This window comes from Lygodium microphyllum, chromosome 26, assembly GCF_053477565.2.
Source record: "Lygodium microphyllum isolate KBCC chromosome 26, Lygodium_microphyllum_v1.1.10, whole genome shotgun sequence".
Classification (NCBI taxonomy): domain Eukaryota; kingdom Viridiplantae; phylum Streptophyta; class Polypodiopsida; order Schizaeales; family Lygodiaceae; genus Lygodium; species Lygodium microphyllum.
Window position 1 is genome coordinate 60,003,649 of NC_141160.1, and position 144,179 is coordinate 60,147,827.

The 144,179-nt window shown below is 41.4% G+C and overlaps 1 pseudogene; it reads left to right on the forward strand.

Moving 5' to 3' along the window:
• Positions 1-40,101: 40,101 nt before the first annotated feature.
• LOC148013316 (uncharacterized) lies at positions 40,102-114,707 on the forward strand (annotated as a pseudogene).
• The last annotated feature ends 29,472 nt before the right edge of the window (positions 114,708-144,179 follow it).

A 144,179-nucleotide genomic window follows, 5' to 3' on the forward strand; every position in this document is an offset into this window, starting at 1 on the left:
CACCCAGATTAAACTCCACCTTACTTGTCTGTTGTATTGAGGAAACTTCTTTTCCATCAACTAACTCAACTATCATCCTAGGTGCATGCATTGTGTCTATGCCTAGTTTTCTAGTACACCTTGGTAATATGAATGAATGTGTGCTTCCACAATCAATCAAAATTGTAAAGGGTTTACCATTATATATTGATGGTGTTTGAATCACTGAGAACTATCGATTTAGTCCCTTCTTGTTGAGAGAGGCATGAATTCTCACTCTCTCCATGTCGGTTTCCAAGGTGGGATCTTCATCATCTTCTACTTCCTTGAGGATTATGCCGGTAACTCTTCCTCTAGCTGTGGCTATTTGGGCTCTTGTCATTACAGAACTTGCTTTGGCATTCATTCTGTCCGAGTTTTGGGCATCACCTTTGGATGTGGCTAGTTTTGCTACAATAATAGCACCTGAAAGTATCCTTATTACCACCAGTAAAGTTCTCCATAGCCCAAGTCTTAGCATTCTTTCTATTAGCAGATTGGAATTGACCTTGGGCTCTTTTTGCATAGCCACTAGTTATATTTCTATTTTGGAACTTATTATTCCAAGACTTATTGTTTCTTGGTTTGGACTAGAGTTCATGTACAATCAGTCTTGCTCTTATCAATGCATCTTGGAGTTTAGATGGACGCATTGCTTCAAACCATGTGTTTAGGGGACCATGTAATCCATGGCAAAACTTGGATATTTGCTACACAATATCCATAAATGGTGCATACTTGAGAAGTGTTACAAACCTCAAGTAATAGGCTTCCAATGTCATTCCAAGTTGCTTTAGACCAAAGAATTCATTCATCTTTTGCATGCGGTATGCTGGCAGGAGATACCGGCCTCGCACTGCATCCTTTAATACATCCCAACTAAAATACGCTTTGGAAATTCCTTGGTCTTTACACTATTGTTTCCACCAAATTCTCGCTTCTCCTATTAGCTTTAACTTACCAATCATTGCTTGATTAGCTGGGGTAACTCCAACAACAATGAAATAATCTTCCATGGAATCGATCCATATTTCTACTTCAACCTCGACGTTTTTGCCTTGGCCATCAAACTCAGGTGGTTTGATTTGCTTAAGCAGGAACTTCTTTTCTTAGATTTCAGCAGCATTAAGGGTAGAAACAGTTTCCTGTGGTATCCTAAGATTTTCTGAGTCAACTCTATGAATATTATCATACAATTTTTCTTATATCTTTTCAAAAAGAAAAATCATTTCAAAAGGATAGAAATACTTTATATTAAATTTTCAAAGAAGATTACATCATGATAGAGTTTTTCGAATTAACTTAAGGAATCTAACCATGGATTTTAGATATATCTACTGACTCGTAATTATTAATTGCTAGAATGGTAACCAATTTCATATTCAATGGATAGACTAATAATTTTTTTTGCTGAAGGGAAAAAATATATGGTTTCTTTTGGGATGGCTAGTTATTTGGGAGAGAAAATTTCCTTAATACAATCTAAGGATGGCATTTGGATACATTCATTGGGTAATAATCGGGCTTTGAAGAATGGATATCTAAAAATCGGTACTTTAAAGGAAGATTAGGAAGTCCATCTTTGACATAGTTGCAGCGTTTAGAGTGACCAACAACTATAATTCGGTCCGCTGGGATGAGCTTTGTCGCTTCCTCATAAATATATCGATTAAGTTTAACCTCCTAGCCTCTAGTGAATAAAGTTGAATTCACTCTGGCTTCAAGGAATAAATAAACCTTCATGATTGTAAGGTTTTCCATCCATCTTATCCTCTTCAAATTGGTTTGAAGGAAGGCAAGACGGCTTGCGTCGATATAACAATATCCATCACTTATCATCCACATCTTTCCCAGTATAGTGGAGAAGGATCATAGATGTGATCTGGAATCCACATTACTTGCATTACTTGTAACGTACCCACCCTTGATTATATGATGAATAACGTTTTAATAGTTGTCCAGAGTTTACCTTCCAGTCATTCCCATCCGTACTCTAACCAGAATTATCAAATTTTTTATCACTAGTTAACCCCATAGGGAAATCATCCTGCCATTACCTGAAAGTTCCTAATTGACCTAACAATCATCTAGCAACAACTAGCTCACATCTAGAGGTGTCCTTCGAGAGGCTTCTTGTGTAGAAGGAGTGACTGCCATTACCCTTGGTTCATGGAGTACAACACTTTTTTCCAGTAGCAGACTAAGGATTTATGAAATCCCTTGCAGTGCTCTGGCACAGCCGCCGTACCTTTCCCCTAAGATAATTTATAGTTTGGGTTCTGAGACCAAACCCTAGGTAAGTCAGCAAATCGGCCATTCCTAGAGTTTCTTCATTGCGTTTGTTTTTTGGGAAAACCTCTCGACTAATTGAGACCACCCTGTCATATGACTGGATTCGTCGGGAATCCATCTATCCACTTCCCTTTATGGAAGTTCTTAGTTATCTAATTACCTAACCTACCACATTACATAAAACATATAAAAATAGTTTCATTAATTAAAAAGAATCATTTTATGTGTAGTTGTTCATTTGCATAATTTACTCACTGACATACAATCAAAATAAAACAAATTCATTGCTTATGTTCCATAATGTATGTTCTATTTCTCAACACCCCCCTCAAATGATGAGTCTCTACCCTTGCTGGCTTTTGCCCCCCCGACATGTAAACATGGACCAGGAGACTAGCTCTTTGGCAGCCTAGTCAAGTTAAGGCTTGAAACTTTACATCTTGGTAGGGTTTTTACAATATCCACTATGGGAACGAATTCCTTAAAACAGTTTGTCATAGTTGTTGATGGTAGCGGAAGTATCTTTTTCTTCTTCTTCATTCATGAATTGATTTTGGTGGTGGTCATTCTGCATCTACTGTGCTCTTTTCTTGTGGAAGCATTCATTGACAATATGGCCAGTTTTACCACAATAATGACATGTCATCCAACTTCTATTGTCGGTGTTGAATCCTCGACCTCTTCCCTTGGGTCCAGTAGCTCCTCTAGTGTATAAGAGGTTTTCCTTTGAGCTGGTCTCTTTTACATCTTTGCTTTTAAATTTGCTTTCTCCATAGCAGTGAGTGCTCAATATCTTTGAGTGAGAGACTTGGAACATTACTTAGAGTAGACACAAGGTTTTCATATGGATCCTTGTTTACACTTGCAAGTAGTACGGCTATTGCTTCATCTTCATCAATATTCTTCTTAAGAGTTGCAAGCTGGGTTTTTAGGCTCTTGAACTTGTTAATGTACATGGTCATAGAAGCACTATCTTTGATATCTAGTTTATAAAACTGCATGGGTAGTTTTACCTTTGAGTTCTTTGCTTGGGTACCAAACATTCTGTCAAGTTCCTCCCAAGCGGTTCTAGAATTTCTAATGTCAGATATATGATGTAGCACATCATCACTTAGTCCCCAGGCAATGATGCCTAGTGCCTTGTTATTCATCTTCTTTCATTCTTTGGTTTTGAACTGGTCTTCTTCAACGAACCCATCTTCATCATCTTCCTTCTTGTTATCTGCATTATCTTCAAACAAGTCCCATAAGTCTTTTCGCATAAGATGATGCATGGTCTTCTCCTTCTAGGCATGGAAGCCTTCTCCATTAAATTTTTCTATATGTTCCACTTCAATCATCTTTAGTAGGAGGTCTTACCACAAGAACTCTCGGGAAGTGTCTATCCTTTTACAATAAGATTGAGATTTACAAGGGATTTGATAATTGTGACTTTTGTGCATAGTGCAAGCAAATAATTTTTTATGTGGGAATGATAAAGTGCCTTGGTAGCAACAACACTTTTATGAGTATTTGAGTGCTTATGAGTATGAACTGTTGTTACAATGATTGCACAAATGAATTCAAAGGCTACGTGCATGAACTGGGCTTGTGCTACGCTGGTTAGAGAGATATAGTGTGAAAGGGGGTACTTAGGAAGGGTTGATTTTAATCTTAATGTTAAGGTTGAACTGAATAGACCAAACCCTTATCATTTTTCATGCTCTCTTCTGTGATTGAGACACAGACCTGCAGTCTCCTTCCAAGATTGATCCTGTCAGACTGCATTGCTTTCTTTGCCTTCTAGATTCTTTAGTACAGTGGCCTTATTTCCTAACAACAACAGCACCCGATCTCCTGTTACTCGATCGGTCCCAGGCCGTGAGGATGTCAACAGCCTTCACCAGATCTGACGACACAACTATGCAGGTTGTTTGAGGTCGCCTATGTGGAAATGCAAGCAGAGATCGTCTGATGATGATCGAGAGTTGCCAATGGAAGAAGATTAGCGATTGCCTTTGTGATCTCAGTCACCCTGATTGACGCTTTAGTCCTTTGCCTCCACTGATCTGCTTTGTGTGTCTGTAGTAGCAGAGATGGATCAAAGACGGGAGAGAAAAAACTGATGTGCCTTTTCTTCCTTCGTCTTTGTGTTCTCCCGCTTTCCTCAGTCCTCTTTGTGTTCTCCGGCTTTCCTCTTCTTTTTTCAATGATGGATGATCCTTCTTGTCCTATGGGAACGCTGCCAAGCAGTCCATGGATGTTATACCTGGGAAGTCGGCCAGATTTGAGCACTGCACCCCAGAAACTGCCTCCGTCCCACCATTAGTTCTGTCGATCGAGTTGCCTGCAAATCTCACTACTTGCATTAGATCTAGTAAACCTCCTCCTCAATTCATCACTAAGGTGCTTAGCAAAAAACGAGACATAATTTGGATGGTATCTAAAGCTAGATTAGGTAGCAACTACTTGGTACTAAGGAACCTACTCGCAATAATAGAACTATCTCTCTCTCCTACACTATCAAACTGATTTTACTCCTCCTAAACTAAACTACTATCATTACTGTGAGGGCTAGAACAAGAGGTAGTAGAAGTAGAAGAGGGAGAATGGGTGTGGCTAGACGTAGCTCACCACGGCTCTCATACCATATTGAGAAACACGGATCTAGAGCTATGCTAGCTATGGAGGACGCATATTATAGATATGGAACATGGTAGAGGTGAAAGATTATAACTCAAGTGAATTAGGTTCCAAGATGGATTAGCTTGGACTCATAAACACAATCTTGAGTGACACAAAATGAAAGTAATATTACATTGAAATGAGTGACAAGTACATGTTTATATAGCTTTTTGGATAGTACCACTCTTCCTCTCTGTGCTTATGGTATTTTGGACATCTCTTCTGGAGCATACAACTTTTTTCATCTCTCGTATACAAAGCCTCTTCTAGGCATACATCATTCGATTTCTCAACATATTCATGATTGTGACAAGACTAGAAGAGGTACATCTTACCCTTTCTGGAGCTAAGTTGACTTTCGGAGTAGAAGAAGTCCTAGTGGTCGATCATCTATGTGGCCCCTATGGACGCAAACCTTCGCCATTCAAGATAGATGCCATCAAAAGAATGCAAGAAAAATGCACAAATGTTTCAGAAGTAAGAAGATTTCTTGGTGCATGTGTATTTATCTCATATGGATACCACATTTTGCTCATGTAGCCAAAAATATTTATCAATTATTAAGAAAAGGCCAAATATTATCTTGGGGTAATGAGCATACTCTCACTATGCGTAAATTAAAGAAGCTATTAATTTCATCTCCCACTCTCAAAAGGGTTGATTATTCAAATGGTCAACCCATCATCCTTATTGTGGATACAAGTCCCATTGGGATAGGATGGGCTGTTGGCAAAGAGGATCTTGAAGCTAACATGTATGCAATTTGTTTTGGAGAAAAAGTTCTCAATGAACGTCAAAGAAGGTATGCACAAGTAAAAAGGGAATTGTGGGGAGTTGTAATAGTATTAAAGTGTGATCGTGAATACTTTATAGGTGCTTTCATAGTGGTAGAAACTAATTGTCTTCCACTCTTGGGCATGATTGCCAACTGCTCTACACCCAACATTGCTATGCTAAGATGGATTGCATATATTAAATCTCTCAAACCCGAATTAAAGCATATTGCAGGAAAGACGAATCCAATTGCTGATATGCTATCATGTGCAAGATATGACAATGAAGAAGAGCTTATGGAAGAAGATGAAGCTAAAGAATCTATACTTGCCGAATTTCATTCCATGGCTGGGTAAAAATACCTATTCAGTTAATTGCATATATTGGTCCAAAGCTAACAACAAGAGGGTGGTCAACTAGAAGCCAGCATGATCATTGCATTGCTCAAGTTCTAGTTCATTTTTTTGAAGAAGATTATGAAGAAGATTGACTGAAGATCGGCAAATATTTGAGCACAATGAAGAAGAAGGAGACTTGGACTGATGAGGAGTTCAAGCATATCAAGAGGAAAGCTTATGGCTTTTTTCTTAAAGAAGGAAATCTATGGAAGCACGCAAAGAAGAAGAAAGGAGCGCGTGTCCGAGTTTTAGGTAACAAAAGATTACAACAACAAGTAATGAAGGAATCTCATGAAAGCCTGTGTGCTGGCCATAGAGGCATACGGGGAATCTTTAGTAAAGTCAAAGAAAAATATTGGTAGCAAAACATGTATTGGGACATAGCACATTTTGTTGAAACCTATTATGTGTGTCAGATGTATTCTATGGTTAAGCATCAAGATGGGTCACAATCGACTCATCCCTTGTCTATACATTATAGATGGGTTATTGATCTTGTAACCATGCCTACAGGAATATGGAATATGCGGTATTTAGTGCTAGCAAGAGAGGATCTAACCAATCAAGTTGAAGGCAAATCCTTAACAACCAAGACCACTCAAGTTATTTGTCGTTTTTTGCTTGAAGATGTGTTTTGCATATATGGTTATGTGGGTAAAGTAACTATAGATAGATGAGAATTCAATGTTGATGAGGCACACAACTTCTTTTCTCAATTGGGTATCAACTTGGCTTTGACATCAGCCTACAATCCTAAAGACAATGGAAAGAGTGAGAGAGGTCATCAACCTATTCTCAAAGCTCTAGCAAAGTCTTTTAGAGGAAAGATCAAAGAATGGCATAAAATGCTACCTTTTGCATTATGGGCTGATCGAACTACTCACAATTCAGACTGGCTATATGCCAGCTGAACTTATGCATGGACAACAACCAATTATGCCAATTGAAGAACCTATTCTCACATGGAGTCTTCTACCTTGGGAGAAAGGCATCAATAGAGAAGAGTTGCTGACTTTGCGCATATGGCAGCTAGAAAGAAGGCCTGAAGATGTTCAAGTAGCTATTGAGAAGCTAAAGACAGCAATACTAAAGAACAAAAGAAGATTTGATAAGTGATATCGACTTTTGCCAAGAGCAATTCAAGAAAATGACAGGGTGCTTGTCTATGACAGCAGCCTAGACCATCAATACGGTGCTTCTAGGAAGATGGTAAAGTGTTGGTTTGGCCCATATGTGGTAAAGGTCATTCATGACAATGCCACATATTCATTGACTAAATTGGATGGGACCAGCATAAAGATATCCATAGCTAGAAAAAGAATCAAGCGCTTCAAATGAAGAGAAAGTTCAACATATGAGTTAGAAGACTTGAATATAATTCAAAAGCATGAAGACATAGAGGAAGAAGAAGAGGCAAAAGATACTTCTTCTAACACTGCAAATCCGTAAGACTTTGGCACATGCCAGAGGATGTGCAGGTTAGGAGGGGGTGGATGTCGTGCCACTATGTGCACACCATGTAAAAAAATCTAGAGTGTGGCTTCCTTTTAGATTTAGAGAGCCAATGCCACTTTAGGCATTAGTATTAGTGTCCATGGTTCAAAATATTAGATTTTTTTTACAAGTTTTTAGCCAATTTTTGATATTCTAGATATTATCTCTTGTAAAAATCCATAAAACTATAGACAACTTCTAGATTAGATGACATGTAAAAGAAAGCATGTAGCTTTCAACCAATTTGAGAGGATTTTATTTTAAAAGAGAGATTAACAAAATCATGCGACGTGTGATTGCTATTTTCATGCAGTGACAGCACTCCGAAGGGGGAGATGAAGAAGGAGTGATCTAGAAGAATTCTGGCCAGGTGTACTAGTATCTTATCCCCCTTTCAGAGTCAATGGAAGCATCAGATTGGTGATATGAGCAACATAGATGAAGATATTATTTTATACACGTTTTTGTCTATTAGAGTTATATCCTCTCATAATGCTGAAAGAAACTCACATGCTTTATCTCTATTAGTATTCTTCCACATTTTCTAATTCTTTTTTTTGAGTATTCTTCTACGTCTTCAATTTCTTTGAAACCCTTCTTTTATCTCTACCATCTCTAGAGTCTAAGCTCTTGAACCCCCATACATTCTTCTCTTGCCAACAAACCCCTGTGGTGACCTTCAACCCTACGTGCTACGACAATGGGCTCCAGCACTTCAAGAACAGGACTAAATCAGGTCCTAAAATCTAGCTCTTAGTAACACACACTGAGCTGATATTACCTTAGGTCATTTAGGATCATAGTGCACAACCACAATAGTCACTTTTAGATCTATATATAGGACACATTGCAAGTCATTCGGGGGAAAATCATCCAACCAAGCGGCCGTCATCATGTGGTCCATCCCAATCATTACAAGGGCTCGATGAGTAAAATATTTTCAACCAAGCTGCCATAATTTTGACCCCATTCAAAGAAAGTTCTAAGGCCACAACAATGGAGAGGAGAAACTAACCACTAAGCCCATAATTTCACCACTTGCACTTAGTGCAAGAGCACAAGATGGATTGACCAAAGACAAATTTGAAGGATAGGAACTTGAAGAAATGAAAGTGCGAAATCCAAGAAGAAATAACAAGCCTAGAGAGTTGAATGAGAACACTCACACCAAGCACCACACAAGACCATTGCAAGAAGGGTTAAAGAGTTTGTCATCTGGCTATTAATAGCCTTACACTTTGTTGACGTGCCTCATAGTGGACTCGACCTTATGTCTCAAAGTTATAAAACCTTATGAGTCAACACAAATGAGTGAACATTCCCATCTATCTATCCATTCACATATTGCTAAAGCTAGCAACACAAGAGCCTAGGCCATAGCTAGTGGACCGGATGGTGATAGATAAATTTCCATAGGCCGACCTTAGATGCATTGAGTGCAGCATCACTCACATATATCATGACTGTCCAATATGCAAGGTTTCATGTAGTACCCTAACTAGATCTACCATGCCTAATATCTGAAAGTGTAACATATCTGCCCTTGATTATGTGACAGATAACATTTTAGTAGTTGCCCAGAGTTTACCTTCAAGTCGTCGCCATCCGTACTCTAACTAAAATGATCACATTTTGTTTGGCTAGTTAAACCTAGGTCTACTGTGCAGGGAAGTGTCCTACCGTTGCCCATGGAGGACCGACCTGAAGGTTCCTAATTGACCTAACAGTCATTTATCAACAACTAGGTCACATCTGGAGGTGCCCTTCGAGAGGCTTCTTGTCAAGAAGGAGCGATGACCATTACCATTGGTTCATGGAGGACAATGCTTTTTTCCAATAGCACATTAAGGATTTATGAAATCCCTCGCAGTGTTGTGGCACATCCTGTGTACCTTTTCCCTAACATTATTTACAGTTTGGTTCTAAGACCAAACCCTAGGTAACTCAGCGAATTGGCCCTTCCTAGAGTTTCTTCCTAGCGTTTGTTTTTGGGAAAACCTCTCGGCTAACCGGGACCACCCTACCATAGGATTGAGTTCGTCCGGAATCCATCCACCGACTTCCCTCTATGGAAGTTCTTAGTTATCTAATTACCTACCACATTATGTGAAACATATAAAAACAGCTTCATTAATTAAAAAGAATCCTTTTATCCATAGTTGTTTGTTTGCATAATTTACTCACAGACATACAATCAGAATAAAACAAATTCATTGATTATGTTCTATAATGTGTGTCCTCCTACCCATACAAAAGAAAAATTACAATTTCACGTGCTACCTCATTCGATGCATCTGCATATTACCAAGATCAAATCCACCTATAGCTAAAGTTTTTACATGTCCCAAGTAGAACTTGGGCCATGTAGGGGACCCAGTAGTTCCTAGGTACGTAAAGGATTTACTAGCCAGAGCACCTCTGGTACCTTAACCACCTCCTACTTAATACAATCCCTGTTGGGAGACCTCTCGCTATCAGAGCCACTGGTCCATGCTTCTACGGCAGTAAAAACATCCCCACTTGGTATGGGGATTTAGCACCTATCCTTGGGGGAGGTATAGGGATCCTCAATTTTATATGTTCTAATACTTAATTCAATCAGGATCTAATCTAGAAAATCACAAACAAGATTGATGTCTTTAGCCAGTTATGACTTCAATCAATCATGTAACTTTCAAGTGATGATTAATTTAGTAGCAATCAATACTTGAATTTCACGTAATGAGCTCTTCTCCTTGGAATTTAATGAAGGGTATCTAGATTTTGCGGTCTCTAACTTCCCAGTTTAAGGTTTATTCTTGTAACCAAGTTTTTTGACCGTCCACGACTCTGTTAGTGACTCCTGTGCTCGCAATTCCAACTATTTCTTCCACATTAGTAGGATCATTTGCAATTTCCGCTTTTGAGTTCTTTTTCTTCGGGGACATGATGAAAGTATGATTCGTAGAAGAAGAAAAACATGGCATTCATACCGGTTGGCAAGGGTATAAGACTCTTGATGATGATGATGGTTATTGCGGGATTCAATGATGTAGGCCTCACAAATGGTTATTCTTGCCTCGTGGAGAGCAATACTTCTCTCTCTCTAGTAGACGGAATAGGGACGAGTAGAGATATAACTTCTAATAGGATTAGAATAAGATAAAGTTCTTCAGTATCTTTTCTTCTCAGATTAGAGTAGAAGAGGATGAGAGACCTTCTGTGTATCCCCTTCATTGGGTTGAATGGAATGATGTCTCTTTATCTCGTGGAATAGAGTCTCCTTCTCAATCAGCGTCTCATCCACGTGAAGATTGCTCTTGTCCCTCTTCCTAGTCATTCCCAAGCCCTCAATTTATAGTTTTGTAGGGGACGGGGGGGATAAAATGGAGGACACTTTCTTTTTTAGCATTTTTCAATGACATCATCGATGACAAAGAGAGAATGCTTTCTTTTAGTGCTTCTGATGATATCATTGATGACCTCAGAGAGAGAGCTCCATTTTTGTAGCGCAAAGATAAAAATTTATGAATCTATGGGTGAGTGTTGCGTAGCACGTCGTCGCACAGCCATCACTCTTAGGCTTACGATTAAGGCGACGACTAAGGTGGCGACCAAGGCATAGACCTTAGCATCTTGGCCTTCGCATACTTGGCAACGGGCTATGAAGGCTATATTGGTGTCGTTGGCTACGTAGGAGAAGCTCCCACTAGCTTGTAGAAAAATCTTCCTAGGAGGTCACCCATCCCGACAGTGTCATCACCCAAGTGCAGTTAACTGCCAAGTGACTATCCACTAGGCTAGTTCTTTTTGTTATTCTATACTACAAACATAGTTTTTATAAGCTAGTCTTGGGAGGGTCTCCCAAGTCTTTCTTCCATGAACTGGCATATACTACCTCATTAATAATAATTATTATCTTTATAATGAGAGTCAGTTTCATAAATCAATTTTCCTTGGAATGTATGCACACATTAAAATAAACTAAGTAATTTTATTTGGAATTTCCAAGATTCTATCAAGTTGAAGTTCAAGTAAACCTTAGCTCGACATTACAACTTGTTGATCATCAAGAATATGATCAGGATTAGGTACATAGGGCTTCAAGAGACTGACATGGAATAGGTCATGAACTTTTAGGGTTTCAAGAAGTTGTAGCTTATAAGAATTAGGTCCAAAAGCCTTTATGAATTCCTAAGGTTCATAGTATCTTGGGCTTAGCTTCTTGAATTTTTCCGAGGATAAAGAACTCCTTTTTGGGCATACACGGATAAAAACCTTGTCCCCTTCTTGGAAGATTCTCTCTTTTCTCCCTAAGTCAGCAAAGGCTTTCTCTCGATCCTTGCCAGCTTGTATATCTTGCTTGATGGTTTTGACTTGTTTGCCCATCTCTTCAAGCATCCTCTTAGAAGCTTCAACCTTCAAGGTAGGGTTGGAGAAGTTTAGCGCAGTTAGGCATTCTTACCCATATAGAGCTTGAAATGGGGTCATTTGAATGCTTTGATGATAGGGCACATTGTAAGAAAATTCCACCAAAGCTAGATATTGTATTCACCTTCTGGGTTCTTTACAATAATATGCCCTAAGTATGTCTTCAATGACCTGATTTACACAATTTGTCTGCCCATCAGTTTGATGGTGATAAGCTGTACTAAAACAAAGATGTGTTCCAAGAGCTTCAAATAATCCCTTCCAAAAATGCAAAGTGAATACAGAATCACAATCGCTGATAATTCTTTTTGGTAGTCCATGAAGTCTAAAGATTTATTTGAAAAATAACCTGGCATTATTTGAGGCTTTGTAGCTAGTTTTTACTAGAATAAGGTGGGTAACCTTAGTCAACCTGTCCACAATTACCATGACCAAGTTATATCATCCTTGAACTGAGGGTAATCCAACTACAAAATCCATACTAATGAATTCCCATTTCATCCGAGGAATATCAAGTGGTTGTAGCTTTCCTAGCAGCTTAACTCATTCAGCTTTTATTCATTGGCAACTCAAGCATTCGGTTACGTATTTAAGTACGTCACTTTTGAGCTTCTCCCAATGATAGCTTTTCCTAACTACATATAGAGTTTTAGCATAGCCAGGATTTTCTGAAAATGGGGAGTCCTGAGCTTCCCATAGTATCTTCTTCTTAAGTTCTTGACTTGAAGGAATGCATAATCTTGTCCTGAAGTAGACAAGCCCTTCGTCAATAGAGAAGTTAAGATAATTTGTCTTAAGCTTGGAATTTTGCTCTTTATTTTGAATTGCCTTTAGTATTTGCTAATATTTGGGATCATTATTCCCCTTCTCCTTTGCTAGCTCGATGATGGGATTTCTAGGCATTGATATCATTGTAGCTAGTGTTTGAGCTATAAGAGGTTCTTCTGAGATAAGTGCATTGAGAAATGATTTGCAGCTTAAAGAATCTGCAATTACATTCTCTTTGCTTGGTCTATACTTGATCTCAAAATCATATTCTTGCAAGATATTGATCCACTGACATTGCCTCATATTTAGATCTGGTTGAGTGAAGATCCATTTAAGACTTTTATGATCGGTTACCAGTGAGAATTTCTTCCCAAGTAGATAATGTCTATAAAATTAATAGCATGGATAATTGCAAGTAATTCCAAGTCATGAGTAGCATAATTTCTCTCGCGAGTCTTCAATTTTCTAGAGGAATATGCTATTGGATGTCCTTCCTACATGAGTACGCATCCCAAATCAAGAGAGCTTGCATCAATCACCACTTTCAAGTCTTTGCTAAGATCGAGTAGTTTGAGGATCAAGGCTGTGACTAAACTTAGCTTGAGTCAGTCAAAGCTAGACTATTCAACTTGGGTCCATTTAATGGCAACTTGCTTCTTGATTAGGTCAGTGAGGGGTGCAGTAATCAAGGCATAATTCTCGATAAAGACCCGATATCATCCTATTAAACCCAAAAATCTACGAACTTTACTTACAGTGGTTGAGGCGGTCAATCTTGTACATCCTTGACCTTGGCCAGATCTATTGAAATTCCCTCTATTGAAACTAATTAACCTAAATACTTGATTTTCTTCTTGAAGAACACACACTTCTTCTTCTTAGCATACAGCTTGTGAGTCTTCATTGCCTCAAGAACTATCTGTAGTCGTGACTCATGGCTTCCTTCATCCTTGGAATATGTTAAGATGTTGTCAAAGAATACAAGGTTGAGATAATCAAGATAAGGTCTAAATATATCTTGCATTAATCTGTTGAAGGTAGCAGGGGCATTTGTTAATCCAAATGACATTACAATAAACTCGTAATGACCATACCTTGTGCTAAAAGCGGTTTTTGGGATATCTTCTTGCTTGATTATGGTCTGGTAATACCCTGATCTGAGATCAATCTTGGAGAAAATCTTTGCTCCTTGTAGTCAAACAAGTAGTTTGTCAATCCTTGGAATTGGATACTTATTCTTAATCATTACCTAATTTAGCCCTCGATAATCAATGCAAACAGAGAGTCCCATCCTTCTTTTTCTGAAATAACACTAGAGCTCCATATGGGGAGTTATTGGGTCTAATGTATCCCTGATCTAAGAGCTGTTTGAGTTGTTCCTTTAGTTCTATGGCTTCTGGAATGGACATTCCATATGTTCGCTTTGCAACTAGTGCAGCTCTTGGTACTAGCTTGATTTCGTGGTTGACTTCTCTTTGTTTGTGGAAGTTTAGTTAATTCTTCAAGAAGTACGTCAGCATATTCCCTAAGCCACGATGGTTCATCTTTGGCTTCAAGAAGTACACTTAGGTTCCCAAGTTCATCACTCTGAATTGCATGTTGGTCTGATTGCCACCCATATTAAACTCCACCTTACTTGTCTCTTGTATTGAGGAAAATTCTTTTCCATCAGCTAACTCAACTATCAGCCCAAGTGCATGCATTGTGTCAATGCCTAGTTTTCTAGCACACCTTGGTGATATGAATGAATGTGTGCCTCCACAATCAATCAAAATTTTAAAGGGTTTATTGCTATAGGTTGATGGTGTTTGAATCACTGAGAACTGTCCATTTGGTCCCTTCTTGTTGAGAGAGGCATGAATTCTGGCTCTCTCCATGTTGATTTTCGAGGTTGGATCTTCATCATATTCTAATTCCTTGAGGGTTATATCAGCAACTATTCCTCTAGCTGTGGCTGTCTGAGGCTCTGGTCGTTACGGAACTTTCTTTGGTGTTGATTCTGTTTGAGTTTTTGGCATCGCCATTGGATGTGGCCAGGTTCGTTATAATAATAGCATCTGAAAGTATCCTTATTACCACTAGTAAAGTTCTCCACCATCGACGTCTTAGCCTTCTTATTATTTTAGCAGATTGGAATTGACCTTGGGCTATTTTTTCATAGCACCTAGTTATATTTCTATTTTGGAACTTGTTATTCCAAGGCTTATTGTTTCTTGGTTTGGACTGGAGTTCTTATACAATTAGTCTTGCTCTTATCAGTGCATCTTGGAGGTCAGATGGACGCATGGCTTCAAGCCGTGTGTTCAGGGGATCATCCAATCCGTGGCAAAACTTGGATACTTGCTACACAATATCCATAGACGGTGCATACTTGAGAAGTGTTACAAACTTCAAGTAATAGGCTTCCAATGTCATTCCAAGTTGCTTTAGACCAAAGAATTCATTCTGCGTGCGGTATACTGGCGAGAGATAGCGGCCTCGCACTGCATCCTTTAATATGTCCTAACTAACAGACGCTTCGGACATTCCTTGGTCTTTACGCCATTGTTTCCACCAGATTCGGGCTTCTCCTGTTAGCTTTAATTTGCCGATCATTGCTTGATTAGCAGGGGTGATTCCAACAGTAATGGAATAATCTTTAATGGACTCAACCTCTATTTCTGCTTCAACCTTGACGTTTTTGATTTGGCCATCAAACTCAAGTGATTTGATTTGCTTAAGCAGGAACTTATTTAAGGACTCTCCCTGAGGATCACTTGCTATCATGCCAATTTATTCATTCTTATGCTTCTGTGACCAAAATCCAAGACCAATCAATACTTGATGAGCTTGAGCAGAATTGTCATTCCTCAAGTCCATTCTTACAGAAGTGGTTTTCTCATCTACTTGAGATTGCTTGCAATGGCAGTTGTCTTATGACCACAACTATGAGCAACGTTGTATAGTCATCAGTATACTTCAAGCGGACCCAACTTGGTGTGAGACCACTTTGCTGCGCTTTATCATCCTAGCTCCGAATCTCACCTTTCCACGAAAGTTGGTATATCACCCATTGCTTGAAAAGATTCTGATCAAAGAGGAACTACACATTGCCAGTCACTTTGCAAGACCCTCTTTATTTGGCGATTTGATTACTTACATTTGTGGACTAGATATCAAGCCACCTAACTTGGATGCTTTTTCCGAATTGGCATATAATCCGAATTTCTATGGCTCGTGGATCCCAAAAAATTGCATAATACTAACTCTTTATCCTTTTTAGTATTAGTTTCTTTGTACATGTTTTTCTTTAGCTCGATTTGTTGCACCGACAATAGCAAAAGCGCCTCCGACTTTAGAAACAATGCTATATCATCTTATGCAAGGGTAAGAAAGCTTAAACCCTTTCACTCCTCGCGTGATGGTGAAATTCAAGGAAGAAGAAAGTTGTTCGTAATTCTTTCTATATTTTTCCCCTGAATCCACTGCATGGTACTCTCAAAATTTCACAAAGTGAATGTAGGAAAATAGTAGGTGACAAAGCAGTGCAATAATGAAACTCATCGTTGGCAATAGAAGCTTTCCATGAATATCCTACGCTACAACAATATTAAAGACTTGAAGCTACCTTCCTATGATTTGTAATTAGAATAACTTACACTTGATTTAATTAGGCTAAGAGGCTGAAGCATGCAATGGTGATTGACTAGTTTAGAGCACTAGAATAGGTAGGATACCCAGGAGAGGCTGTAAATGCAAAATGCAAATCCTAACCCTAGCCCTAACCCTAATTCTTTTGATGCAAGGTAGAAGTGTACTTGGTGCATGGAGGATCGAATATAGCCTCACCAAGGTCTCTCCGTCCATTCTGACGATGAGGATACATCCTACGCATAGGCACTCATCTTGTGTACGAGGGCAAAGAAGATCTGTGTGTGAAAGGTGCGGGTCGGAGGGCTGCCCGTTGGTGTGAAAGCATATGCTGGTGCAGTGATTGAAGGTGAATGGCATCGAGTAACCTGGATTTCGGATGAAGCCCGTGTTCACAAAAAACATGATTCTTTTGATGCAAGGTAGAAGTGTACTTGGCGCATGGAGGATCGAATATAGCCTCACCAGGGTCTCTCCGTCCCTTGTGACACCGAGGATACATCCTACACATAGGCACTCATCCTGTGTACGAAGGCAAAGAAGATCTGTGTGTGAAAGGTGCGGGTCGGAGGGCTGCCCGTTGGTGTGAAAGCATATGCTGGTGCAGTGGTGGTTGAAGGTGAATGGCGTCGAGTAACCTGGATTCCGGATGAAGCCCGTGTTCACGAAAAACATGATTCTTTTGATGCAAGGTAGAAGTGTACTTGGCGCATGGAGGATAGAATATAGCCTCACCAGGGTCTCTCCGTCCATTCTGATGCCGAGGATACATCCTACGCATAGGCACTCATCCTGTGTACGAAGGCAAAGAAGATCTGTGTGTGAAAGATGCGGGTCGGGGATATGTGGAGAAGCACATTGTTTACATGTCATGGATTGCTCACTACGAATCTTGACTTTTCTATTATCTAACTTGAAATAGAAGTTGCAAAGGGGCTCATTGGACATTAAGTGGATTTGTTGTCTCAGAAAAGAAATGGGCCAATGGCTCTCTGCACTAGACTACAAAAGGATTATGACCATTCCACAAGATAACCACATCTGTGAGAGCTATATGTGTCTCATATCGGGTATCTTGATCCAAGTTGATTCACTCGCCTGGCAAAAGTCGCCATCTTCTATATGAAAAGCGAATGCACAAAGTTTGTCTAGCAATGAAATACATGTAATAAAAAATAGTAATGGTAAGTAAATGCGAATAACACAACAATTCATCTAAGCAAGACCTATGTCAATTAAATCAAGGCATTCAAAGTAGTAAAAAGGATACATCCTACGCATAGGCACTCATCCCGTGTACGAAGGCAAATAAGATCTATGTGTGAAAGGTGCGGGTCAGTTGGTGTGAAAGCATATGCTGGTGCAGTGGTTGAAGGTGAATGGCGTCGAGTATCCGGAATCATGGCGTCGAGTAACCTGGATTCCGGATGAAGCCCATGTTCATGAAAAACATGATTCTTTTGATGCAAGGTAGAAGTGTACTTGGCGCATGGAGGATCGAATATAGCCTCGCCAGGGTCTCTCCGTCCATTCTGACGCCGAGGATACATGCTACGCATAGGCACTCATCCTGTGTACGAAGGCAAAAAAGATCAATGTGTGAAAGGTGCGGGTCGGAGGGCTGCCCGTTGGTGTGAAAGCATATGCTGGTGCAGTGGTGGTTGAAGGTGAATGGCGTCGAGTAACCTGGATTACGGATGAAGCCCGTGTTCACGAAAAACATGATTCTTTTGATGCAAGCTAGAAGTGTACTTGGCGCATGGAGGATCGAATATAGCCTCGCCAGGGTCTCTCCGTCCATTCTCATGGCGAGGATACATCCTACGCATAGGCACTCATCCTGTGTACGAAGGCAAAGAAGATCTGTGTGTGAAAGGTGCGAGTCCGTTGGTGTGAAAGCATATGCTGGTACAGTGGTGGTTGAAGGTGAATGGCGTCGAGTAACCTGGATTCCGGATGAAGCCCGTGTTCACGGAAAACATGATTCTTTTGATGGAAGGTAGAAGTGTACTTGGCGCATGGAGGATCGAATATAGCCTCGCCAGGGTCTCTCCGTCCATTCTGACGCCGAGGATACATCCTACACATAGGCACTCATCCTGTGTACGAAGGCAAAGAAGATCTGTGTGTGAAAGGTGCGGGTCGGAGGGCTGCCCGTTGGTGTGAAAGCATATGCTGGTGCATTGGTGGTTGAAGGTGAATGGCGTCGAGTAACCTGGATTCCGGATGAAGCCCGTGTTCACGGAAAACATGATTCTTTTGATGCAAGGTAGAAGTGTACTTGGCGCATGGAGGATGGAATATACCCTCGCCAGGGTCTCTCCGTCCATTCACACGCCGAGGATACATCCTACGCATAGGCACTCATCCTGTGTACGAAGGCAAAGAAGATCTGTGTGTGAAAGGTGCGGGTCGGAGGGCTGCCCGTTGGTGTGAAAGCATATGCTGGTGCATTGGTGGTTGAAGGTGAATGGCGTCGAGTAACCTGGATTCCGGATGAAGCCCGTGTTCACGGAAAACATGATTCTTTTGATGCAAGGTAGAAGTGTACTTGGCGCATGGAGGATCTAATACGAAGGCAAAGAAGATCTGTGTGTGAAAGGTGCGGGTCGGAGGGCTGCCCGTTGGTGTGAAAGCATATGCTGGTGCAATGGTGGTTGAAGGTGAATGGCGTCGAGTAACCTGGATTCCGGATGAAGCCCGTGTTCACGAAAAACATGATTCTTTTGATGCAAGGTAGAAGTGTACTTGGTGCATGGAGGATCGAATATAGCCTCACCAGGGTCTCTCCGTCCAATCTGATGCCGAGGATACATCCTACGCATAGGCACTCATCCTGTGTACGAAGGCAAAGAAGATCTGTGTGTGAAAGATGCGGGTCGGAGGGCTGCCCGTTGGTGTGAAAGCATATGCTGGTGCATTGGTGGTTGAAGGTGAATGGCGTCGAGTAACCTGGATTCCGTATGAAGCCCGTGTTCACGGAAAACATTATTCGTAGCGGATACAAAAACCTCTAACTCAAAATTTTGCACGGATTTTTGAATCAAATTGCATGTATTTGCCATTTTAGGCTTTCAACTTTCTTCAAGGTAATTTTTTTAAAATTTGCAATTCACCGTCGGGGTCTCCTCCGTGAGCAATGCTCGTCAAAAGGGTCTGGCGGCAGGACGCGATCCCGCGACATTTTAAGATTTCCCAGGAAGTCTTGCTCGTGGAGGTAATGCTACGCCAGAAACAACGAGTATTCAAATGTCCGAATGATTTGGATATCTTGCCCCATGCAACATCTTTACACATGAAAGGCGACAGCCACCGCAGCGAACCCCCGAGCAGCAAATGCACGATTGAATGCTTCAGCAGGGTGAAGCGTCAGTGTATGCTTTTTACTACAATCCATTTCAGAATGGCACGTCTGCTCCACACGGCTCGCGACGACTCCATCCACGTCTCGAAGATTCTTCGGCTTTTGAGCAGCCGGTTTTCCTAGAAAAGTTGTAAATTTGTTGTTGATAGGGCTACTCATGGCGGTTTGCTTTGTGTACAATGCGCAGATTCTTGTCGAGAGGAGGTAAGGAATGGGGCGGGGCGTAAAATGCCAGTCCAGAAGTTAAGAGGAGATTTGAAGCAAATTATGAAAAGGTTGGAGGCAACTTATTGCGTACTTTAGCGTAGATTTTCATACAGTTCGAGCTCATTTTCGGGGCATGTATGAAATATATGATTCCTTTTACTTTTTGAGCTTCCAAACTAACAAATTCCAGAGAGCACATCTATCTGTGAAAGCAAAGTGTTGCTGGAACTCTCACCTTGTAAAACCTTCGTAACTCACGAAAAGTTTCAAGCACATCTATCTCCTCAACCCACGTCTCACACACTTTGAATACATAACAAAGAATTGCTAGATGATAAGGGCGAACTGCGAGTCAATTTTACAATAATTAAGGGCTTGCTTTCTTATTAAGCTTCTTCAATCCACTCCCCTTTGTTGTTCGCATTAAAGTTGAACATCATTCATAGACACTGGAGGTATCCCTATGGATTCAAAACTTGTATTACTTAAGGTTGAAGTTCAGTCAGGGTCCAAATGTGTTAAGTAGAGAGTTGCACATGAACATGGTTTTTTGCAGCCCCCTTGAAGGCCATGGAGTCTTTGTATTTTGAGATTCTTTTTGGCATTAGAAGCTGGCGATCTCTAGTGTAGTGTGTTGGTGGTGTCACAACTACTAGTGAATCTGGGGCTATAAGGGCACATTTTTCTAATTCATGGGTAGCATGGACACTTGATTTGGATGTTGTTTGAGAAGATCTACGTGTCCTAATCACCATTAAGTTCCGCCAACCCTTCTTAGGCTTGCTCATATGTTAGGTTGCATGTTCTGTTATTCACAATTCCTATTTTATGTGAATAATGGTCGGACTTGATGTTGATAGTGGCAATACACATAGCTTTGTAAATATCTCAATTGTTGACAAGTTGAATTGCCTCCCCGCTGATTTGTAGCAGCCCATAAAAGGTTCAAGTAGCCAATGGAAAAGATAAAATTAGCACTTAGATATATTCACAAGTTCACATACAGTTGGTTGAAAACTATGAATTAGATAGTGTTCAGATGCAGTGAATCCATGGGTTTAAGTGTTGAAATAGAGGCGATTTCCCACTAATATGGTTGCTATACATGCAAAAAACAACACATAGTTAATCATCCCAAAAGATGTGATACTTGATTCCCTTCTTGTTTGCACAAAAGGGATGGCCTTTGGAGTCAATCAGATAGAGTTCATACAAGGTATATCTAGGAAATTGGGTTGTGGGAGTGATTTAATAGTGTGGGACTGCTCTCATTCTGAGGCTTTAGCCATGGAGGTCTATCAATAGCTTCATAGGTTGATCATGGGCATATTTCCAAACCTCTCTCCAAGTTTAGAGGTAGTTTAAAGTTAGTACACTAATGTAAACTCGCCTTTGATTAGTTTCCTTGAACCTTGGATGGCTATGATTGGTTGACATCTCTCATGAACTACTGTGGGCTGCTTGCAATTGTTGTGGAAAGCTTGCTTTCCTCTTCCTTTTGGTTCAGATTAGTCCATGAAGGATTATGGGGTTGCTTTGGATTAGTGAATTGAGTTATAAAGTGCCTAATATCAAGAAGAAGTGAAGTACTACATCATCTTCTATCTCTTTTTTGAAATTGTGATGCTATCCTAATATTGTGCCTATTGCAAAGTAAGAGGTTTTGTAGGCCACAATTCATCAATGTAAGCCGTTGAAAATCAACATACGTCTTGCTTTTCTATATGTTATCCCCCCTCTTTTACTTCTAAGGTTCAATACCTTTGCTACCGATGTGGACTTGTGTAATAACTTACCTTTGTCATGGGAATTATGAAGAAAATGATGATGGCATGGCTTTTTTTAGTAGTAGAAAATCACCCGCATTGCCATGCCTAGGAAGAGTCTCAGTGACTTAGTTAAGTGATGTTTACAGATATATATTATTTCTTTTATGGGTACATTACAACAAGCTTAAACAAAAGCCTTGTTATGAATTTCATCAAACCATCCTCTAAGGGTGAGCTTGCCTATAGTGTCAAGCTAATTGATGGTGTAGATCGGCATTACTATTTTGAGGTTTTGAGAAATGATGTGAAAGTGTAATTGAAAATTTGTCTTGACTTATTTGGATTGAAACTCCTTAGTGGGTTTTTATCTAAGTCATACCTAGTGGGATATAGCACATGTAATCTCTCTCTCTCTCTCTCTCTCTCTCTCTCTCTCTCTCTCTCTCTCTCTCTCTCTCTCTCTCTCTCTCTCTCTCTCTCTCTCTCTCTCTCAAGATATGGTGGGAGAGAGGAGGAGAAAATATAGAGAAACTGTGGCTCTCAAGGTTGGCATACAAGAATGATGATTTCTATCCATTTTTATAATTAAAGATAAGACTTCATTGGTAGACACCCTCACCCCTTTTCCTCTCTCTTAACATGTCCCTTTTTTGTATTTACAATATCCTTAGGACTTTATGGATTATCTGCAATAATGGTTGAATGACTTCCTTTGGACTTTATGGATGATCCACAATAGTCTAATGACTTCTATTGGACTTCAAGCTATTGTAGATGAGTTTATGAATCATCCACAACTTCCAATGTCAGTACGTTAACTTTTTATATGTAAACAAGTTTCAAATTCTCATTCACAAATTAATGCAATTTTTATTGTATTAATCCCGATTCTTCAATTTTACAAGAATGATCTTTACATGTTGAGCCTAAGAACATTTCTAAGATTTTTTTATCATTTTGGAAACCAACTAGTCTCCTTCTTTATATTTTCAGCTTTGGAGATGCTTCCTAGTTCAGGGATTAGTCTCTATTAACTCCTTTTGACTAGATTTCACAACCTTTAACAAGCTTTATATTGTTTCTTCTTTATTTAGCTTGCTAGAATTATTGTTTTGGGTTAACATTGTACAACTTCACCAAAGTTGGACATGATACATTTTTTTGCAAATCAATGTAGGTTCTAGTTTTTTGATCCAATAGACATGTAGTATTATGTAGAGGGCTATGCACAAACATGTGATGTTTGTACAAAGTGTCATGAAGGAAAAATGTTTTGTATGATTAAATGGCATTTTCTAAGGGATATTTTTTGTCTTAGTAGGAGGCTCAAATTATGCTATCCACCAAGTCATCTAAACCTTACCTAGGTTGGGATAAAGTCACCCAAAAAGCATCTAGAATTCAGTTTTGAAAAGTTTTGGACTTGATAAGGTGGTGCAATTCCTTAATCATATCCTTGGAAAAAGGCTCCATTTACTATTGGTTCTGATTCCTTACCCATATAATGTTATGGGACATAACATCCAATGTTTATCTCATGGGTAGTGCCTAAAAATATGAGAAAAGCTTTCTCACTTAGAGAGACCACCATAATGTCAATGGGAGGAAAATGATGCCATGTGCCATCATACCCTTTCACATGTCTCAACATAACATCTATCTAAGATCTAGTTTTTGATACTATTATAAGATGGGGAACTTGAATGCGTGTCATACTTTCTAATTTTCCTCCAAGTGCTTTTCCACACTTCTTGAGTGATTATCGCTAAAGGTAATAGAGTAGAAAATTTCGTGGACATGTCAAGAAGAGGACTTAGAGGTGAGAGAAGAGAGTGCAAAAGAGAGAGAAAAGAGAAGAGAGAATGAGTGGCAATGAGACAGAAATACTAGAAAGATAGGAGAGAGGTGAGAGAAGCCATGGAAACTATGAGAGAGAAGGTAACATGAAGAGACTATAATTTGTATTAATGAATTGGAGAAAAATTACAAGCCTCAATACTTTATATACCTACGCCAGTGTAACATGGTATTATTTAATAAACCACACTAAAATAATGTCTCTTCCTAGCTTCTTACAATCTATCCCTTCTTGAAGATTTGTTCCCATAGAAATAAGATAGGGAAGTTATTAAAGTGGTTGAGAGTTTGGGCATTATAAAATAATACTCTAGTTATAGTCATACAAATGTTGGGAAATGAATAAGAAATATCCAATCTTTGACTGAGATGAAGACACACATAGAAGTCTCTACTAGGGGTAGCATCAACATGTCTTCAAGAGAGAGTTCGAGCCTTTAAATCTTCACGAAATTTTCTCTATAGTTAGAAGACAACTTGGTATAAGAGTACTTTGGCATTATATAAGTTGCACTTTGCTGAAAATTGGACAAAATAATTTTTTTTTGAAAAAACAAATTCTTGTCTAGGTCTTGTCTGCACCCAACCTGGTCCAATATGCTTCTCAACCACTAAAGCATCCTAAAGATAAGGAAGCTCATGCAAAATATAATCAAGCCTTCAAGAAGCTTTCTCAAGTAGCAATCATCTCCACTTAATCAAGTACTCAATGGTAGACCTAGAGTGAAGCTTCTTCTCACATTGTCCTATGATCTCCTCAAGGATGTATTGTATGAGATCTTTTTCTTCAAGGGGAGGCAGCTCATCTACTATTTCCACATGGGTGCCATAAAATGGTTTGAGGTGACTAACATGAAACACATTATGAATCTTAGTGGAAGAGGGTAGTTCTAGTTTGTATACTAGGTCTCCTATGCACTTTAGTATTCTATATGGTCCATAAAACCTATAAGCAAGTTTATTGCTAAAACCATCCTTCAAATGTAGAGTAATGAGACATGGGTACTTTCAGCAAAACCAACTCTCCTTCCTGGAACTCCATAGGGTGCCTCTTCTCATCAACATAAATCTTCATTTGCTCTTGAGATTTCCTAAGATTCAATTTGCACTATTGAAGAAGGATTTGCATCCTCTCTAACTCCTCTTTCCCATGAGGGTTTATCTTCTCATTGAAAAGAACTTTGGAAAGGGGTACTTTATAGCCGTACAAGGCCTCAAAGGGAGAAATTCTAATATTGGCATGGGTAGAATTATTATAAGCAAACTTAGTTGAGTGTAACTAGGAGTCCCACGCATGTTACACATCATGACAAAAATTTCAAAGATAGGTCGCTAGCCAGTTCTTGATCCATTCTATCTTCCCATTACTCTATGATGGATGATAGGCCATAGAGGGAGCCAACTTAGTATCCATGGAGCTTAATCCTCCCTACCAAAATTTACTCATGAACTTTCAATCCCTATCATGCACAATCACATGTGGAAATCCATGTAACTTAAAGATATGCTCCATGAACTGATTAGCCACATGTGATGTAGTGAATTGTGTCTTCATGGGAGTAAAATGGGTTGCTTTGACGAGTCTATCCATCAACACATAGATACAATTCCATCTTGTTTTAGTCATAAGCAAGCCAGTAATAAAATCCATGGGTATAAACGTCCACTTTCCTTTAGGAATGGGAAATGGTTGCAATAACCCACTTGCCTTATGAGTGTTGTCCTTATCCTATTGGCATAAAATACACTTCATTACATAATCCTTCATTCAAAATCCCTTCTAGCAAGAGCTTTTGATAATTTTGTCATAGGTCTTCAACACACCTAAGTGTCCACCTATAGGTGAAGAATACATCTCCTCTATAATTTTTAGCTTGAATTGAGAATAAGAGGGAATAACAATCTTGCCATTGAGCCAAATGAGACTATTGTTAAGCTTAAAATGTGAGTTTTCCTATATTAATACTTTCTATAATTTGTAACAATGTAGCCCCTATATGCCTTTGCCATTGGCATCCCAATATGTAGCAAGCTCCTTAGAGAAGTTTGGGCATACTAAGATAAAATTAAAAGTGAGGAGTTCCTTTAATTGATTGAAGCTTCTATCTATGCAATGGTATCGCAAAAAAAGCTTCATTTTTCAATGTATTAGTCAAAGGAGCTGCTATAATCACATACTAAGCTACATAAAGCTTGGATGAAGTGGAGGGCTAAGGAGAGTTTGGATTTAGTTTTGATGACTTCTAAGCCATAGAAGTTCTTGGAAGCAATGAAGGGATCATATCCAATATTTTCTTATAAGAAAAGTGAAATTTGGGTTCAAATATATTGTTAAGGATTATAACCCGAGTTTTTACTATTGCAATGCAAAATAAACAAAACTTATTTTCTTGTTCAATTAGTGCTACATCTTTTCTTCTCTTTCCTTAACCCCTTCTCAAGGACCCCATGTCTTTCCAACCTACACATGCATCTTTCTTCCAACAATAGGGAGAAATACGACTTCTCCATAACATCCAAGCATGTGAACTAAGTTTGCCCATGGTTGCTTGCCCATGGTCACCCAAGCACAACCTAAAGTATTATGCTCTAGTTGAGTCCAACATAAGGTCATTGGCCTCATTGACTTGCTCAAATTGTTCCATGAGGCTATAGGGATTGTCTAAACTTGCCCTTACATTCCAAGAGTTCTTCCTAGTTTGATCAACAATGTGTTAGCTATGGACATTCCCACTTGGAATATGTTGGAGTAGGTTGGAGTTATGAGGAAGCTATCATTGTACTAGGTCAGATGTTGAATTCTTAGACAATCTTGCCACTTTGAGATTTAAGATTAGCCTCTTGATATTGTTAACTTCTCTTTGCAATTTATATTGCTCTTTTTGAGTGGCTAGGTTTAGATCTAACTACGAGTTGAGGGTGTCTTTTCCTTGGGCTTGTAGGGTTCTTAGCTTTTCTAGTGCAGCTTTGTCCATCAATTGGATAATGCCAAAACTTGTGGCATTTCTAAAGTTTTTGATAAATTCTTGGATATTTTGGGGAATGTCTCATTGGAATCCTCCTATCACCATTCTATTTGGTATTTCTTGGGGAATGTCTCCTTGGAATCCTCCTATCACCATCCTATTCACTAGTTCTTGGTTCATTTCTTGGTTGGCTAAAGCTTCTATCTCTCCATTTTGAGTTGATCATTTCCTCAAGTCTTTGGTCTAAATTTCATTTCATTTTATCTTGCACTACATGCCAATGTCCTTGGCCTTCCTCATTAGTTCTCTTACTCTAGCTAGTCAATCCTCTTTAGTCCTTGCTTACAATGGTTTGTGGATTCCCCAAACACTTGACCTTATTGGCTTAGATCTTCAGGGGGTCCCTATGTAAATGTATCTTAAGGGTGAAAAAGAAGGGATTTTTGAAATACAATTTTTACATACAAAAGGGTGCCATATAATTGGTTACTCACATATATTGAATAGAAAAGGGATCTGTTTTATTTTGAAAAAAATCAAAGATAAGGGTACTTTTAAATAGGCCTTAAATTTGCATGATATAGAGGGTTTACATGTTGTAAAACCCTCAAAGGCTCAGATACTTTGAGCACACCTGTAAGTTCCATTTTGTCTTTCCTAAATGGCACCTTTGTGCATTGGCGTTCATTGTAGTATTTTACAAACTTAGTTGGATCACAGAAGAAGATGGAGCCTCCACGGAACTAAACCATACTTGGATGGCTTTAAAGTATTTATCTACTACTCTAATTAGATCATCATGCAACCAAGTGAGTTGCTTGACAAACAACTTTAGGCAAATGCTGTGGAAAGTAGTGGTGCGTTCGGTCAAGTCCCTTATCAAGTATTGGTAAAGTGAATTGAGAAGGCTTATTAGAACAAGTTACAGTCCAAGTATGTGATAAACTTCCATCCACAATTAGCTTAGATGATTTCTTTTCCTCACAATATTGTGGCCTATTCACACACCAAATTATACTTACAATTAGTTTGGGATTCTGCACACAACCCTTGTTCTTGCTTGATTGTCTCCCCTTTAATGCAAAAGACTCATGCCTTAGTGTGCTGCCTAGGTAGTGGTGTGAAACATGATCCTAGATGACCTAAGTCTAATGTGCATTGCATAAGCATGATGGGAGTATATTAAAGTTAGATCTAGGGGGTGTTTATGTACCTTACCCAAGGATTGTGCTGAAGTGCAAAACATGGGTGTTGGCATTTATGCATACACAATGAGGGTGTAGTCAATTATGATGGTATAGGTTCCCATCAAGGTCTAGTGTGACCTATGTCCTAGCACACTATGTTGTTGAGAAATAAATAATAGAATAAGTCATATCCTATGTATGCACAAATGAAGTAGAGATAGTGTGTGAATAGCCCTAAAGAGATCACTTGTGTGGTGTATCAATTGGAAGTGAGAGATGATGAAGAAGGAAACTCTTGAGCCTCCATATCTCTTGCCATTCCTCCAATCGTTGTGCGTCCTTTTCTATTCTTGTCATTTGGTATCAGAATGGGAGTGCGGGATCAAAAGCTTGGATTGAGCAACACATCAAATAGAGGTCTACATCGAGTTGAAAGCTTGTTGTTTGCCATTAAATCAAGTATTAATCTTTGACTAATCCACCCAAAGTAGGTACATCACATTATAGAGCCATTGGGGCTTGGATTTTGGGCATTGGTGCTCCCTTTTGAATGTACTAGGAAGCTAAATGAGGTTGGAAATGATGTATGATAGTAAGGTTTTGTTTTTCTTCGAGTTTTGATCGGTCTATGTATCGATTCCCAAAAGCTCAAGCTGGGTGTATCAGCTTGAGCTCAGTGCTTGATTGAGCAAGGAGTTTGCTTGTGAAAGAAAAGCACAAGGCTTGCTTATGGGGAAGCATAGGGGCTTCTTGCCAGGGTAAGTAGGGGCCTTGAAGCCATTGTTACTGAGAAGAGAAGAAGAATCAAGTTTACCTTGTTGGCCATAACTTTAAGCCTAAATTTTGATGCTTGAGGAGTCAAGGACATTGTTGGTGCATTTGATCATCCTCAATACATGCCGTGGCATAAAATCGTCCAATCGATAGTAACAACTGCTACCATCCAGTGTTGTAAAATAATTTCCCCCTTAGGCCTTTCCTCTAAGGCTTGTTAAGTCTTAATCCAAATATTCAACCCCCGTTCACACTAGAAAGAAGGAATTGGAAATTTAATAGTGTTCAGACTAGACTTTGGTCATCTAGTTATTTGATAGCAACTATATTCACATTACCAAGAGCTAGAACTAGTTTCTTTGGTGAACTGGCTTATTGTTTGTCCATCCACACTAGTGCAAAGAAGAACTAGTTGTTTTGTGGCTAAAATGCCATTTTTATGCCTTTTTCAGGTGTTGATTCGGAAGGGAAATTTTATCTAAAATATTTCATAAAAATTATTGTGGGTTGAACTTGTCTAGGACTTCATTCTTGGTATAAAAAACTATAGGAAAATAGAAAACTCATGTTTTGATGCTTTTTGGGTCATACAGGCACCATTTGAGCCTGGTTTTCATAGTTTCTTACTACATAGCCAATTTTTGACATATGGGCATGATGTATGGGTACATGTGACAACAATTGGATACATGTGTGACACATTGTAGTTAAACTCAATGTATATTCATTTTCTTGGGGATTTTGAATGCTTTATTATGGTCTTGGTTTTGATTACTTGATGCTCTGTCATGTTCACATGCTTGGATACTGATTTGGCACATTACATTAGCTAGTTTTGCCAAGTTTATAGCCATCATGATGTCCAAAAATGCATAGAATACACAAATTTTGGGTGAAATTTTGACAAAGGACAACTATAGTGTGTGGTCCTACTGTATGTATAATTTATTGATGGGGGAAGAGGTCTTTGGAATCTTATTACAAGTGAAGATGCATGTCCAGAATTACATGATGAGCCCACTAAAGATTAAAAAAATGTGTACAAGGATTAGACTAGCAAAAATAAGAAAGTATTACCTTGGATATCTATATGTATGTCATAAACACTGATTTTGCACATTAAAAAGGAAAATATTTGCAAAGATGCTTGGGAAATTATTAAAAAGATGTATTGCACATGCATGGATGCCAAGAAAATACAGCCAAAGCAGAGTTTGCATGGTGCATGGTGAGGAAATAGAAGCATAAGTGATTATGTGGCAGAAATAAAATAAGTTGTAGAAGATCTTACTTCAATAAATGCACCATTTTGATGATGACGATTTGGTATTTGTCACTCTAAACAGACTTGGAGCAACATACTTGCATTTAATATTATAGACCCATTTTCAGTCAATGGTCTTTCTTCCATCTAGCAGTGGAACTAGATCCCAAGTGCTATTTTCAGCCAAGGCATTTATTTCCTCATCCATAGTTGTGCACCAATTCTTATCCATCACTGCTTCAGCATAAGTGGTAGGTTCCTTAACTTTCATAACCTTCATCGTATAAGCATAATGCTTTACAAAGTAACCACTATAAGTCAATCTATCCACAGGATACCTAACCCTCTGCGAGCATCTAAGGTGTGGTGCACTACTTGATTACCCTTTCTCATGAGGCGGAATGTACTTGTTCTGCCTAGTACTAGGCATATACATAGTCGAAATACCAAGTTCACTGTCTAGACTGGCACTTGAGTCATAGCATGAAGTCATAATGTCATGTGTGATCATACCAGATGCATCCTCAAGGACTTTTTCTTTCCCTTTTCTTTCCATCACATCATATCTCCCCCTCACTGACATAGTGCAGTAAGCCAGAACTACGCAGTCTCCCTGTCCATGGAGATATAGAGGAAGATACATCTGTCACACTAGGACCTATTAATGCAATACTCTACTGCAAATCAACTATAGAAGCATGTGCAGAAGGCATCTCAGACGTTACTACTATAGGTGATGCATACCAAGTAGCCATCTCATCAAATATAACATCCTTGCTCACAAGTGTATCCCATGTAGAGGGATCATAACATTTATATGCCTTCTTTTCTTGCGCATAGTCAATAAATACACACTTATGTGCTTTTGGATCTAGCTTCTTTCACTTCTCATCACAGGAATATGCACATAAGCAATACATCCAAATACTTTCATGTGACTGACATTAGGTTTGTAACCATACAACCTCTGAAAGGATGTCACATCACATCATAAATGCCTATAGTGGGAGTCATGTTCAAGATATACATGGTTGTCATAACAACCTCAACCCAATAATAGAGTGGCATATTCTTCTCATTCATCATTGCACGAGTAGCTTCCATCAATACCCTGTTCTTTCATTCAACTACTCCATTCTGTTGTGGAGTTTAGCTACATGTAAGCTGCCTACGTATGTCATTCTCAGTCAAAAATTTGTCAAACTCATGTGATACATACTCCCCACCGTTGTTCAATCTCAAACAAGAGATGTAGCAACCAAATTCTTTCTCAACCTGCTTCTTAAAGTGCTTAAAAAGAGCTAGCACTTCATCTTTTTTTTTCAATATGTACACCCAAGTATAGCGGGTAAAGTCATCAATGAATGCCACATAGTGTTTGGAACTCCCATAGATGCATTATGGGTTGGCCCCCACACATAAGAGTGATTTAATTGTAATGGTCGTGTACTATTCTGTACTTGCTTGACAAAAGGCAACCTTAACTGTTTACCAAATTGACAAGCATCACAAACATGACCAATATCAATGTATGCAAACTTGGGTAGACCTGTAACAAGTTGTTTCTTCTACATCATTTGCAGCCCCGTAACATGCCCCACTCTCTTATGCCATATTTCTAAGTCTCTAACTATGCTTGAGCCATAAGCAAACATGGCTGATTTTAGTTGTGGTAAAGTGGCATCCAAAGTAAACATCATGCCTTGTCTATGACCACATGCAATCAATTTGCAGCCATTACCAAAATCTTCAATGAAGAATCTATGCTTATTAAACCGAACCTGCAGATTTTTCTCAATCATCTGACCCACAGACATGAAATTTTTAGTAATAGATGGGACATGCAATACATCATGTAGATTCTTCTTTCTACCATCATGAATCACTAAAGGTACTCTGCCTTTATGCTCAATGCTATGTTGCGAGTCATCTTGTGTGCATACATAGCCATTCCTATCAGGCATCATGTCAGTAAACCAGTCACCATGAGGCATCATATGATTTAACGCTCCCGAATCAATATACCGAACTGCGTTCTCAGTAGACTTATCAACAGCACTGTCTTTCACATATGTCATGGCAAATAGTCCATCCCCAGATGCATCTTCTGTCTGATTGGACGATGCATAATGTCCATGCTACTTGCCCTTTTCATTGCCCTACTTCTTCCAGAAACCCTTGGCAATGTGACCGTACTTACCACAGTAGTGACAATCCTTATTCTTGTTAGGATTGTCAAAGGTCCTCTGTGGCTACTAGGAGCATCTGCCTCTAGGGCTAGGTCTCCCCTTGCCTCTAAAATTTCCACCTCCTCTTGCATTTGAGCCCTGCTAGTTATTATTTCCATAAAATACATTCTATTGAGATCCTTTGCTAGAGCCATAACCTCTACCATGACTGCCATGGCCGCATTGATTCGAATAAAAAACAACATCCTTGCTCTTAGAGCTGTTAGAACTTGTAGCCAAACCCAATTTAACTTCCTCATGAATGAGGAATGCAATAGGCTCATTAAAATCTGGCATTTCAGCCTACACAGATATGGAATTATCAAATTATTTATATTCATGACCCAAGCTATTTAATGCTATTGTAACCATGCCTGCATCCTCCACCTATGTGCCAATGGATGCTAACTGGTCCAGTGACATAGTCCTGAATAGACGTACCCTTTCTGTCCATATTATTGAATTTTTGCTTTAACTGTATCTTTTTGGCACATGTGGTTGTGCCATAATACATGATCAAAATGTTCCATGCATCTGCCTGGTGACTTGCAATTCATTATTTGCATCACCATAGTATCTGAGATACATAGTGACAGCCAATGTAAAACTGTGTGTGCTCTTTCCATCCAAACTCAGTGTGCCTGCCTCTGATCAACTGTAGGATTCCTCTCTGGGAGCTCGGGTTGAGCTTCAACACCTATTACCAAGTCCCAAGATCATTTTCGTATCAGGAAGTTCTCCAAGAGGAACTTCCATATAGGATAGTTGTTGCTGTCAAGCTTTTCCACCACTATCTGGGTTATGTTGTCGATTCTGTCTGCATTTGCTGCCATATTGCAAAAATTGCTTGACTACTTGCAAACCAAGGCTTCTTAATTGATCAGTTTTGGCCTTCCGATGCAATTACAATTTTTGGTAGCAACCTCTGCTCAAATCAATGATATTTCAGTCCAAAATACCTATCATATACATCCCTATCAAGTGACAAATCACCTAGGTATTACAACCAGTTTACTTGAACTACATTCACTGCATATTCAACATGCATTCAAGCTAACTAAGAGTAAATAGACAGGAGGTCTATGAGCAGAAACTTTTAGTGACTAGCATTCCTTTTCCAACAAAAAATCGAGTATATATATGGCTCAAAACACCCCTATAGCAATTCAGCCAGTTACCTCTGCATATGGGAGTCCATACATGTCAATCTAGGCACATAATAGTAATTCATGTACAACAAGTACAAGAGTCAAATGACCTTCCTACAGGTTGCAGCTAGCTCAAACATAGTCAAAACAAGGTGTATCTCAACCCAAAAAACTCCTCAAAGTGTCATATACATATGCCACTACAACTAGAAATCAATACATGATCATTTCATCATCCAAAGAGGTCCTATGTTCAAGAGCTAGTGTCATAAAATGCATTTACTATTCATAAATGGCCAAGAACATGTCAATACATTTGTTTTTAGCTCCAAACATTAGCATTCAATCCCCTTCTCAGTCCACAAGACATTTACCAAGCATATGCCAAGTCATCCATCTCACAGGAGCCAACCAAGTCATGGAGTGCTCCAACATAAACCAATGCTTGCTACCAACAGTTTATAACAAATTTTTAGCCTATCATGAACTCTCAGATCTGTGTATTATAACACATAAATCTCTCTCCAAACTAAGAGAATGAAGTGCTTCAATAAGCCCAAAGTCATCTCACAACATAGGCATAACCTCCCCTAAGTATCTAGCATCAATCATAGCCATTCGGGCATCAAATAAGCATATCCAAGGAGCATGAAGCATCAAGACAAGGGGCTGCCCTATTTACACAGCCTATAGACTATTCTCCACAGTCCAAAGCTAAAGATATGGTGGTCAATCTCAAGGCAAAGTGTTAATAGTCGATGATAGTGTTCATTGCCACTAACCAAGGGTGTAACCAAGGAGGATAAGGTGCCATTAAGCTGCAGTACAAGTAGGAGAGTAGTGATCTTTTAAAAAAAATGTATGGGCAGCTGTCGTGAATTTGTGCCTGCTATTCTTGGGGCTGGGCAGCAGCAAGTGATGACTCATAAGCCTCAATCAAGGCTATATGAAGGCTAAGGTAAGCCTAAACGAAGTCTAGAGCAAGCCAAGGGAAAAAGGACATCCAATTTTCATGTGCAGAATGAGGTAAACCTACCCTGTAAATTGAGCTAAAAACTCACTCTATCCTAAGCTCAACAGAAGCTCAGAGAAACCCTCCAAAGCACCCACAAAGCCATCCTGTTCTGATACCATGTCAGAAAAGAGAGAAGGGTTGAGCAATAGGGAGTAGGAGTGTGCTACTCCTCTCTTTCTCATTATTCCATAATCACTCATCTCACTAAAGTGTCTACAACACTTAGGTCTAATTGACCATCTACACTAACTATGGTTAAACCTAGAGTCATAAACTTATTCAATGTCCACATATGGAGATAGCTAGACTACAGCTAAGTGTCAGTTACACACTAACCAAAGGTGAAAGAGCTTGAAGTTGTAACACACACTACCTCTTTTATCCTTGATCTTCCCAGTACCATAAAAAACCCCTTGTTCTTTAGCTTACTCTACCCTTCATCACCACTAACATGGTGTGGTAGACACAATCTCCTTTTAAGCATTATCATATTGTTGTGAAGGAGAAGATTCCCAACAAGAGCAATGAAGGGAAGAAGAGAGCCATCACATAGGCAAAAAGAACTATTGTAAGAGGAGCCTCAAACACCATGAGAGGAGAGAAGCCTTCACAAGAAGGGAAATAGACAGTGCAACCCATTGGCCATTTCAGGGAGGTAGGATCCTTTGGTTGCACTCCATTTTAAATTATTATTTTCATGATTCAGGCTTATGATGCATTAAAGGAGAGACTAGATGGGGGATGGTAGCCCTCGACTCTCTATAATCCCACTTGTGGTGGGAGAGAGAGGCGATTTTAGGGAGGAAATGAATTCATAAATGCAAACATAGTGGATGATGTTGTTAGGATGTTGATATAATAAATTTTTGGTCACTAAACACACCTAAACATAGACCCTTGCACATGGATTCCTACCCATATCATTTTACATATGCACATATCGCACATATGGGTTTACACATGCACATATCTCACATATTGCTTTACACGTGCATGTAGATCCTTGCATGTGCACACAAGGTCCCTATACATAGACCCTTGCATGCCACAAACTCATTTGCATGTGAATGCAAGTGAGCCCAATATGTCTCTTTCTTCATGTAAACCCGAAAGAGCTTATAATCACCAAAATGCAGGTATTGGGGGTCTTTGGCCTTTGTGAGACTCATAAGACGCAACAATATTTTTTTCCTGTGATGCACAACAATATACGCAAATAGAAAGCATTGAAGAAAAAAGCATCACATACACACACCTTGCGTTATATATACAAATTACCTTTCCGCAGGGATTTTTGAGCTTGTGAGACAATACAGCTTGTCTCTTGTGATCTTGAGCATGCTTGCGTCATCCCACTTTAGCCCAAATAACAACTTAAAGAACTCATCACCATTTTGGGGATTAGCAATGGATAGGTACTTGTAACCCCTATCCTTAAGGCGTTCCTCTTCCACCCTTGTAGCCTTCTCCAAACGTTTCTTCCTCTCTACCTCATCTAGACCAAGAGCCTCAAGCTTCACAGTTTTTTTTGAGATGAAGACATGAAATTCATCCTATCATTCCAAAAAAAAAACTAAATTAGAGATACAAAAGCACATCTTATACAAGTGAGCCATAGATAGAAAATCACCTGCCATACAAGCTGAGATATTAAACCGCAAGGAGAGTTATACCATGGAGCAACACCATGATAATACCTTGCCTCTATACTCATCTCAACCTCAGCCCACTTCCTCATGGCCGGACTCAATCTATCTAGAATGGAGTCTTTGTTTGCAATACCAAACTTTTGAAACATATACACCTCATGCGCAATATTTGGAGTAACATGAGCTCTGGAAATACTATTGAAAACAAACAAAAGCATAATATGAGAATGTAAGTGTAACATATTACAAAGAGGAGCATAGTTAAAGGAAGAAGACTTACGCGTTGGTGGTGTCTAGTGCGAGTAGTAGCTCTGCTTCCTTCGCCTTTGGCACCTCAATGAATTGGCACCGTACACTAACATGGTAGTGAGCACAGTCGGAGTACTCTGTAATTGAAAACCAACAAACATAAGAATGGGATACAAACATTCAATACTTGCATGTGTAGTGGACAACTTACTTTCTTTGATGCGTTTCCACCACGTTTTAAGCCTGTGGTTTCCATCCCAAACCAAGAACTTTTTACCCTTAAGGTCTTGCCACTCTCTTCCAAGAGCCCTCTCAAAATCCTCATTTCTTTGACTCCATATTGGACCCCATTCATCTAGATTGCTGGCTGTCACAGACATGGTCTCCCCTCTCGGACCTTCAACTGACACAAGGAAGTGTCCCATAGTCTCAAGATAACCAGTGGAATCAAAGGAAGGAATCAACCACTGGGCATCATCCGTAGCAAATCTGACTGCCTCATGAGCCACTAATCTGCAAAGAGGCACAAGAGGAGGCAGCGTCCTCTTTTTTATATAAAATTGACTCAGCACATCCTTCATCAGTCCTAGAGAGACTTGCTTGCCTAAGTTCCTTGAGTGCTTCTTTTCTTTTTCATCATCATTCTCCCCTTGATCACTATCACCACTCACCTCTTCTTTGTCATCTAGACTATCATGCTGCACATTAGTCTCTATAGGAGCAGATATTAATAAGTAACAATAAAAAACAGTAGCATTAAACCAATCATATATAATACATAACACTGAACAAAGAGTCATATGTAAATGAAATGGACACATAAGTGACTACCTGTGTGCTCCGCAACCCCGTCAATTGTATTGGAGTCCCCATCCACTTGTGCTTCGTCATCAATGTAGACACATCTTTTTGGACCACATCCTTTCTTTGTTGAAGGAGTGTCCACTGATCTCAAATGCGATGATGCTTCTTGCTCTAAGATCTGCCTAGGAACACATCCTGAACGTAGCTTCATATAGACTTCACGGCTACTATGAGGTGACACACATTTCTTTCTCTTTCTAAGCACTCTTTTAGGTGCCATAACTTTCTCTACACACTTGTAAATAGATACACAATCAACCAAGTTTAAGATTAACAACACAATCAATCTCTTTAAGATTAGCAACACAATCAATCTCTTTAAGGTTAAAGATTAACAACACAATCAATCTCTTTAAGGTTAATAGCACAATCAACCTCTTTAATTTAGAAAATTCAATGAAAATAGGCTTGTGCATAAGCCCACCCATCGTTCGCGCGGACGCGCACGATTGGGGGGCTTGTACATAAGCCCACCCATCGTCGTGCATAAGCCACACGGGAGAGCTGAGGTCACGGACGAAGCCAAATGGGAGAGCTGAGGTCACAGACGACGCCACACGGGAGAGATGACGCCACGCTAACAGGGAGAGATGACGCCACATGGGAGAGATGACGCTTGTGCATAAGCCCACCCATCGTCCGTGCGGACGCGGATGATTGGGGGGCTTCAATCTTAATGTTTGGAGCCTGTGTGTCAACGGTTGCATGGACACGGAGCATAAGCCCACCCATCATCTGCGCGGACGTGGACGATTGGGGGGCTTCAATCTCAATGTTAGGAGTCTCTCTGTCAATGGTTGCGTGGACGCGGAGCTGCACAAAGTTGCTTGGAGCTACACACGCCACGCTAACGGACACAATGGAGCTTCAGAGAGGCATACCTCAACGTTAGGAGTCTCTCTGTCAATGGGCAGGAGTTGTGGGGCAGGGGCTGCGGGGCATTCAGGCTGCAGGTCTGAGGAGGGGGGAGAGAGTTCTTGTGTGTGTGTGTCGCGAGAGAGAGAGACGGAGAGAGGGGGAGAAGGGAGAAGGGAGAAAGAGAGAAGGGAGAAAGAGAAGGGAGAAGAGAGAAAGAGAAGGGAGAAAGAGAGAAGGGAGAGAAGGGAGAGAGAGAGAGAGGGAGAGAAGAGAGAGAGAGAGAGAGAGCAAAGAGAGTGGAGAGAGTTGAGGAAGAGAGTTTCGCCATACTTAATAACCCTAATAAAGAAGAGAGGCACTTTGCTCGCGCACTGAATTTGCCAACGTTTAAGCACCGAGCACTTCACGAATCTGACGCACCCAACGATATTCATCTGAATCTTCCAAAGCCTCGAACGTTGACAGTAGGTCAAGCTACATAGTCAATTGTCATAGTCCATATCATGAGCACAATCAGAGTGCTCAGGACAAAGCTAATGTTCTCGTCATCGCTCCTAGAATTATTATAATTAATAAGCTAATTAATCTCTCTCTCGTAAGTTAGTTAGCCGTTAAATAATTAAATAATTAGGTAATTATGTAATTAGGTAATTAATTAATCGTTAAATAAATAATTAATTAATACAACATAAATAAATTTTTAAAATATTAATTTAATCTAATTTACAACATTATTTTGACAAAATCATGGGGCGAGAGCTCTTAATTATGAATGCATAGTTGGTTATTTAGTTAGATATATAGTCAGAATGATAGAGGGCAATAAAGGTGAAGGATGGTGGGTGATTGAGTCGTAAATTTTTCTTTTGATTTCTGATGATTATGCTTATTTATTATTACTCTTAAATGTTGATGAATGACTGTGGCTCTTAAATTTTGATGAGTGTGCATATTCATTATTTAGTCATCTCTACTTGTAGTGACAGTTGCTATAGCTTCGAGGTTATTCTAACCCTCTTGTAACTTCCTCCATGCCTCCCTTTTTTCTCTACACAGTCATTCGACGGTGAACTGTTGCCTTCTCTTCATCAAATACACACTGTGAGCTCTATTCAGAGTTTTCTTCTCTTCATCAAATACTAACCCATCAGAGGGCACAACATGTCGAGTTTTGCTATTTTGACATGGAGACTAGCCAGTGATTGCTTAGAGCACAGGGTTTCATTAAGAAATGGAGAGGTTCTTTTGAGTGAGTACTACCTACAGAATCTATTGCCTCCAACACAAAAATTCCAGGGGTTGCAAGCCGTCATAGAGAATGATGGTGGAGCAAACAACGTCACTGTGTCTCCAAGATGGGATCATCAAGGGCATGCGCACTATATGATTGATAGTACATTATCAGCCACCTACTCTATCATGCACTCAAATGACTATGTGCATCTCTAACAATATTGAGTCAATAGAAGATGAGATTGACAACTACATTGATTGTACTCCTGGTTGTAGCAAATCAACTCCAGTGTGTCTTGACATACCCTCAGATAACAAGAAGGATGTTGATGAAGTAACAATTTCAATAGGTGCATGCAATGACGGAGGGATCCATAAGGATCTACATGACACAAATGTCGAGGAGGACCTATGTGTGGGCAGCCAAAGCAAGGACTTATCTTCCTATGATAACTCCATTGCAGCCTTCATTGAGGAGAAAGCTAGAACGGGTAGATTGAAAAAATTACTAGCGCTCTGTGGACCTCCACGAAGGGTGGATGAGCTCCCAATCGAGTATAATGGCACAATTTCTTTTGAGCTTCCAGCCACACATAGCAAGAAATGAATGATGGGTATGGAACAAAAATATGATGGTCACCTGTGGTCACGGCCCTCACAAACAAATATGGCAATTAAGTGCACTGTGCGCTTGAGCTATTGTCTTGGAAGTCTTCAATGTCTCAGGATCACTTGTCCTTACTACATAACAGAGGGAAAATACAATGATGTTTTTTTCCATGGTCACTTGGATAGAACCGTGAGCATCGGTTATCCTGCAAGTGAGGGAAACTCCAAGATAACATGTCACTATTGTCAAAATGTTGCTACTTGTGCAGCCATTTGCAAATGCATGATCTATTATGTGTTGCCACTGGATCCTACAATGACACATTTGGTGATCCATGTTGGGGAGCACGCTCACAGTGTTCAACATGGTACAAAGAGGGCAACCCTTGACAAGGTGCGGAGGCTTGTGATCATGGTCCTAAAGATCGAAAAGGGAGGCCCACGAAAAATACAGATGCTAGTCACTCGGCAGATGTTGTTTGAATCTTTAACAAAAGAAGACGAGTCGGAGGCGACTGAGGTGGACCTTATTCATTTTCTAGAAGAAATGATGCCACTTGTGCAGAATAAAGGGTAAGCTTGTGCATTATTATTATTTGCTTACAATGTATGTCCTGCATTTGAAATAACCCTCTAATAAACACATAGGTTCAAAGGCATTGTTTCACAAGAGAGAGCCAAACAAGGTCAGGTGGTTGGTGATGGGTATGACAACATACTTCTTTTGCAAAAACATTGTGTCTTCCCATTTTTCCATGGAAGTAGATTTCCAGGACAAGGTGATGCCAAGGAGAAGTGCTACTTGTTTAAAATGTCCACCAAGGGACCAGCATCATGGGTGGACTTAGTGAACCGTATGAGGCAAATAGGGACTGGAGATTTACGACGTGCATGGGTGCACTTTGATCATACCCATAGGATTGATGGGTGGGCAACTATGTCTTGTTCAGTTTATGATCACAGGTATGTGGCAACATAATTAAAGCTTTTATTGAAATTAAATTGTTGTTAATGAACACTATACTAATGTATCAATCATGAACTAGCATGAGAGCATTACAGGTAATTACAATATGTGAATTTAAAGAGGAGGACGAAGAGTCTCAAATCCTGTTTTGGAGAAATTTGAATTCTGTCATGGTTCAATGTGGCCATGATCCACCTGACTTTGCTGGATTTATTTCCAATGAGGCAAGTGCGAATTGGATGGCAATAAGGGCTGTGTACAATGGAGGGCCTCATAACATAATGGAAGGGAGGGAGCGTTCTTGACTTTTTCATTGGGAGCAAAGTTTGCAAAAGCATACCAAGAAATTAGTCACTGTGGATAAACAAATGCACCACATTGAATTGTGTGAAGCATGGAGGCTAGCAATGACAGCTCAACTAGCCTCACTTCAGGCCTCTGCTATCCGAGATTGGTGGGCACGAAATGTAAACAAGGAACACATCAAGGCTTTGGATAGGTGATTGAAATGGTGGGAGCAAAGAATTGCCCACTGGGGAGGAATTGAATCTCATGTAAGTGTGACATTTTTTCCAGCTCATTAAGATTTGTTGCACAATGTAGCAATGGGGAGAGCTACTGATTCTATTTTTGGATTTGACTCCGCAGGCTAACAAAAGGCCTTGGGAACATGCTCAAATTCCAAGCATAAACTTATCAAAAAGTGTGTATGCTAGTTGGTTAGCAGGTGAGGGTGGAAAATGAAAGATATCACTTTATGATGCATGTGTTAGTGATGTTTTGAATGCATATATTCAATGTGCAAAGAGGTTGGGCTATACCACAGGCAGGTTTATTGGATCTGGGCCTTCTATGGAGTCTTTGTTGGCTAGTGACAGCAAAAGGGAATCCCCAAATCCCACCTCTGTTGCACGTGCGTTGCAAGGTGTTGTAGCTGGAAGTCCTTTGTACGAGGAGCCTATAATGCAAGGTGATAGGGAGACTGTGCAAAGAAAAAAGAAGGGAGGTGGAGCAACTGTAAGTTCTCATAGACTGGGGTACGTGATGGAGTCAAGGCAAAGGAAAATCAGGGGTAGGCCGCGGAATATACAGTTTGACGATGGAAAGATGGAAGAGATATGTATCCAAGAGGATGAGGAGATACCAATCAAGCCCTTTGCAAGTGGAGTAAGTGCACCAAATGCGGAAACATCAACCCACATAGAAGAGGTAGAAGTGGCACAGGAGGAGTGGGCTTTACGAAGGACACCACCTAACTGTGCGAGAAAGTGTTTTGGTATGGAGGGTAGAAAGAATTGCAACAGAAAATTACAGAGTCGGCAAGTGGGGTTAGTCACGCCATGCTTTTGGTCTGAGAGAGCCTATAAGAACAAGGCCATTGCACAATGGATATGGTTCTGTAATCATGATGTCAAGCATACAAACGCTGTGCAGAAACAAGTGATAGCATCACCAATTGTTCCATCTTTGTGGCCAGTTGATATAGGAACAAATATATCGAAGGAAGAGTGTAGCAGCCTAAGACAGGCTGGTTTCAAGTTTGCCTGCTTTACAGCACCACCAAGGAACGAGAAGAGCAAACCTCCTATTTCTACAGAATGTGGTTCAAGCGGGAGAAGACGCAAGTGGAGACATGGAATTTCCAAAGATGCACAAAAGAGAATAGAGGCAGCTGGTTGCATGGCTGTGACATTCTTGGAGGAGGTAGTGCAACTTGAGAGACAACATTCAGTATTTCGAGTCTTGACAGAGAGTTGTTATGATGTGCACATCAAAGAAGAGCCTAGGTGCACTTGTCCTGATTTTCAAAAAAGAGAATCTACCCAAAAGGCATTTCTTGCTTGCAAACATATGTATTATGTGTACATGCACATACTTGGCCTTCAACCCAAGGAGCACATGGTCATACATCAGCCTGCACTAACCCCCACTGACCTTGCCTTTGTGTTAGGGCAAACACGTAAGATATGCCCTGTTGTGTAGGAAGCCCAAAGTAAGCATGGCTCATTCATTGTTCTGGAGGACTCATCATCATGCACTTCATTAGGGTGTGACATGTCCTTTTTGTTACATGAAGATCGATCAAGGCGTAGCAATCTTGGAACCTTTCTAGATATTGTACTCCTTTTGGGTAATGCAAAACTTTGGAATGTTATTATTTGTTGTGATAATTCAACACCATTGCTCCCTTTATTGTGAATGGTTTAGTATTCTCCTTGGGAGCTCCCAAATGATGATGCATGCATGATGCGCAATATATATTTATGTTAAAGAATAGCAGTAGTGCATGACATGTCGTTTGTAGAAAGCATCCAAGGTTGTTTCAAAAAGCTCTAAAAATCAATTTCAATTGCAAAAGCACGAAATCAAAAGCTCGCAAAAATAACACACTCGTGTGGTAAGTGTCATCAAGCAGGCCATTTAGCCAGTGAATGTACACAAAAACCAACCATTCCTGGAGCCTTCTGTTCCTACTATTTGCGGAAGAACCATACAGAGGATATTTGCTCTCTAAAGGAGATGCATGATAGGAGAAGGAAGGCAAAAGACTCAAGATTCAACTTGCTGGAATCCAAAATGACAACACAGGATATTGGACCCAAGCCTAGAGAGTTTGGTCCTAATTTCGGTCCAAGGAGGTTTCCCTCTCAAAGTTACAGAGGAAGACAGTCTGGCTGTGGTCAGAGATCAGAAGTGGAGTGTTACAGATGCGGAGAAAAGGGACACATTTCACCAAATTGTCCAAATCCCAGAAGGTCAGTGGATTATAAGCCCTTATGCAGTCGATGCAAAGGAGAAGGCCACACTGCAAAAGTCTGTCCAAGCCCAGCCCCAGTGAAAAACAGTGCTACTAATAGTTCAGCCAAGGCCCAAGAGCCTACCTCCAATTTAGTGGAATTGGAAGTTGCTGCCATCACGCATGCAAAGAAGAAGGAACCACCTATCCAGAAAGAAAATAATCATCCTGCCAGAACAGTGAAGTTCAATCTTCCACCAGAAGAACAGAACAGAACAGAGCCTGACAGTGCCGTACAGAGCACTACAGTGCCACAGAGAGTCACAGAGACAGGACCAGAGGTCCAGGAAATAGAAGAGGAGGAAGTGCCACAAGTGGCAGAAGAAGTTCCCATGATGCCCCTGTTGGAAGAAAGAAGGAAAATGAAAATGGGTATTGCCCCATTCGCTAATCGGTTAGAGAAGCCAGTGGATCCTATTAAGGAATACGATCTGGTCAGAGATCTAGATACCTTTAAACCCAACCTCACATTGCCCAGAAAAGATGATGATGATGCATCGTGCCAACAAGCACCAGTCCCACAAACCCAACAGGCATTAGAGGGTCCCTGTTATGTGACGTTCCTGGATGCTTCATCAGAAGATGAGTCTTCAAGCCCAGAGGTAACTAATCTTGAAACCAAACCTGAAACGGCTCTAATCCCATTTCAACACCTCAAGGAGCAACCTAAGTCTCCACCAAAAGAAGAATTTGGTTCTAGTCGGACACCAGAAGAAGACACCACCCCCTTGAAGGAGTCGGATCGGTATCCAGAAGCAGTCCGCGGGACCTTCATCCATGAAGTAGAAGGTGAAAGGCAGTTAACTTTTCTGGATGTAGATGGCACTGAACGCCACTTGAAGGTGGGTAGGAGCCTCCCAGAAGAGGAGTTGTCAACCTTGTACAACTTGTTGAAAGAGAATTTGGACGTGTTTGCTTGGTTCTACAAAGACCTAAAGGGGATTGATCCCACAATATGTCAGCATTATATTGACTTGGAGCCTGATGCCAAGCCAGTACGGCAATGACAGAGGCGAATGAACCCGAATTATTCCACATTGGTGAAAGCAGAGCTGTTGAAGCTTCTGGAAGCTGAGTTCATCTATCCAGTGGCAAATAGTGAATGAGTTTTACCCATCGTGGTTGTACCCAAGAAGAATGGCAAGCTTCGTATATGTGTTGATTTCCGCAAGTTGAATTCCAAGACGAAGAAGGATCACTTTCCGATTCCTTTCATAGACCAACTGTTGGACACAGTGGCATGACATGAGCTTTATTCCCTTCTAGATGGATTTAGTGGATACAACCAAGTGCAGATCGCAGAAGAAGACCAATCCAAAACAACCTTCACCACAGAATGGGGGACCTACGCTTATTGAGTAATGTCGTTTGGGCTCTGCAATGCCCCTGCTACTTTCCAGCGAGTCATGGTGGCCGCATTCCAAAAGTATCTGCACGACTTTATTGAGGTATATTTGGATGACTTCTGTGTCTATAGTTTGATCTGTGAACAGTGGGGACATTTGAAACAATGCTTTGACCAATGCCGGGAGTATGGGATTTCCCTCAACCCCGACAAATGCATATTTGGGGTCTCTTCTGGAGTTCTGTTGGGCCACATTGTCTCTGCACAAGGGATATCAACAGACCCTGCAAAGATCGAAAAGATTGCAGCTCTGACAGCACCCACCAACCTCAAACAGTTGAGGGGATTCCTAGGCCATGTGGGTTACTACAGAAGGTTCATAGCTCATTTTGCAACAAAGGCAACCTCCTTGCACAAGCTTCTGAGGAAAGATGCAGAGTTTACTTGGACAGAAGAATGTGACACAGCCTTCAACACTCTGAAGCAGTGTCTGATTGAGGCATCCATTCTGCAACCTCCTGATTGGATGAAGGAGTTTCATGTACACACTGATGCATCAATTGAAGGGCTAGGCATTGTCCTATGTCAGAAGGGCTCCTGAAGCTGGATCAACCCATCTATTATGCAAGCCGAAAAGTCACTGATAGGGAACGGAACTACACAGTGACAGAGCTGGAGTGCTTGGCAATGGTGTTTGCTCTAGAGAAGTTCCGCCACTACCTACTATCTACCCACTTTAAATTTTATGTGGATCATGAGGCCCTGTCCTTACTGATGAACAAAGCAGACGTGAAAGGACGCATGATGAGATGGCTCCTTCTATTCCAGGAGTTTGACTTTGAGGTAATTACCAAACCTGGTCGTTCCCATGTTCTGTCTGATCATCTGTCGCGTATCCCACAAATTGCAGACGAGGAGCAGGATGATCCAGACCTCCCTGATGCTTCCCTATTCTTGGTAGAAACTGTAACCCCCTGGTATGCAGACATTGCCAATCTGCTGGCAACCCAACAGTATCCCACTGGCATTTCTAGTCGGGAAAGGAAGAAGCTTATGTTAGAATCATCCCCTTACACCCTGCTAGGCGGCGCATTATACAAGAAAGGCAAAGATGAAGTGCTCAGAAGATGTGTTGCAGGAGATGAGATTGGGATTGTTCTGAAGGCTTGCCATGACGAGCCATGTGGAGGCCACTTTGCAGGAGAAGCCATAGCCAGGAAGGCTTTGCTAGCAGGATACTGGTGGCCGACCATTCACAAGGATGCCTATGATTACTGTAAAAGATGTGATGCTTGTCAGAGAATGGGGAAACCCACGAAAACAAGTGCTATGCCACTGCAACCCATTCTTCCCCTAAAGCCGTTTGAGAAGTGGGGCATCGACTTCATAGGCCCAATCGATCCTCCCACCAGAAGGAAACAGAACAGATACATCCTCGTATGTACGGATTATGTCACAAAGTGGTGTGAAGCTAAAGCCCTAAAGCGGGACGATAATAACAGCGTGGCTCTGTTCATGTACGAGAATATCATCACCCATTTTGGCAGTCCCTTAGAGCTGGTAAGTGACAGAGGCACTCATTTCATTAATAAAGTCATGGAAGAGTTGACAGAGCTATATAAGATCCACCATCGCAAGTCCACTCCTTATTACCCCAGAGCCAACGGCTAAGTCGAAGTCACGAATCACATCCTTTGCTCGATCCTGACAAGAACAATTGCCGCACATCGTCGTGACTGGGATGATCGACTTACAGAGGCCCTCTGCGCGTACAGAACCTCCCATAAAGCAGCAACAGGACAGACACCCTTTTAGCTGGTGTATGGTACAGAAGTTGTTTTCCCTATTGAACTGGAATTGCCCTCTTTGAGAGTGGCCATCAAAGAGCATTTGGGGGATGATGATTCACTGCAACGCCGTCTCCTGCACCTGGAATGTTTGGATGAAACTCGCAGGATGGCTTACAGTGCATGGAAGCCACGCAAGCTCGATGTAAGGCTTACCATGATAGCTTCATCAAGCACAAGGAGTTCAAAGAAGGTGATTTGGTCCTAGCCTATGATTCACGATTTGGCAAGTTTCCTGGCAAGCTCCAACAGCGGTGGATAGGCCCATATAAGGTACTTGCTGTCAATCCTAACAGCTCTGTCCAAGTATAGACCGTTGATGCCTCTGATGATCCCTTCCTGATCAATGGATATCGCCTGAAGAAGTACTTCCCTCCTTGGGGATCTTGACAATCACGGTCACCTGATCCTTTCCCTCATTGGCGTGGAACTGTACCTCTTATGATGCTACTTCTGATAGCCGTTCTTCAGCCACTTCTGATGAAGTGGACACAACCCTCTGTCCCCTCAGCTCCACCTTCCAGCCCTGATCTCTTATCCTCTATTTTCCACCAGCGGTAGTGGCGAGGTGGGTTCTGACAAATGGTATTTCTACCATTCCCTTGCTTAATTGGAATAGAAAAAAAACAAAAAGAAAAAAATATACATATCGATCATGGGAGAAAAGGACTTAGGTCCCTGTCATGTCGACCTATTCTTCGAGAAAAGGTGGAAACACCCTCGGGAATAGGGGAAAACAAGAAAAAAAAAAGAAAAAAAACAAGAAAAATGAAAAAGCTATTATGGGAGAAAAGGAAGCAATTCCCTGTCATAGCAGGCCTCGCTCCAAGAAAATGTGCTAAACACCCTTGGGCGAGAAGCTGGCTGTGGAAAAGGTGGCAACACCCAGCAGTCCAGAAAGTGGATTCATCAATTGATATCCCCAGGATCCAGTTCCGAAGCTGCCTCTCTTGGTACGCTGTGTCCTGGGTCTTTCTACAGAACGTCTAACTTTCCTCTAGCAGACGTTATGTTCCTATCCAACACGACGTTCGATTTGATGGCTACCTCCCTTGGTACGCCTCTTCAACAACTGATGACTCGCTCTTCATCGACAAACAATCGAGTGATGTGAGTTTTCATCCTAACCGGATGGGGAAGTGAGTATGGTTGCCCTCTGTAATTATCAACAGAGTGTGAGACAGAGGGTGGGGCGAGTGACCAGTCTTTTCCCTTCAAATCAAATGAGAGGTGAGCTGTGTGAATGAAGTGTTGCCCGCACAGGATGGGCCTCTCAATGCACAAAGCACAATTTGTTTCTGTGCACTGCACTATAAGGCTCCCTGGCCTTCCTTCTCGCACCATATGCTAGCACAGGGCGGGATGCACAATTGCACCATCAAATGCGCACAAGGCATACAACCTTTGCACAAGTGACTGTGAGGATTAAATCAATGGGTTTCAGGAAAGGGCTGCCCTCCTGTATCTATCAGCAGAGTGTGAGACAGAGGGTGGGTTGAGTGTGACTGGAGTTTCTTCAATCAATTACCGAGAGGTGAGATTGAGGGACGTTACGACACTTGGAGTTAGGTATGTTCCCGTTTCCCTATGCACCCACGGGATGGGTCTCCGTCATCATAGGACACGTCACCCTGTTCTGTACACTGCACTGTAAGGCTCCCTTGCCTTCCTCTTTGCACTTATGCCAGACGGGTTGGACGCACTGATGCACCATCAACTGTACACCCTGGCATACTTCCTCTGCACCATTCTCTTGTCGATTTCTAAACCGGGTATGAGATATGGGTTTCAATCATTCTTCCTCGAGTGATATTAGTCATGGGGCGAGTGACTGTTCTTTCAGTCCATATGAGTGACTGTGAGTTGCGTGCAACATTCCTCATCATTGACGAATTTCCTGCGATTCCTTCAACCAGCTACCTCCCTGGGTGCTGCCGCATGGTCCCTATCATGACGAACGTGTGTTGGAGTGAACCTTGGTACCTCCTGCAGCCGACAACGACACAGGAAGGGCCATCGACAATCCACCTTGATTCTCAACAACATGGGCCAAGTTTTTCTAACCCTACACCCTGTTTCTCAGTGATGTTCATGTTTTAAGTGTGGGGACGTTAGTGGTTGGTCTGTTGCGTGGTCCTAGGTCCCTGTTGCTCGGTTAACCCTACTCGTTCAGGTTTTAAGTGTGGGGACGCATTCCTGCCCGTCTACATTGCATGCCCCTCTGCATATGCCTCAACCTGCTAATGCCTCTATGCCATTCCTTGCTTTTACCTTGATGGGGTCCCTTCCCACCCACCTGTCCATTTTTCACCCACCCTTGGGGCTGTTCCCTTGTAGTTTTCCTTCATTCCCTAATTTTGCTATCCTGCCCTGTGAACGTACCCTATGTTCACCGAAATCCACATCCAACCTTATAGCCCTGTTCTTCCCTTTGACTTGACCATTTTTCCTTTTTAGCTAACCCTGTTCCGGTGCACAGTTTTCGAGTTATTAATTTTTGAAGCATTTTGTGAAAATTAGCCGATTTTCCATGTGAACGCGCTTTGCTTGCTTCGGAACCGTGATCTGACATCATAGCCCTGACAACCACCTTCCCCCTGACATTTTTTCTTTTTACTCCATGTCGTTCCGATGCACGGTTTGTCCAATATTAATTTTACGGTTTTTTAAGACTTTTTCATGCGTCTTTTTGACATTTTTCCATGTGAACCTGCCCTGTTTGCATCGAAATTCCAATTTGATTTGACAGTCGTGTCCACCGCGCTCTCCCCCACCTTTTTCCTTTTTCCTTCACCCTCTTTTGCCTTCTTTAATTTTAATTATTAATTTTTCAATGTGTTTTCGAGTGTATTTTTGGTGTTTTTTGCATGTGAACCCCTCCTACTTCCACCGAAACTGTGTTTTTACATGACAACCCTGTACCCCCCTTCTTGCGGACATTTTTCCTTTTTACTACATGACATTCCGGTGAGCGGTTCGTCCAATATTAATTTTCGATCCCATTTTTGGGTCTATTTTTTGGGTTTTTTCCACGTGAACGCATCTTATCTCAGTCGAAACTATGTTTTGATGTGATAGGATTGTCGGGCACGTCTTTCTGCGCATTTTTCCTTTTTCCTGCACCTCGTTCCGATGCACGGATCTTTTGATATTAATTTTTAATTGCATTTTTGGACCCATTTTTTGTGTTTTTTGCACGTGAATGCCCTTTACCCCCTGGAACCCCCGTTGCACATTTTCTCTGTCTTCCCCCTATCGTCCTGCCAACTTTTTATTTTTACGATATTTCGTTTTGATGACCGGATTGGGAGATATTAATTTTTCTTTATTTATCCGTGTTTTCGCGCGATTCGTCCCGCGCGTGAACGCACTTGTTTTCGATTTTACGTGTCTTAACGAGCTCCGGTCATGTCCACGTGTCCCGTACCAACATCCCGGCGCGCGCTCTTTCGATCCCGTCACAGTAAATTTTTTTACCCCGCCCCGTGCACGCGCGCGGGACAGGGGTACGCCTTTCTCTCATGGGCCCCCCGCCCATTCCCTTTCATGGGCCCCTGCCCATTCCCCTACCCCTTCCCCCGGGCACCTCCCATGGGCTCCTGCCCATTCCCTATGCCCCTTCCCCTATGCCCACCCCATCCCATGGGCCCTCCCACTCTTTCCACCCCCCTACACCCTTCCCTATCCCCCCCACCCTTCTCTCTCCCCGACCCCTTCCCCCCCCCCAACTGCCTCCCTCCCTCTCTCTCTCTTCCCGTTCCATGCGTGGCTCCTCCCTCCTCATCTCCATCTCCCTGCTCCCTCCTCATCTCCATCTTCTCCCTCCCCTCCTCCTCCTTTCCTTCCCCTCTTCCTCCTCTCCTCCCTCACTCCTCTCCTCCACGCCATCTGCCCCTTCCCCCTTCGCCGCTGACGTACGGCCCTGTGGCCCTCCCCTGTCCCTGCCTCCTCTTCTGCAGCCGCCATCGCGCCGCCACGTGGCCTCCTCCCCGTCGCCTCGTGGTCGCCTGCGCCCTGTGGTCTCCTCCCTGCTCCCTGCCTGCCCGACGAGCGCCCTACCTCCTCCCTCTGGCCGTCGTGACGTGCCCCACGCCGCATGTGCGCCCGCCGCCGTGCCGCCATTGCGCCGCCCTCCTGCACTACGCCATGCGACTTCAGCGCCCTGTGCCCTGCGTTCACGCCCACTGCCCTGTGCCGTGGACGCCGCTAACGTGGAGCCCGCTACGCCGCCATTACGCCGCCCTGTCCTCCCTGCGCCCCGAGCCGCCATCGCGCCTTCCCTCGTGGCCCTGCCCGCCATCAGCCGCCGTCGCCCGCCTCTGTGGCCCCTACTCACCCGCCTTCGCTGACGTGGCCCGTGATGCCCGCGTCCTGTCCGCCCTATGCTGCCGTTGACCCTGCCGCCCTGTGCCACATGTCCACCTGCAACCCACAATACACCCCTCTAAGCCCCCCTTTCCCACCACCAACACACAAAACCCCCATCTAAGCCCCCCTTCCCCCCCCCCCCCCCACAAACACACACCCACTAACCCATCTAAGCCCCCTTTCCCCCCCACAGGCACACCCGCAGCAAACCCCCACCCTCCTAGCCACTGTTCCCCCCCCCCCCCCCCCCGCGCAGAAACCCCACCACTGAAAACCCCTCCATAAACCCCTGTTCACCCGCAGATAACCCACCAAACTCCACACAAACCCCTGTTCCCCCGCAGATAACCCACCCACCAAACCCCTCCATAAGCCCCTGTTCCCCTGCAGAAACCCAACACTGGCAAACCCCTCATACGCCCCCGTCCCACCCAGCCGCACCCAACCACAACCCGCAGAACCCGCCGGCCCCTTTTCTCGTCCTTTGATACGCGTGTGTGGTTGTTCGTGTGGTTGCTCGTGTGCGGGTGCGGGAGATCGTTAGCTGGCTGTTCACACGCAGCTGCCACGCAGCCTATTTCTGGGTATATTCCCGGATTTTTAATTCAACTACCCGCAAACCTTTTTTAAAAAAAACAAACAAACATTGAAAATTAACAAAAAAAATCATTAAAAAACACTTAAAAATTCACAAAAAATTTACAGACACATCTTGAAAAATTTCCAATCTTTCTGCAGTAAATTGCACTATTTTTTCTGAACTACAATTTCAGAAAAAAAAACTTTAGACCATTTTAAAATTAAAAATTCTTTTAAAAATACCCACAAAATGAAAAAATTCATTAAAAATACTAAAAAATTCCAAATTAATTGCAGCACAATTCCTAAAAATTCTATTCACATTTTTACTTATTTTTGGCATATTTTCTAAGCTGTAAACATACTTCATTAAACACCTAAATTCATTAAAAAATCCTTTTTCATTTAAAATACGAACTGAAAAATATCGAAACAAAATCCAGATACCTTTTTGGATTGAGGAGAGCGCATTCATTGCATTCACATACACCCACTACCAGGTATTTTTCCTTTTATATTTTTATTTTTTCCGCTACCCCAAAATCCACGAATAATTTTTAAAATGAACCCTAAACACCACCATGGCACGTGCGCATTCGCGCTAAACACACCATTTTTTATTAAAAATTAACCAGCCGTTCACTTAGCACGCGCTGAGTGCGCTTAAGAGGCACTTTAATATTTTTAATTAAAATGAACCAGCCGTCACATGAGCACGTGCTGGCAAAAAAGCGCTCCACATCACCTTAATTTTTACAAATGAACTTGCATTTAGAGACCCAGTCTGGGTATCGAAGTCCGGGATTCGGATTACAGCAACGCTTTAACCTAATAATTGGTAATTAAAATTTCATAAGAAGTCTACACCCTATCACCCTCAGGCAAATGGACAAGCTGAAAGTTCAAATAAGATTTTACTCCGAATTCTTAAGAAAATTGTTGTTGATAACCGTAAAGATTGGGATACAAAGTTAGACTCAGTATTATGGTCCTTTCGTACAGCATATAAGGTGTCAACAGGCTTGACTCCTTTTAAGTTGGTTTATGGACTTGAGGCAATTGTCCTCATGGAGTTCTTGGTGCCTAGTTTGAGGATAGCGGTTGCTTATAGGTTGTACCCTGAAGAATCACTTCATGATAGGCTGCAGAAGTTGTTGCAGTTAGAGAAAGATCGGATTATAGCTCACTACCTTCAAGGGGTGGTGCAGTCAAGAAGACATGCATGGGTTAATAGGCATATTAAAAAGAAGATAATCAAAGAAGGGGATTTGGTTATGGTGTATAATTCGTGGCTTGGGAAGCATCCAGGGAAGTTAAAGTTAAGGTACACCGGTCCCTATGAAGTTTTGAAAGATGTTGGTCAAGGCACTTTTGTGTTGACTACTTTACAGGGTGAAATTATTAAGCCTGCAGTGAATGGATTTAGATTAGGAAGGTTAGTTCAACCGAATTATGCTAAGGTACTCTATGAAGTTGAATAGGAACCTACAGTTGCACTAAATTTGGTTCAAATTCCAGCACTGTTGCTTCATGGAGTAACCTGTGGCATTTTACCTCATGGAGCACTTTATGATTCTATGAGTCTCATTATTGTTTTTAGGGTTTCTTGGCTTGATTTTTGGCAAAAAGAACCACTCTTTTATTGTGAGCTATTAGCATATAATTTTATCTTGTATATCACTTGTGGTGTGTACATGAAGAAATTATGCAGGCTTCAGTAGTGCTCTATGAAGTGCAAGCTATTTGGCAATTGTTCTATCTCATTTTAAAGGTTCAATGGTGCTACATGAAGTGGTGGAAATATATGACATTCAAAGTTAGCACTTGGAATTTACTTTGTGAGGATTATCTTTTTAAAGTTTTTTGTCTTGCAATCATGATTGGGCAAAGTGGTATCATGGCCATGGAAGATTGTGCCTTGAAAAGATATTTACCTTTCAACTTGGGATGTTTATGTGATGGTTTAGAAAATCAACTGTCTTTAACTCCAGCTCTGTTGGTATTTTCATTGTGTGAACTTATAAAGTTTCAGTTGCATGAGGTGGGTTTGAAGTGACAAGATTCTCATGTTCAACTTACAGGGAGTACAAGTGCAATCAGTATGTTATGTGAGCTTTCATCCTAACAGGATGGGGATATGAGTATGGGCTGCCCTCTGTATCTATCAAAGAGTGAGACAGAGGGTGGGGAGAGTGACCAGTATTTCCCTTCAAATCCAATGAGAGGTGAGAAGTGTGAACGGAGTGTTGCACGCACGGGATGGGCCTCTCAATGCACAAAGCACGATTTGTTCTTGTACACTGCACTATAAGGCTCCCTGGCCTTCCTTCTTGCACTGTATGCCAGCACTGGGCGGGATACACAGTTGCACCATCAAATGCGCACAAGGCATACAACCTTTACACAAGTGACCGTGAGGATTACATCAACGGGTTTCAGGACATGGCTGCCCTCTGTATCTTTCAACAGAGCATGAGGCTGAGTGTGATTGGAGTTTCTTCAATCAATTACCGAGAGGTGAGGATTGAGGGACGTTACGACCTTTGGAGTCAGGTACGTTCATGTTTCCCTATGCACCCATGGGCTGGGTTTCTGCCATCAACACATGACACATCATTCTGTTCTACACACTGCACTACAAGGCTCCCTGGCCTTTCTCCTTGCACCTATGCCAGACGGGTTGGACGCACTAATGCACCATCAATTGTGCACCCTGGCATACTCCCTCTACATCATTCTTTTGTCGAGTCCTAAACTGGGTGTGAGCTCTAGGTTTCCTCATCATTTTCTCGAGTGATATTAGTCATAGGGTGAGTGACTGCTCTTTCATTCCATATGAGTGATCGTGAGTTGAGTGTAATATCCCTCATCATCGACGAATTTCTTGCGATTCCTTCAACCAGCTGCCTCCCTGGGTGCTGCCGCGTGGTCCCTGCCACGAAGGATGTGTGCTATGAAGATACCTTGGTACCTCCTGCAGCCGACACACGACAATGGACGTGCCATCGACAGTCAACCTTGATTCTCAACAACATGGGCCAAGTTTTTCTAACCTTACACCTTCTGTTGTCAATGACGGTCATGTTTTAAGTGTGGGGACATTAGCGGTTGGTCTGTTGTGTGGTACTAAGTCCCTGTTGCTCGGTCAACCCTATTCGTTAAGGTTTTAAGTGTGGGGACGCGTCCCTGCGCGTCTACATTGCATACCCCTCTGTATTTGCCTTAACCTGATAATGCATCTATGCCTGCCCTGCTTTTACCGTGATTGGGTCCCTTCCCCTCCCACCCATCCATTTTCAACCCACCCTTGGGGCCGTTCCCTTGCAGTTTTCCTTCATTCCCTGATTTTGCTGTCCTTCCATGTGAACGCACCCTATGTTCAGCAAAAATTCCAATCCAAACTTATAGCCCTGTTCGTCCCTTTGAACTGACCATTTTTCCTTTTTATCGACCCTTGTTCCAACAGACGATTCTCAAGTTATTAATTTTTGAAGTCATTCCCGTTAATTGGACAGTTTTCCATGTGAACGCATCTTACTTGCTTCGGAACTCTGATCTGATGAGTCAAGCCTGTCCTACCTTTCTCGCTGACATTTTTCCTTTTTACTCCCTATCATTTCGATGCACGGTTCATCCGTTATTAATTTTTCCGGGTTTTCGGGGCTATTTTCGTGCGTCTTTTTTATATTTTTCTATGTGAACATGTCGTATTTTAATCGGAATTTCCATTTGATGTGACGGCCTGTTCCGTCCACCTTTTCTCACATTTTTTTTCTTTCTCCCCCCTATTTTGCCCGTCGGATTTTTAGTTATTATTTTTTCCATGTGTTTTCGAGTCCATTTTTTGTGTTTTTTGCATGTGTGCGCACCCCTCCTAATTCCCGCACATTTTTCCTTTTTTCTACCCTTTGTTCCGGTGAACCGATTTTTTGTTATTAATTTCCGACCTCGTTTTCGTGTGCCATTTGTCTATTTTTCCCATGTGAACGCGTCCTATCTCGGTCGAAACTGTGTTTTGACGTGATAGGATTGTTGGACACATTGTTCTACACTCTTTTTGTCCTGCATTCTGATGAGCGAATTTTATGATATTAATCCCCGTATTTGTTTTTCGGGCTTGTTTTTTTTGCATTTTTCCCATGTGAACGCCCTCATTTTCCTCCGGACACCCCGTCTTACTTTTCTATCATTTTTCCCTCCTCTCTTGGCCCCTTTTTCCTTTTTACGGATTTTCGTTTCGACGAACGGTTTATGAGTTATTAATTTTTCTTGGTTTTTCGTGTTCTCGCGTGCCTCGCCTTGCACGTGAACGTGTGTTTTCGTTTTTCTGTGTCTCGAGACGCCCCTTTCGCGTCTGCGACTTGCATGTCGACATCCCCGCCCCGTCGGGTTCCGCCAACGCAAATTTTTTTTACCCCCACCTTTCCCTCTCTTTTCTTTCTCAATTCATTCATTCATTTATTCATTAATTTTATTTGTTTAATTTTATTTATTTAAAAAAAAAAACTCAACGGGCACCTCCCCGCATCCCCACCACCCCCTCTCTCTTCTTCTTCTTCTTCTTCTTCTTTCTCTCTCCTACCCCTCTTTCTCTCTCCCCGACCCTCCCCCACCATCTCCCCAACCATCTCCCCCACCCTCTCACCTCCTCCCTCCACCCCCCCCAATTCCTCCTCCTTCTGCGCCTTCTCCCCCCTACCCCCCCCATTCCTCCTCCTTCGGCGTCCTCCTCTGACGTCTCCTCCCTCGCTCGGCGTTTCTACCCTCTCCCCTCCATTTGCAGCCTCCCGCCGCGGCCTCCGCCTGCGCTGCCCAGGCTCCGCCCTCTCCCCTCTGTCTACAGCCTCTCGCTGCGGCCTCCGCCCGCGCCGCCCAGGCTTCGCCCTCTCCTCTCCGTCTGCAGCCTCCCCTCCTCGCCGCCGCCCTCACCGCCTTTCCTCTCCTCCTCCTCCTCCTCCTCTTCCTCCTCCTCCTCCTCCTCCTCCTCGCTCTCCTCCTCCTCCTCCTCCTCACTGACCTTCAGGTTAGTTAGACTAACCTTATTTAAGTTAATTAACATTAATTAGTAAACCTAACCTTAATTAAGTTACTTACTTCAGTTAAACTAACCCTACTAAAGTTAGTTACCCATTAGTTAGTTAAACTAACCCTAGGTTACTTAACCCTACCCTAGGTTAACTAACCCTACCCTAGGTTCACTAACCCTACTCTAGTTACCCTAAACCTAGTCTAGTTACCCTAACCCTAGACTGGTTAACTGACCCTAGTCTCCTTAACCTAACCCTCATCTAACTCACCCCCCTTAGGTTAGTCCCCACCTTAACCTAACTAACCCTAGGTTAGTTAGTCTAACCTAGGTTAGTTAGAATCTGACTTAGCTTACCTAACTAACTTAGACTAACCCAGACTAACCTGACTTGCCTTGACTTAGTTTACTTAACTAACCTAGACTGACCCAGACTAACCTAGTTCCCTTTGCCTAACCTGACTTGACTTAGTTTGACTTACCTGATTTACCTAGACTACCAGGACTTAGCTGACTTAATTCGACCCTACTTACCCAACTACCTTGATTTTTCTGATTTAATTGATTTAATTAATTTATAAATTCATTTTCACTCAAAAAAATTTCCACAAATTCCTTTAAATTTTTGCCAAATTTTGGAAATTTGTCAGGTGGAAATTTCCACCCCCAAAATTACAGAAAATTAAATATTTGCCAATTTATTCAAAATTACCTACAAAAATGTAAAAAAATCATTTAAAATTAGTTTAAACTATTTTCTAAAAAAATCTAGAAAATTCCACCCGCCCCCCTCCCTCTGACATTTTTCCATTCATTTTTTACTTCAAAATATTTTCATACCAGGCACCAATCTTTTAAAAAAAAAAAAAAACATAACTGATTCAACATAAAAATCCAAATCTTATTTTCCTAACATACATTGTGGATATTTCCTAACTGGCTGAAATTTTATTTTTCCTTTATCACATATCCATATTTAATTATTATTCATTTTGAAATTTAAAAAATAAACAAATAATCAACCACATACAACTTATTAACAAAACCAATCCAGAAACACACATATAACTCCAACCCGCACACATAATACCCCTAAAATATCAAACACACAAAATATAAAATTCAAAAACAAAAATATATTAATAACTCATAATAAAATTAACAAAATAATAATAACAATCAACAAACCCACTAAGGTGTGGTATTTGTTGTTCAGTCCCATCAATGGTCTTTACTTTTCTTTGACTGGATTCATTGCTTTTGGGAGACTCTTCCGTGTGCCTTCAGGCCATTGCATACACACCCCTTCCAGGTATTTATTTTATGAGCTTTATTTATTTTCATTTTTTCCTTAATCACAAATTAATTGCTAAAATGAACTATCTATTCACCCACATTTTTCACGCGCATTCGCGCTAAATACACCATTTCATAATAATTTAAAAAACAACCAGCCGTTCACTTTGCATGCGCTACGTGCGCTTAAGAGGCACTTTAATTTGTAATAAAAATGAACAAGCCGCCGTCACAAGAGCACGCACTGGCAAAAAAGCGCTCCACATCACTCTTAATTTTTAATTAAGGAATTTGCATTTAGAGACCCAATCTGGGCATCGTAGTCCAGGTTGCGTTAAAACACCGTTTCACCTTAATAATTTGTAATTAAAATTTTAAGAAGGAACTGTCGTTTTCTTATTAAGGTTTATCACCTAATAAAATGTCACCCATTGTTAATAATTTATTAAAATGAACCCTTCATTAAACTAATTCCCCCTCACTGCACTTTTTCCCCTTTTTAATGAACTCACTTCATGGGATGGGTGCGTAAAGTCCATTAGTTGACACTGATGGTCACGGTTACGGTCCCGTCTTGATGTACATTTTTATGATAGTTTGATTTGTCTACGTGTTACGATTACGAGTACCATGTGTAGTTTTTTCTTTATTGCCTAATACGGGGATTTGGGTGCTTGCATGTTGCATCGCATGAAGCTTTCGGTCACATATGTGTAGAGATCATGCCGAAATTTTTCTAGGATGTGTATTGTCTGGGGTGGTAATTGGGTTAGTTACGTCTATGTTTGTATGGGTGTCATTCTTTTGGATTGATTCCTTTTTGATAGCCCTTTGGTTGTTTTGCAAGCATTCTTTGTGACTGTCTATGTTGTGGTGTGTGTGTTTACCATCTAAATGGCGCCTCACACTCCTCCCCCTATCCAATATGTCTCACTGGTTAGTAGGGATTACTCTTCCCTACTCACTTTTGAGCCTCTCACGAAGGCGGGACTTGCGACTTTCGTGGCTGCCTCCTTTCCATTGATTCCAGAGGATCCATCCATGTCTGATGAGTTCCTGGCCTCATACAGCAAGAATTTGAGACTGGTCCATGGTACTTCCATGACATTGACACCTCGAGGATTAGGGAAGGCTCTGTCTCTTCCCTACAAAGGTGAACCCTTTGTTACATCTCGCTAGCTCTTCTCTAACGATGAGATTTTGAAGCTGTTACAAAAACAGACCAAGAAAATTCTGGATGTCAAGAAGGTGATCAACACTTTAGGAGTCTCCTTTTCCATGATCACTGATCCTGTATAGAAGTTGGTCTGCCAGTTTCTCCAAGACAGGTTTATGCCTACAAAAACGCCATCTGATTACTTGTCCAAGGAGCTCTTTACGGCTTCAAGGATGGTGTTAAAAGGAGTAGCTATTGATTGGAGCACTTACCTACTCACAAAGATGGATCAACATTTCGTTAAAGTAACCAGGGGCAATGTTACCAATGTCACCTATGGATCCTACTTGTCTGCCTTCTTGACCTACTCAGGTTTAAAGAAGAGTGTGCCTCCACCTCCTCCATCTGATCCAATACCTCCCCCTCCACCTTCAGATGAGTCAGAACCAATTGATATAGAGGATCTGGATTCTCCTCCTCCCCTGGTCATACAGCACAAATGCTTGAAGTGGGTAGCAGATAAAGCTCCTTTAGTCCTTCCTTCAGTGCCAATTCCTGCTACATCTAGCAGTGATCTCCCTGCTTATCTCACATGTAACAACCTGTTCAGAGCACATAGAGAAGGTTCCTTGGACATATCAGTCCCCTCACTGAACAGTTTAGTCTCGAGAGATGCCATTCCCTTCCTCTGTAAAGACATTCAGAGTTCCATTGAACTTTCAGTGACAGCCTGTGTTCAACAGCTGTATGCTTCCTTTTATGAGGAACTGATGCAGTCTAAAGACCAGTTGCTTAAGGCAACATCCGAGTTAGCCTCTGCTAAGGATACCCTGGCAGATCTGTTTAAGCAGATGGAGGAACAAACCCAACTGATTGAAACCCAACGAGATGAGATATCTTCTTTGAAGATTCAGTTAACAGAGGCTCAATGAGAGGTCACTAGAATATCAGAGGAGAAGGAGAGGCTGTCCAAATAAGTGCAAGAGTTTCAAACTCTTTTAGATGTCAAACTTTTAGCCTTACAGACTGCTAATGACACAGTGGAATCACAAGCTTCCCAAATCAAGCAGTTGCAAGACCAACTGGCACAGTCACGGTCTGTTCCTCCAAGCCCTCATGTTCCCTTGATCCCTTCTCTCTCAAGGCAGGACTTGATAATTCCTGGCACTCCATGATTGATTCTATGGTCCTGAATCAACAGAACACAGCTTCTACCTATGTACAGAGCACTAACCAACTGAGGGTGGATCTCTTAGCTCACCTTTCCAAAAACCATCCATTTGATTCAACCTTTTTTTATGCCTATTAGAGAAGATCTATCTTAGGTCCCTCTGTTCCTAGCCTACTGTATTATCAATCAATGGCTCACCGTTATGATACATATTTTTCCCTTTATCAAACCAATTCAACAGTCATCTTACCCCTTCTTTTCCAACCTTAATCTTCCTCAAATTCCAATATTTACATATTGCTCTTTTATCGAAGATAGAGTATTTTCCCCTTCTCCACCATGCCCTTCTCCATCTATCCATGTACCTTCTACCTTTCCTCTTTATCAATTGACACCCTTCCTAACTGATTCCCTACAATTTTCAGCCACTTCTTCTTTAACTTATTCCTCCTTTTATGATTTTACCTATCCATCTCTTCATCCACTTTTAGTTATTCCACTTCCATCTCGTGCCACTTCTATCTCTCAAACCCCTCAATTGGTTAGTGAATATGAAGGGTTTGATAAACAGATTCCAAGAAGAAGAGGATGGAGCTCGACTAATTCTCTTACAGGACCTCAGATAAAATGGCCAATAATTCCAGGATATTGGACAACTTTCAGTCAAGCATACCAAAACTACCTTCATTTTGCTCACCAATATTCACAATCTCTGGATCCTTCGGTGAGATTGACAACTCATTTTGCTTGGTATCTAGCATACATGCATAGGCATTCCCATAATGATCAAAAGGCCATTCCAAAAATTTGTATGAATGTCAATGTGAACGTTGACTCTCACCAGTTGGATGTCCTGTATTTTCATGCCCTATGTCTCCCTAGCAGATACCTTGTCTTGCTAGAAAGGATGTGTTGCTTGCAGTTTTTTCAAAATACTCCCAAGACATTTGTAGATGAATCCTTCTCCATGGATCTCTTCCAAAACCACCAAGCTTTTAAGAGGGAACATCTTCATTGATGCCTTTGCAATGTATTTTGGAAGCTTTTTAATGATATATCTCTTTTTGGAGGTGTCATTCAGATGGTTGTGTTAGTGTTTGTGTATGTGTTATCTTAATTGTATGTGATGAGTTTGTGTTGATTGTGAATAACTTGTTCGAGAGCTCTTTTCAAAAGATTGCTGGTGGATGGAACGCCTATGGTGGAAAGCTGAAGAGAACCTCTTATATCCTTTAACAATTTGTTATGTCTTTAAATGATTAATCCGATGAGTTAATAAATAACGGAAGTTTTCCTTTAGTAGTTTTTTCTCTCAGATACAGGTGATAAGTTGGGGTCGTGTTTTGGAAAGATTATATTTTGGAAGCTCTTTAGTGAACTTATATTCTTCTTTTCCTTAGGTCACGAGGACACTTCCTTTCTAAGTGTGGGGATATGTTGAGAGTGGAAAAAGACTGAATTTTTGACTGATTTTTGTTGTTTTTGAGGACTGAATGATTGATTTTTGATGGATTTAGAGTGATGTATGGTTGTTAATGGAATTATTTGAGAGTGTTTTGGATGATATTGATTATGTTTTAGAAGTTCATGATGATTCTCAATGAAGATATGAGGTTCTGTGATGTTCTGATAGGTTCTGATTGGTTCTGTATACCTTCTATATAGCTTTTGTTTTGTTTTGATTGTCTTCTGTATGAAGCATGGATTGATGATTGATGAAGATTGAGATCTTTTGAAAGCTTATTGAATAGTTTTTGATAGTTTGGAATGGTTTGAGTATGAGTTATGAAGTTTTGATGACCTTCTATAGACCCTCTGTAGAGCCTCTGTCTCTGCTCTATCTCTGTACTGTAACTGTATTGTAGCTGTTCTGGTGCTGTACTGTGACTGTTCTGTAGACCTTCTATAGGTATTCTGTAGAATGTATGTGTGACTTTGGAAAAGTTTTCTAACCTTTGGAAAGGATGAGTCTAAGTTCAAAAGAGCTAAAACAAGTGGAAGAAATAGCTGCTGAAGATTGAAGAGAAGACTAAGTGACAGTGACAGTAGTGAGCAGTGAAAAGACACTATAGTGGCTCTGGTGACTCTTCATATTAGACATACCTCTTTGGGAGGTGCATCCACGACCTAATAAGGATTATTGAGGATTATTATGAGAGCATTGTAGTGAGGATATGATGTACTATTGATGGAGAGAGAGAGAGAGAGAGTCAGAGATAGTCAATTCTATCAAAACAGTGTAATTGTGTATGAGAGATTGAGAGAGAGAACTATGAAGACATTAAAGATGAATACTATGTGATTGATTTTCATTCAAAGATGGTGTATTACCTTGTGTTCTTTGTTATATTGATGGATTTTTTGAAGATGTTAAAGAATATGGTTGATTCTATCAAATCCGTGGGAGAAATCTACTATGATGCTGCGTGAAGAATTGATGTTTTCTTTGTTTTGATGATCAAAATAATAAAATAAAAGCTTGTTGATGTTACAAGATAGATTTTCTTTCAAGAGAATTCCATTTTCATTGGTGTTTCTCTTGGGGCTCCAATGTTTGAAGAATTAATGACTGATCTACGATCATTTTGGTGGTTCGTGGTCACTTTTGGGCCAATTTGAAGGATCGTGGACTTAACTGAAGCCTAAACAAGGCTTAGAAGGGTTAAAACATGGTCATAGGAGCTTTCTTGGAGAACAATTGGAGTTTATGAGCTGAATATTCATCTTAGGAATTACAATTTGAAGGAATTCTTGGCCACCTCCAGCTAGAGATCAAGCTTTTTAGGTTTCATATGGTTGTTGAAGCTTCCATGATCATCTACCTTCAATAATGAAAGAGATACTTCTACATTTTTCTCTTAATTCCCTTTAAATCCAATTGCTAAAGCGAATTGATCAGCCAATAATGTCAACCTTTGAGAAAGGAGAGCCATCAACATTGAAGAGTGTCTATTATCAGCCCCACCGATACCATCAAAGCATCATGCCCGGTCCACAATTCAATTCAAGACATGAGGCCACTTATGAAGAGGAGGAGGACTTAAGAGAAGATGAGAATGAAGAGTTTCATGGATGTGACCCATTCTACAAATCCTTTCCTTTCCAATCTATCCATCAAGAAAAAAGAATCAGAGATGAATGATAAGAATGGAAGGTTTGAGGAAAGAAGGTCATTCCATGATATCACTAACAAAGAGAACTCATTTTATGGTCAGCCCACTAGTGGACAGCCTCATTATTTTGGATTGGGTTAACCAAATCAAGGTGGTAATGCTTCTAGACCAAATTCTTTTGGAAGAGGTTCAATGTATAGAAAGTCTTGCAGAAAATCATCCTTTGGGCATCACTCTAACAATTTTCAGCCAACCTATAATGAGAGGGAATATAAAGAAAAGATCACCATTTCCAACTTCAAGGGGGATAATGCATCTCCAATGGAGTGGGAAGAATGGGTAAAAAAATTAGAGATATACATCACACTTTTTCCTCACCAAGATAAAGCTAAGATCTATTTTTTGGCACTCCATCTTGAGGGCTATGCACATACATGTTGGAGATACATGCAAAGAGTTGGTCACAATTTTTCTTCTTGGGAGGATTTTAAGAAGGCAATGTTAGAGATGTTTGTCTCTCCAATGCAAAAAGAAAGATTGCAAAGAAGATGTTATGGATTTCAATCTCTCTATGTACATTCACTATGCATATATGGTCAAAGTATCCCATGCCTCCGATTTTGCAAAGTATCCCATGTAAACCACACAGGATGTTATGTATCCCATCAATCTCTCTATGTACATTCACTATGCAAATATGATGGATTTACAGCCATTCACTATGCATATATGGTCAAAGTGATATAGGAACCAGAACCCACTTCTTTTGAGCAAGCCATGGGAAAAGAAAAATGGGAGAAAGCCATGGATGAAGAAATGGATGCCTTGGAAGCAAATGCTACATGGAAATTGGTACCTTTGCCTAAAGGTAAGAATGCAATTGGCTGTAAGTGGGTTTATAAGGTGAAGCACAATGCAGATGGTTCTGTGAACAGATACAAGGCAAGATTAGTAGTCAAGGGGTATGCACAAACATATGGCATTGATTATGAAGAAACATTCAGTCCGGTTGCAAGGATGGCAACCGTAAGAGCAGTCATTGCTATGGCCGCATCAAAGGAATGGTCTTTACATCAGATGGATGTAAAGAATGCCTTCTTGCATGGTGATTTGCAAGAAGAGGTCTATATGGAGCAGCCACCAGGTTATGTGCATGCTGTTCATTCTGAGTTTGTTTGCAGGTTGAAGAAAGCCTTGTATGGCTTGAAGCAAGCACCTAGAGCATGGTCTCACAAGATAGGACAGTATCTTGTCACTATTGGCTCTCAGATTTCCAAGGCAGATTTCTCACTTTATGTGAGAAAAACAGAGAAAGGTATTATGCTACTTGTCATTTATGTTGATGATTTGATTATGATAGGTGACAGTGATGAAGATATCCTTCATGTGAAAATGCTATTGAAGCAAAATTTTGAGATGAAGGATTTGGGAGAGCTGCATTATTTCTTGGGCATTGAGGTGATTAGATCACCAAGTGGGATACAGCTCTTGCAGAGGCAGTATGGATTGGACATGATGTCCAAATATGGGATGACAGGCTGTAAGCCTATTTCAGTTCCTTTGGAGCAGAATGTGAAGCTGAGCGCAGATGCAGGTGAGCTTCTGGAAGACCCTACTATGTACAGACGCATAGTAGGAAGCTTGATTTATATGACTATTACCAGGCCAGATTTGAGCTATGCTGTTGGACTGGTAAGTCAGTTTATGCAGGCTCCAAGGAAACCGCATTTGGATGCGGCTAGATGCATACTCAGGTATGTGGAGTCCACATTGCAGTATGGACTACTTTATGAGACTGGGGTTCAGATACAGTTGCATGGATACACTGATGTTGATTGGGCTGGTAGTATTTCTGATAGACGATCTACCAGTGGATATGTGTTCTCTTTTGGGAGTGCTGCAGTCACTTGGAGCAGCAAGAAACAGCCTACAGTTGCCTTGTCGAGCACAGAGGCTGAGTACAGGGGCGTAGCAATGGCTGCATGTGAGGTAGCTTGGTTGCATAAGCTACTTTATGATATGCATCAGCCTACAGATGGGCCAGTTGTCATTTATTGTGACAACATGAGTAGTATAAACTTGGCAAATAACCCAGTCTATCATGCTAGAACAAAGCACATTGAGGAGCATTATCACTATGTGCGGGAGAGGGTTTTACTAGGTCTTATTGATCTAGTTTATGTCAGCACAGAGGATCAGGTAGCTGACATATTTACAAAGGCATTGGGCACAGAGAAGCTGCGCAAGTTTAGAGACCTGCTTGGTGTGCAGGAATTGGGATTGAGCTCGAGGGGGAGTGTTGAGATATCGAGCTCCACTCGTGATATGCCAGGGTGACCGTTGTGCGTTTATGTCACCGACTTGTCAGTTTGCAGATGCGGTTGGTACACCGCCCATGAATAATAGCTACATGACAGCTATCCTTATCTACTCTAGTTCGTGGCTCAGTTAGTATGCCACCTTAGTTAGTTGAGTTTGGTTTGAGACCCATATATAGGGTTCTTCTATTTCTCTGTATGAGAGTTTTTTTGGCTTACACAACTAGGAAGAGGAAAACTGTTTTCAGCCTCCACCTCTGTGTGTATTCCCCCATTGTGCAAGCAAGAATGCTACAAGTGAGACTCCTTCCTTCTCTCCCACAATTTTGACAATATTGTTGATAGTTTTTCCTTTGATTCAGGTGGTTCCTTATGTGTAATTTCTCATGATGCATGGACTGGTTGTAAGGGAGAAAATACCCTTAGACTTGAGGGGTTGATAAATGGAAAAGTGGTTTATCTTTTGATAGACACGAGCAACACCCATAGCTTCATAAATACCAAATCTTTAGATGGGCTGAAATTGCTTCCTCAACAAGTGCAAGTGCCATTGAAGATCCACATTGCCAATGGATCTTATGAATCAAGCAACGAAGTGTGCCTACGCATGCCTATCACCGTATCTCATTCATGTACCATACAAGTGGACTTGATTAGTTTGGAAATGGGACCTATAGATGCTGTCATTGGCTATGATTGGTTAAAGTCCATTGGGAAATTTTTGTTGGACTTGGAAAACATGCAAATGGAGTTAAAATGGAATGGAAAGCATATAGAATTGAAGGGAATTGGTAAAAAACAGTTGGAACTCATATCCATGAAGAAGTTACGAAAAGAAATCAATGCAAGATCATTTATCTTCACTCTTTTGCTTGCAAAAGTAGACGAAGAGCAGCCACCAAATCAGCCATCTTCTTCTTCAAAGAAAAGGGATCCAAGGTTGGAAGAGTTATTGGAGGAATACAAAGATTTATTTCAGCCACCATCATCCTTTCCTCTAAAGAGAGAGATTGACCACCCTATTGATTTGCTACCAAATACAAAACCCATCAACAAACCTCCCTATCGCTTGTCAAAGTTGAAAGGGAAGAGGTGGAGTGACAAGTCAAAGAGTTGCTATAAATGGGTTTAATTCAGCCAAGTCAATCATTGTTTGCCTCTCCCGTGCTCTTAGTTAAGAAGAAGGATGGATCTTTTCGCATGTGCATTGATTATAGGTAGTTGAACAAGTCCATAGTGAAGAATAGATACCCAATTCCATGCATTGATGACCTTTTGGATGAGCTCAAAGATTGAAAGGTCTACCAATATTGATCTTTGTTCGGGTTATCACCAAATTAGAATGAAGGAAGAAGATGAATATAAAATAACCTTTAGGACTGGAACAAGGTTATACCATTTCTTGGTCATGCCATTTAGGCTTTCAAATGCACCTGCTACTTTTCAAGCTCTCATAAATAAAATATTACAGCCTTTCTTGTTCAAAACAGTCATTGTATTCTTTGATGATATCCTCATTTATAGACAATTCAAGGAGGAGCATTTGATCCGTGTAGGAGAGGTCTTTGACATATTAAGAAGACACACACTCTTTGCCAAAATGTCAAAGTGTTCTTTCATGGAAGATGAAGTGGAATACTTGGGTCATATTGTAGGAGAGCAAGGCATTTGAGCGGATCCCAACAAATAGTGCCCTACTCCTACGAATTCTACTTCTTTGAGGGGTTTCCTTGGATTGTCTTCCTTCTATAGGAGATTTATCAAAAATTATGCTCATGTGACGGCTCCTTTGACCAATAGGCTCTAAAGAAAGAGGCTTTCTTTTGGGACTCCATAGCTAACAAGAGTTTCAATGAGCTGAAATCTCTCTTAGTTTTAGCACCTATTCTTGTATGCTCGAATTTCTCTAAGGAATTCATTATATATGCAAAAGCTAGTAGGAGAGGAGTTGGGGTTATTCTATATCAAGACCATGGAGTTATAGCCTATGAAAGTCATAAGCTTGATGATAAGGAGTGTCAACTACATGTCTATGAATAAGAGATGTTGGCAATTTTGCATGCTATTAAAAAGTGGCATCACTATATATATGACAACCATTTCAAGGTTAAAAGCGATCCCCGTGTGTTGAAATATTTCTTTCCCAACCAAATTTGTCTCCTAAAACAAAGGAGGTGGCTAGCTACTCTTCAAAGCTATGATTTTGAAATATCCTATATGGTTGGAATATATAATATTGTGGCAAATGCTTTGTCAAGAATGTGGGCTTGTTCCGTTTCGACTATCTCTACTGTACATAAGGATTGGATTCATGACATCCAAGAAGAGTATTTGCTTGATGAGCAAGTGGCTTCTATGATGAAAGATTTTCAGCAAGGCAAAGGAGAAGAGTATCCCAACTACAAATGGCCTAATGGTCTTCTTTGGTATAATAGAAGGGTGCATTTGGTTCCCCATTCATCTTTCAAGCATCGTATTTTGCAACAAGAGATGCCTTCTTCACCCTTAGCGGGTCATCGTGGATTGTTTAAAACATTTGACAATATCCATAAAAGTTTCTATCAGAAGGGCATTTGGTGGGATGTTAAAGACTACGTCATGAAGTGTTTACCATGTCAACAAAACAAGGATTCCACACATCTACCTGGAGAGTTGCTTCAACCATTACCCATTCCTCAAGGGAAATGGACAGACATAAGCATAGATTTCATCACCGGATTACCAACAGCAAAGCACGGTGGAATAGTATCTATATCATTGTGGATCAGTTGACTAAATCAACACATTTTGTCCCAATAATGGCTCAATTTACAGCAAAGCAAGTGGCTGATTAGTTTATGAAAAGTGTTTTTAAACTCCATGGTGTATGCTTGAGAGCTGCATTTTAAGAGCCCACTTTAATCCGATCTAGAAGTGGTTTGAGCTCATTTTAAAGCAGAAACATGGCCGGGGATGAGTCAACAAGCCAACTTTCATGAAAAATCAAATGGTGGCAGATGGCTTAGCTGGAGTTTTCCTAGATGCATTTTGACATTAGGCACCCAACGCAAGTCTCAGTTTCTCAATTGGAGGTTGTTTGACCCCCCATTTAATACTCGCAAGGTTCGACGTTATAAAGGAGCTTCTAGATCAGGAAGCCGTAAAGTACGTGGGAGAAGCCAGGTTAATGGAGTTCGATGCCACAAAGACGACTATTTAGTCCGATTACAAATTGGAGTTCATTCGCCCTTTCAAAACCAAAATATCCACTTGCAAGATAGTGTGAACACAAAAAGATGACCCAATTATTTTAATGTTTTAAACCTTAGGCTTAATAAAAGTCTTGAAACTAATGCAAAAAATGTCAAACTGAGGGAAGAGTCAATGTGCCTCCTCATTTTTGCTCGATGCCTCTCCGATTAAAACCCGTTTGGAGAGAGAGAGGGAGATTCTTGATCAAGGCAGAGAGAGGAACAAGGTGGCTGTAAGCTTGCCTGTTTTAATGGAGGATTTAAAAATCTCATTTTTAGTCTTTCTCTCTCCTCTCCCTCTCTCCCCTCTATGAGCTATTCATTCGCATTATCTTGAAGGAAGAATCGAGAAGGAGATTGAAGCAAATGATGATGGAGATTAATGGAGATACTAAAGCTTGATGTGCAACATGGAATTGAGAGCAATGGAGACTTCTTCCACTGGTCACGCAGTCATTCAATGCATCTCGGGTTTTGTCGAAACACGGTATGACCATTTTTTATGAAGGGAATGAAGTTTTTTTTATATTGTATGATGAAAATGATGTTCTCATGTGATGAGAAATTTTTTGAGTGCTGCTTACGTCATGTTTAGTTGCTATCTATCAAAAAATTCTGATTTCATAATGATTTACATATGCTATTTCAAACCCGCAAACCCGAAATGCAATTTTTTAAGGGTACAATGATGGTTTTGTCATTTTGGGTGGGTGAAATGTGTTCCTACGGGAAAAAATAGAAAGTAAAATTGAATTTTAGTATGCTGAAATGATTGGTATATGAAAAAATAAAAAAATAATAGAGATTATTGTCAAAAAAATGCATAAAAATAAGGAAAACTAGGGGAAAAATAGGAATACGCTTCATATAGACCACTCTGTGAGTTGGCAGAAAGGGATGGCAAGGATAATATTAAACTCCCTACACCAATAAAGGTGGAAATGGAAGAGGTTGGAGACCCCAAGACACTAGATTTAGGTCATGAATATGAAGATTTTAAAGGCCCAATCCCAAAGGAGAGGACTAAATGCCCTCCTCCTTATAGGAATCTCCCAGTATTTCATGGGTTGGTAAATGAGGAGCCGATGTTGTACTTAAAAGAATATGTCCTAACTTGCCTTGCAAGTGGGTATGATGATATTCATTGGATGCTCGTATTCTCAAGTACCCTAAAGGGAGAAGCTAGAAAATGGTACTGGAGCCTCCCAAGGGGGTCTATTAAATCCTTTGAGGAGCTAAGTGATCTATTTTTAGATGAATATGAGAAGAAGGTGCCTATGACCCAAGTTTTAGGGCGGATGATGCAAATTAGGCAAGAGTCCTATCCTTCTCTTAAAGAATATGCTATAGCCTTTGATGATGTTCTGAGGCTTTGGCCAAGAGGAGCTACTACATTGCCAGGTGATGTGCTATCTAAGCTCTTTTTGAGTGGCTTAGGGATTAACATCCAAATCCAAGTGGAAATGCAGAATCCTAAGTCCTTACGGGAAGCAAAGATGCATGCTATTGATTATGAGAGACATATTCAGAGATGTTGGGAAAACTTTTGGAGTTTTCCCCCACTTAGTACAAGTGCATCCTAGCTTCCAACCATTTCTACACGGAGATAGCTCACTTGTCGATACCAAGGCAGCCTATGAGGGGAACCTTGGAAGCCAAAATCTCCAAGAAAAAAATGGCAATAGCTGGGATAATATATCCCTTGGGGATAAAAAGATTTCAAGCCCAGTAAGTCCCATCAAGGCTTGCAATGCTTCCATGAGAGGTAGTTGTGACAGTAACATTGACAAAACCATTGGGCCTATGAGTGTGGATAAGTATCCTATGGGAGGTTCTAGTTTTGCTAGTGGAAAGGCTCTAAAGATACATTTTCCATCTTTAAATGAGTCATGCTTTTGAGTAAATGTTGTTCCTATTAGTAAAAGCATGGTTCTTATAAATAGGCAATTGCAGAGTGGACAAAGGCAAGTAAAGACATCTCGCGTAGAGAAGATGTGGCATGCCAAAGGGCCACCTCTACTAAATAGAAGCCATAAGGCTATGAGGCCATCTGGTAATAGTGATAAATCCACAGTGAGTCCATTGGACAAATGTGTGTAGTCAAGGCAGCCTAAGAATGAAACAAGGGATGTGAGATGGGGTTGGAAACCCAAGATCTCTCAAAATGTGGTTCCTGCATTAGATACGAGGTCAATAACACCATGCGGACATATTGTGATCAATTCCCAGGTAGGTGTAATAAAAGGCCATAATGATACATCTGATAATATGCACTGCTCTAGGATACAGTCATGTGATGGGTCTCAGATTGAAACCCTACCTAGTTTGGGTTGCAACACAAAATTATGCCAAAAGACAAATAGGGAAGGTTTGAATGAGCACCAACTTGTGTTTCTTTTTGCTGAAGGAGCCTCTAAGCCGCTTGAACGACCAGTTCATTTGGATGACAATAAATGTGGGACATGCAAGCCCAATGATGTCATTCACCTAGCCAACGGTACCCAAGGAAGGATAGGCCATATCAAGGTTATATCAATAGAAAGGCTTGGGCTAGTGGATCTACAAAGGGCCCAAATCAGGGTGACTCGCATGAGTAGCATGAGGCTAGTCCTCATATTGTATGTTATCCTTGGTATCTTGGTTAGTTTGATAGGATGTGGTGTATATGCCAAGAAGACCATGTATTGCATGGATTAGAATGACCTATCCATTTTAGGCCAAGAGGGCCATTTGTTTGTTTAATGCAGGTGCAGTTAACTTTTTTTTTTTGGTTGTGTTAGGCACTTCTCATGGCCTAATCCAAGTGACATCTTTCCTTTATGAGTACCTTGTTTTTATACTATATATGTCTGTGTATTTGTGGGGGATTTAATTTTGTTGTTGGGGACCGACAATCAAGGCATGAAGTCCCAGGTATAGGTTAGTATGTCTATGGGAGGTGTGAGTAGTCATTGCCTCTTGTAAAGGCATTGTCAGGCATTAAAAAACCTATTTTAGAAGGCAATCCTAGTCACTCTGCTCTGTTGACCTGCTAGGCGATAGTTCTAGGAGTTTTTGTTAGTTGTGAGCAGTGAGAAAATCCTGACAAACAAAATGATGATGCAAAGAAGCAAAATCATGAATAGTTGAAAATATATGAATATACGGAGGTATGTAAAAAGGGGTTCTAACCCCTATAAAAATAGAAAAGGAAAGAAAGCAAAATCCTTGAGCAATTGTTCATTGCCTTGCGAAGGCCTAGTAGGTTCCTAGGGACAAGTTAGACTCGGGGCCGATGACTTGTCTTCCTGGAGGTGGCAGCTAGCTATAAGTATAAGAATACGAGATGGTTGAAGCAAAAATAAAAGTGAGCGTTAAAAAAGGATTAAGTGTCGCCTTGTGAGGGCTTGGTAGGTTCTTGGGTACCGAGACAAGACCTGAGGCCAATGCCTTGTTCTCCTTGGGTCACTACGCTCATCTCCCTCCTTTTTACACACACAAGTATGGAAAATAAAGGCTTAAATGAAAAATGTGCTAAAAGATAATATTTCTTGATCAGGCTATAGGATTCCTTGCCTAGGAGGAGCTCCTGGTTGAGTTATCCTGAGTTAGGTAGGTAGTTCAAACCACCACTTAGGATGACCTCTTTGATAGTTCTTTTTAGCTTGGCCATGTTGGAGCAGTCAATTAGTGACTAGCTTGGGGCTTTCTGTTAGATTATGCTAGGCCTACTCCTCGTGAATTTCATGCCTTGGTTTTGTCAAGGATTAGGGTGAAAGCTGTGATGTGTTTTGTTAAGTATTTTTTGTATTAGCTTGATGCTCTTTGTGGTTGTGTTGATGTGCAGATCTGTTCATGGGGTTCGATGGGCTGCGTCGCTCTATCCTGTGGTGGTCGGCAATAAGAGCTACATTTTAGAGCTGACTTTAAGCCGATCTAGAAGCGGTTTGAGCTTGTTTCAAAGTGGAAACATGGCTAAGATGAGTCAACAAGCCAATTTTCATGAAAAATCAAGGCGAATGGTTGAGCTGGAGTTTTCCTAGATGCATTTCGATGTCAGGCACCCAATGCAAGTCTCGATCCATCAATCGGAGGTCATTTGACCCCCCATTTAATCCCTGCAAGGTTCGACGTTATAAAGCAACTACGGGATAGGGAAGCCGTAAAGTGCATCGGACAGGCCAGTTGATGGAGTTCGATGCCACGAAGCTGCCTGCCTATTCGGATTGGATATCGGAGTTCGTTTGCTCCCTCAAAACCTAAATATCCACTTGTGGGACAGTGTGAACACAAAAAGATGAGCCGGTTATTTTAATGTTTTAAACCTTAAGCTTAATAAAAGCCTTTAAACTAATGCAAAAACTGTTGAACAGAGGGAAGCGTAAATGTATCTCCTCATTTTTGCTCTATGCCTCTCTAATTCAAACCCGTTTGGAGAGAGAGAGGGAGATTCTCGATCAGGGCAAAGAGAGGAACAAGATGGCTATAAGCTTGCCTGTTTTAATGGAGAATTTAAGAACCTCATTTTTTAGTCTTTCTCTCTCCTCTCCCTCTCTCCCCTCTATGGGCTGTTCATTCCCATTATCTTAAAGGAAGAATCGGAAAGGAGATTGAAGCAAATGATGATGGAGATTAATGGAGATGCTGAAGCTTGATGTGTAGTATGGAATTGAGAGCAATGGAGGCTCCCTCTGCAGGTCACGCAGTCATTCAATATGTCTCGGGTTTCGTAGAAACACGGTATGACTATTTTTTATGAAGGAAATGAAGCTTTTTTTGACATTTTATGATGAAAATGATGTTCTCATGTGATGAAAATTTGTTTGAGTGCTGGTTGCATCATGTTTAATTGCTGTCTATCAGAAAATTTTGATTTCATAATGATTTACATGTGCTATTTAAATCCCACAAACCTGAAATGCATTTTTTAAAGGGTAGAATGATGGTTTTGTCGTTTCGGGTGGGTGAAATGTGTTCTGATGGGGAAAAATAGAAAATAAAATTGAATTTCAGTATGCTGAAATGATTGGTATATGATAAAATAAAAAAATAATAGTGATTATTGTCAAATAAATACATAAAAATAGGGAAAAGAGGAATACACTTCAAATAGACCACTCTGTGAGTTGGCAAAAAGGGATGGCAAGGATAATATTAACCTCCCTAAGCCAGTAAAGGTGGAAATGGAAGAGGTTGGAGACCCCAAGACACTAGAGTTAGGTCATGAATATGAAGATTTTAATGGCAACAGTGCTAATCCCAAAGGAGAGGACTAAATGCCCTCCTCCTTATAGGGATCTCCTAGTATTTCGTGGGTTGGTAAATGAGGACCCAATGCTGCACTTAAAAGAATATGGCCTAACTTTCCTTGCAAGTGGGTATGATGATATTCATTGGATGCTCATATTCTCAAGTACCCTAAAGGGAGAAGCTAGAAAATGGTATTTGAGCCTCCCAACAGGTCTATTAAATCCTTTGAGGAGCTAAGTGATCGATTTTTAGATGAATATGAGAATAAGGTGCCTATGACCCAAGTTTTAGGCCGGTTGATATAGATTAGGCAAGAGTCATATCCTTCTGTTAAAGAATATGCTAGAGCCTTTGATGCTATTCTGAGGCATTGGCCAAGAAGAGCTACTGCATTGCCAAGTGATGTGCTATCTAAGTTCTTTTTGAGTGGCTTAGGGATTAACATGCAAATCCAAGTGGGATGTGGAATCCTAAGTCATTACGGGAAGCAAAGCGTAATATTTCTGCCCAAAAATATTATAGATCTTGACCCCCGCACGCCCACGTAAAAGCTATGCAAAGTCATCTCCCGCATCGACTAATGATGGTGGCCAAGTGGTTACCCCACATGCGTAATAACGAGTCCATCTGCATTGTGCAAATGAGGCTGAGATTAAAACCGCAAAGCCGCGTGAGAACTCCCTTCTAGGGAAAAAGGGAAAATTAAAAATGGTGAGAATTTAGGCAATTTTTTTTAAATACTAATTATCCCTTCCCCCAGCCGATGCATGGCTGGAGGAGAGGGACTGTGAGAAGAAGTAAGTGAGGTGTGTGGGGAGCATGTGGAGGGAGAGGCATGCATAGGCCACGTGGTGGCTACCTTCTCCCCCCCCTTAGCATTATATGACCTCCCCCTTAGGCATTTGGGGGAGGTACGATCAGAGAAAGAGGATGGAAAAAAAGCTACCGTGCTGCAACCGGATCGCAGCCACGCCCAAAACTGCCGTCTGTGCTGCCGTTGCAGCGCTGCTGCCGCCCTTAGCTCCACGATTGCCATCATCGATTCAATCTCCCCTCTCGTCTCATCAATCTTTCCCCTCCTTCCAATCATTGGTCTCCATCCACATAATCCTAGGAAGCAGAAGCTTCTAAAGGCAAGCCTTAAGCCTTGTGCATACGCATTGTCCCCGAGGAAAAAAGTCCCAGCCTCCTTAGGCCTTGTGCATATGGCTCATCCCCGAGGTTCAAAATCCAAGCTTCCAAGGGCCTGATCCTGCGCAGGAGGGAAAATTTGCATATCGTGTGTCTTCGGGATGCGCTTATAACTCGAGGGAAGCCGCTGCAACAAAAAAGTACGCTGCATAAATGGCCCCAAAACAGAAGGTACAAGGCACACGCGTGGAGGTCTCTTCCCCGAGCATACATGTGGACATCCCCACGAGCCCTCAAGCCTAGGTTTTATGATTTTAATTCCACGTAAAAGAAATGCGTTAAGCACGATAACTTTCATAGAAAGGAAGCACTTATGCACGTTTCTAATTCACCTAGCCTAGTTAAAATGCATTTGGGGAAAATTGCCTACTCGAACGATTTACTAGAATTAATGCATGACATTCAATTGGGTTATTTGCATTTCCAATGTTATGAATGTAAATTACCTATCCATCTTACGAGCTTAGTAGCATGTTGCCTTGTCGTGCATTTCAAAGTGACAAGCCTAAAACACATATTGCTTAACGTTAAAAGATGAAATTGATAAGTGCATCTTTGATTGGCTATGGAAAGAATAAGCGTATATTGCATTTAGTCAATAACTTCCTTGTTATGACTCGCATGGAAAGAATTGTTAACGTCCGTTGCACGGCATGAAAATGAAACCCTAGACAATTGCATGTTGCATGCAAAGACACTTGTAGAATGGATTAAGGTTGCATGGTACATATTCGTCTTGCATGAACTTCATTAACGATGTTGTATCTAGGAAAGGGGTTGCGTGTTACCTATTCGTCATGCGTAAATTTCATTCATCAAAGTTGCATTTAGAAAAGGTTGCATGTCATATCAAAGCATGAACTTCAGTTGCATTAAACGAAAGGTTGTAGGCATAGTTCCTTGATATAAATCTTTGCAGGTTTTATGCAAGTTATTCTCCAAATTTTCATTCGTCATGACGTTAGCAAGAAAAGAAATAGTTATTGCAAAACCTTTTAGCTACCTAAAAGTAATGAATTGCATGTTGCAATTATTTACTCCTTTAGAACAAGCTTAGCATCTCGAAGAAAGGATCGTTGAATGGTTGGGTTAAGTGAGCGCCCATGCAATAACGAACTAGGGTTTTTATCCTAAGGATCAAACGACATCCATTTGAGCCTAGAAACCCTAGGACCAAGCGTGGTGACCCTGCAAGGATAGCGTTGGGTTGGGTAAGAAGACACCCCAAACCCTACATCTTGACTAAACACATCTCTTGACCAAGAAACGCCATTGATGGGTGAAATGATCCCATGAGTTAGATGTGACACTTGTGCAATAAGTTGCAACGTCGCATGGCTTTGTGGTTTAACCACAAGATAAATTTGCCATTCCTTGGAATAAGGTTGGCAGGTTCGAGCGCAAGTCTAACTTGCAAGAGGATGAGTAGACATCCTGTTACATCACCTTTCTTGGGCTGATTTGCCAAGTTAAAGGAAGTTATGTATTTGCCTAGTAAGCAAAGGATCAAACAAGTTAGAGCGACATGGTCGCCAGGATTCACTATCTTAACTTAAGAAACCTAAGGTGTTGGTTAATTTGGGTTGACAGGGTATGACCCTAACCCAAGGACAAAAGGGTAAACAAACAAACCCTTGGGGATCTTGCCAAGTTGCAATTGATCCCAGATCGAATGCTGGATGCATTCAGAGAGAAGGATCCACTCCTTAGCAGTTGGCCAGATAAACGACCACTGAATTGATTGTGTTTTTAACAGTTTAGGAGCACTATTTGTAATGTTTGCTCAAGGAACTAAAGATGGAAAGATAATTAATGCTTCAGGTTGAAGGCTTGAAGGGAGAGGCATCATCAGTTACCCCCGACTGTCTGCCTGACCCTAACCAAGGGGGTTGTTAGCCGCACCGGGAATGTGGACCCCAAACCCGCCCCGAGAGCTCTCTCTGTTGGGCGCAACTTGGAGCAAGAAGACGCTTGGGTGCCAGGGAGGGCTCTGGCCATAAATCCCTTGCCTTCTGGGCACTGCACAAGAGGCCGACGCGACTCGAGATTGGATCTTGAGGCCTGGATACTAGTCTATGGGAAGAATCTTGGATTAGTAATCCCTGTGGATTGCTGGATTTCCTTCGGGCGGATTATGGATTAGCCTACGGGCTGGATTATATGATGTCTTCCAAAGATAAATAAGATCAATTGTTGAAAAGAAACTTGTTTGACACTGTTTTTCTATATCAGTGCTAAGATTACATGAAGGAACCAGTGACTAATTGGCTAATTAAGTAAGCTGTTTTATGTGTGTCCAACTAAATGTGGTAGGTAATTAGACAACTAAAACAACCCTGAGGAAAGTGCAGTGGATGTGGCCATGGGTTCGTCCTATGGATGGGTGATCCCGTTTGGCCGAGAACTTTTCTCAAGCGAAATGGACAGCAGGGAACTTTTCTCGAAGGAGATGAACAGCAAGGAATGTTGACTTTGAATCAAGGATACTAGAACCCCGATTTATGTTGTTTTAGAGGAATGGAATGGGACTATGCCTTATAGGCAGAGAGGTCGAGCTTTGCATCCCTCTCGTTTCCCATTCTCCTTGAACCAAGTGTAGCATGAATCCGCTTCGACCCTGATGTTTTTGCATAAAGTAGTTCCCATGCGGTTCGATGCTAGTTACTCTCTAGGAACTTGACCATTAGGGAAACCCTGATTCAGGTCGGTCCTAAGTGGGAACGGCCGGAATACTTCCGCTACGTGGCAGACTCGGAAAGACCTAGATTGCAACGTAGCATTCCATCGGAGTGTTGAGCAGAGCTTTCTAGACCCTCTTTCCGATGGGCTGCTAAGACATGTCCTGCAAGCGAAGAGGTGGACACGTTACAATTGGTATCAGAGCGAACCAACAAAGGATCTGTCTTTATAAGAAAACATAATAAGGTGAAGTAAAGAAAATGTTGCTGTAAAGAACATTTCCTTACTTATCGATGCTGTCTTGTAGAGTTATGAAGCATGGAACAGATTCTTGGTGTTCCAGGTCATGTTTATGACCACGATGCATGCTTCAGATTATCGACGGAGGATTGCTATGATGAATATCCTAGACCGCATCTACAATACATCGCCTCTGTACATGGAATGGATATGGATGGGTGATTCAGGAATCTATTACATAGCTGCCCACTGATTTGCGTACCTTCGAACCAACCTAAAGAGAATCAAGTGGTTGGAGGACCTGAAGATTGTGAAGCTGTTCATCTTTGTTGAGGCTCACGCAAACACAACCCTACATGTCAAAGGTTGGAAGGTCAAGCTGAACACGTATGTGTAGGAGGAAGTGACCCGAATAATCCCCGCCAATAGGATCAAGGTGTTGGGATGTTACGAGAAGAATGGGTACCAAAGGATACCCTAATCTTCCAATGACTTATCAATTCGTGAAGATCCATGACCCAAATCCATACTATTACCCAGTTCCCTTAGCTGAATGTAACACAACCTTATTCTCCCCGAATTAATGTATCAGCCTGCTCTACCATCCCAAGAAATATTGTACTCCGAAAGGGCTATGCCCATATGAATGAAATAAAAATTCTTTTTATCAATGATTGTCTTGACTTTGAGTATTGATAAAAAGTTAAGTGTTTAGTTCTCTTGGCTGAAAGCTGAATTGGGCATGAAATGTAATGTGAGAAACGTTTTGGCGAGTTGTTAACGTTAAGAATCTCAATGCCCAGGCACAACCTCAGGTACAGATTCCTAGTCCAACCCCTATACCAAGTACGACCATGATTCAAGAGAGGAAGTTTCTTCTCAAGTAGATCAAGCCGCCAGAATTTGACGGCAAAGGAAGGACTATCCAAACTGATGCCGAGATTTCGATCAAGTCCATGCAAGATTACTTTGAAGCGGCCAGTACTGCAAATGCCAACCAAGCAACTGCCAACCAAGCAATGGTGCAGAGACCAAGGGATCTCGAAAGGATCTGTTACTTGGGAGAAGCTGAAAAGAGCTGTACAAGGAAGATACTTACCACCTGCGTACCGCACGCAGAAGATGAAAGAGTTCTATGAGCTGAAACAGCTTGGTTTATCTCTTGACGCTTATTACTCAAAGTTCGTCTCTCTTCTGAAGTATGCGCCACAAATGGATATGACACAATAGGTATCAAAGTTTTGTGCCAGATTAAACCCGCCTGTAAATACCCGCCTCAAATCAATGCGCTCAACAGATCTTCAGGATGCACTCATTCAAGCTATGCCCATAATTCAGGAGGTGCAGACCAGGCCAAGAAATAACAAGACTTGGTCTTATAAGGATCAGAACAAAGGAGTATATAGGTCTTAGGAAAAGAGAGTTCAAGGTCAAAACCAGGGACAAAGGAAGAAAGCAAGGACCAACAATGTCAATAACTTTTTTTCTACCCAAGGTAATGGCCGCAACCTCCATTCCTTCCATTGCAATGAGCCCGGTCATTTCAAAAGGCAATGTTCCAAACTTGGCGAAGGACAATGTCAAGGACCATTCCAAGGAACCGCTCGTGGCCAAGGAGCTGCCACTCGGGGCAAAGAAAGAACCGCCTGTGTTGCCAACATGGAGATGTGCAAAGAAGAAGACCTGACCATGGAAGTAGACTTTAAGAGGGCAACAACCCATGCCGCCCTTCATAATAAAGGCCCGAATCGCCAATTTTCAATGATTCAGACACCATCGGATTATCAAGGTAAAGGCTTCAAAAGCTTGATTGATTGTGGCAGTACGCATTCCTTTATTTCACCAGCTTGTGCAAGAAGATTAGGAATAGCCACAAGAGATACATCTACCTTGCTTGTGGAATTGGCAAATGGTCGTGAGGTCTTTTGTACTAGGTAAACTGCGAAGGTGGAATTCTTTCTAGGAGGAAGGTCGACTTCGGTCAAATTTAGGGTCATGAACCCAGGTATCTATGAGTGTTTACTTGGAATGGATTGGCTTAAACCTAATAATTCCCACATTCATTGTGGAAAGGGCCAAGTTTCCTTTCGAAACTCTGAAGGGGAATTGGTCACAACTCAAGGAGAGGCTGGAAAGCCAAAAATTCAATTGGTCAAAGCATCTTGGATAATAAAGGGAGTTAGAAAGGGACTACCTGTCTACTTGATTAAGCTTAATAAGCTAGATCAGAGTCAGGAATCTAGTGAAGAACCTTCATGGCTAAAGGATTACTCAGATGTATTTCTTGAAGAGTTGACAGAACTTCCGCCTCAAAGGGAAGTTGATCATGAAATCAAGCTAGCGCCAGGAGCTGCGCCAATTGCAAAGAGGCCTTATAGAATGTCCATCCCGAAAGCAATTGAGCTGAAGGAGCAACTCAAGCAACTATTAGATCACGGCTACATCCATCCTAGCAGCTCACCATGGGGAGCTCCAGTGTTGTTCCAGAAAAAGAAAGATGGAACGCTTCGGCTATGTATTGATTACAGAGGGTTGAATCAATCAACCATTAAGAAAAAGTACTCTATTCCAAGAATAGATGAACTTCTTGACCGTCTTCAAGGTATGAAGATCTTCTCCAAGATTGATCTCAGGTCTGGATACTATCAGATAAGGATCAAGGAAGAAGATATCCCAAAGATGGCATTCAGCACAAGATATGGACACTTTGAGTTCCTAGTCATCTCGTTCGGGCTGACAAATGCACTACCACCTTCAATAGGTTAATGCAGGATATCTTTAGGCCATATCTTGATGACTTTGTACTTGTCTTCTTCGACGATATCCTGGTCTACTCCAAACAGGAAGAAGTTCATGAACCCTAGCTTCGGATTGTCCTTGAGATAATGAGGGCACACAAGCTTTATGCCAAGATGAAGAAATGCGCATTCTTCAAACGTCAGATTGAATATCTGGGATTCATCGTATGAGTGAAAGAAATCTCAGTGGATCCGCAGAGATGTTCTGGAATGGCCAATACCAACAATTGTCAAGGAAATACGCAGTTTTCTTGGTTTGACAGGACGGTACAGGGTCTTTATCAAAAACTATGCTTTGATTGCAGCGCCTCTGGCGAATCTACTGAAGAAGCAAACATCGATTGCATGCTCAACTGCCGAACAATCTAGCTTTGATAGATTAAACCAAAGTTTGGTATCAGCACCTATCCTGAAACTTTCGGACCTCAGTAAGGAGTTCAAAGTAGTAATTGATGCTAGAAAACTTGCCTTAGGATGTGTGCTTATGCAAGAAGGATATCTTGTAGCATAGTCTTCAAGGAAACCAAAGAGCCATGAGAGGACTTATGCTACCCATGATCTGGAGTTGTTAACTGTCATCCATGCTCTCAAGCTTTGGAGACACTACCTGCTGGGTAACAGGTTTACCCTGTGACGGATCGTAAAAGTCTTAAGTGGATCTTTACCCAGAACGAACTCAACATGAGGCAACGTCAATGGATTGAAGTGCTGCAGGAGTATGATTTTGAGATCAAATACCAGGCTAGAAAGGAGAATATAGTTGCCGATGCACTTAGTCACAAGGCATTTCTAAGTTCTCTAATCTTGCAAGATCCATCAATAGCTAGATCTCTAGCCACAAAGGTATCCATGCCAAACAACCCAATACTTGAGCTAGCTAGAGAAGAAGCATGCCATGATCGAACCTATCAAAAGATGCTAAGGGAGATCACTATCAAGGATCAAGACCCGAAGCTACAGGCTAAGTATCGAGAATTGTCTATCAACAGTGGACTTGTCTACTATAGAACAAGATTATGTATGTCGGCAAGCCAGTCAGTCAAACAGAAGATACTTTGGGAAGCTCATGATTTCCCTTTCTCAGGACATCCTGGCTATGCCAAGACCCTCAATGCAGTTAGAAAGAGCTACTATTGGGAGAGGCTTAAAGGTGATGTTCTCAAATATGTCACTGAGTGTTTGTCTTGTCAATGTATTAAGGCCGAACATGTCAAAATTCCAGGAAAGTTACAACCACTTGACATTCCCCAAATAAAATGGGAATTCATCAGTATGGACTTTGTTGTTGGCCTACCCCAAGTTCAGGGAGGATACAACTCCATTATGGTTGTGGTTGATATGCTCACTAAGGTTGCACATCTTATTCCTGTTAAGACAAACTATAAAGCCTCTGAAATTGCAAGGTTATTTATCAAGGAGATATTCAAACTGCATGGGTTACCCAAAGGAATCATTAGTGATCTTGATTCTCTCTTCACATCACTGGAGGGCTATCTTCGAAGCCATTGGGACTCAACTCAATTTTAGTACAGCTTACCATCCCCAAACTGATGGCCAACCAGAGCGAGTCAACCAAGTCATTGAGGATATGCTAAGGGCACACTGTTGTTGCAAACCCAAGAAGTGGATTCAATACTTGCCACTGGTTGAGTTTGCCTACAATGCCTCCTACCAACAAAGCATTCAGATGACCCCTTTTCAAGCATTGTATGGGCATGACTGTCGAAGTCCTTTAAACTTTTCGGATCCAACCTTGAGGGTTGAAGCTTCAAGGTAGATGCTGGAAGATATGGATGACCAAATGAAGTCAATTAGACAGGACATCCAAGCCGCCAAGGATAGATAGAAGGCATACATGGATTTGAAACGTCAAGATAGAACCTTCGCTGAAGGAGATATGGTCTTCATTCGCGTACGCCCAAAGAAGAGTTCCCTATCCTTAGGAGAATACAAGAAGCTAAGTCCAAGGTATTGTGGACCCTACAAGATTCTCAAGTGCTTAGGGCCTAGTGCTTATAGACTTCAACTCCCTGAGAACCTAAAGGTTCATAATGTATTTCATATCAACCTACTGAAGAAGTATGTACCTAATCCTAGCCATGTACTTGATGACCAACAAGTTGTAATGCCTAGCCAAGGAGTCCTTGAGCTACGGCTTGACAGGATCTTAGATGTTAGGGAGAGACAATTGAGATCCAGAACCTTGAGAGAATGCCTCGTCCAGTGGAAAGATTATCCCGAGGAGGATGCCACTTGGATGGATGAAAGCATTCTCAACCAACAATACCCCCAGTACTTCTCAAGATGAGGACATCTTGGTTCCTCCAAGGGGGAGAGAATGTAATATTTCTGCCCAAAAATATTATAGATCTTGACCCCCGCACGCCCGCATAAAAGCTGTGCAAAGTCATCTCCCGCGTCGACTAATGACGGTGGCCGAGTGGTTACCCCGCAGGCGCAATAACGAGTCCATCCGCATTGTGCAAATGAGGCCGTGGATTAAAACCGCAAAGCCGCATGAGAACTCCCTTCTAGGGAAAAATGGGAAATTGAAAATGGTGAGAATTTAGGCATTTTTTTAATACTAATTATCCCTTCCCCCAGCTGATGCATGGCTGGAGGAGAGGGAGTGTGAGAAGAAGTAAGTGAGGTGTGTGGGGAGCATGTGGAGGGAGAGGCATGCATAGGCCACATGGTGGCTACCATCTCCCCCCCCTTAGCATTATATGACCTCCCCCTTAGGCATTGGGGGGAGGTACAATCAGAGAGAGAGGACAGACAAAAAGCTACCGTGCTGCCTGTGGATCGGCACCACACCCAGAACTACCGCATATTGCCGCCGTTGCAGCACTGCTGCCGCCCTTAGCTCCATGATTGCCATCATCGATTCAATCTCCCCTCTCGTCATCAATCTTTCCCCTCCTTCCAATCATTGGCCTCCATCCACGTAATCCTGGGAAGCAGAAGCTTCCTAGAAGCTTCTTAGAAGCTTCTAAAGGCAAGCCTTAAGCCTTGTGCATATGGATTGTCCCCGAGGAAAAAAATCCCAGCCTCCTTAGGCCTTGTGCATATGGCTCATCCCCGAGGTTCAAAATCCAAGCTTCCAAGGGTTTGACCCTATGCAGGAGAGAAAATTCGCAGACCGTAAGTCTTCGGGACGCGCGTATAACTCGAGGGAAGCCACTGCAACAAAAAAGTACGCTGCATAAATGGCCCCAAAATAGAAGGTACAAGGCACACGCGCGGAGATCTCTTCCCCGAGCATACACATGGACATCCCCATGAACCCTCAAGCCCAAGTTTTATGATTTTAATTCCACGTAAAAGAAATGCGTTAAGCACGATAACTTTCATAGAAAGGAATCACTTATGCATGTTTCTAATTCACCTAGCCTAGTTAAAATGCATTTGGGGAAAATTGCCTACTCGAATGATTTACTAGAATTAATGCATGACATGCAATTGGGTTATTTGCATTTCCAATGTTATGAATGTAAATTACCTATCCATCTTACGAGCTTACTAGCATGTTGCCTTGTTGTGCATTTCAAAGTGACAAGCCTAAAACACATATTGCCTAGCATTAAAAGATGAAATTGTTAAGTGCATCTTTGATTGGTCGTGGAAAGAATAAGCGTATATTGCATTTAGTCAGTAACTTCCTTGTTATGACTTGCATGGAAAGAATTGTTAACGTCCGTTGCACGGCATGAAAATGAAACCCTGGACAATTGCATGTTGCATGCAAAGACACTTGTAGAATGGATTAAGGTTGCATGGTACATATTCGTCTTGCATGAACTTCATTAATGATGTTGTATCTAGGAAAGGAGTTGCATGTTACCTATTCGTCATGCGTAAATTTCATTCATCAAAGTTGCATTTAGAAAAGGTTGCATGTCATATCAAAGCATGAACTTCACTTCCATTAAACGAAATGTTGTAGGCATAGTTCCTTGATGTAAATCTTTGTAGGTTTTATGCAAGTTATTCTCCAAATTGTCATTCGTCATGACGTTAGCAAGAAAAGAAATAGTTATTGCAAAACCTTTTAGCTACCTAAAAGTAATGAATCGCATGTTGCAATTATTTACTCCTTTAGAACAAGCTTAGCATCTCCAAGAAAGGATCGTTGAATGGTTGGGTTAAGTGAGCGCCCATGCAATAACGAACTAGGGTTTTTACCCTAAGGATTGAACGACATCCATTTGAGCCTAGAAGCCCTAGGATCAAGCGTGGTGACCCTGCAAGGATAGCGTTGGGTTGGGTAAGAAGACACCCCATACCCTACATCTTGACTAAACACATCTCTTGACCAAGAAACTCTATTGATGGGTGAAATGATCCCATGAGTTAGATGCGACACTTGTGCAATAAGTTGCAACGTCGCATGGCTTTGTGGTTTAACCACAAGATAAAATTGCCATTCCTTGGAATAAGGTTGGCAGGTTCTAGCGCAAGTCTAACTTGCAAGAGGATGAGTAGACATCCTGTTACATCACCTTTCTTGGGCTGATTTGCCTAGTAAGCAAAGGATCAAACAAGTTAGAGCGACATGGTCGCCAAGATTCACTATCTTAACTTAAGAAACCTAAGGTGTTGGTTAATTTGGGTTGACAGGGTATGACCCTAACCCAAGGACAAAAGGGTAAACAAACAAACCCTTGGGGATCTTGCCAAGTTGCAATTGATCCCAGATCGAATGCTGGATGCATTTGGAGAGAAGGATTCACTCCTTAGCAGTTGGCCAGATAAACAACCACTAGATTGATTGTGTTTGTAACAGTTTAGGAGCACTCTTTGCAATGTTTGCTCAAGGAACTAAAGATGGAAAGATAATTAATGCTTCAGGTTGAAGGCCTGAAGGGAGAGGCATCATCAGTTACCCCTGACTGACCCTAACCAAGGGGGTTGTTAGCTGTGCTGGGAATGTGGACCGAACCTGTTGCGAGAGGTCTCTTCGTTGGGCACTACTTGGAGCAGGAGGACGCTTGGGTGCACGGAGGGCTCTAGCTGTAAATCCCTTGCCTTTCGGGCCCTACATAAGAGGCCGATACGACTCGGGATTGGATCTCGAGGCTCGCATACTAGTCTACGGGCGGAATCTTGGATTAGTAATCCCTATGGATTGCTGGATTGCCTTCGGGCGGATTATGGATTAGCCTACGGGCTGGATTATATGATGTCTTCCAAAGATAAATAAGATTAATTGTTGAAAAGGAACTTGTTTGACATTGTTTTTCTATGTCAGTGCTAAGATTACGTGAAGGAACCAGTGACTAATTGGCTAATTAAGGAAGCTGTTTGATGCATGTCCAACTAAATGTGGTAGGTAATTAGACAACTAAAACAACCTTAAGGAAAGTGCGGTGGATGTGGTGTCCATCCTACAGATGGGTGGTCCCGGTTGGCCGGGAACTTTTCTCAAGCAAAATGGACAGTAGGGAACTTTTCTCGAAGGAGATGAACAGCAAGGAACGTTGACTTAGAATCAAGGATATTAGAACCCCAATTTATGCTATTTTAGGGGAACGAAATGGGACTATGCCTTATGGGCAGAGAGGTCGAGCTTTGCATCCCTCTCGTTTCCCATTCTCCTTGAACCAAGTGCAGCATGAATCCGCTTCGACCCCGACATTTCTACGTAAAGTAGTTCACCTGGGGTTCGTCTATGCTAGTTACTCTCTAGGAACTTGACCATTAGGGAAACCCTGATTCAGGTCCGTCCTAAGTGGGAATGATCGGAATACTTCCGCTACGTGGCACACTCGGAAAGACCTAGATCGCAAACCCTGTAACATTCCATGGGAGTGCCGGGCGGAGCTTTCTAGACCCTCTTTTCGATGGGCTGCCAAGACGTGTCCTGCAAGCGAGCAGGTGGAAACGTTACACATAGATGCATGCCATTGATTATGAGAGACATATTCAGAGATGTTGGGAAAACTTTTGTAGTTTTCCTTGCTTAGTACAATTGCATCCTAGCTTCCAACAATTTCTACACGAAGATAGCTCACTTGTCGATACTAAGGCAACCTATGAGGGAAACCTTGGTAGCCAAAATCTCCGAGTAGAAAATGGCAATAGTAGGGATAATATATCCCTTGGGGATTAAAAAATTCCAAGCCCAATAAGTCCCATCAAGGCTTGTAATCCTTCCATGAGAGGTAATTGTGACAGTAACATTGATAGAACCATTGGGCCTATGAGTGTGAATAAGTATCCTATGGGAGGTTCTAGTTTTGCCATTGGAAAGGCTCTAAAGATACCTTTGCCATATTTAAATGAGTCATGCTTTAGAGTAGATGTTGTTCCTATCAGTAAGAGCATGGTTCTTATAAATAGGCAATTGCAAAGTGGACAAAGTCAAGTAAAGACATCTTGCATATAGAAGATGCGGCATGACAAAGGGCCACCTGTACTAAATAGAATCCATAAGGCTATGAGGCCATCTAATAATAGTGATAAATCCACATTGAGTCCATTGGACCAATGTGGGCAGTCAAGGCAGCCTAAGAATGAAACAAGGGATGTGAGATGGGGTTGGAAACCCAAGATCTCTCAAAATGTGGCTGGTGCATTAGTTAGAAGGTCAATAACATCATGCATATATATTGTGATCAATTCCCACGTAGGTGTAATAAAAGGCCATAATGATTCATCTGACAATATGCACCGCTCTAGGATACAGTCATGTGATGGGTCTCGGATTGAAACCCTACCTAGTTTGGGTTGTAACATAGACTTATGCCGAAACACAAATAGGGAAGATTTGAATGAGCACCAAGTTGTGATTCTTTCTGCCGAAGGAGCCTCTAAGCTGCTTGAATGACCAATTCATTTGGATAATAATAAATGAAGGACATGCGAGCCCAATGATGTCATTCATCTAGCCAACCGTAGCCAGGGAAGGATAGGACATATCAAGGTTATATCAATAGAAAGGCTTGGGCTAGTGGATCTATAAAGGGCCCAGATCAAGGTGACTCGCATGAGTAGCATGAGGCTAGTCCTCATATTGTATGCTATCCTTGGTATCCGGGTTAGTTTGATAGGATGTGGTGTATATATGCCAAGAAAACCATGTATTGCATGGATTAGAATAACCTATCTATTTAGGCCAAGAGGGCCATTTTTTTGTTTAGTGCAGGTGCGATTAACGTTTTTTGTTTTAGTGTTGTGCTAGACAGATTACATGGAACCTAGGGGGGAGCCTTTGCTACGTCAGCACTTCTAGTGGCCCAATCCAGGTGATATCTTTCCTTTATGAGTACCTTGTTTATATACTATATATGCTTGTGTACTTATGAGGGTGTACTTATGAGGGATTTCATTATCTTGTTGAGGACCCGGCGATCAAGGCATGAAGTCCCATGTATACGTTAGTATATCTATGGAAGGTTTGAGTAGTCGTTGCCTCCTGTAAAGGCATTGTCAGGCGTTAAAAAACCTATTTTAGAAGGCAATCCTAGTGACCCTGCTTTGTTGACCTACTAGGCAGTGCATGATGATGTAAAGAAGAAAAATCTTGAATAGCTGAAAATATATGATTATACGAAGGTGTGTAAAAAGGGGTTCTAACCCCTATAAAAATAGAAAAGGAAAGAAAGCAAAATCCTTAGTAGTTGTTCATTGCCTTGCGAAGGCCTAGTAGGTTCCTGGGGACAAGTCAGACCCAGGACCGATGCCTTGTCTTCCTGGGGGTGGCTGCTAGCTATAAAAATAAGAATAAGAATACAAGACGGTTGGAGAAAAAATAAAAGTGAAAGTTAGAAAATGATTAAGTGTCACCTTGCGAGGGCTTGGTAGGTTCTTGGGTACCAAGACAAGACCTGAGGCCAATGCCTTGTTCTCCTTGGGTCACTACGATCAGCTCCCTCCTTTTTACATACTCGAGTATGGAAAATAAAGGCTTAAAAGGAAAATGTGCTAAAAGATAATATTTCTTGATCAAGCTATAGGATTCCTCACCTAGGAGGAGCTCTTGGTTGAGTTGTCCTGAGTTAGGTAGGTAGTTCAAACCACCACTTATGATGACCTCTTTGATAGTTCTTTTTAGCTTGGCCTTGTTGGAGCAATCTGTTAGTGACTAGCTTTGGGATTTCTGTTAGATTATGCTAGGCCTACTCCTCATGGATTTCATGCCTTGGTTTTGTCAAGGGGTAGGGTGAAAGCTGTGATGTGTTTTGTTGAGTATTTTTTGTATCAGCTTGATGCTCTTTGTGGTTGTGTTGATGTGTAGATCTGTTCGTGGGGTTTGACAGGCTGAGTCCCTCTATCCCGTGGTCACCAATGAGAGCTGCATTTTAGGACCTGACTTTAAGTCAATCTAGAAGCGGTTCGAGCTCATTTTAAAGAGAAAACATGGCCGGGATGAGTCAACAAGCCAATTTTCATGAAAAATCAAATGGTGGTGGATGGCTAAGCTGGAGTTTTCCTAGATGCATTTCAATGTCAGGCACCCAACGCAAGTCTCTTCATCAATTGAAGGTCGTTTGACCCCCATTTAATCCCCACAAGGTTCAATGTTATAAAGTAGCTACCGGATTGGGAAGCCATAAAGTGCGTGGGGGAGGCCAGCTTGATGGAGTTTGATACCACAAAGACGCTTGTCCAGTCGGATTGCAGATCAGAGTTTGTTTGCCCCCCTCAAAACCAAAATATCCACTTGTAAGATAGTGTGAACACAAAAAGATGAATCGGTTGTTTTAATGTTTTAAACCTTAGGCATAATAAAAGCCTTGAAACTAATGCAAAAACTGTCGAATAGAGGAAAGCGTCAATGCACCTCCTCATTTTCGCTTGATGCCTCTCCGATTTAAACCTGTTTGGAGAGAGAGAGGGACATTCTCGATTAGGGCAGAGAGAGAAAAAAGATGGCTGTAAGCTTGCATGTTTTAATGGAGGATTTTAAAATCTTATTTTTTAGTATTTTTCTCTCCTCCCTCTCTCTCCCCTCTATGGGCTATGTATGCACATTATCTTGAAGGAAGAATCGGGAAGGAGATTGAAGCAAATGATGATGGAGATTAATGGAGATGCTGAAGTTTGATGTGCAACATGGATATGAGAGCAATGGAGGCTCTGTCTGGTGGTCACGTAGTCATTCAATGTGTCTCGGATTTCATAGAGACACGATATGACTTTTTTTATGAAGGAAATGAAGCTTTTTTGACATTTTGTGATGGAAATGATGTTCTCATGTGATAAAAATTTGTTTAAGTACTGGTTACATCATGTTTAATTGATGTCTATCATAAAGTTTTGATTTCATAATGATTTATATGCACTATTTAAATCTTGCAAATTCGAAATGCGGGTTTCTAAGGACAAAATGATGGTTTTGTTATTTCGAGTGTGTGAAATGTGTTTCTATGGGAAAAAATGGAAAAATTTTTGAATTTCGGTATGTTGAAATGATTGGTATATGAAAAAAATAGAAAAAAATAGTGATTATTGTCAAACAAATGCATAAAAATAAGGAAAAAAATAGGAATACACTTTATAAAAATAAGAAAAAATACAATGGGTGTTTGTGAATGTATGGTAGTAGCGGAGCATGAGATTTAGTCTTAGTTTTCCCTATCTCTTTGTCAAAGTTCATGATTTATCACTTTTTCTATATCAAAACATGACAAATGAACCCCTACACCTATGCAACGGAAGCACTACCTAAATGTAGGGAGTGGGGTGTTTGAATTATGTGATTTGGGTGCTGATTATTGCTAATTTTTCTTATGCATATCATGATATAGGGTTTGTAGTATTTTAATTAAGAGAATAGTAGCATGAGCGTTGTCTCGGTGCTATCCTTACATCGCCGCAACGAGTTAATGAATGAGCATTAGAAAGCCTGGTAGTGCACGACACGTTTCTGATTGAAAATTATGTTTGAGCACATTAGAATCATCCACTTTTGCATGTGCATATCAACCATGGTATCAGAATATGAAGAATTGGATGCATAGCACCTGTTTTTCGTTATGATGACCTATGCTTGAGTGTGTGGACAACCTAATCTGTAGGCTAGTTGATCGTTTTTGGGAATTGTTTGGTAAGGACACATGGTATCTCCTGGAATACGTTCAAAATGAAAAAGTGGATCTTGTCTCATGTGTACTTTACATTGAAGGGACGCATCTTGGAGCCAATCATTGAGGTGTAGGAGAGTCACAAAGGAGCCGCAACAGTCAGCCGGAGAGGTGCTTCCCTATATATGTGCTACAAGGTATTGTGCCTATATGTTATGGGATCTCCCTCTGAGGAGAAGAGATGGTGAATATTGGACTATGACTCAATACAAACACAGAATTGATTAGTGTAGAGTGAGGCTCAGAGGCTCCTAGCTCGCGAGGCCGTGTGGTGGGGTTGTCTGTTGTGTGCATGAGGTCTGGCTAGTGCCATAGCCGATGCCGGTCCATTTTAGGTCCCATCAATGCCACCATTGAAGATTGTATCCGATCATGATACTAAGTTCATGGAAAGTTTTTGGAGGATCTTGTTCACTTCATCGTGAACAATTTTGACTCCTACCACAACATATTATTCTTAAATGGATAATGGATGGCCAAACAGAGTGTGTTAATAAATAGTTGGAAGTCTACCTTTGACATATTTGCCATGACACTCAAGCTTTGTGGGATCATTGGATACATCTTGCTGAATTTTGTTATAATAATACTCATCATATGAGCATTGGCATATCGTCATTTGAAGCGCTTTATGGATATAAATTTATGGATATAAAGTGCAAATACATTCAGCTCTCTTTCATGAAGATGTGAATCCACAAGCCAATGCTGTAGTTGAGAAAATGGAAGCTCTTTTACATCAATGGAAAGAAAACATTAGAAAGACACAAGATGTTATAAAGGCTTATGTTGATGAAAAGAGGGGGCCTTTGGAGTTTAAAGAAGGAGATTGGATATTTCTCAAAGTGCCTAAATCTAGGTATGCTTCTCTCAAAGGCGGTCATAATAAGTTGGCTCATCGTTACTATGGGCCTTATCAAATCCTCAAATGAGTTGACGAGCTTGCATACAAGCTTGATTTGCCTTCTTCAACAAGGATTCATTCTACCTTCCATATTTTCCAACTTAAGAAATATGTGGGTCCAGCCATAAAGGTTCTAGAGGAGTTACCTCCTATAGATGAAGATGGTCTCATCATTTATGAGCCCGAAAAGATTATTTTCAAAAGAGAAAAGGTTTTAAGGAACCATTCACTATTGGAATATCTTATTAAATGGTGAGGTTTGCCCATGGAGGAGTCTACTTGAAAACCATAATCATACCTTGATTCTTTTCCATGGCTTTTGTAGGAAACGGAGTAAAATCTGAACATGACAACTTGTTGTATAAAATTTCTATCATAAAAATAATTGCTCTACTATCATCAAAATTTGAATTTTATGGCATGGCTAGATACTAGGGATTTTCCTCTACATTTCTATAGCTCATACATGGTGATTGGACATTTCTTCTTCAAGTTATGGCCATTTTTGTGCAGTAGAGCCTGTTTTGGATAGTTTCCATTAGTATACTTAGATTTCATACTTGTACTTCATTGACATATGAGATCTTCTTCAAATTGGAGTTTCATTTCAGCATGGATCCATTACTTACAAAGCTATCCTTGTAATATTTCCTTGTAAATTGTCCCGATTCCATCTTTGAGGACAAAACCCTTTTCGGCTAGGATGGCTTGTAATAAAGCATAGATGCCTTAGCCTAGGGTTAAGTATAAAAGGTGGAGATGTAACATGTGAAGGATCTTTTTGCCATTTTGAAAAATACAAGATTTGAGGTTTCCTTCCTCCCATCATCTAAGAGAGTGCATACTCTTAGCCACCAAGATCATGGGGTACATACCATGTCCCACCTTAGCATGAGGTGAGTATTCATGTTTCAACATTCATCTATGATTCTCAGCCTTTCATGGCAATATAATTTCATGCCTAATCACCTTGGCTATGGTTTAATGGCACATATGGTGTATTTCTTATATTTCTAATTATTTTGCTTGTTGTGAGGATAAGCTATTTTACAGTTTTTTATCGTATGATGATACAAAAGTGGAAAGAGATGTGAATCAAGGTTGGGAAAACTGTTAACGGCCATGGAAGAGCGTCAGCAAGCCTCCAACGTTGAAAAACGCACGTCACAATGAACGGTTTTATGAGAAAAAGTTAGATTTTATCATTTTATGATCAATTGTTGTTTGAAATGGTTAGCAATGATTGTATTTGTTTTTCCATACTCTGTTTGATCATTCATGTTGAAAGAATCATTAAAAATCAGTCGCATAATAATTCTATGTAAAACACGCAAAACCCGAGACTAGGCAGTTTGAGAGAAAATATGCGATTTTTGGGATTTTGGTGTGCATTTCCATGGCATGAAACACGCTAAGAAAATCCTTTTTTATAAGTTCATTCAGTCTAAATTAGAAAATGAGTAATTATCAATCATTTTCTATTTAAAAATATTATAAAAATAAAGAAAAAATGAAGAAATGTAGATTTTTTGCATCATAAACATAATAAAAAATGAGATTAATGTTTGTGGATGTATGATAGAGCTAAAGCATGAGATTTAGCCTTAGTTTAGACCTATCTTTTTTTAAGAGTGAGTTTTTATCACTTTCACAATAAAGAAAAATACATTAAAAACCATGCCTTACATCTATCAAGGCATGCAAAATCTTAAATGGTAGGGAGTAGGGAGTCATTGAGTGGATAAAGTATGTTAAATTCTAATGTTTCACGATTCATATCATATAGTGGCATTGGAGTTAGCCTTATAGATGATATTTGCATGAATGGCTTTGAAGATTTTAACCTAAGAGTCATTACGAGAGGTCAAAAGGGTAAAGAAGCTGATAAAGACAAGATAAAACTTATTGAGGGAAACCCTAAGCAAGATGATAAGGGGATGCAAGTCCTTAATCCTGATATGGAAGGAAGATCTCTAAAGGTCGTAGATGGTAAAGCCAACCCTAAGAAGGATAAGGAGTTGCCAAAGAAGAAGGTGAAAGCCAAGAAAGAGGAACCAAAGCCAATTCAAAGACCAAAGGAGAGAATGGTCTAGAAGAAAAGTGAGCTCTTGCTAGCTATCGTGAATTTGATTTAGCAAGTTCTCTTTGCGAAGTTAAGCTAGATGTAAACCTCTTGCAATTAATTAAGTTGTCTCCAGGAGTGCATAAAGAATTTAAGAAGATTCTTGGCACAAGGTATATCATTGATCCCTTGGGAATAGCATGAGCAAGAAATGATTGTTTTAATCATGCTAAAAAGCATTGTCTAAGGGTAGCAACATATGTTGATGTAATATTAGTGGATCGTGCCATGGTAGACACGTGATCCTCCATCAACATCATGAGTTCGGAATTGATGGAGAGGTTGGGATTAGAAATAAAAAAAGATGCATCCATGATTCTACAAATGGTTGATGACAGTTTAAGAAAACCTGAAGGTTGGATTACTAAAGTCCATGTGACTGTTGCCAATGTGGAATGTTTGGACTTTAGGGTCATTAGGTTTTGTAGGGACCTAGCTATCAAGTAGTACTGCTAGGCAGGCCACCATGGATCTTACAAGAAAACTTTCAGGTTGATATATCCGTTGGTCGATTGATCTTTGGTAGAGGTGTCAAACCTGTATTAGTAGACGTCTCCCCTAAATCTCCTAAAAGTGAGAGAGGTCCTTTATCCTTATCAGAGTTTTATACATTAGATTCTCCATCTACTAGTGAATCATTGTCAAGTGACGAATCCAATGAGGGGTCCACTATAGAGGATATCTATCAAGTAACTTTGAATGAGCCAATAGAGGATTAGGAGAGGATAAAAGATGCGAATGTAAGTGAGTTAGTTGGCATATTGAATGATTCACGACCAATAAAATTAGGGCCCATGGTCAGTTTGGAAGAGAGAAAAAACTATGTGTCCTTGATTTAGGAATTCCACGATATCTTTGCTTGAAGATATAATGAGCTGAGAGGTATTCCTCCTAGCCCGGTTGTTCATACTATACCCTGCAATGCGTATCAAAAAGTGAAGTGTATGCCTTTTTAATTAAGGGATGGGCTATCGAAGAATTGACAAAACTACAAAAAGCTAACCTGATATTGAGTCAAATTAAACCCTAGCCTTACTTATCATATAGGGGTTTCACCTATGAAACTGCCTCTTGCAATAAAGTTTAGCAATTCACATGTGCATCTTAAATCTATATTTTAAGATGAATCCCTATTATGTAGTGCAACAGAAACTATCCATGATGCCATGAAATCTAGATGTAAGTCTTTCCTGAGTTGATGATATGATGTAGGATTCCCATTCATGAAAATTCTTGCTAGTGAGTTTATGCAAATCATAAAGTGTGACCTAAGTATTTAAGTGAGAGTGTACATGAGTTCATCATATCTAACGTAAATGCGAGTTAATTCACTCTAATGGTCTATAGGATACAATCGACTTACATGGTATATTTATATATATTGGCAACCTAATAATTCGTGCTTAACAAATCAGCTTAGTGATGCAACAGCCCATAGATGCCTAATCGATTCGAGGCAAATCATGATTATCGTGAACTTGATTCAAGCCTTTACAACTACATTTCCAGTTATGCAAATTGTGCGATGCAGAAGTATGACTTCTTCTACGATGATTCAAGCCTCCTCTTCTCTCGAAGCACTCCTTTGTGCCGGATTTTCCTATGCTTTGCCTTGACTTCTGCAATATTTTTGCCAACTAGAGGCAGTTGATGGAGAGATCTCAAAAATAGCGATGGGGAGAGAGGATACTTGAAACTCCTTCCAAGAGAAAATTTTCCCTTGATGCTTTTCTCTCTTGGAAAGGTCCCATGGGTCATAATTGGGCCTTCCGTGCATGATAATAAACTACTCTAATCTCTCTCTTTCTCTCTTGCCGTGAGGTTCCCCTTCCCTCTCTGTCTCCCTCTCCCTCTCTCTCCCTCTCTCTCTCTCTCTCTCTCTCTCTCTCTCTCTCTCTCTCTCTCTCTCTCTCTCTCTCTCTCTCTCTCTCTCTCTCTCTCTCTCCTATTACAATTTGGCAGCAAAGGGGGGGGAGAATAGCGTGCTCTGTCTTGTTTAAGGAGGGGGGGTTTTTATAGGGAGGGGATATGGGTATTATTGGGGGAAAAAGCACTTTTATAAGGAGGCCTTAGCTCCATTCCACGACCATTGTGATCGTCACCATGCAGCCCTACTAAGGGAAAAAGAAGGGATAGTTGGGGGGGATTTGGAGGTGGCACACGTGTGCCCCTCCCCCCCCATCAAATCCGTTTCCACGTTCGATGCTTACCTCCGCAGCTCCTCCACATCATCTCGCCTTCTCTTGGTGTCGACGACCCCTACAGCCCTACCAACATCATCTTCTTCTTCACCTAATATTATGGCTCCCCCCCCCTTTGCCAATTGCTGGCGCCATCGACAGGGGGAGCCTTAAAAAAATGTTCATTTAATTTTAATTTTAAGGGGGGTTCTCACAACCACAGCGAGATATTACATCCTTCCCCCCTTAAAGAATCGAGATGTCCTCATCTCAAAAGGAATTGGGGGTCAATCCGTGTGGAATCTTCTTCTGGAGAGTCCTTCCACTAGATGAGGTACTCTTTGAGGGTTCTACTCCTCAATCTCTTTTCTTGAATGTCTAGGATTCTATCTGGCTAGAGCTCAAGGAATCCTTGGCTTGGCATTACAACTTGTTGATCATTGAGCACATAGCTAGGATTGCATACATATTTCTTTAGTAGGCTAACATGAAATACATTGTGAACCTTTATATTCTCAAGGAATTTGAGTTTTTAGGAATTGGACCCTAGGCACTTGAGGATCTTGTAGGGTCCACAATCCCTTGGAATCAATTTCTTAAATTCTCTCAATGATAAGGAACTCTTCTTGGGTTGTACACAAATAAAAACCATATCTCCCTCATTGAAGAGTCACTCTTGTCTATTTAGATCTACATAGGCTGTCTGCCTATCCTTGCTGGCTCTAATGTCTTGTCTAATAGCCTTGACCTTCTCATTCAAGCATTTTTTCAGAAGCTTCTACCCTTAAGGTAGGATCTGAAAAGTTCAATGAAATACAAAAATCATGCCCATACAATGTTTGAAAAGATATCATTTGAATGCTTTGTTGGTAGGAAGAATTATAGGCAAACTACCAATGGTAAATATTGGATCCATTTCCTGGGTTTGCGAAAGAAATATGCTCTAAGAATATCTTCAATGACTTGGTTGACCCTCTCCATTTGGCCATTAGTTTGAGGGTGATAGGCTGTATTGAAATAGAGTTGAGTCCTAATGGCCTTGAATATCCTTCTCCAAAAGTGAGATGTGAGGAGGGAGTCACAGTCACTAATGATCCTTCTAGGCAACCCATGGAGTCTGAATATATCCTTGATGAATAGTCTGGAAATATCTAAAGATTTATAGTTTTGTCTTGAATGGAATGAGGTGTGCAACCTTGGTGAGCATTCTACTATAACCATAATTGAATTGTGTCCTCCTTGAAGTGAGAACCCAACAACAAAGTCCATATTGATAAGTTCTCACTTCATTTGGGGGATGTCAAGAGGTTGCAGCTTCCCAGGCATCTTGACATGTTCTGCCTTAATGCGCTCGCAAGACAAACATTCTGTGACATATTTGAGCATGTCTCCCTTAAGCCTTTCCCAATGGTATCTCTTTTTGACCATGTTGAGGATCTTGACATATCCAGGATGGCTTGAAAAGGGGGAGTCATGTGCTTCCCAAAGTATTCTCTATTTGAGTTTCTTGCTTGAGGATATGCATAATCTTGTCCTAAAATAGACAAGTCCCTCATTGACAAAAAATTCTTGATACTTGACCTTAAGTTTGGGGTTGTTCATTTTCCAAAATTTCCTTCATCACCTTCACATATTCTGGGTCATAGCTAGCTTTCTCAGCTAATTCAAGGATAGGGTTGCCAAGCATTCACACCATAGTTGCTAATGATTCTTCCATTCAGGGTTCCTCCATAATAAGAGAGTTGAGGAACGCTTTGTGACTTAAGGCATCAGTGACTACATTCTCTTTGCCAGGTCGATATCTGATCTCAAAGTCATATTCCTACAGAACTTCAATCCAATGACGTTGCCTCATATTGAGGTCAGTCTGGGTGAAGATCCATTTAAGGCTCTTATGGTCCGTGACCAAAGAGAACTTGTTACCAAGCAAATAGTGTCACCCAAGTTTGAGAGCATGAATAATTGCTAGTAGCTCCAAGTGATGGGTGGCATAATTCCTTTCATGGGTTTTTAGCGTCTTCGAGGAATAGGCTATAGGACGACCTTCTTGCATTAGTACACAACCTAGTGCAAGTGAGATAGCATCCGTGACAACTTCAAATTCCTTACTCAAGTCAGGGAGTTTCAGAATCGGTGTTGTCACTAGGCTATGCTTGAGTTGATCAAAACTTGAATGTTCAATGGGCATCCACACTATGGCAACCTGCTTTTTCAAAAAAATTGTGAGGGGTGTTGCGATTAAGGCATAATCCTTAAAGCTATGCACTTCTTTAACAGTAGTTGGTGAAGGCCACTCTTGGACATCCTTAACCTTTGCAGGATCTACAAAGATTCCTTCATTTGACACAATAAATCCAAGATATTTGATCTGCCTCTTGAGGAAGGCACACTTTTTCTTCTTAGCATAGAGCTTGTGAGCCCTCATGGTCTCAAGGATGATGCGAACTTGGGATTCATGATCCTCCTCTTCCTTGGAATAAACCAAGGTGTCATCAAATAATACAAGCACAAAATCATCGATATATGGTCTAAAAATGTCCTGCATTAGCTTGTTAAAGGTGGCAGCGGCATTAATCAATCCAAAAGACATTACTGTGAATTCAAAATGACCATATCTGGTGTTGAATGTTGTCTTAGGAATATCGTCTTCCTTGATGCGGATCTGGTAGTATCCTGACCTCAAATAAATCTTGAAGAAGATTTTTACTCCCTACACTCGATTAAGTAACTTGTCTATCCTTGGGATAGGATATTTATTCTTGATGGTTACTTGGTTCAAACCTCTATAATCGATGCAAAGGCGAAGTGTACCATCCTTCTTCTTTTGGAACAAGACTGGAGCCCCCCCATGGAGAACTGCTAGGGTGTATGTACCCTTGGTCCAATAGTTGTTTGAGTTGCTCTTTTAAATCAATAGCTTCAAGAATGGACATCTTGTAGGGCCTTTTTGCAACCGTTGCAGCACCTAGTATTAGCTTAATCTCATGGTCAACTTTTCGAGGCAGTGGTATTTCAGTCAATTCTTATGGGAACACATCCATATACTCTTTTAGCCATGATGGTTCTCCATTGGATTCCTCTACTTGTTCCAATTTTTTTAGCTTGATCTAATAGACATGTAATCCTTTTCTTATTCCTTGAGCTATTAGTATTGCCTTGGCTAGCTGGATCTTTAGTTTACCTGCTTCTCCTTGTTTATAACTTGCTCACCTTTAGGATTCCGAAAGGAGACTTGTCTTTTCCCACAATGGATGTGAGCATCGTTGGGGATTAGCCAATCCATCCCAAGTAGGTACTCATGAACCCCTAGATTAATTACCCTAAACTTAACAAATGTGGACTCGTTTCCGAGTAGGAATTCCACCTTAGCATTTTGTCTAGTGCAAGTGATTTTTTCTCGCCCATTTGCTAGTTCGACAAGCAAAGTAGGTGCAGCTCTACAGTGGCTATCCCTAACCTTCTTGCATAAGTTGATGAAATGAAAGAATGAGTGCTGCCATAGTCAATCAGGATTTTGAATTTCTTACCTTGATAATCTGATGGTGTTTGGATCATCGAAAATTGGTGGTTGGCCCCTTTTTATGGAGAGCGGCATGAACAGATGCCCTCTCAATCTCAGCTTCCATGGATGGGTCTTATACTTTGTTGATTCCCTTAGTGGTAATATTGGAAGCTTTTGCCCTTCCCATTGCTGCACGACCGTGGCCACAGGTAGTTCTAGCTAGGCCACTAAATTTTCCTTGATGACAATTTTCGCCAAGTTTGGGACATTCCCTTTTGAAGTGCACAAGTTCATTGTAGTGAAAACATCGCAAGCTTTGGTCACTTCTTTGAGTAGGGAAAAAGTCACTGATTGCATTTGCCCTTGGCTTCTTCCGTTGGCCTTGAATCTTTCCTTGCACCCTTTTAAATTGAGATTTCAACATCCCTGGATTCTAGTCTTTGTGAGACCATAGAAGCCTCCCAGTCCTCCTAGCACCACCCTTCCGAAGGACGGACCCGTTGGGGGTTCCGCCCACCCGCTTTCCTCAATAGGCATTCTTTAGTTATCTAATTAGGTCCTACCACATTTATGTGTGACATTTAAAAATTAGCTTCTTTAATTAAGCCTTTTAAGGAACTGGATTCGTTCACATGACTTATGGCACTAACAAGAAAATAGTTCAAACAGGTTTCTTGGAAGTAAACCTATATTAGCATTTTAATTGAGGTACAAGTTTTGTCCAAAAAGGATGATTCCCACAATCCGTGAGGATGCATCTTATTTTCCCCAAGTTTTCGCCCTTGCACTAGTAATAGGGCCTCAAGAATCCATCTCAAGTCACGTAGATCATTTGAGTAGGACCCGGAGGTTGGGAATTTACAACCAGAGCCCCCTGGCATCCAAGCATCCTCCTACATTCAAACTAACCCATGGAGAGACCTCTCATGGTGGGTTCGGTCCGCGTTCCCATCACGATTATTTAGAACTCCCTTGGATAGGGTTGGCGGCCAACTAGGGGTGGTTTGGCATGCCCTCCATGAATTTAACATGATTCATTGTTCCAATTTCTTTTGTGAGTTTGGGGTCATACAATCCTTTCATAGACGATGTTCCTAAATTTACAAGCACAAACAATAATGAAGGAAAGTGCTTGGGACATCTGCGAAGGTGGAGTTCCTATTTTTGAACACTTAGCATTCACCCTTCTTGGGTCTTTCTTTCCTTGGTGACAGTTTCCATGACCTTCTTAGGACTAGAGAGCACCCTCATTTCGACCTCATTCCTATGTGATAAGAGCAAGCAATTATGCTATTGGATTTATATCTGATAGTTTTTGGATAGTAGCTGCCTTAATTTGCTAGCCTTTAGTCCAAGGTTCTTGTCTTGGGATCACAGGTTTTTAAAAAATCAATCTAGGATTTTAATTGGGTATTTGGTAACCATTTTTCTCTTTAGAACCTTATTGGGGTTTCTAGGGTTTCACTCCCTTAAGAATTCGTAACAGAAGCTTTTGTTCATTTCTTCTACAACTCAAGAGTAAACTAAGCCCTTTTGCAATCCTTAAATAGTTGCGAGCACCGAATGTCATGTGGCGAATGGTCGTTCTTTCATGTGGATACGACATTCGAGTTTTCTTGTATTGGCTTCAAGTTGTATCATAATTGAAAATGACATCTCCAAAGGAGTTTTGGACTTATCGCGATTAGTTGTTAGGATGGAGACCAATGAGCGTCTTTACTTGACTCTAAGTCAATATATGATTGTGACAATAATTTGACTTATTTACAATTAAATCCTAACTGAGTTGATTTAAATCCTAGCCTTACTTATCATATAGGGGTTTCATTTACAGAACTGCCTCTTGCAATAAAGTTTAGCAATTCACATACACATCTTAAATCAATCTTTTAAGATGAATCCCTATTATGTAGTGCAACTGAAACTGTCCATGACACCACGCAAATCTAGATGCAAGTCTTTCTTGAGTTGATGATATGATGTGGGATTCCAATTCATGAGAATTCTTGCTAGTGAATTTATGCAAATCATAAAGTGTAACCTAAGTATTTAAGTGTGAGTCTATATGAGTTCATCATACCTAACGCAAATGTGAGTTAATTCACTCTAATGTTCTATACGATACAATCAACTTACATGGTATATTTATATATATATTGGCAACCTAAGATGCACTTGCAAAAATTCGTGCCTAATAATTCAACTTAGTGATGCAACAACACTTCTTTGTGCGGGAGTTTCCATTGAAGTCATAACCGACTCCTCTAACGAGGTAACAGATGGTACATCAGGAGATGAAGAAGCTGTTAAGCAAATCTTTCCTAAGAAAACAGAGGCACAGTCCCTAACAGTGGGCACTGTAAGCCAACTGCCACGGGATGTAAAACCCTTGTCCATGGGAGAATATCTCTTGCCTCAATTAGAATTAACTTCTGATATCACCTCTGACAGTGAAATAGAAGCATGGATATACTGTTCTCCCTATTACATGACACTTGTAGAGACAGAGCAGAGACAGTACAGAGACAGTATAGTTACAGAGCAGAGATAGCAGAGCAGATACATAGCGGTACAGAAAAGAGACAAAGCAGATACAGAGCGGCTACAGAACAGAGATAGTAACAGATACAGAGCCAGAGCCAGAGCCAGAGCCAGAAACAGAGTCAGAACTGGTGACAGAAGCAAAAGCAAATGCAGAAGCAGAAGATCTGTTCTTCTCCTACAGAGCCTCTACAGCAGCAGAGGCAGAGCTTCCAGAGGAAGAGAATGAAAATGATGAGGAAGAAAATGAAGTAAGTTATGAAAGTGCAGATGAAGAATTTCCTTTGATAGAGGATGATCTGGTTGATGTTCCTATAGAAATGGATACTAGTGGCCAACCCTCCACAAGGATGCATATGACTACTAAAAGAGATGTGATGCTTGTCAGCGAATGGGGAAACCCACCAAAACAAGTGCCATGCCACTGCAATCCATCCTTCCCTTAAAGCCGTTTGAGAAGTGGGGGATTGATTTCGTGGGTCCCATTGATCCACCTACTAGACGGAAGTAAAACAGATACATCCTAGTATGTACGGATTATGTCACAAAGTGGTGTGAATCTAAAGCCATGAAGCGGGATGATGGTAATAGTGTCGGCCTGTTCATGTACGAGAATATTATCACCCGTTTTGGCAGTCCCCTTGAGCTGGTAAGTGATAGAGATACTCATTTCCTTAATAAAATCATGGAGGAGCTGACTGAACTATATAAGATCTGCCATCTCAAGTCCACTCCCTATTACCCCAGAGCCAACGGCCAAGTTGAAGTCCCCAATCATATCATTTGCTCGATTCTGACAAGAACAATTGCCACACATAGTCGCGACTGGGACGATCGACTTGCAGAGGCCCTCTGGGTATACAGTGTTGAGATATCGAGCTCCACTCATGATATGCCAGGGTGACCGTTGTGCATTTATGTCACCGACTTGTCAGTTGCAGATGCGGTTGGTACACCACCCATGAATAATAGCTAGATGGCAGCTATCCGTATCTACTCTAGTTCGTGGCTCAGTTAGTATGCCACCTTAGTTAGTTGAGGTTGGTTTGAGACCCATATATAGGGTTCTTCTATTTCTATGTACTTAAGTTCTTTTGGCTTACACAACTAAGAAGAGGAAAACTGTTTTCAGCCTCCACCTTTGTGTGTATTCCCCCATTGTGCAAGCAAGAAAGCTACAAGTGAGACTCCTTCCTTCTCTCCCACAATCTTGACATGGTATCAGAGCCTTGTTCATGGTAAGGAGCTCAAGAAAGCAAACCAAGTTCGTGGTGTTCTGGTAAGAGGACCAGTGTTGCTTTCATTTTTCTATTTTGGGAGCAAGTCTCTATAGTAGCACAGCCAGAAAGTGCAAGAGTGCATTGTCTCAGATTGAGACGCCCTTCGCGGTGTAGCAAGAGGGCAGTATATACTGCGTGACAGGGCTTTAGCCCATGGTTGCTCTGTTTTTTTGATTTGAGGCCATTTCGGGGCCTGTTTTGGAGATGGAAGTTTTTTGCACGCACTCAGGAAAAGGCCCTGTTTTATGCTATGCGACCACTGTTCTACAGGTCGGTGAAAAGTTCTTGTAGAAATTGCATCGTATGCCAGTGCGCAGAGACATTGGGAGTTACAGAATCATCCTTGTTGCCTGTTGATGCAAAATCGTCACTAGGAAGTGACTGTGTGGTCAAATACCACTTTCGTCAGTTTTGCAGATTTGCCCTTGTGAGGCTGAAGCTGTGTTCTTTGCAGTGATAGAATTTTTTGCAGTGTTCTGTAATGGCGTCTGATTCTCTTTCACAGATTGTCACTGAAAAGCTTGACAAGAACAACTTCCAAGCATGGAAGTTTAGAATGACGAATTTCCTTATGGGAAAAGGATATTGGGAATTTGTTGCAGGAAATGAAGAAGAACCAGTTCTTCCAGATGTTCCCAATCAACAGCAAATGCAGGCATTTAAAGCATGGCATGAGAGAGCCAGAAAAGTTATGTACTGGCTGTCTATCAACATTTCAGACTCTATGATTGTGCATATTCAAGATGCAAGTACGCCAAAGGAGGCATGGGATACTTTGTCAAAAATGTATAGCACAAATACGCAAGCCAGGAAAATGTAGCGCAAGCAAGAGTTGCACAATGTGCAAAGAGAAAGTATGAGCATCAATGACTACCACATGAAGGTGAAGAAGATTGCAGATGCACTTGCTTCCATTGGGTCGCCAATGGAAGATGATGATTTAGTTTCTGTGACATTGAATGGTCTAGGAAAGGATTATGCACAGTTCCAAACATCCATTTCCGTCCGTGAAAGATTTCCTGATTTTGAGGAGTTGATTGCTCTTCTAATTTCTGAGGAGCAGAGAAATGGTTGTGCATCTTCTTCAGGAGGAACTTCAAAAGAAGCTGTCTTCTACTCAAATTCTGGAAGAGGTAGAGGCAGAGGTAGAGGAGGCCGATCTGGAGGCCGTGGTAGAAATCAGAATATGCAGCAAACTCAAGAAAACCAGTCCTATGGAGGAGGACGTGGTAACTCTAGAGGCAGGGGGAGCCAAAGAGGTTGTGGTGGATGGCAAAGAGGCCAAAATGCAAACAACAATGTTGAATGCTACTACTGTGGTAAAATGGGTCATATAGCTAAAGACTGCTATAAAAAGCAGAATGACATCATGAATGGAAAATTGCAACAAAGAAATTATGCATCTTCTAGTAGACAGGGTGATGACAGAAATGAGCATTTGTTTATGGTGCATCACATGACCAATTCTGTGACAAGTGCAGAAGAAAGCAACGATGTGTGGTATGTTGACTCAGGTGCATCAAACCACATGACAGGTCATGCAGAATGGATGTAGGATGCAAGGAAAATGGAAAAACCAAGATTTATGGCGACTGATGATGATACTGCACATCGTATTGTGCAGATTGGAAAAATTCCTTTGTCTATGCAGGATGGAAAAAAGAAATACCTGTTGGATGTATTTCATGTCCGGAATATCACCAAGAACCTAGTTTCTGTTGGTCAAATGGTTGAGCAGGGCTTGCAGGTCAGATTTAATTCTCATGGATGTTTTGTTGAGGATATGAAAAATAAAGATCGCTTGATAGCAAAAGGAAAGAAAAAGGGCAGAATGTTTACGTTGGATGCAGAATTGCCTGAATTGAGTGCAGCAATGTTTGCACATGGGACCGGTGTAGTTGCATATATTGATATCTGGCATAAACGCATTGGTCATGTTAATGTACAGCGACTTAAATCAATGCAAGTCCAAAATATTGTTGCAGGATTGCCTAAATTCAAGGTTGTAGAAATGCATAAGGTATGTGAAGCCTGTCAATTTGGAAAACAGGCAAGGAAACCATTTCCTAGACATGTTCAAGAGAGTAAGAAGCCATTGGAATTAATCCACTCTGATGTGTGGACTACTAAAGCTGGCTGTCATTATTTTGTCACTTTTATTGATGACTATAGCAGAAAAGTTTGGGTGTATTTTATGAAAAAGAAAAGTGAAGTTTTTGGGCATTTCAAAGCTCTTAAAGCTATGGTTGAAAAAGAAACATGCCTGTAAATAAAATGCCTAAGGTCAGATGGAGGGGGAGAGTACCTCTCAAATGAGTTTGCAAGGTTCCTACAGGAGCATGACATAAAGCAGAAATATTCATGCAGTCATACCCCACAACAAAATGGAATTGTAGAAAGAAAAAACAGGCATATTGGAGAGGTATCTCGTGCCATGCTCAATGAAAAAGACCTGCCAGATTTTTATTGGGCTGAGGCAGTTGCTACAGCAGTCTACATAATGAATAGGACTCCCATTGCAGCAATACATGGCATGACTCCAGAGGAGAGGTATACTGGTAGGAAACCAGATATTTCTCATTTGAAAATTTTTGGTTGCATTGCCTATGTTCATGTGCCAGATGAGTTGAGATCCAAGTTAGATCCAAAAGATGAGAAGTGCATCTTTATTGGTTATTCTCTGCAGCAAAAAGGGTATAGATGCTATAACCCTTCTACTCGTAAGTTTACAGTGAGCAGAGATGTTGTTTTTGATGAGATGAGTAGCTGGTATAAACTAGTAAATGTGATTGATAATGTAGATGCACAAAATGGTAATTCTACACAGAATTCACAGCAACAGTCACAAGATATTAGTGGACCTAGAGCGTCCTCTAGCAGTGATTCACATTCTTCGCCATGGATAGGCAGATTGAGATCAGGAAAATCTTCTCAAAGCAATGCAGATAGTAGTATGCAGGTATCACGAAAAGGAAAAGAGAAGGTAGATTAGCCCATGTTTGATGTGAATGCAGGTCACTCTTATGTGGATGGTGAATCCAGTGGCTCTGAACAGAGAATTGATGATGAGTTGGGTATTCCTTCTATTGTTACACCTAGAGTAAGGAAGACCAGGGATGTTTTGAGAGCACCTGGAGTGAACCTACTTTGCCTGGGTCTACCAGAGCTAGGTATCCTGTGGATAGGCTGAAATATGATGGATTTACAGCCATTCACTATGCATATATGGTCAAAGTGATACAGGAACTAGAACCGACTTCTTTTGACAAGCCATGGGAAAAGAAAAATGGGAGAAAGCCATGGATGAAGAAATGGATGCCTTGGAAGCAAATGCTACATGGGAATTTGTACCTTTGCCTAAAGATAATACTGCAATTGTTTGTAAGTGGGTTTATAAGGTGAAACACAATGCAGATGGTTCTGTGAATAGATACAAGGCAAGATTAGTAGTCAAGGGGTATGCACAAACATATGGCATTGATTATGAAGAAACATTCAGTCCGGTTGCAAGGATGGCAACTGTAAGAGCAGTCATTGCTATGGTTGCATCAAAGGGATGGTCTTTACATCAGATGGATGTAAAGAATGCCTTCTTGCATGGTGATTTGCAAGAAGAGGTCTATATGGAGCAGCCACCAGGTTATGTGCATGCTGTTTATCCTAAGTTTGTTTGCAGGTTGAAGAAAGCCTTGTATAGCTTGAAGCAAGCACCTAGAGCATGGTCTGACAAGATAGGATAGTATCTTGTCACTATTGGCTTTCAGATTTCCAAGGTAGATTTTTCACTTTATGTGAGAAAAATAGAGAAAGGTATTATGCTACTTGTCATTTATGTTGATGATTTGATTATGACAAGTGACAGTGATGAAGATATCCTTCATGTGAAAATGCTATTGAAGCAAAAGTTTGAGATGAAGGATTTGGGAGAGCTGCGTTATTTCTTGGGCATTGAGGTGATTAGATCACCAACTGGGATACGGTTCTTGTAGAGGCAGTATGGATTGGACATGCTGTCCAAATATGGGATGATAGGCTGTAAGCCTATTTCAGTTCCTTTGGAGCAGAATGTGAAGCTGAGCGCAGATGCAGGTGAGCTTTTGGAAGACCCTACTATGTACAGACGCATAATAGGAAGTTTGATTTATATGACTATTACCATTCCAGATTTGAGCTATGTTGTTGGATTGGTAAGTCAGTTTATGCAGGCTCCAAGGAAACCGCATTTGGATGCTGCTAGACGCATACTCAGGTATGTGAAGTCCACATTGCAGTTTGGACTACTTTATGAGACTGGGGTTCGGATACAGTTGCATGGATACACTGATGCTGATTGGGCTAGTAGTATTTCTGATAGACGATCTACCAGTGGATATGTGTTCTCTTTTGGGAGTGCTGCAGTCACTTGGAGCAATAAGAAACAGCTTACAGTTGCCTTGTCAAGCACAGAGGCTGAGTATAGGGGCGCAGCAATGGCTGCATGTGAGAAAGCTTGGTTGCATAAGCTACTTTATGATATGCATCAGCCTACAGATGGGCCAGTTGTCATTTATTGTGACAACATGAGTAGTATACACTTGGCAAATAACCCAGTCTATCATGCTAGAACAAAGCACATTGAGGTGCATTATCATTATGTGCGGGAGAGGGTTTTGCTAGGTCTTATTGATCTAGTTTATGTCAGCACAGAGGATCAGGTAGCTGACATATTTATGAAAGCATTGGGCACAGAGAAGTTGCGCAAGTTCAGAGACTTGCTTGATGTGCAAGAATTGGGTTTGAGCTCGAGGGGGAGTGTTGAGATATCGAGCTTCACTCATGATATGCCAGGGTGACCGTTGTGCATTTATGTCATCGACTTGTCAGTTGTAGATGCGGTTGGTACACCACCCATGAATAATAGCTAGATGACAGCTATCCTTATCTACTCTAGTTCATGGCTCAGTTAGTATTCCACCTTAGTTAGTTGAGTTTGGTTTGAGACCCATATATAGGGTTCTTCTATTTCTATGTACTTGAGTTCTTTTGGCTTGCACAACTAAGAAGAGGAAAACTGTTTTCAGCCTCCACCTTTGTGTGTATTCCCCCATTGTGCAAGCAAGAAAGCTACAAGTGAGACTCCTTCCTTCTCTCCCACAATCTTGACATACAGAACCTCCCATAAGGCAACAACAGGACAGACCCCTTTCTAGCTAGTGTATGGTACAAAAGCTGTCTTCCCTGTTGAGCTGGAATTGCCCTCTTTGCGAGTGGCAGTTAAAGAACGCTTGGGAGATAATGAGTCACTGCAACACCATCTCCTGCACTTGGAATGCTTGGATGAGAGATGATGGATGACCCTACAGTGCATGGAAACCACTCAAGCGCGACGCAAGGCCTATCATGACAGTTTCATCAAGCAGAAGGAGTTCAAAGAAGGTGATCTTGTCCTAGCCTATGATTCGAGATTTGGCAAGTTTCCTGGCAAGCTTCAACAACGGTGGATGGGCCCGTACAAAGTAATGTCCGTCAATCCTAACGGCTCTGCTCAGGTACAGACTGTCGATGCCTCTGATGATCCTTTCCTGATCAATGGCTATCATATGAAGAAGTACTTCCCTCCCTGGGGATCTTGATAATCACAGTCGACCTACCCCTTCCCTTTTGGGCATCGCACTGTCCTTCTCATCGTGCTTCTAATAGCCATTATGATTCTCCTCATGAGGCGGTCTTGTTCTGTTATCTCCGTGCAGAAACATCTCAACCCGACATTGTTCTCTTCTTGTCTGATCCAACAACGGTGGCGAGGTTGGTCCTGACATATGGTATTTCTACCATTCTCTTTCTTAATGAAAAAAAAACAAAAGAAAAAAAATAAAAAAATAAAAAAAGGGAAAAGAAAAGAAAAGAAGAAGAAAATAACAAAAACAAACGAAACTGTTATGAGAGAAAAGGAAGAAATTCCCTGTCATAATAGGCCTCGTTCCAAGAAAATGTGGACATACCCTTGGGTGAGAAGCTGATTGTGGAAAAGGTAGTAACACTCCGTAGTTCAGGATAGCTGACTCACCAACAGAACCTTTTCAGCAAGTAATTTGAAGCCACCTCCCTTGGTGCACTGTCTCTACAATATCAGTTCGTCTGCCCTTCTTAATAGACGACCCTTCTTACCAATCATTGAAGTATGAGATTTGTTGGCTGCCTCTCTGGGTACGCCTTGTCCTCAAGATCCTGACGACAACAACAGCCAACGTAATCTTTATCACCAACACCTGGAGTGATGTGAGCTTTCATCCTAACAGGATGGGGACATGAGTATGGGCTGCCCTCTGTATCTAACAAAGAGTGAGACAGAGGGTGGGGTGAGTGACCAGTCTTTCCCTTCAAAGCAAATGAGAGGTGAGATGTGTGAACACAGTGTTGCATGCACGGGATGGGCCTCTCTATGCACAAAGTACGATTTGTTTCTGTGCACTGCACCATAAGGCTCTTTGGCCTTCCTTCTTGCACTATATGCCGGCACAGGGTGGGATGCACAGTTGCACCATCAAATGCACACAAGGCATACAACCTCTCCACAAGCGATCGAAAGGATTACATTAATGGGTTTCAGGAACGGGCTGCTCTCTGTATCTTTCAACCGAGCGTGAGAGAGAGGGTGGGTTGAGTGTGATTGGTGTTTCTTCAATCAATTACCGAGAGGTGAGGATTGAGGGATGTTACGACCATTGGAGTCAAGTATGTTTCCATTTCCCTATGCACCTACGGGCTGGGTTTCTGCCATCAGCACAGGACACATCACTCTGCTCTATACACTGCACTGCAAGGCTCCCTGGCCTTTCTCCTTGCACCTATGCCAGACGGATTGGATGCACTGATGCACCATCAATTGTGCACCCTGGTATACTCCCTCTGCATCATTCCCTTGTCGATTTCTAAACCGGGTGTGAGCTCTGGGATTTCATCCTTATTTCCTCAAGTGATATTAGTCATGGGGCAAGTGTCTGCTCTTTCAATCCTTTTGAGTGATCGTGAGTTGAGTGCAATATCCCTCGCTATCGACAAACTTCATGTGATTCCTTCCACCAGCCACCTCCCTAGGTGCTTCCGCGTGGTCCCTGCCACGAAGGACAAAGGACGTGTGTTGTGAAGATACCTTGTTACCTCCTCCAGCCGACACGAGGATGCCAGATGCAACCTCGATAGTCGACATTCCTTCTCGGCTATATGGGCCAAGTTTTTCTAACCCTACATCTTTTGTTTCTCAATAATGGTCATGTCTTAAGTATGGGAACATTTGTGGTTGGTCTGATGTGAGGTACCAAGTCCTTGATGTTTAATTTAACCTTCCTGCTGAGGTCTTAAGTGTGGGGACACGTCCCTGTGCGTCTATGTTGCATACCCCCATGCATATATCCTGTTCTAATCATGCATCTATGTCGTGATTTCATTTTACCCTGATGGGGTCCCTTTCCCACCCTTCCGTTCTATTTCACCCTCACTACAAGATATAGACCTTATACCGATGTTTAAAGCAACGAGAATACAAATAACAAAATTTGCCCCCGTCGTCACAAAAAGCATTGTTATTGACAACACCATAGAAATGTCGGTATTGGCGTCGGTATTGGCATCGCTATATGCGTCGCTATTTGCGACGCATATAGCGATGCCAATAGCGACACAAGCAGTAAATTTGCGACGCAAATAGCGACGGTAACAGGGAAAAAAAATTTGTGGCATATAGCACTGTGTGCTGTATGAGAGCCATACAAAATAGTTTCTGCACTACTGTATACAAAGTGCTTGCAAACAAAAAGAATGTATACTAAAATCATAAAATTGATACATGAAATAAATACATGATCGCATAAAAAGCGATTGGTACAATCATGACATGATATCACTAATACATAGAAAATGTCTACATAGATCAGGCGACTAAAAAATAAAGGTGTGTGAGCTCCAAGGATCCAAGGGCGAGCTAGAAATCCTCGTCCCCCGAAAGCTCGTCCCGCCACAAAGGAGCATCGAATGGATTCTGTAGAAAAAGAAACAACACATCAATCCACCATACAATAATGCATTCAAATATCTCATGGTAACTACGGACAAGAAAGATGAGTGACTTACAGGGCTGCCGCGTCTATACAATCAGTCGATCAATGCATTGAGACCATGCCTCTTTGCATATCGAGTCTCAAGGCCTTGCGGCTCGCGATTTGTAATAGAGTGCTGCAAAGAAAACAAAATGCTAACTATTAGAAACATGATTGTCAGTACAAAGAATATTTCAAAAAAACAAACAAGCAAAACAAAAGAGAAACTTACAAAGTCCTCCAAATATGTCCTGTGGCCGCCACTCCCAAGATGATGGACCACTCCGGCCTCGAGTCGTTCCCTCGTTGCCTCGCGCTGCTGACTCCAACATCCTGGCGAATCTGTAGCCTCCTCCCTCAGTCGGCGCCAGTCGTCTGCATCTAACCACTTGGGCTTTGCAGCCCCACTCTTGATTGCCTTGCGTGTGTCGGATCGTCTATGTGACATGTATACACGCATGCAATCCATCATCCAGCCCGTAGAGAATCTATCTACTGCGGCTGGCACCAGAAACTCCTCGTGCAAGGATGCTACTATGTAGTCCTTGCTCCCCTCCGGTATGTTCTTCCAATGATCCAGGACGTTGTGCCAAAAAACTTATTGGCACAACTCTCTCATGCGAGCCATCACCCTCCTCCCCTCATCATTCATGATGATGGCTCCTGACCTACTATCAACCAGATATCCATAACCCCTAGGAGTCTGCCTAAGATGGGTCCTCTCCCATCTCCATCCACGCTCCTGGGCATATCCAAGAGACCCCTCTACATCCGATGTACCGACGGGGGTAACCTCTCTCGGAGTGGCACCCAAAGGGGTGCCACCAAAAGGGGTGCCACCTGCTGACGGCTGCGCAAAAGCCGGAGTAATTGGAGTAGACGTCCCCACAGGTGTGACAAATCCTGGAGGTGATGCAGCTCATGCTGAACAACGAGGCGGAGACACCACATCCGTGTCTCCACAGTAGCATCCCCCTGATCCCGATGCAGTCCCTCCCTCTGGCCCAAGTCATGAGCGTCGAGATCGTCTACTCGAAGTTGAAGCATCTGATCGCACTGAAGCAGATCTAGCAGAGTGCCCTGACGAAGAACGAGACAGCTCCTGGTCTTCCATCTCTCTGAATCTCGCGAGCTGGACTGGAGACATGCGTGCGAAGATGTCCTGCAACTCCTCATCGCTCATCCCTCGACTCATCCTGAAAATTTCACCTGCACAGATAAAAAATGGTGTTAGAATAATCAATTTAAATTATACAAAGCACAGTAATATAAATCATTTTTAAAAAATCCCTCTTAAAATGCATATCTTATGTACCTTTATAAGAGATCTAAACAACGAATTGAGTAAGTGGATGCTCCAAGAATGAAGTATCCTATGGTCCCATGTTAATCTCCTGACACAACTCCGCATACACTAGAAGGTCGACAGACATGTCACCACAAAAGAATGAGTTTGCCTCGTTCTCAAAAAAATATTGGACTCCTGTATTTCCATCATTGTTAGCCGATGCGGGCTCCAAGCTTGCGGCGGCCTCCACCCCTTGTAATATCAACTCCTCTATTTGCATATTATCTTCATCTATACTCGGAACATCGCTTTGATCATATACTCTTGCACTTCAGGGAGTTGAAGGTATAACATATCACCATCGAGGTTGTCGAGGGTTTGGATAGAAGATTACCTATTCACAAACACGTACAAAGCGAGTTCAAACCATTGTGACATAAACCATGTCGTATTACAATTAGCAAGCAAATGACTCTATGCACCTGTTCACAATGGGCCGGCAACACAAAGGTGTTGTGCAAATCCATCCATTTTTTTCCGGAACCTATTTCGAGAAATCCAGATGGACCTCGTCGAACTATTGCTCCAACTCCTCCAAGTACCATTTTGAACCATTGCACATCGAATAGTATCATGGAGAAGCTACGGTAATCCACCGTAATAATACTTTGCAAGTTCCCAAAATACTCCATCTCATCCACAACCGTGTTCGAATCCGTTTCTCGTCGCTGGCTCTCTTGCTCGAACCTTGCCATGACACCACAGTCCATTGTGGAGCCCATTTTGTCAATACGCTCCACACGATGTCGTATTGCTGCGCATTCGAGGTGTGAAAACCACCCAAAAGTTGTGTGTGTGATTTGATACTTTGTACATACTTAGTTGTTGTGTTTACATTTATTTTCTGTGTATGAGTATAGTGAGGAGGAGTTGGAGGCATAGTGGTGAGCATGATGAGATGCTTTCAGCCTATGTTGAGCAAGGTCAAAAGGAAAGCAGTTTATCGTGCTACAAACAAATGCAAGAAGAAGGTTGTATTCCTTGCAAAGCAATATTTGTCATTAGCCTTCAAGCATGCATAGTAGTAATAGAGAAGATGACATTACTAGAAATTGGACAAGCAAAGGTGACACAAATGCATTGAAGGGTGTGTTGGATGATGGGGGTTCACCAAATGCAGCTGATTATGATAACAGAACTGCATTACATCTTGCCGCTAGTGAGGGACATTGCTCAATAGTGGAGTTGCTACTTCAGTATAATGCTCTTGTCAATCCTGTTGACCGTTGGAACAGAACTATGCACGGAAGTATGGATTTACTGAAATTCGTGAAATACTTGAAGCACATGGTGCAAAAGAGGAGGTACCTTCTCCAGGCATTGGTTCAAAGCATGATACGCTTATCCCAAAGAAGGGTGAGGATAAGCCAGTTTCAAAGCAAACGAATGTGTGTCCAGACTATACTTTTAATCTGCTATATTGTGCGAGCAAAGGTGATGTATATGGAATTGCTAAAGTGCTAAGACAGGGAGCTTCCCCAAATGCCATGGATTATGACCAGCGGACTGCTCTACATCTTGCTGCCAATGAAGGGCATATTAAGGTGGTTGAAGTTTTACTGAGTTATAAGGCATCCGTCAATCCAACGGACCGTTGGGGTAGAACAAGTGTTATGCAAAATGGCTGATGCAACACTTCAACTTATAGATCACACATATCGGCTTCTTTATTTTGCGAGCATTACGGTATGCACGGGAAGTTGAAAAGGTGGAGGCCGCTTTTCTGCGTGTGGTATGCTATGAAAAGGAAGAGTGGCTAAAAAAGGGGCGGCTTTTCCTCGGAATTCTGCGACTGGGACCATGGGTGCTTTTCTGGTTCTGGGAGGGAAGCCAATTTGGGGAGAAAACGCAAAAGCAAGGGGATGACGAAAACAGGGAGAAGAGGGGAGGAGCATAAGGTGGCTTTTTGGGGAACTTGCTTGGTTCCTGGGGATAAGAGGAAGATCGCATTTGTTGAGGAGAGGGAGATCGAATGCTGGGAAGAAGCAATATTGTAGTCTGAGATGATCAACATGGTTTATGAGGGAGTGAAGGCTTGCAAATACGCTGTGCAAGGTAGGCGGAAGATGAAAATTCGAGTGTGTGGAAGGGAAGGATGGTCATCTGGTCTGGAAGGGTGCTAGCTCTGCATTCAAAGTGACAGAGGAGGAAGGACTTAACGTGTGAAAGAGTCTGTGGACGCAACGAAGCTGAAGAAAGAGAATGGGCTTTAAAGATGATTGAACACACAAAGAAGCTCGTGGAAGATCGGTTTCACCTGAGGCTTGCGCTATCTGCATTGGGGGCATATACACAGCAAGCTCTCCTTTTGTTGTCGTCATCATTGTTACCACCATCACGGTCCCAGTCATCGTATTCAATCTGAGGCAGCCGTCATAGCCAGGAGCTTAAACAATATTTTCCCCTCTTTGATTTGTTCAATCGACAGAAGAAGCGACGGCTTTCCATCAGTCATCCATTTTGGGAAAAGGAGAGTTGGATCATCATCCTCCATCGTCAGAAAGACAGGAGCTTCTTCTGCTCATCTCCGCAGAATCTGATCTGCATTGAACTGGCGAATTTGATCTGCATCGCACATCCGAGTTTTGTCGATGATGTCTCTACCACTGTGATGTTTCTCGTAGCTTGCCAATCCTGGCATGGATTGAAGCTTGTTAAGGTGCAAGAGATTAATCAATTGGGTCTCCGTATCATGTTCCAATGAAAGAGATACCTCAGGCTTCGTCTTAGGAGCTCCATCAGTTTGTCATTAGCTTGAACGAAACTATGCCTAATGCTCGAAAGGAGTTGATTCGAGAATTTGAAGAGAGGTATAGTCAGCTTGATGCCATTGAACAAAGAGCATTGGATGCTGAAAAAGTTGAACTTTTCTTGCAAGCTGTAGATCCTGCTCTTCAAGAAGAATTGGGTGAGCTTCTTGAGGATCGCACGAAGCCTATGGGTCTTAAAACGGATTTGCAGGATGCTCAGGATGCAGTCTCGACTTTGACCAAGAGGAGGATATGGAAGACTCGCCTACAGAATGGTTCCATGACACCTACACCATCATCAGCTCCTATGCCTGCTTCTATCCCTGTTATTTCTTCTCCTCCTCAGCCAGTTTCTTGGCCTATGCCAGTGCCTACTGTTTCCACTCCACCTATTCCTCCTGTTCCATGACCGATGCCTACACCTTATGCTCCAAAACCATCCGCTCCATCAGTGCCTACCTCTCTTGATGACATAATCAAAGGCATAACAGATTTGACACTGGAGTCAGTCAAAGCGGAGTTGGTGGGAAAGTTGAAAGAGCAGTTTGCTTCGACTGCGCCTACTACTTCTTCTAGTGCTCCTATTGCACCTAGGAGTGCTCCTAGTGCACCTAGGAGAGATCGAAGATGTATTTGGTGTGATAGTACGGACCATCAGCATTGCAGGGATTGTGAATCTTTTCAGGATGCAAGGAGGAAGAATTTGGTATATTGGGGGCAAGATGGTAAGATTTGGTTGACTGAGACAGGAGCTCCACTTGCTACCAACTTTGGTAAAGGTGGAATGAAGAAGTTAGTGGATGACATGGCTGCGCATACTTCTTATGTGACAGCTAGAGGTGATGCTTCTGCATATGGAGTCCAAATTGAGAAGAGATCAGAGACACAGTCAGTGCTATGGACTTATGCTATGGAGACTACAAACAAGGGAAAAATTCAGCAAACTGTTTTGACTAGTGCAAGCTCTAGCATCAGATCAGAGACAGGTTGGGATTCGCCTGTTGACAGGTACTCTATTTATGCTTATTTGGCTAAGTCTCAGGGAGCAGATGTACTTGTTGAGGAGAAGCGTAAGAGGGATGAAAAAAATCCAAGTGCAGCTAAGAAGACTAGAGGGGGTGAGTTTGTTACTCCACCTACTGCAAGACCGTCTTCAAGACCAGGGCCAGATCGACAGATGGAAGATGCTCAAAAGAGAGAAAAGAGGCAAGAGCCTAGAGAGAGAAAGCAGCCAGGGTTTAGACTGATGTCCGATATTGAGACATCTATGGACATGAAGAAAATCTTTAATGATAAGATACTTGGCAGTGAGGTGGCTTTCACTATTTCTGAGATTTTGGGCATCTTGAAAAGAGAGTTTTAGGATCAGTTTTAGGAGGTCCTGAAGAGGAAAAGACATGCATTGTCTACCACTGATACACAGGGAGTTTTGATTGGGGAGTTGGATGAGGATGAGGATGAGGTTATGGTTGAGAATGCTTCTGTTTTTCCGCAGGTAGAGAAGAGGGTTCAGCCTATGCATTATGCTGAAATTGATGAGCCTGTCTTGATACCGCGTAGTCACTTTTCGCAGAGCCATTGGGCTAGGGCAACTACAGAGACGATGGTAAAGATTGGAGAGAAATAGGTGCCTTATGTTGCATTGGTGGATCATGGTTCAGAGATTAATCTCATAGTTCGTGGAGTTTATGAGAGTAACAGATGGCCTATGGATGTAGAGCATGGGTGGCATATGAGAGCCGCCAATAACACTGCAGGTGATTTGTATGATGCATGTCCTAGTGTCAGGGTTTCTATTGGTGATGTAGAGGAGGATTTTCATTTCTTTGTGCAGGATTCATGCTCTTATCCCATAATTCTTGGTCAGCCATTCATCACAGAGATGCGCATGGAAACAAAGGTAATAGATGATGGATCTGCTTATGCACGGATTCGCAGTAAAGATGGTATGAGAGCAGTTCAGTTTATGATTGTATGTGTGAACCACGTTAAAAACAGGGATACTCTCAGAGATGCACCTTTGCCCACTGTGAGGGATTCGGGTTTTCATTAGGTACCGCCATTTCACGAGACGACGGTGGTACAAAGCAGAGGAGATTGGAGTTCTCGCCTCTTGGCAGCAGTGTTTTCTCCTCCGGTTTTGTTGGGATTTCAGCAAACAGTTCGATGAGCTATCAGAAGACTTCTAGGTTGTCTAGAGCTGCCAGGCAGTATATATGCAATAAGGAGAAAAATTTGAAAAATGCAGGAATTTTGGAGTATGATGAGCACATAGATGGGATGTATGATAGTATGATTTGTGCAGATACGATGGAAGAGATGGAAGATATGCTGAAAATTGATATGCAGAGTTGTCACAGTAATGTATTAGTGCAGTCCCTGGACATGTTTCATGAAATTGCAGATTTTGTGTCACAGATTGAGTCAGAGGCTGAGGTAACTCAGCAAAGAGTGTTGAGTGCTGAAGAAATTCAGCAAACAGAGTTTCCAGCTGGTTATGATCAGCTTTCAAAGACACAGAGGGCTGAAAACTTTCAGCCAACAGAGTTTACTGCTGAAATATTTCAGCATTCAAAGTTTAGGGCTGTTCCTATGCAGTCCATAGAGTAGAGGGCTGAGGATATTCAGCCATTGGAGTGCAGAATTGCTGATTTACAGCAAGACTTGAGTAATGCAGAAGAGCATAATGAAGCCAGGGTTGACACGAAATACAAAACTGTGGATAAGAAGGTGAAGCCGGTTGTTGTACCGCTTCCAGCTGACAGTGATCAGCAAATAGAGAGGGCTGCTAAATAGCCAATTTTGAGGAATCCGGAGCATATTGGTCATAAATTTTCAGCAGAGACTCTTGCTGAATTGAAAATTGGAAATGGTGATTTCTTGCTACCCATAGAGAAGCAATGCTTTCAGGAGATGCTTGAGCGACATGGAAGGGGATTTTCTTTTTTCCCGCATGAGATTGGATGTGTGAATCCTGATATTGTTGCTCCTATGGTCATTTTTACTATTCCTCATGTTCCATGGAATCTCCAACCTATTCCAGTGCCTAAAGCACACCTGCCAAAGCTGATTGATTTATTGAATGAGAAAATCAGGATGGGAATTCTTGAGCCTTCATCTGCACCATACTCAAACAGGTGGTTTACAGTTCCAAAGAAGAATGGTACTCTCCGATTTATTCAGGACATGCAGCCAGTGAACAGAGTTACTATCAGGAATGTTGGTATAGGTCCAGTTGTGGATGAGTTTGCAGAGGCATTTGCTGGACGTGCCATCTATTCTTTAGGTGATTTGTATTCAGGATATGATCAGTTTCAGCTGGCTTTGGAAAGCAGGGACATAACCACCATGAGAACTCCTATTGGGCTTGTCAGGATGTGTACCTTGCCTCAAGGTGCCACTAATTCTGTTGCCCATATGATGAATGCCATGCATAAGGTCCTACGAGATTACATACCTCAGCTTACTATGCCTTTCTTGGATGATGTGCCCATTAAGGGGTGTGCAGAAGAAGAGAAAAATGAGAGTCTAAATGATCAGGGATGCAGATACTTTGTGGCTGATCATATTTCAGCATGTGAGAAGATTTTGGCCAGGTTAGAAGAAGTGAACTTGACACTTTCAGGGCAAAAATCTGTTTTTGGAGTGAATGAGGTTGTCATTGTTGGACATATGTGTGGATATTATGGCAGGAAACCCTCACCTGATAAGGTGAATGCTATAGGCAAAATTGCTGAGTATTGTTCTACCACTTCAGACGTACGGAGATTCATTGGAGCTTGTGTGTTTTATATGATTTGGATACCTCATTTTTGTTAGAAATGCGGGATCTAGAGCATGACATAACCGGAAGCTATGGAGGATGGAAGGAGAAGTGTAGACTCATGATGGAATGGACACTGTTTGTTACACAAGTGAATTAGGTTCCAAGATTGAGACTTGGACTCATAAACACAATCTTGTGTATGTGGACAATGACATTGACACTTTACTGAAATGAAAAGAGTACTATCATTGCATAAGAAAGGAAGCAAGTACAATGCTTTATAGGAAAGTAGGAAACTGCAGTAGGCACCATTGTGCATATGGGATAAGTTAGCCTGCATGTCCTTGACCCTGAGACTCCATACAAAGAGGCTGTTTGAGTGTGATTGCTGATTCTCAACACCCCTCCTCAATCACAACTAGGAAAGGCACAAAGTGTGTAGAGGCTGTAATGAGAACCACCTGCAAAGTGTGGGCATACCACAGACATGGCAAAACACCAGAGGCTGTCGCAGAAAAAGCTAAGTGTGGGTACCATAAACATGGTGGACATCCAGAGGCTGTAATAGGGGCCTCACAAAGTGTACAGGGACTGTAATGCCAAGTTACATAAGGAGTTTACATAGCTTATGGCAGGAAGCATTAGGGCAAGGAAAATACAAGGCTATTAAAACAGTCTATCAGAATTATGAGAGTACAAGGACCGATGAGTCTTGTCCTTCCGATCCTGGTGATCTTCATCTTCTTCTTCCTTTGCTTCATTTTCTTTTTCTTCTTTGACTGCGACTAGATAGGCCTTTTGGGATCTCTTTCTTGCGTGGCAGAACTTCTCGGTGTGTCCGGTCCTTTTGCAGAAGTCACAAAAGAGCTGATCTTTCTTGCCTTTGTACCTGTTGCCAACATATAATGCATGCTCATCTCTAGAGGTACTTGGTTCTTCTTTAGTTTTTAGCTTCTTTTCTTCTTCTAACAGTGATGCCTGGATATCAACAAGTTTAGGATTTGGCATGTTGATTAAAGTTGTTGATACGTTATTATATTCAGGAGGCAAGCTCTTAAGTAGAACACCGATGCAAACATCTTCATCCACTTTAATGTTTATTCCTGCAAGTTGGGTTAGGAGTCCTTCCATGTAATTGAGATGTGTGGCAAGTGATGTGCTGGACTTCATTTCAAGCCTGAAGAATTCAATCAGGAGACCATACTTTGATGATTTAGATTGTGCACCGAACAGGTTGTCAAGTCTTTTCCATGTATCCTGTGAGGTCTCACAGTTATCCACATGATGGATATAACTGTCGTCTAGCTCCAATTTGATAATGGCCTGGGCTCTGTCATCATTCTTTTGCCAAGTAGTTGCAAGGTCCGCGTCCCGCGGTTTCTTCTCTTTGCCATTTGTGATGGCCCAGAGACCCTTCTTCATCAGGATGAGCTTGATGCGGGTTTGCCAAGTGTGGAATCCGAGTCCTTTGAATCGAGCATTTGGCGAGTCTTTGCCCATGTTAGATTTACGGGAACAGTAGCAAATCAACTTCATACTTTATTAGATTTGAGCAACAGAAGAATTGATTGAGAGACACAAGTGCTAAAAAGCACTAACTTAGTGTCAATGAATACCAAATCTGCAAAAGTCTTTTACTCCAAGTGATCTTCCCCTTCTTGATTTGATGCTGATGCCTTCAGATCTGAGTGACAGTACTTTAACGAACTTCAGAGAGTATTGCTCAGTGATTAAAATCACTGTTGATAACTTCAGTGAGAGAAACAGTGAAAAATGTCAAGATTTTGAAGCTTTTGGCTATGGTGGAATTAGGGTTTCTGAGACAGGGGCCTGGTTTTTTGCTGATTGTAGGAGCTACAATGGATCATTTTCAAAACTTTTTACATATCTAGGAAGCTTATGTCATGGGCTACCAAAGCCCCATCATGATCATCAACATCGTGGTCAGTATGCAGCGCGCAGGTGCCACGAACAGAATCGGCGCAGATCTGGACAGCGAGGTCGAATTTGAGCAATGTTGGAGCTGTAGATCACCAATGTTGGTGTTTAAAGTGACAGGAAGCTGCGCCCTGAGCCAAGGAACATTTCTCCAGAAGAAATCGTGTTGAAATTCTGCCTGGTTGAAGAGTTATGGAAGCTCCAAGCAAGGTAGGTCCTGTCTGGCTATGGCAGACACAGAACAGAGATTGGGGATTTTCACAATGCTGAGCTCCAGATGGTCCAATGTCCTGGATTGATGTGATACAGGGAAGCTTTATGAGTTGGGGAATACTTTTCCAGAAGGAAGCTCCAAGAGATTTGACCTGTGGAGTGAGATATAAGCAGTTCAATCTGACAGGGTGCTGCTGGCTATGGCTGCCATGGAAGCTTCAGTGAGAGTAGAGTTGAGAAAAGAAGTCATACACTGACACTGAGCTGGATGGAGGTTCAGAAGAATCAAGAGAGGCTAGAGAAGCAATGCCATGCCCAACTGGGCTCTGATACCATGTTAGAAATGCGGGATCTAGAGCATGACATAACTGGAAGCTATGGAGGATGGAAGGAGAAGTGTAGACTCATGATGGAATGGACACTGTTTGTTACACAAGTGAATTAGGTTCCAAGATTGAGACTTGGACTCATAAACACAATCTTGTGTATGTGGACAATGACATTGACACTTTACTGAAATGAAAAGAGTACTATGATTGCATAAGAAAGGAAGCAAGTACAATGCTTTATAGGAAAGTAGGAAACTGCAATAGGCACCATTGTGCATATGGGATAAGTTAGCCTGCATGTCCTTGACCCTGAGACTCAATACAAAGAGGCTGTTTGAGTGTGATTGCTGATTCTCAACAATTTTGCACACATAGCAGCTTGTTTATATCAGCTGCTTCGAAAGGGGCAGAAATTCTATTGGGATGAGAGCCACACTAGAGCTATGCGGAAATTGAAGAAGTTATTGCAGAATGCTCCTACTCTCAGGAAAGCGGATTATAATTGTGGAAGGCCTATTGTATTGACAGTTGACACTAGTCCAATTGGCATAGGTTGGGCTATGGGTCAAGATGATGCAGATGGAAATAGGTATGCTATTCGGTTTGGGGCGAAATTCTTAAACGAGAGACAGAGGAGATATCCGCAAATCAAGAGGGAGCTACTGGGGATTGTCACGGCTCTCAAATGTGACAAGGAGTACTTTATTGGAGCTTCAGTTGTGGTAGAGACAGATTGCTTGCCATTGATTGGTATGATCACGAGTTGCTCTACTCCGGATATAGCTATGCTGAGATGGATTGCATACATCAAGTCATTAAATCCGAAATTTAAACACATAGCAGGGAAGGATAATCCAGTGGCAGATATGTTGTCTAGAGCCAGATATGATGATGAGGAGACTCTACTTGCAGAAGAGGATGATGCAGAAATTTCAGCCACTATGGTTGATCATGTTTGTCATGTCTATGATATTGTGGCTTTCATAGAAGAACTCTATGTTGGAGATTGGTTGCAGATTGGTAGGTACCTTAGTACACTAAGCAAAAGAGATGAATGGACAGATGAAGAGTTCAAGAAGATCAGAAGGAAAGCCTATGGTTATTTTCTCAAGGACGGATTTCTTTGGAAGCATCCAAAGAAAAGAGGCAGATTACCTTTGCGGGTTGTTTGCGATAGAGAGACACAGTTAGAGGTGATGAGGGAGTTTCATGAGAGTCCTTGGGCTGGTCATAGAGGAGTGTGGGCTACTTATGAGAAAATCAAGGAGAAATATTGGTGGAAAGGCATGTATAGAGATGTTTCTCACTTTGTTGAGACTTGCAGAGACTGCCAGATGTATTAGGTAGTGCGTCATCGAGATGAGCTTCATCCGACCTATCCACTGTGCATTCATTATAAGTGGGTAGTTGATTTGGTTACTATGCCTATGGGTCTATGGCAGATGAGATACATTGTTTTGGCTAGAGAGGATCTTACCAATCATGTTGAGGGCAGATCTTTGAGAATGAAGACTACTAGTGCAGTGTGTAAGTTCTTATTGGAGGAAATTTTCTGCAGGTATGGTTGTGTGGGTAAGATCACTGCGGATCGTGGTGAATTGGATGCAGATGAAGCTAGGGAGTTTTTCTCTCAGCTAGGAATCAAGTTGGCTCTAACTACAGCATATAATCCAGAGGGAAATGGGAAGAGTGAAAGAGGGCATTCGCCGATAGTGAAAGCATTAGCCAAAGCATGCAGAGGACGGATTGGAGAATGGCTGAGACTTCTACCATTTGCTTTGTGGGCTGATCGTATGACTCATAGTGTTACCACAGGATATATGCCTGCAGAGTTGATGTATGGTCAGAAACCTGTTATGCCGACTGAGACTTGTGTTTTGACTTGGTCAGTTTTACCTTGGCAGGAGGATTTGACGAGAGAAGAGCTCTTAGCTCTTCGGATTCGACAGTTGGAGAGGAGACCAGAGGATATTCAGCTAGCTATTGACAGGTTGAAGGTTGCTAGACTAAGAAATAAGGACAGGTTTGACAGCAGGCATCGCTTGCAGCCTAGAGCAATAGAAGAGGGAGATTGGGTATTGGTCTTTGATAGCAGCCTTGAAAATCAACATACTGCACTTCGGAAGATGGTGAAAAGATGGTTTGGGCCGTACATAGTCAGACATGTCTTTGATAATGCAACATATGAGCTGATAGAATTGGATGGGACAGTGCTTAGAGTGCCTATTGCTGGAAAAAGAATCAAGATTTTCAAGAAAAGAGATGATGAGGATTATGCATTGGAAGAATTTTCAAGAGAAGAGCAACGAGAAAAAACTCCAATGGAAGAGACAGATGATATGACAAATAATCTTGTTGATATACCGGAAATGCATAATGAAGAGATTGATCTGTTTGTGGATCTTGATGATAACGATCATGGGTAGTTGGCCCATACGGAGGATGCGTGGATGTCGTATTGCTGCGCATTCGAGGTGTGAAAACCACCCGAAAGTTGTGTGTGTGATTTAATACTTTGTACATACTTAGTTGTTGTGTTTACATTTATTTTCTGCGTATGAGTATAGTGGCGAGCATGAAGGGTTGCTTTCAGTCTATGTTGAACAGGGTCAAGGAGAGAAGACATTACAACTATACAAACAAATGCAAGAGGAAAGCATTTTCTCAAATTAGTAGACATTCAAGATCACATTTCATGCAAGTGGTGCCCTCATTGAGAAGGAAGATGTTATGAGCAAGGATGGGAAATTAAGAAAAGTTTCTTGGGGAATTTTCCGAGCATTACATGTAGATGCTCACACAGGATTACCATCAGTTTCACATGCCAATCAGTGGAGTCATTGGAAAGAATGTCATGGTGCCTAGTCATCTATACACGGTCAATCCTATTGCTGTGAATAGCAAATACTGCAATGTTTTCACAGACAATAAGCGTGTAATCAATATCGTCAATAGCAAGGAATTTGGAAAGGGTTTGGTTTATGTAAGGGTCTTCTCGTAGAAAAGAAAGTTGATTGTTTAAGATGATTTTTGTGGCAATTGATGCAACAATGGTGGGAAGCATTACTTACACTAGAAATGAAGAGGACTATTTTTGAAAGGGCTTAATGGAGAGGAGTACAGAAAAACACGGAGGAGGGAAGGTCGTTGTTTTTTTTTGAAAAGGTGAAGTTTTTTTTAGGAGGAGAGAGAGAACATGGTGATCAGAGAAGAAGGAGGGAAAAGCAGAGATAATATGGGAAGTCCTGTTTATAGAGGGAAAAGGGGCTAAAGTTGAAATAGGGAGAAAAGGGAAGCTCTCTCTCTCTCTCGCGTCCGATGGAGCTGAAATTCGTCGTCTCCACAGCTCCCCAGTCGCAGCCATCCACTTGGGTCGTCTCACCTTCGCCATTTCTGAGGTCTTCCTCTCCAGGACCGCATTACTGCTGTCCAGGGCAAACAAGAAGTCTTACCCATTGCACATACTTTGAAGTCTCTCTACTCCATTTCCACCTACTTTCTACATATAGGATGGCTGATTTTGCACGGTTCACGCCTCAGCAGCTAAACAAACAGCTGAATTCGAACAGAATGCAACAAACAGATGGCACCCGCTTCTCTCTCTCTAGGGAAAGGCACAGAAAGATCAAAAACAGTTTGAAGTATCGATAACTGCTGATGCAACAGAGGAATGTTGCGAAAGCAATAGTTTGAGCTGCGACAGAAGATGAAAAGAAAGATGTATCAAAGCTGAAAGATGCAGAGTGTGTGTGGAAGCTATTCAAACTCCTCTTTGTCCTCTCCTCTATATCCTGTCGTGTTTCGACCATCTCTCTTCGTGTCTTACCGCCATGACGAAGAAGGTGATGGAGTGCAAAACGAAGGAGGAGACATCATAGAAGATGTGAACACAGAAGCTGCAATCAAGGAAACCAGAAGAAGCTACAGCCTTGTTGATGCTGATTGATTATTGAAGCCAGTCACAGCCAGTCACACAATGTTAAATTAATGTCCTTACCAGCCAGTTGTCGAGGAGGAGAAAGACACGCTATCATGCTTAGAGAGGGAGGACATTGATACAGTTTGGAAGTGAGCATCCGACTCCTGGGAAGAAGGAATCAGTCAGTCTTGGGAAAATTAGGACAGACATCTATGAGAGCATAACAGTAGTAATTACAATTGGTACTTGAGCTTGGAAAATAATGATGACATGTCAATGCTTCATGAAGAACTGTGTATAGATGCTCATCCCACAACGATTTTGTCTTGAACCAGACCATCAAACTATCTTGAAGAAAGAAGTCGTGCTGTCCAAATTTCCAGTTCACCGATTGTTATTTCTATTTTTTATGATGTGCATCATGATTGAAGAGGAAACATGAGATTTCAAGGCAAATTCTAAGCTTTCCTTTTAACCATCCATATTTCCCAACAGAAATTATGATTGTTCCTGATAAAGAGTGTCAGAAAACTGACTTATTATCCACAACTGAAGACTATTTTTGGGTCTGACTGATCCAGGAACAGGGCAGATTGAAGGCTAAAATTATATATAAAAATGGAAAATTTGAAGACTGTTTCTAACCGTAAGCCATCTCAATATCAGTAAATAGTCATCATGATGGAACTTGAATCAGAAAATTATCCACGTTCATCCACTTTCTCACTCATCGATGAAGAACATACTCTTGGAAATTCTCTTTGAAGTGTATAGATGATCTATGTAATCCAGAGGCTACTCCGGTTTCTTCATCTTGAATCTTGAATCTCTTATTGATAGAAATAAAATAGAGTCTTGACATTATTTCCTCATCTTGCTTATTCATCTGTTTGATCTTTTATCCTGAAATTTATCAAGGTCTTCTGAAGACGCGACTTTGCTTTCACAAAACCTTCGACAACGAAAATGCCGTCCGCGCGACCACGCTGCACTATATATTTTGTACTGTACATTGAAACACTCAAATTAGATATCGCATATAAAATTTAGATACGACATATTCTAAACCCCTCATCACCTTTGGACTACCTCCCCTCGAGAATTCCCACTCCTCCATTGAGATCTCTGTCCCTTCACTGGATGCTGCGGTCAAGGCTCCATGCAACCATCGTGTTGACATAAACCGCGACATCTCCTCCATGCCTTCGGGATATCGAATCGATCGATGATGCGTACTACGTCGGAATTCAGCTCGCGCTTCCTCTCGATCTTGCCTTGCAATCTGGTACTTGGCGAGCCACGTCTCCATGGAGGCATGGTGCAACATACAAAAGCGATTCACCTTCTCTTCCATTGAGGCATCCATTCTTTTTTCTACCCCATTTCCAACCACCACATCTCTAGTCAGTCTATCATCGTCCTTCAGCGTCCATAGCATTTCATTGTCTGGTTCCACCGTTGGTAGCCATTGTGAGATATGCACTAACGCCTCTAACACCAACCAACCTTCGGCCATGCTACCTTCTGGCCTAGCTCATTGTCGCACAGCCTTTCAGGGTTTTCATGAAGCGCTCCAGGAAGAACATCCATCGCGTATGGACAGGTCCAGCAATCTCCACTTCGTCCACAAGATGCACAAGAAGGTGGACTTGTATCGTGAGCATGCTAGTGGGCAGGTATTTCTCAAAGAGACAAACTGTCTCCACTGCTCCCCGCCTCGCGGATTCAATAGAGGACATCTTAATCTCTTTCTGTGAGATCCATTGTACCAAATTCGACAACTTGTAAATGGCCCCGTGAATTTCTGGAGTAAGGCATCCTGCGATCGTGATCGGTAGGACAAACTACCACAAATGAGAAAGCATTATGAATAATGGCAACTTTTCAAATTGCAAAATGCCCACGCTAATTACAATCCATTCTTTTCACAAACTTGACATATCTTATGCCAATCATGGGATTTTAGCCCCAACAATTGGCCATCTGTAGAAAATACGGACCTGAGAAAACGCATCATACCCGTCGGAGTGCGGATAGACTTGATTACTTGCTTCACAATGTGCTCTTCTTTAGTGGACAAAACCCAAGGAGCACGAGGAAGCTGCACTCCACCATCAGCACTCGACTGTGGCCAAAGCGCCTCCATCTTATCTACCTCCTTCAAATCCATTCGTGCCCCTATAGTGTCTCTCTTTCCTGTGATGTGGTCCCATAGCAAGCTGCCCACATTCTTGAAAATATGCATGGGATCCAACAAATGGTTGACCTATAAGTGGGTCCAATATGGCAACTCGTAGAAAACTAAGAACCGTCGCATTTCATTTGGATGTGATTTCGGGTTTACCATTTTCAGCTCATACCAGCTTGCGGCGTTCATACGTGTTGGAGGTCGTCCAAGGAAACCTTCCCTGAGTTCATGATCCTCTGGCAAGAAAGCGGCGTGTCCTTGATATACCATCTTCTTCATGGTTTGTGACCATCGGGAGTCTAACTATGGCCCACACAATGGACATGCATGATAACCTGAGGTAACCAGACCTGTAAGGTGAGCCACGACCTAGTGAATACTTGATTGAATGAGATAAAATATAGATATTACCAGCGAGAACGAAGGTCTGCTCACCTGAGCACTCTCCAAATCCCGGAAAGTCATGCATCGTCCACATGAGAATGGCTCGAATGTTGGCTGACCATCGACCATCGCGCCTGCTCATATCTTGCACAGTGACCCCCTCCTCCCACAAAATCTTAAGCTCATCGACTAATGGACGAAGATACACGTCCACATTTTTTACTTTGTAGTGGCCTGGGACGAGAAGCTAAGGATGAGATGTCCTTTCTTCGTAGAAAGCCATGGAGGGATGTTGTAGTTGACAAGCACTATAGGCCACACACTGTAAGAAGTTGAGCGCAGACCGAATGGGTTCACACCATCCATTGCGAGACCGAGCCGAAGATTCCTCGGCTCTCGCTCAAAGCCTGGGAAGGTAGAGTCAATGTGGCTCCATGCACTCGAATCTGCTGATATTCGTTGAACTCCATCCGTGGACCTATTCTGCACATGCCACGTTGTCAAGCTTGCCATGCCAGACGTGAAAAACATGTGGTTTATGCGGGGGATGAGCGGAAAGTGCCTGAGAACTTTTTGAGGGATGGTTTGCCCTTGCAAGTCCTGTCGATACCTGTGAGTACCACACTTTGGACATGTCTCCATAGTCTCGTATTCATCTCGAAACAGTATGCAATCGTTGATACATGCATGGATGTTATTGTAGTCCATGCCAAGCTTCCATAAAACATGTCGTGCATCATCACGAGACTCAGCCATGGTATTTGCAGGTGGTAATATATGATATTTCAATAACCTAAAAAAAAATCATAAAACACCTTGAAAAAGCACAAATGTTTGTAATAATAGTGTCAAAAAAAAAAATCAATGAAGCCTATGTGCAAGGTACCTAAATAACTCGATCACACTCGTATCACTCCACCCGTATTTTGCTTGCACACTTAAGAGTGCAAGCAATGTCTTCAACCGAGATACTCAGCACCCATCATATAATGGCATGGATGCTTCCTCTCTAAGCAGATCAGATGTCTTGACATCCATGGGAATCAATGCATCGATCATTGCCTCCATCTCAGGCTTCAAGATTGTAGGTAGGTCGGGAAGGTTGTATGTCTCCTCTGGCATTGACGGTATAGATTGGCCTTGCGAGTGGTGGATTGGCTCCTGCAATCCATCCATCGCATATCCACGAATTCTTCTAATTGGCCGCAAAGGGTGCACTCCCCCTTGGGACGAGACATCACCCCCCTGGATAGAAAATTTTTCAACAAGACCCAATCTTATTGTGTATGGTTTTCAATTAGCTTGCGAGTACAATGCATGATTAATATTAACTTCAAATTACCGTTTGCTGAAAATTCGCAATCGCTTGATCAATGATCTCAGATTGAAACTCGCCAAATCATCATACGTGTTCTATAGACAATCGGCGTTTTCATCTAATTGCCAACTTGCATTGAGAGCAAGGACATGGGACACGTTGATTAAGATACGCCTCGCGATATTGAACAATAAGAGCTTCTTCGTTTTCCATCTTATCTACATTACAGCAAACGAGGCTCAAATGGATAGCTTTATGGAGATGTATATCAAGTTGCAAGTTGACCATAAGCTCTTGCATTGTACATAGTAGTTGAGAGATTTATTGATGTTATATCTCGGCCCTATACCATGCTCAAGGATTTGTCTGTCCCGGTAGATAATTATTCGTTATTGTTTTTAAAAAAAAGCATTGGTTCATAAGGTTCATGAGTCGAAGACTAATTGTTTGGACTTGACTAAAAGATTGGATAATGGCTTAGATGCTAAAAGGAAAAGTGATGAATATGTTACTTCATCATTGCAACAAAAAGATTGGTGACAAGGATGCTATGATTAATGAAGTTCTTCACGAGGTGAATATAGAGTTGAAGGGGATGGAACACGATTCTTCTTTGGGATTTAATGGTGATAAGTCAATTATTGAGGTGTCTTCTTGTACAACCATTATACCTTATATACCTAGCTACGGTCTCTAGGTTATGTACTTTGAGTATCTTAGAGGGGCTCTACTAGGATTACTTATACAACTGCACTAGAGGGCTTTGAGTATAAGTAATCCATTTATGAGCATCATTGAGGATCTCTTAGTCTAATAATAAATCAGTCTCAACAAAAAGCATCTTAGAAATGTGGTTTTTTTGTCCTAGAATCGCGTATTAAAATTAATGCCATCTATGAAATTTATCAACTATAGTAATAAAATTTGTTTCAATCAATTCTACTCATAGTCATAAGACCTGAGAGAAAATATCCTATGCTCAATTTAAGGGATTCTTCTTCTATAACAATACTTTTGGGTTCATTTTGATGAAGTACCGTAATGACCATTAGCTAGGGTATCATTTTCTTTAAGTCCTTCCGTTGACTAGTTGGCATGATTTCTAATTTGTTATGCCTATAAAGTTAATACAAAAACAATGAATTATGCATATCACAATTAGATCCCCTACTTGGACATTATGAAGGACATGACCAATTTTAAGCCATCTTAAAGAGTCACCAATGTACGTGGCCCATGGCAAAGCACATTGCATACCATTATCGATAAGTCTATTATCGTGCATCTTAAATCTCCTAATTAGACTTTATAAAGTGTATGACTAATTTTTAGCCCTCTTAAGGAGTCGATGTAATGGTACCCATAAAAAAAGCAAAGTGGATACCATTACCATAATCATGGATATGCTATCGTTCCAATATATGTTATCTTTCTCTTTCTCTCCCTCTCTCTCCCTCTTCCTCCCTCTCCCTCTCTTTCTCTCGCATTTCCTCTCCCTCTCACAATATATCTTAACACTCTCCAAAAGCAAAAGGGAGAGGGAGAGAGAGAATGCACTCTCCCTCCCTCTCCCACTCCCTCTCTTTCTCTTTCTCTCCCTCTCTCATTTCCTCCCTCTCCCTCTCCCTCTCTTTCTCTCTCTCTCCCTCTCTCTCCCTCTCCCTCTCTTTCTCTCCCTCTCTCATTTCCTCCCCCTCCCTCTCCCTCTCCCTCTCTTTCTCTTTCTCTCCCCCTCTCTCTCTCTCCCTCTCTTTCTCTCTTTCTCTCTCATTTCCTCTCCTAAACAAGCAAAAAAGAAAGTGATTTAAACATTAAACAAGCAAAAGGGAGAGGGAGAGAGAGAATGCACTCTCCCTCCCTCTCCCTCTCCCTCTCTTTCTCTTTCTCTCCCTCTCTCATTTCCTCCCCCTCCCTCTCCCTCTCCCTCTCTTTCTCTTTATCTCCCTCTCCCTCTCTTTCTCTCTTTCTCTCACATTTCCTCTTCTAAACAAGCAAAAAAGAAAGTGATTTAAACCTTAAACAAGCAAAAGGGAGAGGGAGAGAGAGAATGCACTCTCCCTCCCTTTCCCTCTCCCTCTCCCTCTCCCTCTCCCTCTCTTTCTCGTTCTCTTTCTCTTTCTCTCCCTCTCTCTCCCTCTCCCTCTCCCTCTCTTTCTCTCTCATTTCCTCTCCTAAAAAAGCAAAAGAGAAAGTGATTTAAACCTTAAACAAGCAAAAGAAAGAGAGAGGGAGACTCACCGATGAGATATGGCGAGTGTGGGGCGGCTCCTCTTTGCGATGAAGGCTCCTCCTCTCCTTCGCAAACAACGGCGGCGGCGGCGGCGGCAAGTCTTCTTTCTCTCCTTCTCTCACGACGGTCGCTCTCTCCCTCGCTCTCGCTCTCAAAACACAAAACGTGCAAACGCGAAATGAAACCGCGCTCGGTTTCGGCCCGCTTTATTCCCTGTGGAGCGTCGCTATTTGCGTCGCTCTTTGCATCGCAAAAAAGCGACGGAAATAGCGACGCGAATAGCGACATGAATAGCGACGCAAATAGTGACGCCACTACCCGCCGTCGCTAATCGCCGTCGCTACTAGCTCAAATCCTTGTAGTGCCTGTCCTCAGGGTTGTTCCTTGACCGTTTGCCCTTATTCTAGGTTTTGCGCTTCTTTCATATGAACAGATCTTACGTTTACTGAAAGCTCAATCCAACCTTACAACCCTGTTCTTCCCTTTGAATTGCCTATTATTCCTTTTTACCAACCCCTGTTCCGACAGATGATTCTCAAGTTATTAATTTTTGAAGTAATTCCCGTAAATTGGATAGTTTTCCATGTGAACGTGCCATGATTGCTTCGGAACCCTGATCTGATGCTCTAGCCCTACCCTACCCCTTCTCCCTGACATTTTTTCTTTTTATTCTGTGTCATTTCGATGCACAATTCATCCGTTATTAATTTTTGCAGGTTTCTGGACCTTTTTCATGCTTATTTTTCACATTTTTCCATGTGAACCTGCACTATTTTCACCGGAATTCCTGTTTGATTTGACAGCTATGTCCTGCCAGCCTTTCTCCTGCTTTTTCCTTTTTTCTCCCCTCTTATGACTATTGGATTTTTAGTTATTAATTTTTCTGAGCGTTTTCGGATGCATTTTTCGTGTTTTTGCCACATGAACCCATCCTAATTTTCCCCACACTAAGTTTTGATGCACCAGTCCCATGAATTCCTTTCTTGCGGACATTTTTCCTTTTTATCGCCTGCTATTCCGACGCACGGTTTCTCCCGTATTAATTTTTTACTCCATTTTCGAGCCCATTTTTGGGGTTTTTCCCATATGAATGCATCCTATCTCGATCGGAACCGTGTTTTGACGTGATAGGGTTGTCAGACACATTGTTCTACACCCTTTTCCTTTTTTTTGCACTTCGTTCTGATGCACGAATTTTTCGATATTAATGCCAGTATGCGTTTTTGGGTTTATTTTTTGTATTTTTTCCATGTGAACACCCTGATTTTGTCACAGAACCCGTGTTGCATGTTTCCAACATTTTTCCCCTCATCTCCCAGTCCACTTTTTCTTTTTACAGATTTTTGATCCGACAAACGGTTTGGATTTTATTAATTTTTCTTCATTTTTCATGTTAACCATGTTTCTCACCTCGCGCTTGAACGTGCCTGTTTTTGGTTTTACGTGCCTCGGGACGCCCCATGGCGTCCGTGGCTCGCATGTCTCCATCCTTGCCCGTTTGATCCCGTCATTGCAAATTTTTTTACCCCTGCTGGCGCATGCGCACGGGCCGGGGATGTGTTCTTTTATTTTCTTATTTCTTTTATTTTTCTTTTTTTTCATTATTTAACATTTTAAAAAAACAAAAAGAAACTATACAGACAATTTAAAAAAAAAAACCAAAAGAAACAATTTATAAAAAAAACTTTTTAAAAAAGAAAAAAAACTAACTAAATAAAAAAACACACACACTAAAATCACAAATGAAAATACAAAAGAACAGAAAAAGAAACAAAAAAAACAAGAAAAAGGAAAAGAAAAAAGAAAAAAGAAAAAAAACATACCTGCCGTTGCAATTCGGTTCCCTGCCTCCTCCTCCTCTTCCTTTCTCTTCCTCCTCCCTTCTCTCCTTCCTCCCGTGCTCCTTCTTCTTTCTTTCTCCCCCTCCTCCTCTTCTTTCTTCTCCTCCTTGTTTCCTCCCCCCCTCCTGTCGACGCTCCCGCTGGTGCTCCCTCCATCTCCTCTCCTCCCTCCAGCGCTCCCCCTCCTCCCACCATTGCCTTCTTACCCGCTCCTCCATCTCCTCTCCTCCCTCCAACGCTCCCTCCTCCCACCACCGCCGCCTCTTCCTCGTGCTGGCCTTCCGCGCCCTCCTGGTCCTCCGCCTCGCAGCGCCTCCTCGGGCGGCCTTCTCCACACGCCGCAGCGCCTCCTGGTACTTCGCCCCACAACGCCACTGAATCGGCCTCCTCCATACGCCATTGTCTGCCACCGAATTGGCCTCGTCCTCCTCCTCCTCCTCCTCCTCCTCCCCCCACCATCTAACTACAGCCAGGTTAGAAACTAACCTATGTTTAGTTAACACTAACCTAGCTTTAGTTAAAAACTAACCTAACTTAAGTCACTAAACCTCCTTTTAGTTACCCTAACCCCACTAGAGTTAAACTAACCCAACTAGGGTTAGGTTCCACCTCACCTAACTAGGGTTAGGTCACAAACCTAACTAGAGTTAGGGTCCTACTAACCTGACTAGGGTTAGGTTTCCACTTACCTAACTGTAGTTAGTCTCACTAACCTAACTCAGGTTAGTTCCACCCCCACTAACTAACCCTAGGTTAGTTAATCTAACCCTAGTTAGATAGAACTAACCCTAGACTAACTTAACTTGACCTAACTAGACTAACCTAATTGACCTAACTAACCCTAGACTAACTCACACTAACCAAATTAACCCTGACTAACCTAACTAGCCCAGACTTGACTTACCCTGACTTACCTGACTTATCTAAACTAACTTGACTTAGTTGACTTGACTTCACTTTACTTATCCAACTAACCTAATTTACATAATTTAATTGATTTAGTTAATTTAAAAAAATCAAAAAAATCATAAAAGTTGCATGAAAATTTCTAAAAATTCCCCAATATTTATGCCATTTTTTGGAATATTTACCAGGTGGAACTTTAAACAAACAAAATTACAAAAAATTACAAATTTGAAAATTCATTTAAAATTAGTAAAAAATACATAAAAATTCAAAAAAAATCTCAAAAAATTCCACCCACCCCTTGACCATTTTTCACTAATTTCTCACTTCAAAATATTTTCATACAAGGCACAAATATTCTTTTTAAAAAAAGAATAAAAATAAAAAACTTATTTTCATAACATAAATTGTGGATATTTTCTCCATGGCTGAATTTTCATTTTTTTCCTTCATCACATTTCCATGTGCTATATATCTTGATTTAATTATTATTCCTTTTGAGAAACACAAAAAAAAAACTACAAACAAATTATTAAAAAAACAAAACAAGCAAAAACACATACAACAAACAAACAAAAACACCTAATAAAATAAATAAACCAAACCACACTATAAAACCAAAACAAACACACCTAAAATATAACCCAACCACAATCCCAAAAAAAAAACATTAAAAATTAACACACTAAGGTGTTTTGTTTTTTGTTTAGTCAGTGGTCTTTGATTTTGTTTGACTGGATTCATTGCTTTTGGGGGGACTCTTCCGTGCGCCTTCCGGCCATTGCATACACACCCCTATCATGTATTTATTTTGTGAGATTTATTTATTTTCATTTTTCCTTAATCAAAATTAATTGCTAAAATGAACTATTTATTCACCCACCTTTTCCATGCGCATTTGCGGTAAACACACAATTTAATATTTTAAAAATCAACTAACTGTTCAATTTGCACGCGCTACGTGCAGTTAAGAGGCACCTTAATTTGTAATAAAAATGAACTAGTCGTCACGAAGAAGCACGCGCTGGCCAAAAAGCGCTCCACATCATTCTTAATTTTTAATTAAGGAATTTGCATTTAGAGACCCAGTTTGGGAATCGTAGTCCGGGTTGCGATACAGCACCGTTTCAACTTAATAATTTGTAATTAAGATTTTAAGAAGGAACCGTCGTTTTCTTATTAAGGTTTATCACCTAATAAAATGCCACCCATTGTTATAATTTCTTAAAATGAACCCTTCATTAAAATAATTCCCCCCCACTGCACTTTTTTCCCTTTTTAATAAGCACGCTTCATGGGATGGGTACGTAAAAGTCTTTTAGTTGACACTGATGATCAAGGTTATGGTCAAGTCTTGATGTACATTCTTATGGTAGTCTGATTTGTCTATATGTTACGATTATGGGTGTGGTGTGTAGTTCTTTCTTTCTTGCCTGATACAGGGATTTGGGTGCTTGTTTGTTGCATCGCATGAAGTTTTTGGTCGCATATGTGTAGAGGTCATACCGAAATTTTTCTAGGATGTGTATTGTCTAGGGTGGTAAATGGGTTAGTTACGTCTATGTATGTATGAGTATCCTTCCTTTTGATTGATTTCTTGTTGATAGCCTTTTGGTTGTTTTGCAGGCATTCTTTGTGATTGTCTGTGTTTGTGGTGTGCGTGTTTTCCATTTGAATGTGCCTCACACTCCTCCCCCTATCCAGTATGTCCCACTGGTTAGTAGGGATTACTCTTCTCTACTCACTTTTGAGCCTATCGCGAAGGCAGGACTCGCGACTTTCGTGGCTGCCTCCTTCCCCTTGATTCCAGAAGATCCATCCATGTGTGATGAGTTCCTTGCCTCCTACAGCAAGAAGTCGGGACTGGTCCATGGCACTTCCATGACACTTACACCCCGAGGGTAAGGGAACGCTCTGTCTCTTCCCTACAAAGGAGAGCCCTTTGTTACAGCTCGACAACTATTTTCTAACGATGAGATTTTGAAGCTGTTACAGAAACATACCAAGGAAATTCTGGATGTTAAGAAAGTGATCAACACTTCAAGAGTCTCCTTTTCCATGATCACTGATCCTGTGTGGAAGTTGGTCTGCCAGTTTCTCCAAGACAGGTTTATACATGCCAAAACACCCTCCCATTACTTGTCCAAAGAGCTCTTTACAGCTTCCAGGATGGTGTTAAAAGGAGTAGCTATTGATTGGAGCACTTACCTACTCACAAAGATGGATCAACATTTCGTTAAAGTAACCAGGGGCAATGTCATAAACGTCACCTATGGATCCTACATGTCTGCTTTCTTGACATACTCAGGCTTAAAGAAGGGTGTGTCTCCACCTCCTCCATCAGGTCCAATACCTCCTCCTCTACCTTCATAAGAGTTAGAACCTATTGATATAGAGGATCTGGATTCTCCTCCTCCCCTGGTCATTCAGTGAAAATGCTTGAAGCGTGTGGCAGATAAGGCTCCTTCAGTTACAATTCCTGCTACATCTGGCAGTGACCTCCCTGCTTATCTCACATGTAACAACCTGTTCAGAGCACATAGAGAGGGTTCCTTGGACATTTCAGTCCCTTCACTGAACAGTTTAGTGTCGGAAGATGCCATTCCATTCCTATGTAAAGACATTCAGAGTTCAATTGAACTTCCCGTGACAGCCTGTGTTCAACAGCTGTATGCTTCCTTTTATGAAGAACTGATGCAATCCAAAGACTAGTTACATAAGGCAATATCAGAGTTAGTCTCTGCCAAAGACACACTAGCAGATCTGTTTAAGAAGATGGAGCAACAAACCCACATGATTGAGACCCAAAGAGAAGAGATATCTCCTTTGAAGATTCAATTAATAGAGGCTCACTCAGGGATCACTAGAATCTCCGAGGAGAAAGAGAGGTTGTCCATCGAAGCTCAAGAGTTTCAAACTCTTTTAGATGCAAAACTCTCAGCCTTACAGACTACTAAAGACACAATGGAATCATAAGCTTCCCAAATCAAGCAGTTACAAGACCAACTGGCACAGTCACGGTCTGTTCCTCCAAGCCCTAATGTTCCACTGATCCCTTCTCACAGCAGGACTTGGCAGTTCTCCAGAGACCTTGTGTCCTTTATTCCAAGATAAAGTGGAACGATTGCATTCCAGGATGGATCTGCTATAGTCTACATTTGAGCATTTCCAAGAGTATATTCCTCCGGACCATTCTTTCTTTGTTCACTATCAATTGCAAAAGTTGGCCTTTTACATGAAGCTTTCAACGATGGATCTTCCTCTTCCAGAGGATGGTTGGAGTGGGGCTTGGTCTCCTGATTTATTGACAGAAGTGGTCTGTATGGTATTTGAAGATTCTGTCACGACGGATATCATGTTGCTATCATAAATGTATCTACGAGGTGATCTGTTGATTCCAGATGAAGTGGATATGGTTTGGTATGTGGGAGACGTAGTTTTACAAGTTGTTTTATAAGTCAACTATTTGGAGTTGTGAATAGCTGACATGTTCCAGAGTTACTCCTCAAAAGTGGCTATTTGTCCTGATAATTCCTGGCACTCCATGATTGATTCTATGGTCCTGAATCAACAGAACATAGCTTCTACCTATGTATAGAGCACTAACCAACTGAGGGTGGATCTCTTAGCTCACCTTTCCAAAAACCGTCCATTTGATTCAACCTTTTTTTATGCCTATCAGAGAAGATCTATCTTAGGTCCCTCTGTTCCTAGCCTACTGTATTACCAACAAATGGCTCACCGTTATGATACATATTTTTCCCTTTATCAAACCAATTCAACAACCATCTTACCCCTTCTTTTCCAACCTCAATCTTTTCCTCAAATTCCAATATTTACATATTGCTCTTTTATCGAAGATAGAGTATTTTCCCCTTCTCCACCATGCCCTTCTCCATCCATCCATGTACCTTCTACCTTTCCTCTTTATCAATTGATACCCTTCCTAACTGATTCCCTACAATTTTCAACCACTTCTTCTTTAACTTATTCCTCCTTTTATGATTTTGCCTACCCATCTCTTCATCCACTTTTAGTTATTCCACTTCCATCTCCTACCACTTCTATCTCTCAACCCCCTCAGTTGGTTAGTGAATATGAAGGGTTTGATCAGCAGATTCTAAGAAGAAGAGGATGGAGCTCGACTAATTCTCTTACAGGACCTCAAATAAACTGGCCCATAATTCTAGGAGATTGGACAACTGCCAGTCAAGCATACCAAAACTACCTTCATTTTGCTCACCAATATTCACAATCTCTAGATTCTTCAGTGAGATTAACAGCTCATTTTGCTTGGTATCTAGCATACATGCATAGGCATTCCCATAATGATCAAAAGGCCATTCCAAAGCTTTGTATGAATGTCAATGTGAACATTGACTCCTACCAGTTGGATGCCCTGTACTTTCATGCCCTATGTCTCCCTAGCAGATACCTTGATTTGCTAGAAATGAGTCATTCAAATGGTTGTGTTAGTGTTTGTGTATGTGCTGTAATAATTGTATGTGATGAGTTCGTGCTGATTGAGAATAACTTGTTCGAGAGCTCTTTTTAAAAGTTTGCTGGTGGATGGAAAGCTTATAGTGGAAAGCTGAAGAGAATCTCTTATATCCTTTACAAATTTGCTATGATTTTTTTAAAATGATTAATCAGATGAGTTAATGAATAATGGAAGTTTTCCTTTAGTGAATAATGGAAGTTTTCCTTTAGTAGTATTTTCTATCAGATACAGGTGATAAGTTGGGGTCGTGGTTTGGCGAGATTATTGAAGATCCTATGGATGATAAATTGAGCTCTTTAGTGAACTTATATTCTTCTTTTCCTTAGGTCGTGAGGACGCTTCCTTTCTAAGTGTGGGGATATGTTGAGAGTGGAAAAAGACTGAATTTTTGACTGATTTTTGTTATTTTTGAGGATTGAATGATTGATTTTTTATGGATTTAGAGTGATGTATGATTGATAATGGAAGTATTTGAGAGTGTTTTGGATTATATTGATTATTTTTTGGAAGTTTATGATGATTCTTAGTGGAGATATGAGGTTCTGTGATGTTCCGATAGGTTCTGTATATCTTCTGTATAGCTTCTATTTTGTTCTGATTGTCTTTTGTATGAAGCATGGATTGATGATTGATAAAGATTGAGATCTTTTGAAAGTTTATTGAATAGTTTTTGATAGCTTGGAATGGTTTGAGTATGAGTTATGAGGTTCTGATGACCTTCTGTAGACCCTCTATAGAGCCTCTGTCTCTGCTCTGTCTCTGTACTGTAGCTATTCTGGTACTGTATTGTAACTGTTCTGAAGACCTTCTGTAAGTGTTCTGTAGAATGTATGTGTGACTTTGGGAAATTTTTCTAACCTTTGGAAAGGATGAATATAATTTCAAAAGAGCTAAAACAAGTGGAAGAAGCAGCTGCTAAAGACTGAAGAGAAGACTAAGTGACAGTGACAGTAGTGAGCTATGAAAAGACACTGTAGTGTCTCTGGTGACTCTTCATATCAGACATACCTCTTGGGAGGTGCATCCACGACCTAAGAAGGATTATTGAGGGTTATTATGAGAGCATTGTAGTGAGGAGATGATGTACTATTGATAGGGAGAGAGAAAGAGAGCCAGAGATAGTCAATTCTATCAAAACAGTGTAACTATATATGAGAGATTGAGAGAGAGAATTATGAAGACATTGAAGATGAATAATATGTGATTGATTTCCACTCAAAGATGGTGTATTCCTTTGTGTTCTTTGTTATATTGAGGGATTCTATGAAGATGTTGAAGATTATGGTTGATTCTATCAAATCCGTGGGAGAAATCTACTATGATGCTGCGTGAAGAATTGTTGTTTTCTTTGTTTTGATGATCAAAAGAATGAAATAAAAGCTTGTTGATGTTACAAGATAGATTTTCTTGCAAGAGAATTCCCTTTTCCTTGGTGTTCCTCTTGGGGCGCCACCAAGGAACCGCTGTGTCTATCCTACAAGCCTAGGAATCCTCACACACTCCACGTTGGTCATTTATTTAGTCAATCAAGTGCTATCTATCCAAGTTTTATGCCATGTGGCATGCAAAATGCAGAAGCATATGACCATTGTGTGAAAGCATTCTATGATTAGAAATCAACCACATGGCATGCAAAACAATCCTTTAATGATTTTTAGCTTGCACATTATTGCAGCGTTGCTAGAGACTAGTACCGAGTTTCCTCGTGGTACTAGTCTCTCTTAAACTTAAATTATTATCGACCTATATGCTATGCATAAACCTCATGAATCAGAATTTGATGTGTTTCCAGCAACTAAACACACTCACAAATGCTCTCTCCCCCTAACCATTTAGGTTTTGCAACGTTGCGTAGGTTCAAGGTTCATTTGTATGTCATTTTTTTCATATGAAAAGCAATAAAAATGCACCAAAAGATACAAACAAGGATAAGTTGATCAAGCTTAATCCTCATGCCTCAACCTTGTCACACATCCATAAACATGGATCATATTTTTTCTTATTTATTTATCGTGAAAAACCTAAATTTCTCCATTTTTATCTATTTATTTCTTCAAAAATTATGAAAAAATCAGAATTGTGAGCTCTCACTGATCAAAAGCACTCAACCCCATTTTTATATTCATTTTTATTCCATGGAAACTCAAAACACTTACTAGAACCCCCAATTTCCATGATTTCTTCAAAAATCGCACTTTGCGGACTTTATATGTTCTGAGGAAAGATCACTATGTCATCAAAATTTCTGGTTTTTTCTTTCATTTCGGAGATAATTCAGCATATGCAACCAAGATCAATCATCGTCAATCATTTTCTTCAATTATCTTTCATCAAACAAAGAAAAAGAACACTTACTCATAGAAACCCGCGTATTCAAGGCGCGTATCTCGAGATTGAGAGGTCGATGATGCTTCCCTCTTGCCATTGATGCACTCTCCAGCCCTGATCTACGTCCTCTACTGATCCATCAATATCATTAGCTTCAAAATCCTCCTCACTCCCTTCCCCCTTCTCTCTTTCATTGATGCATATGAACAACCCACAGAGGAGAGAGGAGAGAGAAATACTAAAAAATAGTTTTTCTTATTCCTTGATCATATCCTGCATGATTATAGCCATCTTGTTTGTCTCTTCATGTAGGTTGAGGATCTCTCTCTCCCTCCCTCAATTGATCAGCATTGAAGAGGTGCCGATCAAAATTTTTATGGGTGCAAAAAAATTTGCACCCCCTATCTGTCGCATGAAAAAATGAGTTTTTTACTCTTTAATAAGAGCTTAAGCTCTTAAACATTAAAAAAATTGGTTCCTCCTTTTGGTTTAACACTGCCATGAAGTGGATTTTTTTGTTTTCGAGGTCCAAATGAACTGGGAATTGAACTGGCTAGGTGGCTTTGTGACATGAAACTCCATCATCTTGGCCTTCCCCACGCACTTTCTGACTCCCATATCCAATAGCTGCTTTATAACGCCAAATCTTGCGGGGATTAAATGGGGGGTCAAACGACCTCTGATCGATGAACCGAAAGTTGCGTTGGATTCCTGACATCGAAATGCATCTATAACAACTCTAGCTCAGCCATCCGTCATCGTTTGATTTTTCATGAAAATTGGTTTTTTAACGCCCCTTAGGCACTTTTCGGCTCTAAAAATGATGTCGTGGTGCTACGTACACATCGTGTAAGAAAATCTAGAGTGTGGCTTTCTTTTATATTTAGAGAGCCAATGCCACTTTAGGCATTAGTGTTAGTGTCCATGGTTCAAAATATTAGATTTTTTTGGACAAGTTTTTAGCCTATTCTTGATATTCTAGATATTATCTCTTGTAAAAATCCATAAAACTATAGATAACTTCTAGATTAGGATGACATGTAAAAGAAAGCATGTAGCTTTTAGCCAATTTGAGAGGATTTTATGTAAAAAGAGAGATTGACAAAATCGCATGACGTGCGATCGTTGTTTTCAAGAAGTGAACAGCACTCCGAAGGGGGAGATGAAGAAGGAGTGATCTGGAAGAATTCTGGCCCGATGTGCTAGTATTTTACCCCCCTTTCAAAGCCAATAGAAGCATTAGATTGGTGATCTGAGCAACATAGAGAAAGGTATTACTTTATACACGTTTTTTTCTATTAGAGTTATATCCTCTCATAATGCTAAAAGAAACTGACAGGCTTCATCTCTATTAGTATTCTTCTACATTTTCTAATTCTTTTTTTTTAGTATTCTTCTACGTCTTCAATTTCTTCGAAACCCTTCTCTTATCTCTACCATCTTTGGAGTCTAAGCTCTTGAACCCCCATATATTCTTCTCTTGCCAAACCCCTATGGTGACCTTCAACCCTACATGCTACGATATTGGTGAACCCGACGTGAAGGCCGGTGTAAGAGAACTCCAAGATGGGGGATTCTTCAGGAGATACTCTACAACAATTGGTGTGCATACTGCAGCAGACTCAACATCAACAAATCCAAATGTTACAACAACAACAACAAAGGCAAGGCGAAGAGAAGATTGATTCCACAGCTATCAAGGCCCTAGAGAAAGTTGGGTGAGAATTAAAACAATTTAATGGTCAAAATGTCTCTGTTTTTATTTGCTTGTATGTTAAAAAAATGCTCTTCTTTGGTGTACCACAACATGCATGGAGTTGCTATTTTGCTAGACTAGCCAAGCATGGTCTTCAAGAGAGAATCCATGGTCTTTTTCAGCAAGATGCAGATTGGGCTGCATTCAAAAAAGCGCTATGCAGATAATTCTTCTTAGAAGACTCTGGCCTAATGACGAAGAAAAGTTTTGTTGATTGGGTTAAGAAACCCAACAAAGATTTAGCTACAATAGCTTTATACCATGAATTTGAATGTAAATTTGGACAACTTGATACTGAAGACCAACAAAGTATGGAAGGTCAGAAAATTGAATTATTCCTTAAGGCTGTAGATCCCATTCTGCAAGAGAAGCTTGTTGATCGCCTAGAAGATGCTACCTCCGAATCAGGAGTCAAGACTGCATGGACAAATGTTACTGATGCAGTTAACATGATTGCTCAAAGAGAGCGGATGCGACTAAGATTGAGCTCTACTTCAACTTCAACAACTCCATTGATGGAGCTTGTTCCACCTTCAAAATCCCCTATTCCTTTGACTAATCAACCAACTCTTTATTCTTTTGTTCCTTCTAAAAATGATGTCATGGATGAACTCATTAAAAGCATACGTGATTTTCATTTGAATCTTACAGAAATTAGTTCCAAGGTGGGAAAGTTGGATGTCAAAGTTGAAGAATGAGGATGTTCATCAACTCAAAGACCCATGAGAGAAGG